Consider the following 121,896-nt stretch of genomic DNA (forward strand, 5'->3'; position numbering starts at 1 on the left):
AGTTTCGACTTCAGGCACTGAGGAATTTTGGACGAGAAGATGCTCCGTAATTTCCCGAACGCAGCCCAGCCGAGTTGGATTCTTCGAGTGACCTCCCTCTCAAAGTTGGACTTACCCATCCGGATCGTTTGTCCCAGGTAATTGTACTCGTCGACAACTTCGAGAGGAGTGCCATCAACAACTACCGGTACGGGTGTGACATGGACATTGGACATGATTTTCGTCTTGTCCATGTTCATCTTAAGACCCACCCGTTGTGAGGCACTGTTGAGGTCTCCTAGCATTTTACTGAGGTCCCTCAGCGAGTCTGCCAAGATGACTATATCATCGGCAAATCGAAGGTGTGTGAGGTGTTCACCATTGATGTTAACGCCAAGACCTTTCCACTCCATCAGCTTGAACACATCTTCCAACGCAGCGGTGAACAGCTTCGGCGATACGACGTCGCCTTGTCTGACTCCCCGCTGCAATTGGATAGGGTTCGTCCTCTGGTCGTGTACTCGGACTGACATGGTGGCGGCTTTGTATACACACTTCAACACCTCGATGTACCTATAGTCGATCTGGCATCGCTGAAGGGACTCCAGCACCGCCCAGGTCTCGATAGAATCGAAGGCTTTCTCATAGTCCACATAGGCAACACATAGCGGCAGATTATACTCCTCGGTCTTCTGTATAATCTGCCGGAGCGTGTGTATGTGGTCCATGGTGCTGTAGCCTTTTCGGAATCCGGCTTGTTCGGGAGGCTGAAAGTCGTCAAGCCTGCGTGCAATACGGTTAGTGAGGACCCTCGAAAAGAGCTTATAAACATGGCTCAGAAGCGCAATGGGCCTGTAGTTCTTCAGTAGGGTTTTATCGCCCTTTTTGAAGAACAGTACCACTACGCTTCTGCTCCACGCTTCCGGGGTAGTTCCGCTATTGATCACGGAATCAAACAACTTTTGGAGCGCCACTAGTACGGGTTTCCCGCCAGCTTTTAGCAGCTCTGTTGTGATTCCGTCATCTCCCGGTGCCTTGTTGTTTTTAAGCTGTTTGAGAGCCCCTCTAATCTCGTACAGGCTGACTTCCGGGAGGTCCTCGGTGTAGTGTCGGGTCAGCTTGGCACGTTTGTCGTTCACCATCTTACGGGCTGGAACTCGTGCGGAAGTATACAGCTGTCCGTAGTAATTCTCGATTTCTCTCAGAACTTCGGGCTTAGACGAAACTATGGTGCCCGACTCGGTCTTCAACCTCGTCAACAGACTCTGCCCAATGCACAGATCTCCTGCGAACACTTTCGAGCCGCGGTTTCGCTCAATAGCGTCTTTTACGCGATTAGCGTTATAAGAACGCCAATCGCGTCGCCTACTTTGGGAGATCTGTTTATTTAGCAGCCTGTATTTCGACATTGAGGTTGGAGACTGCACACATAGTTCTCGTCTCTCCCGCATAAGACCGAGAGTATGCTCTGAGAGAACTCGAGACTTACCACCGGAGGGGGCCTTGAAGTACTTAGACCCTACCTCGTGGACAGTTGCTACAACCTGGGTGTTAATATCGTCCACGGAAACGCAAGAATCGAGGCACGCGAAACGGTTTCGTAACTCAATTTGAAAGTCTTCGGAGCCCTGGATCTGGACAGGTGTTGGGCGGAGCGTAGACTTCATCAGGCGTGACCGTTCGAGCTTAACGTTGATATTTAATGTGCCTCTTACCATCCGGTGATCACTTCCGGTTTTCACCCTGTTGATCACAGAGACATCATTAAATATGTGCCGTTTGTCTGCCAAAATGAAGTCTATCTCGTTCTTAACGGTACCATCGGGACTTATCCAAGTCCACTTTCGCTGTGCCTTCTTCTTGTAGAAGGAGTTCATCATAAAGAAGTCTTCCCTCTCCAAGAAGTTGGCAAGCAAGTGGCCTCGATGGTTTCGTTGTCCAACTCCAAAGGGCCCCACCTTCAGTTCGTCACCATTCCGCACGCCCAGTCTTGCGTTAAAATCCCCCATAACAACGGTATAATGGGTTTTTGAGGTATGTATGGCTCTACTTATGTCCTCATACATAACCTCAACCTCATCGTCTGGGTGTGTCGACGTCGGCGCATATACCTGTATGACCTTCAGCGAATACCGTTTAGATATTCTGAGTATAAGGTACGCTACCCTTGCCGACACACTGTCGACCGTTACCAAGTTGTTTACGAGGGATTTGTGGACGAGGAACCCGACACCTCCTTGAGACAGGTGTTCGCCCTCCCGGTGATAGAACAAGTTACCGGATTTAAGGATTACCGTGTCCTCCCCCTGTCTTCGGACTTCTGATAATCCTAAAACACTCCAGTTTAACTTGTCTATCTCTTCTTCCAGCTCCTGTATCTTCTCGTCGGTCCTCAGTGTCCTGGTATTGTATGTTGCCAGGTGCAGAAGTCGTCGTGTGTGGTAGCCGACTCTCTTCCGGGGATTCTTAGCACCCCCTGCCCCGCCGTTACCTTGGCCGCTACCATAGCCCGGAATAGCGGGGCCGCCGGGGACTGGGGGCCGTGGCTTTTCTGCACCTTTCATAGGGGGTTTATTGCCATAGTCACCGCGCCTGGCATGCGTGTTGGTGACCGCAGTGGGTGTTATTTATTTTACACAGGAAGATGCTGCTGCCCATCTCCTGGTATTGTCCCTTAGTCGACTCTTACGACATCCACGGGAAGAAAGGGAGTGGTGCTATTCGGGGCCGACACCACACGGCTAATAATAATATATGCTTGTAGTTGTGCGCAACAACTTCAGAGCGGACTAGCAGTTTGGCGAGAATATAAGTGAGTACGTTGCCTATAGATGGCAACGGCAACGGCACCGGCACCGGCAACGTCGACCAAAGCTATCCCTCCCTTCCAGCCCATAGTCTTCTTGTCCCGGCCGAGCCTTAGGCTCGCCTCCAAAACCCGCTGAAACTGTACAGGTCGCTAGGGCCAACAGTAACTACACAAATCGAAAAGAAAAAAAACATAGATATGTGTAATAAATCCCAGATCGCATTAGTGTCTCACCTGACGTTGGCTACAGATGCGGTTGTGCCTCCGGATTCGAACTTCAAATGGCACTAGAATTCTCATTGATTTTTTTTTACACTAATCAGTTCTGGATTCAAAGACTAAGCCCTGGGACAAGGAAGAGCGTAGGCCAATTAATATTTTAGTAATAAAAGGAACCCTTTTTCCCGTCCAATTTTAAAAAAATATTACACCTTACGTAGGAATTACTTCAGTGTAGGTATTGACGATAAAAATGTGAAAAAATACTGTTTGAAAAAAATAACTTAAAAATTAGCTGACGCTGATTTTTTGTCCATTATGGATAGTCTAGTAGCCCCGTCTGCCTACCCTCCTAAATCAGGTTATATAAATAAGGACTAAACGTCTGTGTGAAGCACGCCTTAGGATACTGCTTTGTGGCTCCACTACTTAGATGAATAAAAACAGAGCTTCCACTATTATAAGTCTAGCAAATAAGCACTGCTAGCGTCTGTGTGAAACACGCCTTAGAACACAGAACTTGTTTGAACCAATTACGATGTGGAGGACCCTCCTAGCCGTTGTTTTCTTTTAAGTGGAGGTTAAAAGTGAAGCTTTTCTTATAAAACAGGTCATGAGGTTATTGTTCGTGAGACGCAGGTATACGAATAATTTGCTAATGCTAGAATTTTTGAAAAATTAAAAAAAAATACCGTGTGCGGTCGGGAAATCTCCGTCGGGAATGGAGTTGCTGTAAATATAATCATGCACCTTTTTTTCAAAAACAGCTAAGTATCTTTCCACTCTCTCTTCTTATATTTTTTTCTTTCTGTCTTTGTTCTTAGGGTTTCGTAACCAAAGGGTAAAAACGGAACCCTATTACTAAGCCTCCGTTGTCTGTCCGTCTGTCAGGTAGGCTCGATCTCTGTAATCGTAATAGACAGACACTTAGATTTTTTCACAGAATATGTATAATGGTGTTCGCTATAACAAAAAAATAATAACAAAATATATGGGGGTCGCCAAACAAGAAACCGCTATTTTTCAGCGTTTTTCGCTTCAGATTTTCGAAATGCATTTATTTCAATGTCTGTTATAATAACAAATACAAAAAATAAGAAAATAATAAATTTGGGTGGTACGGAACTCTCCTTGTCGTTCGAGTTGCACTTGGCCAGTTATTTTTTTTTTCATACCTTACGCCAAGTAGAGGTCAGCCATAACAAATATATCAGCAAATATCTCGGTAAACAAAGCAATACATACTCAAAATAAGAAAATAATAAAATATTAGATAGTACAGAAAACTCTGTGTGCGAGTTCGAGTTGCATTTGGCCAATTATTTTCTTTTATACCCTACGCCACGAGGTCCGCCATATCGAATATATCAGCAAATATCTCGGTAAACAAAGCAATACAACTGCTTATATGGCAATAATCTAAAACATGGACCGTTCTGACATTCTTACTATAACATACGGATGTTATCTGATTAATAGACATCTTCGGACATGTTGATAAATCTTTAGATATGTTTTTTCTGTTATAACCTTTTAAAGTATACGTGTATACGGAACTATGTACACTGTAGAGTATACAGGTTTTTTTTTATTACTAGGTTTATGCTGAGTTCGCATGGAATATGTAAAGGTGGCCGAACCCTTTGTGGTTCGATTCTGAAGGCACCATCCCCACAACAATTTCGGCCTGCGATGGCTACTTTTATGATATAAAAAAATTAAATAGAATTTCGTTAGACAATATAAAAATTCTTTATAAAAAGTCTTTGTCTCACTAATTAATCTAAGTAAGTGAATCTTGAAAATGCTCTGAAAGATCGCGAATACTCAAACATAGAAGACTTTATAGTCTTCTATTATTAGTAGTAATACTTACTCCCGAATATTTTATGGTTCTTCATAAAATGTTTTAAAGCGGTAGATGTAAAGCCGCGAGCGAAGATGTCTTTTGGCCGAAACTTGTCCGAAACGGAAACTTCGGTCGGCCACTATAAAATATATGTATAGCCAATAGACATATATCAAATGTTTTAAAATTTGATTAAAGTTAGGTACGTCCACTCGACTCACATACGAATATGTCCATACTCCGTGCAATTTACTACCGAACCAGGCAAAATATGTATGTCAGCGTCATTAAGATGGTCTGTGAGATATATAGTCGCTAGTCTAGATTTATAGCAGGGTTGCCAGCCTAGAATGCGTTTGAGAACTCAATTTGATATGGCAAGCCCTGTCCCGAGTCGAATCACAATAATTGGCCACGAATGAACCAAAGACATGCCGCTCCACTCTGATGGAAATTGCAATACCTTAAGCATCTGGGTACTAAAATGGCGCTTTCTAAAAACTTTACGTTAAAATAAAGTTAATGATAATTAGACGTGATTTTTTTTGTAAATGTAACTGATATTTTTTTTATAAGTTAATATTTTATTGAAAAGGTAATTAATAATTCTGCGAAGCATTTTGAAACGAATATGTCAGTCCTATACCATTGATATATACTCGTAGGTGCTATACATACTGGTATTTTAAAGAAGATTAAAATAAATTGGAAATTAATTTATTGATGTTGAAGATGTTGAAATTATGGTCTTGGCCATAAATTGTAACAATGCCATTCGTAATATTTTTAACAATCCTTTCCTCTACCATTTTGAGCTACAGATTGATTTCCCTTACGTCCGGTTTGATAGTTTTTATATGCCTTTGAGAACTTAATTACGCACACTCAAGCATATAGAGTTCTTCACAATGTTTTCGTTCACAGTTAGAGTGTTAATCAACCTCCATCTGTAATTAGTGATATCCGGCATCCAATGCCGAAATGCATATCATAGTTATAATTGAAAAAAAACATACACATTTGAGAGTTCTCTATAAAAACATCTATGTACTTACATACACATGTAAGGTGTTATAATTTTTTGGTGGCATTGAAATAAAAAAATATATATATATATATATATAACAATGTGATTGTCACGTATGGGATCGTATAGTAATATATCGAGTCATATTATACTAAAAATATTTAAACAAAAAAGTTACAACAACATTTTTTATACCATATGGTATCTATTTTAGACGTCAGCTTTAAATTCACACCACTCAGCTAGCGAAGAAGGACAATACATAGTAGATGATGATGAAGCGATGATTACTAAGTGTTATATTCGAAATATCTGACAAGCATTGCGGCAAAAAGTAGTGATAGCCTAGTGGTCGAAACTCGGCTTCTCAATCGAAATTTCTGCGGTTGCCTGGGATTTGGCACGCACCTGTGATTTTCAAAGTTATGTAGGTACTAAAATTTATTATCACTAGCGGTAACGGCGCAACGTGTTGAGATCTGCATACCTGAGATATCTTAAAATTCTCAAAAGTCTCCCAATACGTACTTAGCAAGCGCGGTGGACTATGGCCTAACACTTTTCATTCTCTCATTCGGGAGTTATGGGTTGATGACGACGAATGCAGCATTTTAGTTACCCGGGGTGCAGGGTAATAATAATGTCCAAGTTGCCCGTAATCGAAGAAAGACCGGTTGCCCTCGTAGGAATTGGCGAGTTCTTCGAACATTTGCTAAAAGCAACGAACTTTGGGACGCAGGATGCGAATCATGTTTTTTACGGGAACGTCTGGAGTACTCTGGTCCTTATTTTGCACTACTTGATCGAAGGCGTATTTCTGGCCGAAGCTGGAGCTTTATAAACGTAGTTCAAAATAGGCTAAAATTAATATTTATATTTAAGCTCTTAATGATGATGATGATGATGATAAGGTATTTGTTAATAGCAGTGGAGGAGTAGGCTCGTCGGAGTTCCGGAGCAGACAATTTTGAATGAAGAAGATTGAATGGCCCGGGGCGGAAAGCAGAATGAGGCCCCCGTCTAAGAAGTTGATCTAATTTTACTAGCGTCTACAAATCTCTACAAGGGAACTTGCTGACATTTAGAGGCCCCTCAGGACCTCCTTAGTCCGGTAATGGTATTAGTACTATAGCAACATTTATGTTTACAGTAAAACTATTCCAACTAGGTTATTCTGTCAGAAGTATTATTAAATAGTAGTAAAGTCGTGACGTGTAAAAATTCTAGACAAGGTCACCGTACGCTCGTTTCAATTATTTGAAAGTTGCGTGACAAATTAATACTCTGAAAATTGTAACAGTAGTAAGATTTGGACTTGACCGAATTATTACATTTAGAAATTTAGAAACAAAATGAAGCCATCAGTCAAGATTTCTTTAATTTTAACGTTTTGCGCACCAGCAAAGTATTATAAAATCAGGTCCATTGAAATGTAATTTAATGTTAAAGGTGGTAGATTCCTTTGTGCTTGGGCTCCGGAGACACCACCGCCGTAACTATTTCTGCCTAATAACAACAGTGTTAAGCGTTTATGTGTTCTGGTTTGAAGGGTGTGGTAAGGGAGACATACTTTTCCAGCGTTCCAGCTTACTCGTCAGTGGTAGCGGCGCATCTGTGGCTGACCACAGGTAGGAATGTCTAATCTTATCTGGGGTTGTTAGAGATGTCCATGGGGGGCAGTAGCCACTTACCATAAGATGGACTTCATGATCGTCTGCTACTCCTATATTAAAAAAATATAAAAAAAAGTGTTAGACCCTGTTGTGTTCTGGTTTAAAGGTGTGATAAGTGAAAGACAGTTATACAAGGCGGTCCAAGCCCTCAATTATAATAACGCACTTGTAGTCGACCTCAGGTGGTCTACCTGAGGTCGACTACAAGTGCTAAAGTAGCCTGGGGTAGAAACAGATGTCTATTGGCGGTAGTGGCTGACCATTAAATGAGCTGCATGCTTATAAACAATTTCCTTTTCATGAAACACATTTCCTCATAAAACATTTCTATCAATTTATCTTTAGCCTTATTTTATAGGTGTTGTTACTTAAACCCTTTATATCTTTTAGTAACTTTCTATTACAAACGCTTGAGTATCTTATCTTATCTTGTAGTCTGTATGATAGACGTCTACTAGTAGTAACTTGTACTTAACTGAAGTAGCCATGTTGTCTACATAATGTTAAGTGGCTATGATTGGACTTTTGTAACTAACTCCCACCTGAAGTTGTTTAGTTTCTAGAAAACGAAATTGAAACGCTTTATGCAAGTGTCCTAATGATTGTGGTATGACTCCGGGTCATCACAACACTTGTATTACGGCTTTGTAACAACAGTATTAAGAGCTGTTGTGTTCTGCTTTGAAGCGTGAGAAGAAGAGAAGAAGTGAGAAGAAGAGAAGGACGAGAGATGCAATATGGTTCGATTGAGGAGGTATCACCGACAAACCTTTTTTTTATATTATAGGAGTAGCAGACGAACATGCAGTCCACCTGATGGTAAGTGGCTAATGCCGCCCATGGACATCTGTAATCAACCCTAGGTAGAATTAGATATTCCTACCTGAAGTCGGCCACAGATGCGCCGCTACGCCTGAGGACTAAGCTGGAACGCCTCGGTACAGTCTGTCTCTCTTACCACACCCTTCAAACCGGAACACAGCAGCGCCTAACACTGCTGTTATTAGGTAGAAATAGGTGTGGCGGTGGTGCCGCCGGAATTGAACCACAAAGGGTTCTACCACCTTCAAACTGTGGCCGACCTCTGTAAAAATATCTACCATTTTCACAATGCGGTTCATTTGAATATATGAGATACCTTTGAAGCGGTAAGACTTTGATAACTATAAATAAGAAATATAATAATCACTTATGTATCATTATTTTTTTATGAACAAAGAGTTACACGTAGACACATCAAAGGCTGTTATTTGTACGGAAGGCTACATATATCGTATCGGGCCGTATCAAGGCTTAAGAGATTTTCCACAGCCTTTTATCGATCGAGTACTTACTTATTACCTTGGTTGTACGTGAACGTGTCCTGTCCAATCAATTATACTTAATTTGATGATAATTTTATCATTAATCATTTGGGTTTTTATATTACAGAAGTGGCAATGAAGCATGCAGTGGCCACCTGATAGCAAGTGGTCGTAGTTTTCTATAAACATCTGTAACCAACTCTATACAAGAGAGTATGGAGGTATAGTCCGTGTAGAACTGCTAGTCCGCTCTGAATATAGAAATGAATCGCGTCGCCATAGCAAATTGTATGACTACACCTGCTCGCAACAACTTCAGAACGGACTAGCAGTTTGGCGCGGACTATAGTTACTATTCAAGCCGATCATGGATAGGTTACCATTGAGGACTAAGTATGTAGTCAGCCGGTAACTACCCATCTAGGAATTAAGTTCGGCAATGATATGCAACTTTTCAAAAAAGATGCAAAAAACTTAAGTTAACAAATACAATTAACATTTTTGAAAGGTTAATCTTTGTTAACGATTAGGCAGTATGTTTAGTTATTAATACGCTTTTATTAGCTTCAGACGTATGTATGTTAATATGTAACGGAATCTTTGAACATGATTTTAACCCTCTTCAAGACGTCGGATTAACTCGAAATTTGGCATACTTATTAAGGACCGATGACAATTCAATATTTTAAACATTCTGACCCGTTATCCTTACTAGGATAACCAGGATCAGCGATTTTTGTTTTCCTGAGACCCGGAAGGTCTGCGTTAAGACCAATAAAGGAATCTACCAGGCGCGCCGATCACCTAACCTAACCTAACCTGACCTGACCTGACCTGACCTGACCTGACCTGGCCTGAGCTGGCCTGACCTGACCTGACCTGACCTGACCTGACCTGACCTGACCTGACCTGACCTGACCTGACCTGACCTCAACTTCGACGCGTCCGTTGTTAATAGCATCATGAAGCGGTGTCTCATCATCCTTATTCATTCAGCACTTCAACATCTGCACCTTCCTTTAACAAGATTTCCACTATTTCATTGTTCCCATTTCTTGCTGCCAAATGTAAAGGCATATATCATTTCAACTCATCGTCATAGTCACAACTTATATTATTAACTCGAGCTGTAAAATTAATTAAACTACTAACAGTTTTAAAATCTCTGCAGGTAGCAGCAACACAAAGAGAAGAAATTCTAGAATTATTTTTGATATTAACACCATCATGCTGTCATATTAAATCGATGATTGGACGACGACCTTTTGAAATGGCTAGATGTAAAGCAGTTGACCGTTTTTCTCTTGAGTATTGCCATCAGCGCCTGTTTTTAAAAGATGCTCTATCATCCTTTTTCCGTGATTACTTTTATCCAAGATAGAGGACCTGGGATATGATATAAATTATGAAAGAAAGCAGTTAGCATTGGCAATTCGGATGTCATTCAACAACTCCTCTGGGATTTTCACGTTAACAATAAAAATAAACACCAATGTAAAACACCACTGCATACAGCTGTGTTAAACAATGACCCAATATTCATTTTTGCACTGCTAAGCAAAGGTGCTGATGCTGATTCGAAAGATAAACTTGATAATACGCTACGTAATAATCGTTAAAATAATCGCTAAAATAATCACTAAAAAATGAAAAATAAATAATAGTTAAAAAAAACTAAAAAAATCCGCTTTTAAAAAAAATTCGACCAAAAAATGAAAAATAAATAATAGTTTAAAAAAACTAAAAAAATACACTTTTTATAGAAAATCCAACTAAAAAATAGAAAATATTTTTTTTAAATTTGAATTAAGAATAGTGTAAATAAGATAAAAAAAAATTATTGTAAAAAAAGCGTGGGGTGCATGGTGTCAATAGTTATAAATATTTTATTGATAGATATTGAGTAGAAGGATTATCATTTTGATAATATCTTAAAAAGCACCCCACGCTTTTTTTACAATATTTTTTTTTATCTTATTTACACTATTCTTAATTCAAATTTTAAAAAAAATATTTTCTATTTTTTAGTTGGATTTTCTATAAAGTGTATTTTTTTAGTTTTTTTAAACTATTATTTATTTTTCATTTTTTGGTCGAATTTTTTTTAAAAGCGGATTTTTTTAGTTTTTTTTAACTATTATTTATTTTTATATAGATAAAATACATCCTGCTACAAAACTTTAGATTTGACAACAGGGCGACCTGCCTAGTCCAAATAATCCTGTCTTTTATACTTTTATAGGGTAATCTACTATAATACGCACTCGAGTTTCATTAAAATCGATTGAGTATTTTCGACGATAAGCGCGTACGAACACAGTGACACGTGATGTTTTTGATATAATAATATTATCGGAAAAACAGTATTTTTATTCTGTATATATTAGAATACGATAAAAAATATATGCCGCTTCGATACCTATGTGTCTTCATTGTCGACGAGGAAAACCCATATATTATGCTTTAACCACATCGAATCACCTATGAGTTATTAGCAAAATTATGTTTACTTTTTATATAGCCATTTTTATAAAAGGGACTTAATGGGACACAAGACCATACGAGCTGCAGTCCTCACCAACATTCGACTTTCGTCGACGACTGACAGCCGATCATAGTCGCCAATCACGACCCGACGTCAGCGTCTTTTACCAAGTGCCGCCGCCCGTCGCCAGCGACATCTAGCGACCACCATCAACCATCGGTGACCGTCGCTGTCACGTATCGCTCATATTTCATATTTTTAAATAAGAATTTCTAATGTAAAGTGTCATTTTTACCTGTTATGGTCATACGTACAGACAGCGTAGACTTAGTAATAAGGTTCCGTTTTTACTCCGTGGGTACGGTTCCATAATAAACAGAGAGTTCAATATTTCACAATCCGTTCACTACTATGCCCGCTGTGGTAACAAATACTAAAAATAATTATTTTTTTCCGCCATGAATGCTCAATGGCAAAAATAAACTTCACATATCTCACATTATATCCCTTTTTTAATTATTCTGCTCAACAAGACAATAAAGAAACATGAAAGTAATTAATTGGTTAATTAAATAAACCCACTTTCCACTGACTACTTCCAAAAGCCGGTTTTGCTGTGATGTTCATATCTCGGGGAATTCCGTTGCACTTTCTGCATACCTATGATATAATTAAAGATTTTAAGTAATTCCTCTAGCGGTTTAGTGGCGGAAGGGGCGGTCCGCCCCGGGCCTCTGATCCTGGGGGGGCCAAAAACAGTTGCTAAAAAAAAGGTCGGAACCAAACAATTTAAATTGTTAGAAATTTTAAAGGTGGTAAAACCCTATGTAGGTCATATCCGGCGGTACTACCGCCACACCTATTTCTGCCTATTAATAGCAGTGTTAAGCGCTGTTGTGTTCTGGTTTGAAATATGGTAAAGCAGACATACTTATCCGAGGCGTTCCGGTTTAGTCCTCAGGGGTAGCGACGCATCTGTGGTCGGTTGGGTTGGAATTTGTTCTTGTCTGAGGTTGATTGCAGATGTCCATGAGGGGCAGTCGCTACTTTTTTATAATATAGGAGTAGCAGACGAGTATGCAGTCTACCTGATAACCACTTACCATATTATAAATAATAATAATGGTATAGTCTGCGTAAAACTACTAGTCCCCTCTGAACATAGAAATGATCGCGTCACTATGGCAAATTGTATGACTACACCTGCTCGCAACAACTTCAGAGCGGACTAGCAGTTTGGCGCGAACTATAACTAGGAACTGTTGACCATGAATATTGTCAACCTCAGATGTGTTGAGCTTTGGTACTTCTGAAATATTTCATATAAGAAAAAATACAAAAATCAATGTAAAATATGAGCTTTTTATGTGTCCATTAAGAGTAGATAAAAATAAATGCAGTTCAACGCTAAGTGTGTTGGGTTTTTACACTCAAAGCAAAATGATTTTATAGATTATACCTCTTTATAAGTAAGCTCTTCTTATATTAACGATTCCTTTGTATTTGCCGACGTTATTCGTAACGACGTTATCCGTTTAGTTGACTGTTTTATCGAAGCCTTAAATTGATCTATCAGCATAGATATAGGATTTTTCGCTATCGGAAGAATGAGTATCAAAGTTCAATTATTGTTCAAATTGTAAATTTAGAAAAAATCTGAAGATAAATATCGAAAGCAGTAGTCGGTATGTCAGCTGATTTATATATGAGTGATGATGACCATCATTGCAACGGATCGCATACCTTTGGAGATCCCGGAGTTCTCTACACAGCGCGTTTTTTTTCACAAAGTTTCCCCTTTGAGAAAAAAAGGTAGAACCCCTGGATTCACCGTTTACAATAAAGTGGACTGCATGCTTGTTTGCTTTAACTTTTAAAACATTAAAATAAAGAGAAATATTTTTTACTTCGATAGAATTAATAGGAAGTTGCATACAATAACAGTGAAGCCTAGTGGTTAAGAAACGCGGCCTCTCGATCGAGGGGTCCGAGGTTCAAATCCCAGGCACGCACCTCTGATTTTCAAATTTATGTGCGTATTAGAAATTAATTATCACTTGCTTAAACGGTGAAGGAAAACATCGTGAGGAAACCTGCATACCTGAGAGATTTATAAAAAATCTTAAAGGTATGTGAAGTGTACCAATACGCACTTGGCCAGCGCGGTGGACTATGGCCTAATCCTTCTCATTCTGAGAGGAGACCCGTGCCCAGCAGTGGGACAGTAATGGGTTGATGATGATGATGCATACAATAACAAACCAAAAAGTGTAATAAATTACATCATAACAGTGCCAGATAAAAGATGACCTCGAAGCCTTAACAAAGGCACGACCATACGTGATGAACTAAGCTTACATAGCATTATGCGCCGTGCTCATAAATCTGACCTCACCTTACAAACCAGTTCTTAAATATAACTTGCTAGTTATAACTACCTGTTATATTATGTAAGTATTGTAAGGGTGTAGCTTGTTGAGGAAGGTTGCTGACTAAACGTTAAGTAAAGTATGAACCAGCATGAACAATAAGTAGAAAATTCGACTAAAAAATAAAAACGTGTCTACTTAAAAATATAGGCTCTTCCACAATATGCGAGGGGCACTTCATATTATGTTAAAGAGTGAGACTTACGTATGTACAGTCAGCTTCAAAAGTAGATGAACGCGTCAAAAGTAGCTGAACAAAATAGCTGTGCAAAACGTCACTAATATGACATGTCATTGTTGAGCTACTTTCGACTCTACAGTGTTCATCTACTTTTACCTCACCTCACCTACACCCTCTACTGTGGGGAAAAATGGAATTAATTTTAACAATCCGAGACATTAATATGTGGAGTTTAGCGATATTTTGATATAGAAACACTTATTCTACGATGTTTCCAACATTACTAAGAATAGGTATGTATAATTTATCAGTCTCTCGTGACAAGTAAGATGGTTTTCCCAAAGAATATAATGTTGAGGATAATAATAACATTAGGAAGATCCGTCTAGATTATTTTTAATATCACCTCAATTAACTATTTCTAACAAAACGATTTAGAGTGAAAAAGAATTATCCTTTTTTGCAACATGGCAAGAGTAATGTTTTTCCAAATAATTTCATTGAATTTGGCATTGCTATAAAATGTGCATACGAAAAATTAATAAATATTAACACTATAAACAAATTATGTGTTACATTGGTGGAACTTCGTTACAAGCTAAAAATATTCTGTTTTCGCAAATCGCAAATCTGTTTTCCGAAACACACGAAAGAAGTTTAACTTCGTATGTCCTTTTTCCAAGATAAATAACAAATTGAACAAACTGCATGAACTAAGAACGTATGTAGGGACACGAAAAGAGTATCGATACTTCGTGGTAACGAGTAGTTTTCTTTTCGATATCAATGCTTTTGTAGTCGATAGTTTCACTCAATGAGTACTTAATTATCTTCTTAAAATCTGGGTGTTTATGGCATCGAGCCTTAAAAAAGAGCCGGTGGGCAAAAGAGTTATTTGGCAATACGGGTACATAGTATTGCAAGGCCATGACGAACCGAATTCGGAATTAGCCGGTGAAACAAGGTTTTTCCAAAATTTAATGAATACCTTTTTCCGTGTGTTTAAAAAATACTCCCAGAATTTAGACGGCAAGAAAGGACGTCACAAAATTTTGGGGTAACATTTAAAAAAATCTATATTTTTAAAGTTAGATAGTTTTGTTTCTATTGAAGTATCGATTCCTTTGGTACTTTTTTTCGATACTTTCTATTCGATTCCGTATCCCTAGCTGCACGTATGCAGCGAATGTCAACACTCGTATTACATAGTTTATAGGTTCGGGGCTGGGGCATAGACCCGACTGCGAGGAATTTTGTATTCATGAAGTGCTCTACATGCACTTTACTCGAAGTGACGTAACCGTATAACTGTAATAAATTCATCCCAGTTTATATAATTGGAGATATTGCATTGCGAGCATGTACTCCGACATGTGTTTGAAGGTGGTAAAACCCTTTGTGGTTCGACTCCGGCGGCACCACCGCCACACCTATTTCTACCTAATAACAACAGTGTTAAGCGCTGCTGTGTTCTGGTTTGAAGGGTGTGGTAAGGAGACATACTTTTCCGAAGCGTTCCAGCTTAGTCCTCAGGAGTAGCGGCGCATCTGTGGCCGACCTCAGGTGGGAATATCTAATCCTATCTGGGGTTGATTACAGATGTCCATGGGCGGCAATAGACACTTACCATCAGGTGGACTGTATGCTTGTCTGCTACTCCTATATTATAAAAAAAATTTCCAATAAGCGGACTGTATCAGAACTGATAAACAGTCATTTAAAAAAAATAACGTAAAAACTCATACTAAGGCAGATATGTAAAGAGAACATTTCTGATTAAAGGTGATAAGCAATAGAGTAGAATGTAGATTTATTTCTCATTGCAGTTTTCTACATATAAAGTTGTAATGTAAAAATTTTAATTGTAATTAAAAATAAGTCTTTGTTACTTGAAATAAACAATGAAATTATTATTATTACTATGTCAAGAAATAAAAAAATATTGATAGCCATATATATATATATATATATATATATATATATATATATATATATAGATATCTCAAATCAAAACGTAACGGACGTAAATATAAGGACAATAGCCTTTATGTAAACATTCATGATAAGTATTCGAATATCATGATAAATAAATATATGAATTCCGCTATTGCGATGTTATCCTTTGAGAATTCTTGTACTGTATACCTTATTATCTTTTTAAAAGGCATACGTCATGTCGATTAGCCTATAATTAAAAGCTTAATCACAGCTTTATTTTATTTTTTATTTAATTAGTATTAACAGTCGTGACTCTCGATCGAGGGGTCCGAGGTTCAAATCCCAGGCACGCACCTTTAATTCTTCAAAGTTATGTGCGATTAGAAATTAATTATAACTTGCTAAACGGTGAAGGAAAACATCGTGAGGAAACCTGCGTACCTAAGAGATTTAAAAAAAAATAACAATCTCAAAGGTATGTGAAGTCTACCAATACGCACTTGGCCAGCGCGGTGGACTATGGCCTAATCCTTCAGTGGTGGACTATGGCCTATTCCTTTAGTGGGACAGTAATGGGTTGTTGATGTGAAGATGTGATGAACAGTCGTGAACAAGAGTTCTTAGCGAAAAACTGAGAATTCTAGATAAATATAATTTCTTGTGCACAAGAATTTCGGTCATTTTTTTTATCTGTACAATATTCTTCTTAGTTTTATACATCACTTTATCTAAGATAAGATATGCGACAGATATTATATTAATTTATTTTCGTTAGACTTGTAAAAGCCAACGCCAGATCAGAAATAGATAGTACCTAATCAGTGCTGTCTCCTATAGATCGTATTGTTGATAGTATTGATACTATCTGTAGTATTCCGCTATCTTAAGTTATGGTTAAATAAATGTAAGTCAACTTTATATAAACGTTTACGAGAAGATAGCCGTAAAAATGTTATGTACTAAAACTTATTGAAGAATAGTTACACAATTTTGAAGGTGGTAGAACCCTATGTTTCGACTCCTGTGGCACCACCGCCACACCTTTTTCTGCTTAATAACAGCAGCGTTAAGCGCTGATGTATTCTAGTTTAAAGGGTATGGTAAGGGAGACATACTTTTTCGAGGTATTCTAGCTTAGTCCTCAGAGGTAGCAGCGCATCTGTGGCCGACCTCAGGTAGGAAACTCATCTTATCTGGGGTTAATTGCAGAAGTCCATGGGCTGCAGTAACCATTCATAGACTGCATCCTCGTCTGCAACACTTATATTATATTTTAAAAAAAAAGTAATAAACTGTAAAGTAATAATATAACTATCACACAATTCCTAGCAGCTGTGGGAGATTTTAATTGAAAGAAGACAATAAAAAATAGAATGAAAAGAAACACCATAATTAAATATTTGTTTATATAATGCATCACCTCTAAAACACACGTTACAAAAGGGCAAAAATGAATGCATAATGTCAGTCAACCCTGAGATGACGCAGAGAATTAGAGCTACGCATAAAATACAAACCGAAAAAAATAAAATAATATACATAACCCTACATTATACATTATAATAAATGTCTAAATATATACATTTATTGTATATAAATACAAAACGTGGAGACGGTGGAAGCAGTATAGTTAGAGGTAGGGGTTATTTGCAGATGTCCATGGACGGCTGTGCCTACTTACCTCTAAGTGAATTGCGTGTTTTTTGGCTAATTAAAACTAAAATATAAAAAGTATAATTATAATGAATTGTTTATAGAGCAATTGTATTTTTTCCGATATCTTTAAACGTAGTTATTTCAAGTTTACGTCATCTTTAAGCAATGCTTCCTGAGCACATAATTTTCCTACAGCCCACTACAGATTTAAAAGGTGTTTTATGTTTTGGTATACATATATTAACATCAAGGCCCAAAGCTCTAAGCTTTAAGCTCTTAGATTCGAACCGCAACATATCTACAATCAAATTCAGTTTATGAATGCTACTATTCTCACAAAAACCAAAAACGTGAACGCAAAGGTAAAAAAAAACATCTGCTAACGAGGTGCATTAATTAATCCCTTTAACTGCATGGGAGGCTCTACGGCAACATTAAGTGTCGCTAAGTGTGTCAAGTATGTGTGGGTTTCGACACGGCTCTGCACAGGCGCAAACGAGCCAGCTCTTGTGTAAGAGCCACCTCTAGCTCTATGCATCTGTCTGACTGTATTGATTTTTTGGTGCTGAATGCTGTGTCAATTGCTTAAGTTGAATCATTTGCAATGTAAGTGATGGTTCAGTGTTATGAGTTTAGGCTGTTTTTCGACTTTTGGTATTTTGAAGTTATTTACGTGGAATAAGCATTACCGGTGAATAAAATCGTCGAGAGTACTTATATGCCTACGTATCTTCAATGGCTTGTTCTTAAACGAATGTTATGAAAGTTGAAAGACCAGTTTGCAGAAGTATCTTTTCGTTCTGCTAGAAAATCAGTCCTCAGCAATGCTACAGTAAATGTATTAGAATGACACCATGTTTCATTTTTTTATACAGATAGGTTCTAAGTAGGACGTAATTCAGAATCTCACGTTGTTAACGTTATCTTCTGTCAGGTTTGTTTTCTTTTTTTTAGGCTGATAAATAATTAGCTTTATTTCAACTTCGGTCATTTTGGCTCTGTTTCCCTTATATTATTAGATTTTTTGGATTAGCGTCGTTTGTCTGTTTTCAGCAAGTTTATAAAAACCAAGAAACATTTAAGCTTTTAAAAATACTAAAAAGAATAATATATTTATTTTATCTTGACGATTCTTCAATGCCTTTTTGGCTATCTAATCACTCTTTTGTCCAATTAAAATTAGACTTTAATTACCGTTTGGCTTATCTTATCGATTTAAAAATTTCTTCGTTATGTAGGCAGTAGATTATTTTCTTTTAAAGTTATCTACAAAAAAGTAAGATTAGGTATGTATATTTTTGTCCTTCTAATTTTCTTGTTTTGTTGATTTTGACCCTTTACTATTTAATATTGTTTTGTATATTTTTGTTTTGCAATACATTTTTATATATGAAACTTTCAAGATGATGAATTTCCATTAATCCTCCAATTAGTTAGTATTGCAGTTTTATCCAGCACTTTGTCCCTTAACATGAGCTTACGAAATTTAAACTCAGCGGAGATTTACTATACATAATACACAATATCCTTTATTTCGTGAATAGTATGTACCTACCACCATGAAAGTTTCGAGACCTGTTGCTTATTATCTCAGGGTACGAAGACGCGAGAATATTATAACTATCGTCTACGCGCAAGAAACCGTTTAGCTGCTTCGTAGTTAGTGCAACCAATTACAATTTATCATAGCTTTTAAGGTCATTGAATTCTTAGTACATTATACTAGTGGCACTATGCTTTAGGTTTAGCAGAACAATGTATAAGGCGTTCAATTTTATTCCTGAAAAGTCTCCAACTACGAGCATTTTGTCTTGAAGAACTAATTTATGATATTTACGACAAAAGATGAAAATTTTGAAGTATTCTATGTTCAACAGTTTAAAATTAGATCTAAAAGTATTTTAAATATTTACAATGCCAATGACTTCTCGCTTTTTTGTTCCACGTCTGAGACTTGTAATTTGCCACTTCGCGCCATCAATTATACAGATAATAAAGTAATGCAACGCCAATTCCAGGGGTTAAGTGAAAGTAAATTATTATTTTTAATGTCGTCATTCTCTGTTACAGATTACGACTAAGTTTAAACCAATCAAATGTTATAATTTTTTATCCCGTCTTTTAAAATGATTATTTGTATGCCGTAAGGAAACTAGTAAATGTACGGGAGCAGCATCATAGAGAAGGCTCTCTATTTATTGCCCTAGTGGGCGAAAAGGTAGTCAATCAAAGGTAGATAATGATTTCATAGATTCTTAGTGTTCGTAGTGCACTAGATGATCGCATTATTGAAACCAGTTTTAAATAACAAGTATGGCACGCGACAAGTTCTAATAATAAAATAATAAAAAAACGATTTACAAATTGGTTTTGTGAAGGACAAAAGTCAGCCACCATACAGCCGTTATGACTTAAGGCTTGCGCTATACGCCGGCTTAAAAAATAGCGGATCGATCGTTATCCGCTATCATATCGCAAAGTATTCGCGTGTCGCTAAGTCTGCGCACGCGCACTTTTCTGATATGAGGAATATATAAAAGAGCCCACACCTTCCGCGGAGCCCACTCTTACTGTATTTCTTACACGAGTCCAAAAAAAAATAAGAATGGACGCTGTGGTACCACTACATCATCACCATGATGATGACCCTCACACTGTCCTCGTCGCCAAGGGGGTCTCGATGGTCATCCTCTTCGTCGCGTCCATGATATGTGGTATGGCTCCGTGGGTCATCATGAAGAAGTTCGGATGGATATCTGTCGAAGACGCTGGAGACCTGAGGACGAAGAACAGAGTAGTGATGTCACTGCTGTCGTTCGGTGGTGGTGTCCTGCTGTGTACTACCTTCCTGCATCTGCTACCTGAAGTTGATCACCACCTTTGGCATCTAGTTGGTAAGTACATGATTATTTCTTCATGACTTCACATGAACGTTCCATATTTCAGCTACTGTCGCATATTTTTGTACAATAATTTAAATTTCTATACAAAACTCGAATTATACAGTATTATTAGGAGTATTATTACAATAAGTTTTTGAAGTAGTTTTTTAATTGCCTTCTTTTGAAGGTCTCTTGACCTCAAATTATTTAAAACACCCGAAAGTTTACCCTTTAACCATCTTGAAACTCATCCTCAGACAAATACCACTAACTTCTGTTAATATTTGCTTACCGATCGTCAAATTTCAGTCTTTGATAGGAAAAATTGAAATGTATATTAATTAGAAATGAAATGAAATGAAACGAAATATATTTATTTGTATAGGCCAACGGCGGCAGTCGGCACTTACAAATTGTCAGTTACAATATTTTATTCTCTTTTTTTTAATGAGTGTTTTTTTAAGAGCGTTCAGAAAGTTTAGCAAAAACTGCTCAATTTTCTGAAATTTTCACGGATCGTCAAGATTTTCATAAGTCAAGTTACAATTGCCGAGAACAGTATCGTCGTTTTTGATCAAATTTACTAGGTTTAACGTTCAGTTCACAGAAATTATGATGGCATAAAATGGAAATTAAACTACCCTCATTTAGCATTTCATCTATAGTCTTAATTTAGCGATTAGTAGACATTTAGACCCCAATAAATAATTGTAGTCATCTTTTCAAAATAAATTCGAATGAAATTCGGTGATAGGTTGTCTATGATCTCTTATATCATAACAATATGTATATTTATGTAAACACATGTAGACGTCCTTCTACTATAAAAATCCTGATAACCAACACCACCTATAGGATCCAAATATATACCATCTCTCAACTTAGATGAAGTTATACCTATGTGCAAAATTTCACTAAAATCGGTTCAGTAATATCGACAAAAAAGCGTGACTGAACAACATGACACTTAATTTTCATATTAATCTTAACACTACTTGGTGCTTATCTAAGTACAATGGCATGCTTTGGCTCATAAGCTTATAAGCTTAAAAGCTCAAAAGCTCATCTCGGAATAAAAGCGCCACACGTCCGCTTACATCAATAAATTTGAACAAACTGACTCTAATCAACTAATCATAGTGATTATTGATTTACGTGAATTATCTTTTATCTTAGTAATTATCTTTTATCTTAGTAATAAATTGATAAATTGGTAAAAATATTAGTTGATAACACAAATGTTATTTTTATCATAAGTCGGTGAAGCAAATTATATCATTTTTTGCATAGTTTTAAAGTACATTATAATTATCCTGATATCTGAACATTATCTGGCTTGAAGGACCAATAAAATTGTTTTTTGTTGTAAATTTTTTGTCGTTGTCGTTGTTTGTTTTTTTGTCGATAATAATCTTGAGTCATAAACTTGTAATCTTAAACTATTAGAACATAATCTAATCAAACTTAATGCAAAAAAAAAAGAATTTTAACATATAACCTTTTTTTATTGTTCAGTAAAGGTTTAAACCGTAATCTGTTAAAGATGTTGATAGTACGATCTGATTGCTGATATCATTTTGAAAAATAAAATTAATCTACTAAGTATAAAAAAATAAAATCTTTAGGCATATCTTACTTAAGATATATTTTATTAAGTAATCAGGTAAGTTCATAAGTATACAGTATATATTGTAAGTACTTATACCTACAAAATAACTCAATTACTTTAGTATCCAACAAGTATACACAAATACAGTACAGTACCCTTACCATGAGTTTTTACGTTTTGACAAATATGTCTGTTTTGGTATTTGTTTACGTATTTGCCCATACAAATTCCAATCAGCGCCCCTAGCGGGTTGTATCAAAACTATAGTGTCAGTAACTTAATATTAAACGTCTAAATTGACAAAATGGCGCTTTATGTTTTCTCTCTCTTTTTTGCGAACATGTGAGGCAGACAAAAATACTTGAGCACTTACGTGTTACGTTTACTCAGTCTACTGAAGCAAACTACACAAAATAATGGATTGAGTAAACGTAACGTAAAATTGTAGGATGTTTTGAAAACTCATGGTAAGGGACTGTACATAAATAAAATAAACAACGATTAATTAAATAACTTAGGGCCCTTTTAGGCAACCGCAGGCCCGCGGTCCGGATGTGGCTCGAGCTTAACTTCCGGTCCGCCCCATGTTTTAGAGGGCGGTAAAATTTCATATATTTTTTCTTTTATATATTTGGAATACTGCATACTGAGGCTTTTGCATGTTACGTTTACATAAATCATAACCGAATACTCGTATATTAAAAATTTTAAAACCCTATTTTACCTCCTCAGGATTGATATTTCAAAAACCGCCTTAGTGCCTACGTCTACTACTACTACTACTAAATGTACTTATTATAGAAATTTCATTCTTCTTTCTTCTGTTAAGGTCTACGATGATGAATCAACCAGTCAGGACAATTAGTTTTATAAATATAGACTGGGAGGTCTTTCTGTTCTTCTGGTCTTCAGGTCCTAAGCCACTATCTGCGAATTTGTTTACCTTCATCAATTTGGTCTATAATTATTGTCAAAAGGTTTCCCATAATTGATTAAGTTGGTATTGATTATTAATTACTAGTTTTTGCCCGCGGCTTCGCCCGCGTTTAAAAGAAAATAATATGAAATACTAACATACATAAAACTGAAAATTCGTACCTTCATTGGAATGACCGTGTCGCCATCTGGCGAAAATTGGTCGTACCAACTCTAAAACCTTCGTGGGCTCACGGACGACAACTTTGCTAAAGATCATCACTTGACCAAATGCATAGTTTACGATTAAATCCTTACTAATATTTATTAAAATAATCAATTTTGTTTAATTGATTATTTTAATCAATATTAGTATTAATTAATCGATCTTAGATCGCCACCCCTAGTTCCCGTGGGATTTCCGGAATAAAAACTATCCTATTTCCTTTCTCGGGCCTCAGACTATCTATGTACAAAATTTCATTAAAACCGGTTTAGTGGTTTAGGCGTGAAGAAAAGACAAACATACAGACAGACAGACAGACAGAGTTACTTTCGGATTTATAATATTACTTAGTAAGGATAAGTAAGGATTATTTAAATATCCTAACTCATAACTTTATCAGTCAAATTGCAAGAAACAACCTTGCAAGAACAGCGATCACAAACTGTATATATTTACACAAGTGATTTTATTGCAAATATATTTACATTCATGAAATGTGTTGTTGAAAATGCGTAACGTGCGTGGCAAATTAGTACTCTGTAGTCTGTAGTTTAGTAGTCTGTGTGATGTACGGGTAGCGATTTTTTGCACTTGTGTAAATTTGACGACGGTTGAAGACATAATGAAGACATATCTTTCGGGTATCTGTATTTTATACCGACTATCTTGATGATAAGCAGATGTTCCTTAGTGGTAGGCTATAAGATCGTCCAGGCTAAGATCCGGATTTGGAGGCATAAATCACTGCAGTCTCTTGCATGCATGACCTCTATTAAATAGAGGTGTCAACGCTACACTATGAAGCAACTATTATAGTCTTCCGGAGTGGCAAAGCTTTTGTTTCAGGTAGAATTCCTGTTTTATAGAGAGTTAGTTTTTTTTTTAGTATATAGGAGTAGCGGACGAGCATACAGTCCACCTGATGGTAAGTGGCTACTGCCGCCCATGGACATCTGTAATCAACCCCAAATAGGATTAGATATTCCTACTTGAGGTCGGCCACAGATGCGCCGCTACTCCTGAGGACTAAGCTGGAACGCTTCGGAAAAGTCTGTCTCCCTTACCGCACCCGTCAAACCGGAACACAGCAGCGCCTAACACTGCTGTTATGAGGTAGAAATAGGTGTGGCGGTGCCGCCGCCGGAGTCGAACCACATAGGGTTTCTACCACCTTCATAGTTAGTTACAGAGGCCCTGCGCGGCAGTGAACGATTTAATCTTATCAATCAGTTAAATATTAGGTATATTTAAAAAAGTTCTCAAACATATTATCACACGGATTTTTATAGGACACTTTGGTGCAACCGTGCAATTTCTGCGCTCGTATTTGTTCGTGCCTTAATCTTATAATTTTTAGGGTTTCGTCTGAAAAATCAAAAAAACTGAACCCTTATAGGATAATTAGTGCGCCTGTCCGTCCGTCTGTCACAGACAATTTGCTCCTACACTACTGCACCAAAGGAGTTGAAATTTGGTGCTCACCGGTTTTTTTTGTAATAATAATGAGTTTGTACACCAATAAATTGCGTTTAATACCTTACAAGTTTTATATGTTAGTAGCTGACTCGGCAAATTTTGTACCGCCTCAAAATCTATTTATCAAATATATTTCATATAAAATATAGCCTATGTTACTCGTGGATAATGTAGCTTTCGAATAGTGAAAGAATTTTTAAAATCGGTCCAGTAGTTTTTGAGCCTATTCATTACAATCAAACAAACAAACAAAGTTTTCCTCTTTATAATATTAGTATAGACTAGCATCCGAATAAAATAGCTGTGCCATATGAACATACAGACCGATGGGCAGATATATAGGCGTATGGATAGGATAATTATTTAATTACGGAACCCTAAAATATTTTGGTGATTAGGCAGAGATAAAATTCGCACAATATTAATGAGTATTGCGACGAATATAAAGTTTTTCTTATCTTTATTGTGTATCTGTTTTATTATTGTTTGTTTTTATTTTTTATCAACAACTACATTTGTTGTATTGATAGACTTCAAACATGTTTGAGAGCTTTAGAAGTAAAGAACTCTCAGACGTGTATATTTCCTCATGATGTTTTCCTTCATCGTTATAAGAAGTGATAATTTATTTTTAAAACGCACAAAACCTTGAAAAAACAGACAGGTTTGAACTTCAGACCTCAGAGGCTAGGATTGGGACTGGGCCACGTTGCCTACAAGGTAATCATAGTAGGAGCTAACTAACAGCATCACGAAGAAAAAACAAAATATAAACCGAACTCTATGAAAAAAATTACACCTTTGACGGAATCACACTAATCATACACTAAGATTTTTTTCGCTTAACTAATACTAATAATAATATTTTTCATAAAACTTAGTTGTAATAGCAACATAGATATTGCATAATTATTAATACAAATGTCATAACTTGTTATAACAAATATCAGTCTCTATTGAATAACTTTAGCTTCATTTTATACAATCAAGCAAGTGACGCGTATTCTAGAAAAAAAAAACATGGCACTATTCTTACCAGCCAGTCTTTTACGTCGCTCACTCTAGTTCATTTATAAAATAAATAAAAAACTTCATAAAGAACTCGATGTATTACCGATGATGCATTTAGAACATGCTGCATAATTTTATTTTATGATTCCAAATTCGAAATGTACCGTTACGTTTTATTGAGGGTTTAAATTTAAACATTTATGACACGAAGTTTTTATAGCGGTTTTTTAATTTAAAAAGTTTAAGTGGCCAATTGACAAGCATGTTCGTACATTTTTCTTTTTAATATTATGCCCACAAAAAGTTTCTCTCAAAAATATACGTTCAAAATTTGCCAATTTAATTTATGCTCATTTGCTTCTATTAGTTTAAATAATAGTAACTTTATTAATTTATTAATATATTTCCAAGTCATTTTGAAAAAAATCAGGAAAACGAATGTCACCGTTAGCGAATGCCCACTAAATATATTTAAAAAACTTATTATAAGCTGAGTAAGCCAAGGGTTCCACATAAACATTAAATACCTAACTACATTGTTAGTAATAAAAATAATGCATAACGTAAGCAATTGAAGTATTACAATTGTTAATAAAGCGTTATGTAATAACAAATACCTACCTACTAACTGCAAATATTTTTTAAATAGTAAGAAGGTATTATTGCAACTTTAAGCACCAAGTAGGTATTGTATATATCAAAGAGAATAAATAAATGACGCTTTAAAGCAGACATTGTCAAGATTTGCGTACGAAAGCTTTCACCCTTTCATACTAATACTATCTCGGTTTAGTTGACAGTTGTGTTATATTTCAGATCCACTCTACACACTACCAATAGGTAATAAGTCGTGGACCACACTTCTCACCATGTATTTTTTATTATTACTATATAATTGATTCTTTTAAGTACAAAATTTGATTAGCCTTTTTACTGAGTAACAAAAAGAGCGATTGACAAAGTAGTTTTTGTAGGACAGGAGTCGGCGTACACCTTGACTTTACACTTGCGTTTGCGCAGGCTTCAACCGGCCGGCGTTCCACTATCGTATAGTATTCGCGCGTCGCTGTTACCCTGCGCACGCGCATACCGCTGATATCATTCTGTATAAAAGATCTCGCGCCTTCCGCGGAGTCTATTCCGACAGTATTCCGTTAACATAACAACTATAAAGCAAACATGGACACAGTGGTACAGCCTGATGGGGAAAGCGAAGGAGTCCTCGTGGCGAAAGGAACCGCTATGGCGGTTCTGTTCTGTGCTTCCACGATTTGTGGTACCATACCGTTGATGCTTGCGAGGAAGTTTCAATGGATATCCCCTGGGGATGCGGGGGAGTTGAAGTCCAAGAACAGAGTGGTGATGTCGATGCTGTCTTTCGGTGGAGGTGTCCTGCTGTCTACCACCTTTCTCCATTTGCTGCCGGAGGTTGATCACAATGTTACGGAATTAGTTGGTGAGTGCATTTTGTACTTACTAACAAAAATAGACTTTTAATGCGTGATATTTTAAATTTTAACGTAAGCGTTTAATGTCGCTATTTAAATTTTTATTTGACAGGACTTTTTTACTCTGAGAATTGTGATATTCCAGGTTATTATTTCATGTTATTTTTCTACCCTTTGACATTGGCATTTTATCTCACTGATGATTTATTTAAAAGGGCATTTTTTTATCATTAAGAGGAGTACTATAATTTAAATATAGTGGATTCATTGCTTCATATAAGTCTTCCTGTTTATGACTTATCTTATTTCATTCTTTCTTTAGTCAAAAAGTGTTGTTACGAAATTATAATAATATTTTAACCGTCGTAACAACATTATTCTATTTTAAGTTGAATCTAAATAGAGGCTTTAATTTATAAACATGAACCAATTTGTCTTTCAGTTGGCCTTGTACCGTTCGCTAGCAGTAATTCAATATCACAAACTATGATTAAATTGCTCAGTATAACCGTGATATCCGAGATTCCATATCAATTACGAAATGTGTAATTAATACAGGTTAACTTGTTACTTAGATATACCTACTCTGTTAAAATGAGTATCTGATGTCTTTATATTCATTATTAATAACTAATCTATCTAATGTATTGGCTTAACTTTGACACTAACTTCAACGAGAATTGTCAAATTTCGATCGAGATTTAATATTAATACCAGGCTTTTCTTACTTACTAGAATTTTGCAGTGCATTATCTATGATCAAAAATATAAGGTAATCTTTCTAAAAAATATAGATTTATTTTATTATTTTGGAAAAATTGTGCAATCCTTCAATAAATAATATTGTTCATTAACAACCGTTACTGTCCCACTGCTGAGCACGGGCTTTCTCTAAGAAAAAGGGTTTTCTTTCACCACACTGAAAAAATATGAATTTAAATTGTTTAGTTATTAATTTTCACTCAAAAAATAAAGGTTTCTATAGCTTGACTTGTAATATTATTTATCAATGTAGAGTTGTTTCTGAATCCGCTATTTTACATCGTTATTAATTAACGAGTAGGTATACAGAATTAGCATAATTATACAATACTTAGTTATTACTTTACAAATTATATCTTAACTCGATTTAATTAAGTCAGTGACCTTTGTATACGTTTATTATGTTGTATGTTAAGTAACTGATTAGCATTAAATATTATTAGTATAATACAATGTATGTATGAAATATCTACAGAAAACAAAAATAATTTACGTAAATCAGGTATTAAATATTTTTTTGTAATTTTATCCAACTAGTGGTCTAACAACTCGGATGTTCAAATCCCAGGCACTCACCTTATATTTTAGTATTAGATATTACCACTACCTATTAGAATTACCACTTGCTTGAACGGTGAAGGAAAACATCGCGAGGAAACCTGCATACCTGAGAGATCTTAAAAAAATCAGAGGTATGTGTAGTCTTCGAATATGCACTTGCGCGGTGGACTATGGCTTAATCCATCTCATTCAGAGAGGAGACCCGTGCCCAGCAGTGGAACAGTAATGGGTTGATGATGATGATGAATTTTATCCGATAGCGGAGGGTAATGTTTTGGTACGCGTGGCTTACTTTTTACTTGACCTGTAACTTAAACGGCTTGACGGATTTTACTCATGAGGTCACGTTGGATAAGAATCCATAAGAAGCCTAAGATACTCCCACAACTCAGAAGACTGAGTTGTGGGAGTATCGTAGGCTTTATTTTTAAGCACTCTACCTTTGTGTTTATCATTTAAATTCGTTATTTAGTTGTAGTTCGGCTCACCTTGAGCGAAAACGTTGCTTTAACACGTAAATGTATTGCTTATTTTATGTCAGGACACAAACGACAAAACAGAATAATGTCAAGGTAAAAATATTTTAAAATTAACTGCAAGTGTTCCTCTTAAAATATAACAGTATCCATTAAGTCAGCAAATAAGTCAGCAATTTCTTGATGTATAGTTGAACGGAATTAAACTTTTTTATCAATCTTTATTATCTATACTTAGATTCGGAGTCCATTTTTAAAACAATGTTAACTTTAATTTTACCGTGAATTTATTGCTGATAGAATTTTTGGATAAAATTTTCTTCGCTTAATATTATGTATTAGATATAGCAAATTAACCTACATGGAACTTATTATTATTTCGACTTAACAATTATTCAGAACATTTTTTTCAGATGTCTCTACAATGTATACCTAATTTTTTTTTACGTTTTAGTAAAGTTAGTATTTTGCACGTTGTCTGTGGAATTGAATCGTGTAGAGTTCTTAACCTTTAAGTTTAGTAGACTCTATTGTACAGGAAAATAATACTTTTACTTTTTCAGCACTATTTTTAACTAATGCATCAAAATCGCGTTCACTCTATCCAGTATAGGAGATATGCAGTATATACAAACAAAACTGTTATAAATAAAGAAAAAGGTGAAACAAATCGTAACATAACCACATAATTTCCATTTTATCCTCTAGCTTTTTCATTTGTCGTCTTAGTAGACGAAGTGCATTTCGTATTCTGTGAAAAGAAAAAAAACAGACTATTTAAAGCAGCCAACCTTTTATGTGGCGCGGTAAGCTAGATTGATGAAATAAAAAAGTTTGCAGTATCATTTATCATTGTTGTATAGTACGCGTAAAACTGCTAGTCCGCTCTGAATATAGAAATGAATCGCGTCGCTATAGCAAATTGTATGACTACACCTGCTCGCAATAACTTCAGAGCGGACTAGCACATTAGTTCTATTCTTAAATGCTTTTTTGCCGATTCGAAATACCTCGCTGCATTCTAAAGTCGTTAAAATGGTTATGAGATTAAGATTTTCCTGTGGGGTTTAAGATATACAAGTCTAAATGATCAAAAAATAAACAAAAATCTCATAACAGGAAAATTATACCATGACGATTTTCCTGCTAGATTTATGGTATTTCATTTTCTCTTAAATTTTACTTTAAAAGTTTTCCTCATTCATTTATGATTTTTTGTATAATTGCAACACTTATTTTGACGATAAATACAGGTTTAAATTTGTTTGTCTATGTGTTTCTTTAAAAAACAATCATGATGCCTAAGTCCATAAAAAAAAACTAGAAAACGTAACAAATCTTTAATATACAGTAAATCTTAAACAAGATTTACAATAAAAATGTTAGTAATTTGTACCATGCATTTATAATTTAATTTTACGGTCGCGTATTTCAAGTTCAAGGAAATAAAACTGGAATTCTTTTACGACTAAAACAATGACCATAAATAAATAGTACGGAAACACGGCGTTTAGTTTGTTTTGGTGCGTTATAAGTTCACAATGTGTGATGCCGAGAGGACATTATCTAATAGTTGCGCAAGCGGTTATGTGTGCCACTGGCCGTAATCATCTCAACGCTGGCTTGGTGACGCGGCGAATACCGTACGATGTTCGAAATTTAAAATTGCAGCGAACAAAACTCTTTGTTTTTTGTTTGTGCATTTTAGTGTTATTTTATGTTCAGCCAACAAGGTCAACAGACAAGTATGTATATTTAAAGAAGAACGATATAATAAAAATTTAAATCATATGTATTTTTCTGTTTCAATAAATCTTTAAATTTAAGTAATGCAAATAATTACGTATGTCTATGGTCAAATTATTTGGATCATCAAAGCTTTTTGCGCCTTATTTTCTTTGACTCAAAAATAAAGTGTTCTCTTTTCAAATTGAATTTAGGACGAGCTGAAAGAACGTTTTTAACAAATTTGTAATTAGTAGTAAGAATTATTAGGTGCTCCTAAACTTATAATTATCATACTAATTTATATTTTCCTTATTGTTGAGTAAGTTTAGGTACACAATGAGCAGGGCATTCTCTTTTGTCAACTCGGGTGATAGCAAAGAATGCGGTTGTTGGCCGATTGTTTAAAGTTAAGTAATAGTAAAGCTGTGTTGTATACAAAGTAAGACACATATTTATAAATATACGTACTACGAGCTAGTGGAGAAGATGCTAATTTTGAGTGCCTACTAAAATAGTGTAGTATTGTCCGCGTAAAACTGCTAGTCCGCTCTGAATATAGATATGAATCGCGTCGCCATACAAATTGTATGACTACACCTGCTTGCAACAACTTCAGAGCGGACTAGCAGTTTGGCGCGGACTATACCTACCATGCGTTCAAATGCGAACTTTTGCTTTTTTGTATAAATATGAACTCGATATTCCCTACAGATTTAACATTTCGAAAAACAACAAAATTGCGCTATGACGTTACGTGACGTTCATTCAACGTTAAACATAGTGCAATAGAATCGTGACTGAAAATAAAAAAGAATGTAAAATCAATCTTGTATGTCATTTACATTCACTTTAGTTAAACAACATTCGAAAATAACAAGTAAATGATACATTTGATCTATGACGTATTATCATTCACGCAAGTTTAAACATAATACGAAAATGATTACTGAAAATAAAATATAGCTTTATTTTGCGCATCGTAAGGTCATTCGAGTTCAAACATAATTTGAAAATAATGACTGGTAATAAAATGAAATTTGGTTCTGTCTCTATATACATTTTTGAAATGTCTTTGCGAAAGAAATAAAATTTGCATTACATCTAGTAAGTATAAAATTAAAATGCAATAAGATTTATTTTTATTATGAATATTTTTTTCTTTTACGGTGTAAAGTTATTTAAGAATATATTAATCCTCTTTATTATTTAACTTAGTTTATTTCAAAGTATAAACAAATAATTGTGATTTTTTCCAAAGAAGTACAATTTTTTACGTAAATATATAAATACATGCGCGATGTTTTTATTAACAAACAAAAAAGCTAAAAAATACAGATAAACAATGTACAAAAAGATACACAACTGTCGTGTTTTTGTCTATTTATAATACAGATAAAATAAATTCAGATTCGGAATATTCATAGATGTGAGTGAAAGTACGCAAAGTAACAGAATGTGTGGACACCCATAGCTTAAATTGTTACTGTAGTTATTTATACATTTAGAGTAAAACCTATACTTAGTTCTGCATTTAGATCTACATTAACGATCGTGTCGATGAAATACGTAATTACGTAGTATATACACAAGCGTATATTATATACCTATAACTTCTATATAGGTCCGTGTAGCGATAAAATAGTTATTTTATTCTATTTCGCAAATACAATGAAAGTAGCCGTATCTCAGAGTAATAATTAGCATAGAGCGCTGCCAACATCTTGGTACGAATTGTAAGCAGATGTGTCATAAGTGTTTAAAGTTATGAAATGTTGAATAGATACTTTTAGTTTTCACAGTGCATTTCATTACACTTACGATATTTACTATCAAAACAATGATATGGTTACCTTACGTAAATTGAATTTAAATTAGTAAACCCCGCATAGTGATTTTTATTAATTAATTTATTTAAGGGCTTTCTGCTTGACGTACATATCGTACCATAGAACCACAGTAAAGCAATACGAAGACCAAATTCAAGTAGCATAACCTTAATTTTTACCTCAACCTAAATCGGCCAAACTAATCATCACTCTAGTCTTCCCCGATATCGACCCCGCATGGTGGTGGTGTTCACACTTGTACCTATTGTGCGTACCCGAGTAGGCTCGCTCTATACTTAATAATACTCTTAGTTCGAAGCGTCCAATTCATTTCTGTACTTTACGAAGACATAATCCCCTGGTAGTTCCACACATAGATTAGTAAAGATACTTCGCCGCCTTGAAATTGAATGAAGCCACAAATGGCTTCTTATAGTAAGTTCTTTTTTTGAATTCTTGACAAATAAAAACATTTTTAGAGAAAATTTACGAATAAATAACTAATACTGCGTAATTTACATAATAAATAAATAATTTTTAATAATAATTTCAATTATTTTAGGGACATTTTAGCACGGAGACGTGGCATAACTTTTTTACGCAACTATTTCAATTCTCAAAAATTCTTGTTAGGAGTGAGTAATCTTTACTAATCTATGGTTCCACACTACAAATTATATACCCAATCTCATTTAGGACAGTTCTTTCAAGCTAATCGTGTACATTATTCATGAATGTGTACACAGGTGTAACGTTAACTACATTTAACGTAACACGTATAAAACGTGATGCGATTGTACCAGTCGAGTCTGCGCATTAATAACAGATCCGGATGATCGTAGTATAAGGCCGCGTTCACAACAAAGCTCAGTATATGTAGCAACAAAATTGGTTAGAAGTTATACCTTGCGTAACTATAAGGAAAATATAATAAAATCCATTAATTATTATATTAATTTGACTCTTGTTCCGATAATAATTATTTAAAAAATGAAAATGCATAATACATAGACTTTTCTACACAATTTACGTCACTGAAGAATAAACTAGTATCTTGTATGAATAAATTCAAAATATATAAACACCAAAATGTGTAATATTTATTATTAAACATCTAAATGTTTTGACGAAAGCCAATCACGATTGAAGCCATTGAATCTGTCTCTTTTTTACGAGAGCCAATCACGAGATGAATCTGTCTCTCCTTAACATGACCAATTTATTTAAGGAGCATAACTTCTGTTATGTGTTTTTTTGCTGTTTCTTCACCTTCCTTCTTAGAAAGATTATTCATAAGAGTGATTTCATTTCTTGAACTTAACCCCAAGTTTCGGATCCACTTCCTTTTTATACGTTTTGTTAATAATTTAAAGCTTTTGGAACGTTATATGACAAGTTTTTTGAAATAAAAATATGAACAATATACTTAAAATTAGTTTAAGTTATTATAATTAACATCATAAGTTTTTTTAATAAAAGTAAAAAGGTATTTTTAACTTTATATACAAAAAAAAAGTATTTTCAAAAACGTTAATATAGACTAATCTTTACCTAAACTGTCATCGAATCGACTTTCCTGCAGACGTCAGCCCGCTGGGCACCGGACGCGCAACAATTAACTTATTACCAATTCAATGAAGGGAAACACGGCGAACCAGAGTTGCGCACGCGCACCGCATTACAATATGTCCCTTGCTAATTACAATTCATAGATCTTGCACTTCGCGAATTTTTTTACATTGTTTTTCGATTGTTTTGCAATTTTAAGACATGACGTACTTAGTTAAATATAACTTCGTTAAATATTTATGTGTACACATACATACATATATCATACGTTTAATATGTATGTGTTAACATGCGTCAGTTAAAAGTTTCGTGTTTTTAATACCACCAACCGCAACTTCGCTCGCGGTCAGAGGTTTGTACCTATCCCTCGGGAACGGTCGTTTTTTCGGCATAAAAGGTACTCTTTTCTGAATCGCTGACAACATGTGTACAGAATTTATTGACAATCAGCTATGTAATTATGGCGTGAATCTAGGCTATGAATATTTTTTAAATCCATTAATAAATCATATTGATATATATTGAACGAATCAATAGGATTGTTTGATTTTCATTCATGCATTGATGGATTTGATACACATACATATGTACAGCATAGATTAGTACAGATATCTCACCTTGTAATTGAAGGAAGCCATTAAATGGCTTAAACGGCTAACAGTTCTGTCAGCCATTTAATGGCTGTCATGGTGTAATTTACGCGGAACAATGCCGACATGCTCAGTTAAGTGGCGCAAAAACATGAAATCGAAGAATCGTGCGGAGAAATATCGTTTCATTCATAAATGATCTAAAAACTACATTTTCTAAATATTTTTCAAACACGAAAATAGATGACAGTGACAATTTCAATTGTCAAAACTGGTTACATTTTCATGTTAGCAGTGAGTAATCTTTACTTATCTATGATGTACATATAAATAACTTAGATATCTCGTATGTCGTTGGTAGAAATGCACCTTAAGCCACAGCCCACTGACACAAATTTCACTTATAAAATATCGTAAAATATATCAAATACCTTAACGACGTTTATGTACAGTCAAAGCAAATATTTTCTAAGTACAGTTTTACTGGAATACTCATTATGTTATATGTGCAATTTCGCGAGCAACAGATAACGAGAATACCAAACAACGTTTAATAGTCTGTTACAATTTACAGACACGATATTTGAAAAGGAAAATAGATAATTTATAACAATGGCAATAATATATTTATTTGACATAGATTTTGTTTATTGTGTGATATAATAGTACAAATTTAGATTCACTAACAATAATGTAGGTAGGTACTTTATAGTTAAATTACAATTAATTTTACATACAATAATATTGGAGATTCTGAAATCAATTTTGATATTTTGAACGAAAATCTTAACGTGGAAGCGAATATATTCGCTTTTGGGGGGCCTCTTATGTCAGGGGTCCTGGGTACGGGGCCCCGTGCTTTTAGGATAAAGATGGAATGGGGTCTTAGCATAATTACTATTTATAATAAAAGTAGTAGATAAATAAAGTAGATTCACGTATTGGTTACAAAACAAATACAGGTCTGTGTTCACGCAAGCAGAGCCGTGCGTTGAAGCTTGTATTAAATATAATTTCTCTGCTCAGTTTCTTCTCAAGGAAAACGAAACAAAAGAAAACCTGATCTCAAGAGAAAGGAAAACTTTAATAGAACATAGTATTATTATCATTTGCTTTTCCCAGCGGTCACTTTGTAACTAAGAATTTAAACTTTGTTACAGATTGTTTTGCAATAGTTACTTAAAATAGGTAAATGTAGTAAAATATAGGTACTTTTGTTTATCAGTGGAGCAACAAAATCCTATTTGTCTAAACTCGGCCCTCAATTCGAGGTCCGAATCCCAGGCACGCTCTTTGCATGGGATTAAAAGTAATTCGAAAAGTAAATCTGATTTTTCATAATTATACGCGTGTTAGAAATTATTTATCGCTTGGAAGACCTTAAAAAATGTCCTTAAGAGTGTAAGACATCTACCGATTCGTAGTTCACCACTGATGTAAAAACCTTTTTAGATGAATTTAATCATTGCTTAATTTTCGCTAAAATGCATACTAGTCCGGGTTCTATGGCCAGGCCTTATATCTAAGGATTGGGCATGTATTCTAATTAAGTTTGGATAAAAATAGGTGTAATTTCGCAGAAAAAGTACTTAAGCGATATGATCCAATGACTAAATTAGCACAAAACTTAGATATTTGAAGGTGGTAGAACCCTTTGTGGTTCGATTTCGGCAGCACCACCGCCACACGTATTTCTACCTATAACAGCAGTGTAAGTTGCTGTTGTGTTCCGTTTTGAAGGGTGTGGTAAGGCATACTTTTCCGAGGCGTTCCAACTTAGTCCTCAGGGGTAGCGGCGCATCTGTGGCCGACCTCAGGTAGGAATATCTAACCCTATCTCTGGGGTTGATTACAGATGTCCATGGGCGGCAGTAGCCACTTACCATTAGGTGGACTGCATGCTCGTCTGCTACTCCTATATTATAAAAAAAAGGTTGGGCTTAGCTTTCACAACGCTACACAAAACTCATTCATGACATAATTTTTATAACTCTAAGGAAATATATACTAACATTGATAGCTAATACAGATTCAATGTAAGGAAGAGATTTCTGCGGTTAATTGACTAACGATTAGTCACTCATGACGAGGAAATCTCAAGACAAGCGTGGGAATTTACCGACAAGGTACAACGATATAGGCATAGCTAATGTGACCATACGTAGCGTTATAAAAGGGATAGTCCCGTTTCCAACTACTCTGTGTCGGTGTCCAGAAGAACAACTCGGGGACAAATAGGAAATACGAATGAAAACGGTAATAAATAGTTAATCAGCAAAATTGTAAATAAAAGGACCTTTTACTGATTTCCAAAAACAAGGAGGTTCTATGTTCGGCTGCGTACATAGTTTTAACTGACAAATTGTAGAGATTTCACGGACTATTTATATGTACTCGTGGGTTTATATTCATGATTATGTTTTTATCGACTACTTCATAGAGAGCAAAAAATTCAACTTAACAACAAATATTTACGATTTTTCCAAAATTGCGCGCACAGTAAAGGTGTCCTGTTTTAAAATAAAATACTTATGGACGTATAGGACCACGAGTATATAATTACGTATAGGCGTACGATGTAGACTGCGTAACATTTGTCACGTGTATAAGACCACGTTGGTTCAATAGTGTCACTGTGACATGGAAGTTAGAAAATACGTCGAAATCAAAGGCAGAGGGTTCCGTACTAAAAAAAGGTGTTATTTCCTTGTTTTTAGAATTTGTATAGCGGCTACAGAAATACACAATCTGAAATTTTCAAGTGTCGGTTACGGTTTAAAAGATTGAGCCATATGACAGGCGTATAGAGAGCGGTGAATAGTAAAAAGTTGCGTTTTAACATTTGGATTCGGAAACCTAAAACGCACTAGTCCTAGGTATACATTCATTTATCACTAGTACGTACTTGTCAAAGGTTACTTCGTGATCCCTGCTAAAATCAGACACATTGCGGACACAAACACGCACACACATAACATATGTGGTACAAGACACACAGACACTGATAGGCATGATAAAATTATAAGAGCTCCATATAATCGTTTGCACTAAAGACCTAAAAACTGGACATGAGTAAAAAATTTTAGGTAGCTATATCATTTTGCATGTAAAATTATTTGCATTTAAACATAATCAGTGATGACCGATGACATCACTTATGTTAATAATGACTATTCAAGTGGGTACAAGTAGATGCATATATCTATTCTAGTAGTTTAAACTAAAAACGTGTACAGATAGCTGATATGGTATTCATAAGATACTACTATTTTTTTTAAATCTTGTCGTCAACCCATTCTTGTCCTGCTGTGCACGGGTATCTCAAAATGAGAGGGGCTTAGGCCATACTACTTTGGCCATTTTTGTTAACGAGGGAGAAACCTTCAAAAGATACTCAGTGCCGTGGGAGCAACACAGGGTTATGTGGGACTCTTACCGCACTAAAACCCCCCGGTGGCCGTCCTCAGCGCTGCGTAGAGGACTCCGGGATCTCCAACGGAACGCAACCGGAGTCCTCTTAGCGCTGTGCCCGTCGGGCTCCGCCCAGGTGAGCTTGATGCTCACCACACCGTCTGGTGTGCACGACGGTATGCGACCACACATACCGCCGTCCTTCTCGGGGTCGCTGGCCGGGCGGTTTGAGCTCCCACTCTTACCGTCCGCAACCCCGGAAGCCCGCTTTTAGTCGCCTCTTACGACAGGAGAGGATACCGTAGCCCTATTCTGGTCCCGGAACTACAGGGACAATACTACTTTGGCCAAGTGCGTATTCATTTCTAAGGTACTGGCACTAAAATAACAGTGCTAGGTACTGTTTGAAGGAGGCAGGGAGACGCACTTATACGAGGCATTCCAACCAAGTCCTCAGGGGTAACGCACTGTGTAAACCACGTCAGTCAACACTCTACTCGTATCTAGGAATGATTATGGACTTCAAGTAGGTCTTTAATGCTATCTGGGATTGTTTATAGATGTCCATGGGTGACAGTTGCCACTAAACCAGGTGGACTGCATGCTCACATGCTACTTCAATAATATAAAAAGAAAAAAATGTATCATTGCTTATGTTAGGGTATAAATGAAACTTTCTTAATTAATGAACGTACATATATTCATTTGAAATACATGGTTTCCAATAAAATCCTGTGGTAATTTAAGATTGCGGTAGTGATTGGAAGCTTGGCCATTGACCAGGTCGTAAATGCAATTTGCCAAGAAAGCCTCGGCTAAGAGAAAACTGGCTTCAATTTAACTTTCGTATGTTACGTAGAGACTTGTTTTCGAGTATTTTGTTGTTCGGTGAACCATAAAAGTTACACTGCATAATGTGAAGTATGTTTTATTGCTTGCCTAGGGATGTCCCTGATCTGTTTGTATTCTGTATATGGATACGAGCTATACAGAGTGATTAAATATTTAGTTTTCTACTTTATTCTACGTAGGATTCGAACCCCCAACCAAAGCTTCCATCAAATCTATTATTACTGGTTTATAAAAATGTAGAGTTTCATTAAACTACGTATCTGTCATGGGAATAAAAGGAAATTAAAAAAAAAAACATTTTATTTTAAAGCTAAAAAAAACACACCCTGTTTATATTTTCACAAAATTGTACACATCTATAATATATCATTCGTGACATGCGATAATCAATTTATAATTACCCACTTAATTTCAAAATTTCAATTAAACATAAGCCATTTAATCCTGCATACATTATCTTGTACTTACCTACGAATATACAATTATAATCACGTTAATATCAGAAAACAATAATTTGATTCAGTAGAGTCAATCATTATTGATATGTTTTATTACAAGATATTGTTAAGTAAACTGCTTTTAAATGCTGTAAAGTACCTGATGGTAACAACTTCAAACGGGCAGCAAGCCTTTATAAAAATGTAGTTTCATTAAACTACGTATCTGTCATAGAAATAAAAGGAAATTTAAAAAAAAAAACATTTTATTTTAAAGCTAAAAAAAACACACCCTGTTAATATTTTCACAAAATTGTACACATCTATAATATATCATTCGTGACATGCGATAATCAATTTATAATTACCCACTTAATTTCAAAATTTCAATTAAACCTAAGCCATTTAATCCTGCATACATTATCTTATACTTACCTACGAATATATAATTACAATCACGTCAATATCAGAAAATAATAATTTGATTCAGTAGAGTATTCTGTAGATCATTATTCATATTTTTATTAAAAGATTCATTCGGGCAGCACACACCTTCAAACGGGCAGCAAGCCTTTAACCAACTGATTATGATTCCTGTCCTACTTGAGGTCTAATATAGATGATCTGCATTTCGCCAATATGGTAGATTATGGCCTAAATTTCTTTTTTGAATGAAGCTTAGACTCTCGCCGAATAGAGACGAATAGATACGAGTACGTAAATACTCTGTACTAACTACAATGCTCGTCCGTTCTCGGCGTAGAGTTATTAATGAATCACACGATTATGAGTACTCAGACGCAGCGTTTACATACTTGTCATTGTTCAACGATTTACTCGGCGAATTGTTCATTAACTAAATATTGCATTAACAATGCTTAGAAGTTGATGAATGACGTCCTTTAAATGTTCATGGACGCTAAAACACTTGACATCATGAGAAATGCTCATTGCTGCTTTTATTAAAATAACATATTCAAAAATAGAACCAGATAGAACCAGAACATCACTATTCCCTGTTGCCTACAGAATTATACATAGTACTTTCATGTCCATTTGTAACAACTTCATCTCACCAAAGCACGTGTCATAATTCTTATGCCCAAGAAATTAAGAGTGATATTCGTGTAAATTTTAGGTCTTCGTGAGATGCTTTCTCGGACCGTTGTCCTCATTTAACTTGGCTATTGTGCCCGACAGATTTTAATACAAAAATGCTCGACATACTTGACTTGTGGGACGACATTTTTAAAACATTTTCTGGAACGCAAATGAGATTAATGGTCTGCTATGTAAACGAAAGTTGGAATTTAGTGGTGCTGTGCCCTGGTTTGAAGGGTATGATGGTATAGATACTTCTGCATGGTATTCTTAGTCATCAGAAATAGTAATGCGTCTGTAAAGGACCTCAGATAGTACTCTAATCTTATAATTAAGGTGGTAGAACCCTTTGTAGTCCGACTTCGGAGACATCACCGCAACAGATTTTTTCACATAACAGTAATGTTCAGCGCTGCGGTGTTGCAATTCGAAGGAAAACCCCTTATAAATAAAGAGTAGTTTTACTTTTTCGTTAGGGGTAGCAACCGATCTTTGACCGGAAGGTAGTCTCTAATTTCATTTTGGGGCATTACATATGTTCAAGGGTAGCAATTGTAAATAATAAGGTAGACTACGTTTCCTATTTCTATACTTAATACACTTATTTTTTAAATATCAAAAATCTCGTGCAAATTTTCTCTTTCAGAAATTATACTACTTTTGTACTTTTTCTCGCTATCTTTTTATTGTGAAATGCTGTAATTAGCGTGAAGAAATAATAAGATTATCACTTATCACACATTGCGATAGGATTAAACAAAATAAACAAACCATTACAGCTGATAACTTGCTATGTCGAAACGAGTTTCCGTTACCATTGACTCCAATTGATTAGATAGACGCTTAACTTAAATTATGACACATTAATTGTATTAAATAGGAAGAATATCATTTATATGATACTAGCTTTAACCCACAGATCATTCGCGGTTACGTTCTTTTCTGAATCCCTGACTATGTTGTACAAAATTACATGACAATCGGTTATATACCTAGTTAAGGCCTGGAATTGTATGAAAAAAAGAAACAAACTCACATTTATACCATTAATTAAGATAAGATAATAATTAGGTATAGTGTAAAACTGAAAACCACGCTAAAATCGCACAAAGAAATAGTTAATCCTGACGACCCAGATGAGAGAAATCGGATAAAATTATTAAAATCGTGTCATCGGTTCTTGATAAGTGTTTAAAATTTTAAATTAATCGGACCGTTCAAAGTGGGTAAAAATCGAGCTCAAAAATTCCATACAGGTCTAGTTAATAAAAGCGTGGAAATGGAAGCGTTTTTATAATGACATCTTAGAAGTAGGAACATTAACACATTAGTTATATAAGAAAAAGAGTACTGTTAAAGTGGTTTAATTATAATTGCATGAAATAATCTACTTAACAGGTAGAAAATTTATAGTTACCACTTAGGGCATAATACACTTTAATAATTACTTAACAGGTAGAAAACATAGTTGTCACTTAAAGCATAAATATGTAAATACATTTATCTATTAATAATTAACAAAATACAAAGTAATATGTATAGTAACTGCAATTTAAATTTCATATGCATTACATATTTCATACATACGAAGGTCATATTGATCCACAATCATTTTAATCGATGAATTTGTAAGCTAGTCGCGTGCCATAGCTTAATATGTCACACGTTTTACAATATTGGGCCATTTAACGGAACTGCTTTGCCAACACCGATAAAATCAACGGTATACAAGAAAAAAGACTTTTAAATAATATACGAGTAGCAGACGAGCATTCAGTCCACCTGATGGTAAGCTACAGCCGCCCATGGACATCAATCAACCCCAGATAGGATTAGATATTCCTGCCTAAGGTCGGCCACAGATGCGCCGGTACCTCTGAGGACTAAGCTGGAATGCCTCGGAAAACTATGCCTTCCTTACCACACCTTGCAAACCAGAAAACAGCAGCGTTTAACACTGCTGTTATGAGGCAGAAATAGGTGTGGGGGTGGTGCTGCCGGAGTCGAACCACACAGGGTTCTACCACCTTCTAAATTAAGGACTTGAGAGATGAAAGTTATATGACGGCTAAGGTATTGAATTCAGTAGGTGGAAAGCAACCTTCCTGCGGTCATTGACACAACCGCGTGGTGACTATGCAAAACCTTTTAGGTTTCCGTGCACAAAGGGTAAAAACGGTATTTCTAAACCGCTTTATATCCGTCTGTCACAAATGCTATCAAATCGATTCCTAGGAGGGACACATTTTATTTTTTAATGCATGTATCTATTTCTATTGCTGATATGATGACAAATAAAAAAATTGTGGTATGAAATACTCAGTGTGTGACTTCGGCTCCCACTTAGCTAATAGGTATTACTACTCAGAATAGGGCTACGGTATCCCCTGCCTGTCGTAAGAGGCGACTAAAAGGGGGCTTCCGGGGTTGCCGGCGGCAAGAGTGGGAGCTCGAACCGTCCAGCAAGCAACCCCGGGAAGGACGACGGTATGTGTGGTCGCATACCGTCGTAAACACCAGGTGTGCGGGAGGAGCGTAAAGTGCTCCCCCCAGGGCAGAGCCCGACCGGGGCATTGCGCTCGGAGGACTCCAGTTGTGTTCCATCGGAGATCCCGAAGTTCTCCACCAAGCGCAGAGGACGGCCACCGGGGGGGTTTTAGTGCGGTAAAAATCCCACATAACCCGGCGTCGCTCCCACGTCGTCGGGTGCCTTTTGAAGGTTTCCCCCTCGAAACAAAAAAAAAGGTACTACTACTTAGTCAATACTAGAGACATTAAAATTTTGATCGTGGTAACGGAGTTTAATACTTTATTAAAAACCTACTTACAGTGGTTAAAGTCAGACGCCTTCAAAAGCGAAGCATGAACTCTTCGAAAACGACTATTTTTTTTTTTATAATATGAGAGTAGCAGACGAGCATGCAGTCCACCTGATGGTAAGTGGCTACTGCCGCCCATGGACATCTGTAATCAACCCCAGATAGGATTAAATATTCCTACCTGAGGTCGGCCACAGATGCGCCGCTACCCCTGAGGACTAAGCTGGAACGCCTCGGAAAAGTCTATCTCCCTTACCACACCCTTCAAACCGGAACACAGCAGCGCCCAACACTGCTGTTATTAGGTAGAAATAGGTGTGGCGGTGGTGCCGCCGGAGTCGAACCACAAAGGGTTCTACCACCTTCAAAATACTATTCACTTTTACCTTGAACAATTCCTGGTAGATACTTATTGTTATTAAAGAGTCCACTTAAAATAAAAGTCCTTATGTAAAGTACTTTATCTATTACTACAAATGGGGAAAGTATGAATCAAGATATAACTTAAGTAAAATATTGAACATGTCGATATCAAACCTACCTAACTAATTTTGCCGAGAAAGCATGCAAATGCAAAGTACAAGGATGTAGTCGTGATGGCGATGGTGAAACTTATTTAATGTTAAATACTGAATTATAAGAAAATTGCAGGTATATCTATGTCCTATCTTTCTAAATTTGTACAAAATTGAAAGGTAATAGTAAATCTTTTAAAATTATACTAAATTCAGTTATATGATTTAAGTACCTATGTCAGTATACTTAGTTTTTAAGATTAGATTTTAATTAAACTTCATAACACAAAAATACCCATGACACTTTTATTGCAAAGATATTTTTATTATCATTATTTATGTACATAAATATGTATACGATAAAATTAATAATACTGATGATAAAACCCGATAGCATTCAACAATACGTTATAAATGTGTTTCCTCTAAAAGTTGGAACGCGGTGGAAACTACATCCGATTCGAGTAGGGTTGTCACCTTGTACCACCACATACTTGGGTTGTCGCCCATACTTTACAATATTTCGTAGATAAAAAAATCGATTGATTATCCTATATTGTTTTCCTACTACTCGACCAAGCCACGTCGTCTACTTGGCTTGGTCGAGTAGTATGTCATACGTGACGTCACTCGCCAGATATTTGAGTACCGCTGGCAAAAAATATTAACTTGTTGTGAAATGTTGATTATACCTATGAAATTAAAATTTTAATAAATTTCTGTCTAATAATTTATACTTAAAGGACTGTTACGAAAACTAATGAGGACAAAAAAAATGGAAATTATCTAAATTTCCATGATCAAACCCGGATACCCCTACGTGACATATCGATATGGCACTATGACTATCTAGAAATATTCCATAATCAAATTATGTAAAAAATATGTTTAAAGTTTTTATTTATTTTATATACAATAATCGCCAACCCTATCAATCGACAATGACCTACTGCACGATGCACGAATCTGTCATGGCTTGCCTCTAATTTCGATGTCGTAACAGCCTTTATTATGATGGCTGTGTTTATACTTATGCCGTTAACTGTAAGGTAATCTATGCTTAATGTCTCGATTTTTTTATAATATAGGAGCATAAGTAAAGATTACTCAATCCTAACAAGAAAATGTACCCAGTTTTGAGAATTGAAATAGTTGCGTAAAAAAGTTTTGCCACGTCTCCGTGCTAAAATGTCCCTAAAATATTTGAAATAATTATTTATTTAGTATGTAAATTACGCAGTATTAGTTATTTATTCGAAAATTTTCTCTAAAAATGTTTTTATTTGTTAAGAATTCAAAAAAAGAACTTACTAATAAGTCGTTTGTGGCTTCATTCAATTTCAAGGCGGCGAAGTATCTTTACTAATCTATGTATAGGAGTAGCAGACGAGCATGCAGTCTGATGGTAAGTGGCTACTGCCGCCATTGGACATTTGTAATCATCCCCAGGTAAAAATTAGTCCGGAGGTCAGCCATTTTTTTTTATAATATAGGAGTAGGTAGCAGACGAGCATTCAGTCCACCTGATGGTAAGCGGCTACTGCCCATGGACATCTGTAATCAACCCCAGATAGGATTAGATATTCCTGCCTGAGGTCGGCCACAGATGCGCCGCTACCCCTGAGGACTAAACTGGAACGCCTCGGAAAAGTTTGTCTCCCTTACCTCACCACACCCTTCCAACCGGAACACAGCAGCGCCTAACACTGCTGTTATTAGGTAGAAATAGGTGTGGCGGTGGTGCCGCCGGAGTCTAACCACAAAGGGTTCTACCACCTCAAAATATTTCTGAGGATTAAGCTGAAACGCCTCGGATTTATAAGCCTTCCTTATTTCCTTGAGAATAGCAGCGCTTAAAACTGCCGTTATTAGGCAGAATAAGATGTGACGGCGCTGCCAGTCGAACTACAAAGAGATTTCAAATCTTTTTATAGATAATTACTTTAAATCAGAAAGCTAAATACCAATTTTCATCCAGTTTGCTTTAAAACTGACGGACTTTCATATTAACTTTCAACCCCCATTTAACCCGCTTAACGGTGGAATATCAAAAAATCCGTTCTTAGTGCGCATTTACGTTATAAAATGAAGCGATATTCCAAATTTCATGATTGTAGCTTCAGTAGTTTCGGCAAAACCTTGATTAATACGTTTCGAACGTGAGTATCTTTTCGCTTTTATATATATAGATACAAAATGTCATCAAAAGGTATAAACAAAAAATATTTTTCGCTAACAAATAAACGAGAAAAGGTACCTATTTGTTTTTGCTTATTTACGAGTATATACAGACTTTATATAGAAATATGTATGACGAACGCATAACAAAGTTATTTATCCAACTGAATCTAATTAGGTTTATTTATATGGATCAAGTTATTTTACTTATACATAACCTTGCAATGATTAAGTGTCATTAATATGCACACATATTTCCATAGAAATAATGATTGTCATTACATATATCCATATAAATGTGTTTTTCGCAGTGTTTCTATGGGAATTACTAATGCAATTCATTATGTTTATCAACGTGTTACTCTCCAAGTGTCAGATACGAGGTTCTTAGCGATATGAGACGGTTTGGGTTATAGTTTTAAAACGTGGTAGAACCCTCTGTGGTTTGACTCCGGCGACACGGCCACACCTATTTCTGCCTTATAACAGCAGCGTTAAGCGCTACTGGGCTCTGGTTTGAAGCATGTGGTCAGGGACTCCATACTTTTTAGAGGCACTGCAGCCTAGTCCTCAGGGGTAGCGGCTTATCTGTGGTCAAGTTCAGGAGAACAAAGTCCACCACGCTGAATTGGTAGACTTACCACAACCTTCAAAGGCGTCACATCACCATCTATTTCTGCATAATTACAACAGTGTTAAAAGCTGCTATGTTCTAATCTGAAGGATTTTCCAAAAAAGTGATACTTGTAAGAAGCATTCTAATTTAGTCTTCAGGCAGTAATTTTGTGTCCTTAAGTACCTACTAAGTAGTACTTTAACCCTATCTGTTCTTAGGCAATTGCCACTTTCTACCATATGGTGATCTGTTTCTTCTATAAAGAAAACAAATGCACAATTCACTTTCGGTATCTTACTGGATATCGAAAATAAATTCTACTGACCTTAAGATAAAACAAAGGTTTGTATTGCATTATGCACACCTGTAGCATGAAGATTAAGCAAAGACCTTCCTAAGGTTATGAAATGCACTTTTGGGCTAAGGGAAAACAAGTGACATTGAAGCTAATCTCTTTTAACCTCGAAGTGTTACGGTGAATAAAGGAATAATTTTAGAGCAATTGCGAAAATTTTGCAAGAAAATTGCGTCTAAAATAAAACGACGACCAAATTGTTCGATAATAATAACGAAGATCTGTACCTACCCGTAGAATGAGTGTTTAAATTTTTACAAAAATTACTGTTTTTGTATTTGTTTACGTATTTGCCCATACATTTCCAATCAGCGCCCCTAGCGGACTGTATCAGAACTGATCTTGAATCTTAACGTAAAAACTCATACTAAGGGTACTGAAACACGTTTACGTTACACTGAACAAATGATTTTCGATACGTTTTTGTTTGTTTTGACGTCAATATAGCACGTGTTTTACATTAAATAAGTTTTGAGAGACAGATTTCCTTAGAAATTACTTATTCAAGTGTCGCTTTTGAATTTATGGATATTGTCATGGATCAGTTCTGCACTATATTAGCATGTAAAAATGCATATGCCTGAAACGTTATTACGTCAACGTTTTAATTTAAACCCCTATTTAAAACTTAACGCAAGAGTGTTAATATGGAAGAGTATCTCAGGTGCACTTAATTTTTAATTCTCTCATCTTACTTTACGTAAATTTTGACTTTAAGCACTCGTTGAAGGTGGTAGAACCAATTGTGGTTACTCCGGCAGCACCACCACCACACCCATTTCTGCCTAATAACAACAGTGTTAAGCGCTGCTGTGCTCTTGTTTGATGGGTATGGTAAGGGAGACTTTACCGAGGCGTTCCAGCTTAGTCCTTAAGGGTAGTAACGCATCTATGGGTGACTGTAGGTTAGAATCTAATCTTATCTGGGGTTGATTACAGATATGGCCGGCAGTGGCCACTTACCATCAGGACTTCATGCTCTATTGCTACTTCTACATTAACGCTTAAAAAAACGCTTTCTACACTCACAGCCCCACACTAGGATTCCCTGTATCGTGGGTGCCATGGACACACACATAGACAAATACACAAACACCCAGACCCACAAACAGAAATCTAAATTCATCATTTAGATATCCGTCTGGCCGGGGATCGAACCCGGGACCCTCTGCGTGTCAGACCGGTATGGTGACCGCTCCGCCACGCGGGTCGTCATTATAAAAAAAATCGTTTAAGCGTGATTGAATAGCAATAAAATATAAGAACGTTTTCAAGATCAAGGTGAACATATATTTTTATAATTATTACGACATTTCACTTGAAATCGGCTATAAATAATGACTTGTTCTTTCGCGAGATTTTAATGTGCAAGTACAATATAACTAATAAACTAGAATACAATAGCTAATCGTTGTACCGAGTATAATGGTTCGCTGAATTACAATAGATATTAGGGTTCCGTAATCACAGGATGCCAACGGTGCCATATTGGTAAAACTTCGCTGTCTCTCCGTCGCTATCTCTTGAACGACAACAGATGAACTTGATTTATTTTTTATGATTTTGTTACTAAATCCGCTTTGGCAAAAATATTAAAATATAAAGGGATCACCATACGCGAAACATTGGTATTATTTACTAGACGTTTTAATACTTTTTTTTCGATCTTAATCACGGAAATTCAAACAAAGGTAACTATTGAAATTAAGTAAAGAAAACATAATATACATACTGTTTAATATTGCAAAGATACAGAACCCTTTGTTCGAATTCAACTTCCGCTTGGCCGGCTTTATTATATAAAACTCTTATCTAGATATGTATCTGGGTTGACTATACAAAAGTAACCGTTACTATTTTCTCTTATTTATCTATTGTTACTTTTTATAATACAATAGCAAACAAACATGCAGTCCATCTGATGGTAGGTAGTCATCGCCAAACTGCTAGTCCGCTCTGAAGTTGTTGCGAGCAGGTGTAGCCATACAATTTGCTATGGCGACGCGATTCATTTCTATGTTCAGAGCGGACTAGCGGTTTTACGCGGACTATAAATGGGTACTGTCATCTATGGACGTCTGAAATTAATCCAAGATAGAATTAGAGTCCTAACGAGGTTTTAATGTAGCTATATAAAAAGAAAATAAAGACGCTTTAAATACATTTACAGCGACAAATTAGGACACATACTCGTACATAGACGAATACACACACACCCAGACCCAGCAAGAAATAAATTAAATATTTAGATATCTGTTTGCCCGGGAACCGAACCCGGAACTCCGCACGTCAGACCGGTATGGCGACCGCTCCGCCACGTCAAACAACAATATTGAACAAAAAAGTTAAATAACCAATTTAATTTAACAAAAATATGCATTTAATTAGCGTGAATTTAAACTACGAAACATTTTGTTTTTATCGTATTTAAGTACCTGAATATAATTCACTCTGTCGTCATTTCAGCCTTGGCGTGAGTTTACCCAACACCCACATAACTTGAGCCAATACGGAATGTACTTGTAAACGAAATGTACGTAGATTAAACATACCCGGTAATATTAATGATATTATGATAGGAGATGTTTGGGCGTCTATGATTAATTTTATAATATACAGATATATTCTTAAAATACAAAGGTTGGTAAATACAAAATTAACTGTTCATTAATATTTTAAACTGTTATGCTGATATTTCTTGGCATGGTTTCTATCACGCCTTTGCCTAGTTTATATCACGCGTGATAGAGTCGCATGCGTGCCACTCACATCCTATTGTTTTATATACTTTTCCTATCATGTAAAGTACATGAATATGGGACATGGAGACTGTAGTGGGTAAATTCACGCTTGCGGGTGAGACATGCACGCGTGACTAAAAAAAAGTCATTAAACCGAAAAAAATTTTAAAACGCAATAAGAACTACAAGTATATGGGACGTGGAAAGACTAGTGGGTAAATACACACTTGCGGGTGAGAGATGCATGCGTGACAAGAAAAAAGTCATTAAACCCTGAAAAATAAAAAAAAATAAGTAAAGAACAATTGACGGTGACATTGAGATGCATATATTTTAAAGCGTTTTAAACAACATTAAAATTCATTATTAAAATCTGAATAATTCCTTCGTTTTTGCTATTACTGTAACCATTTTCAAGTTAACACAGCCAGCACAGATAGCATAGTTTCTCTAAACAGCCATTACATCGCGAGTGACCGGGAATAATGAGATTCATAATTATATTTGCTTAAAACGTAGGGCTCGGTACTAACTAGCTATAAGACCTTTATTATGTACTTAATCTTATTTATGATTCTGTTTGGAAACTTTATGAAATCACAGAAATACGGTCTAGAGGTCATAATCCAGCGGCATAATTGAAGATTTTAAACTCCCGATGAAAAATGAGGGGTGGTCTAAGTTTAACGTGTATATACAGGGTGAATTTTTAAAACGGGCCTTCAGGGCCAAATCCGAAACTATAAGGATTAGCGAAAAATGCTGAAAGGAGTTACGAGGCCGATTTTGATAAAAACTAAAACTGCATCATTAGTTTTTTAAAATATCTTTTTCCCTAACCGGGAATCGAACGAGTTCATTTTTTAAAAAATTACACCCTCTATATTATTTCACTACCTGATAGTGTAGCTTATAAGGATCAAATTCTAGGAAGTAATGTTATGTGACAAATTAAAGGAAAAGAAAAATTTTGAAGAAAACACGTATTTTTCCATACATTGGCATACTAATCCTCAAGGATTATACATAACAAATGATTTATGTATAATTCTTTAGAAACATACGTAAGTCATACCATTGAAAAATTTGTTGGTTAATCAACTAATAATTCGATGTTATAACCGTGACATTCGGCATAGTATGAGAAAGTAATAGTTTGGCAAATAAATAACCGCCGTGTTTAGGATTTATTTTTTAATAAAAATAGATAAGTGATAAAATAATAATTTTTTATTGTTTATAACTACGTTTCAACAGTAAATATGATTTTCTATATCTCTTTGTTTAGTTATCACTCGGATTTGACTCGAAAAAGACATTCTCGCAAATTGGCAATTTTACATCTGTATTAAACGAAACTCCGCTCATAGCAAGTTAAATCTATTATAATGGTCCTAAAAGTAACCTTAACTAAGTCGGACATAAAAATATGAATTCTTGAAGAACAAAACGTCCATTTCGAATGATTTGAAGCATTGAGCAAAAAAATTGTTAATGCGCGAAATGTTTAAATTGATGAATGGCGGGAACTTAACTGCCAAATTAATATGAAGAAATATGTATTTTCTTAAAATTGAGGCTTTTCCTTTAGTTTGTCATTTACCATTACTTCACAGATTTTGATCCTTATAAGCAACACTATCAGATAGTTGAATAATATAGAGAGTGTATTTTTTTTCAAAATGAACTCGTTCGATTCCCGGCTAGGGAAAAAGTTATTTAAAAAAAGTAATGATGCAGTTTTGGTTTTTATCAAAATCGGCCTCGTAACTCCTTTCAGCATTTTTCGCTAATCCTTATAGTTTCGGATTTGGCCCTGAAGGCCCGTTTTAAAAATTCACCCTGTATACTAATATTATAAAGAAGAAATCTTTGTCTGTTTGTTTGATTGTAATGAATAGGCTCAAAAACTACTGGACCGATTTTAAAAATTCTTTCACCATTCGAAAACTACATTATCCACGAGTAACATAGGCTATATTTTATATGAAATATATTTGATAAATAGATTTTGAGGCGGTACAAAGTTTGCCGGGTCAGCTAGTAATGAATATATTTATGTATCTTTTATGGCAAGCCATCTAACGTGTGGACTGATCGGAGAACAGATGTGTTGTAAATAAAGGATTCAATCCCGGGATCCCGGACGTATGCCAGTCCCGGAACGGATCACGAATCTCGACATTTACGGGACTAGAAAATACAATAATATTTCTTAGTTAAAGAAATTCCACCAATACCATAAACTGCTTTATGGTAAAACAGATGTGACGGCAGTACCCAGTTGAATCATACTGGTTCTATCATCTTAATAATATTAGTATACATAGATTGGTCAATAATAGATTAGATAAACGTGTGAATAAACTTGTAACTGTCTTGGGTAGAGTTGTACATACCACGTCAGGTACATAAATAGTCCTATATATTTACAATCAAACATTTACAGCAATGAACACGAGTAGAATCCTAACTCACACGACACTAACAAGAAAGTTATAGCCATTGTTCTAGGAAGTGACGGGTAATTTACACCTATTCATTGTGTATGTAATGTCGAATTTATTACAAGACTAGCTTTTGCCCGCGACTTCGCCCGCGTTTATAAAAAAATATATAATAACATAGGTACATGAAACTGAAAATTCGTACCTTCAACTTTGCTATAGATCATCACTTGAACAAATGCATAGTTTACGATTCAATCCTTACTAATATCGATTAAAATAATAGATGTTTTGGGTCCAAAAGATCGATTCTCCCATTAATCGATCTTAGATCGCCATTCCTAGCGTTCCCGTGGGATTTCCAGGATAAAGACTATCCTATGTCCTTTCTCGGGTCTCAGACTATCTTTGTACAAAATTTCATTAAACTCGTTTCAGTGGTTTAGACGTGAAGAAGAGACAACCAGACAGACAGAGTTACTTTCGGATTTATAATATTAGTAAGGATTTGCAATATAAATAAATAAATCAATATAGTTCAAAAAACTGAAAAACACGCTTTTATGATAAAATCAACTAAAAAGCAGACAATAATTTTCAATCTAGGAATCAATTAAGGAACAGTTAATAGTATAACTGTGAAAACTCCATTGTGCTCCATTTATCAGTTTTCGAAAAACACCCCACACTTTTTCCACAATTATATATTCCACAATTATATCGTTAATCCTGAGGATGTTGATAAGGACAATGGTACAAAATTATTAAAATCGTGTATCATCGGTTTTTGATAATTTTTCAAAATTTTAAATAAACTGAACGTTCAAAGTGGATAGAAATCGGGTTCAATATTCAAAGATTCGGTTACTCTGTTACGTACATACATACATACATACAACCCAAGCTAATAAAAACGTGTTAAAAATGCAGTGTGATGTGATGTCTAAATAACCACGTTCATACAAAAGTATAGACGGAACTTATATATAACAACCTTTTTTGGCTGTCCGTCTGTCTGGTCAATTTGTTTCGGCTTATTTGCAAAACCGCTGGACAGATTTTTACGAGATTTACTAGCCGTTAGCTGGTGTTATAAGGAAAGATTTTGGCTACTTTCATTTTAGAAAAATAGGGTTCCACGTAAAAAATATGAAAACCCTTGAAATCTTCGTTTAAAAGCATTTGACAAAACAAACTCTATTAAATACATAGTCTGTCCAACTGTTCAACTGTCTATTCATTGGAAAACTTTTTGAAAGTTATGTCCATTGTTCTAGGAACTAGTGATGCATGACGTTTACACATTCGAAATTCAATGCTGTTACTAAAGCCATCACATCACTATAAATCACCATACACGTATTATCTTAGAAAACATGCATGACATGTTAACAAAATATTTACTGTGACTCGCAACCATACAAAATACTCGTAACGACAGATCTTAGAAGAGTAAAATACATAGATTGATTACTCCTAACAAGAAACTGTAACCAGTTTCAAGAAATGGTTGCGTAAAGTGTTGCCACGTCTCCGTTCTAAATTGTCCCTAAAATATTTGACATATTTATTTATAACGTAAATAACGTAATATTAGTTATTTATACGTAAATTTTCTCTAAATTTTTTTTTTACTTATGTTCTTTATGCGATCTGTTTCTTGTGAACATTCAGCATAGGGTTATGGATTTATATGTTTGACTTGGGGGGCAGTCAGTCCAGCGACGCAGCCCCTTGTGTTTATCAATCCGTATAAATCTCTAGGGGACTTACTTTTCAGCCTTTTGAATGTTGAGGTGTTATTCATTAAGTGTTTAGTCAGTATATTTGGATGGTTTTCTATTCTATTCCTGTAGGATTTCATTGAGTGCTTGATCTCTTCTTGGACTGTTCTGATTTGAAGGTCGTGGTGTAATTGTTGGTTTGTTATAAACCATGGGGCTCTGTAATGATCCTTAGCATTTTGGACTTTCTCTAAAAATGTCTTTAATTTGTAAAGAATGATAAAAGCATCATTTTGTGGCTTCATTCAATTTCAAGGCGATGAAGTATCTTTCTACTTTACTTATCAAAGTGGGATAACAATAATGTAGGTGCAAATGCTGTGCACTCAAGAAAATAACTTGTAATTATTATAAAAGTAAAACCCGACTGCTCAAAACCACAGCCTATGGTACTCCTATATTGTAGACAAATCAAACGACACCTCTTTTTTATAATCTGTCAACCGTTTGGGCTGGAGGGTACGCTAAAGAATGAGACATACATACATACATACATACATTTGAAGGTCTGGAAGAAGTCTGGAAGGTTATTTCTGCCTAATAATAGCAGTGTTAAACGCTGCTGTATTCAGGTTTTAAGGGTGTTGTAAGGGAGACATACTTTTCCGAGGCGTTCCAGCTTAGTCTTCAGAGGTCGCGGCGCATCTGTGGCCGACTCCAGGCAGGAATATTTAATCCTATCTGGGGTTAATTACAGATGTCTATGGGCGGCAGTAGCTAATTACCTACATTATTAGCTGGACTACATGCTCATCTGCTACTCCCATATTATTAAAAAAACCCGTAGGGAAAATACATTTGAATCAGGTGTCCTTAAATTCTTTTTCAATCCAAAATGAACACGAAAGTCAATGTTGCATTTTAAAGTTTCACACTTTTTAAAGTGTGTTTGTACAATATACACAAGTCAGTTTCACGATTTTTTGCACTTATTGTAATTTCAAAGGTGCGAAACATGCACAGTCATGAAAATCGTTTAAAATGAAACTTTGTAATTTAGTGTCTTATTTACGTCTTAATAAAATATGTACCTACTATCTTTTAAAGCTACAAAGTATTAAATTTTATTGAAAAAAACATCAGTATTAACAACGTTGTAATTTGCGGAGTTTCCGTTTTAAAATTAGTTACTTATTTTTTACATGGGATCTACACGGACGGCACTGCCTCCTTCATATTCATTATTATTTAAAAAAAATACGAATTTTATTTATATATTTTATTTTATCTATTTTTACGCGCTTTTATTTTTTATTAAAGTAAATTGTTTTCTATCTTACCACTACATATCTTCTTTATTACCTTGCCATTTACCTCGAATTTTGAAATCTTTAATTTTCCATAAGTTGTAATATAAGAAAAATTTTACGCCAGGATTTAAAAACGATGTTTGACGGAGGTTTGTGCAATACATTTCCTTGAAAAAATATATATTTTTAATAATATTAGAGTAGCAGACGAGCATTATTTTTATAATATAGGAGTAGCAGACGAGGATGCAGTCCACCTAATGGTAAGTGGCTACTGCCGCCCATGGACATCTGTAATCAACCCCAGATAGGATTAGATTTTCCTACCTGAGGTAGATCCTTCGCTTCAAACACAGCAGCGCTTAACACTGTTGTTATTAGGCAGAAATAGATGTGGTGGTAGTGCCGCCGGAGTCGAATCACAAAGGGTTCTACCTTCACAAACACATGAAAACAAATATGTCTGTAAAACATAGATACTAATACATAGAACTGACCTTGAGCAATCAAGAATTTGATTGCTACAATAGATTTGTAGACTCAATCAGAGTAATAGTGCGTCATATTGGCATAGTTCTTTGTGCACCAAAATAGTATGAATTAATGAATGAATCACTAAAGATTACCGGTTTACAAACTGGGATGGTACGTGTTTAATTTTATAACCCGCTGATGATTTATTAATGTTGTGTATTTGTAGGGATGTGCCTAAAATCGATTAATCGATCGAAGAATCGATTTTTGTGCTACAACTATTGGTTGCTTAAATCTGAAATAAATAATGATCGGATCTAGTAACTATCCAAAAATCGATAAAAGATTTTTTCTGTAGTAATTACATAAGTTTTTCGTATTGATTGTTTGTCTTTTTCCACTGACCAAATTTTTGTACAAATTTGGTACGATAGGTATTATCCCAGTGTCCCTGTAGTTCCGGGACCAGAATAGGGCTACGGTATCCCCTGCCTGTCGTAAGAGGCGACTAAAAGGGGCGTCTGGGGTTGCGGGTGGCGAGAGTGGGAGCTCGAACCGCCCAGCCAGTGACCCCGGGAAGGACGGCGGTATGTGTGGTCGCATACCGTCGTGCACATCAGATGGAGTGGCGAGCACCACGCTCGCCTGGGCGGAGCCCGACGGGGCAACGCGCTAAGAGGACTCCGGTTGCGTTCCTTTGGAGATCCCGGAGTCCTCCACGCAGCGCCGAGGACGGCCACCGGGGGGTTTTAGTGCGGTAAGAATCCCACATAACCATAGGGCATAGGGTACCTTTTGAAGGTTTCCCCCTCGTAAACAAAAAAAAAATAGGTATTATCCCAGAGTAAATCTCTAATAACGAATCGGGCGCGATATTTTATGTAGATCAATGCTTCAGGCCTCAACTCGAATCGATTTCTAAATCGATATTTTTCAAAACCAATCTCCATCCCTACTATTTATTTATCTGTACCGTTTGTTCCTACGTAACGCTAATAAAATCAATGATCTATTTACTGCTACTAATTAATTGTTACGTGGCAAATTAATGAAGGTTATATGTTGTTTGTTTTTATTAAGATTCACGATGTATTGTTTTTAGTGTATTGTTCGTCTGTGAATTTGAAGGTTACGTAAATAACTATTCTGTACTCATAAATATTCAGTTACAGTATTTCAATTATTGAACATTTGTTCAAACTATTTAGTTTGTGTCCGTTTATATTTTTGGTGGGAACATTAAATCTTAGATACCGATTAATATGGTTAGTATGGTGCTAACCGACAACTAACCACGGTTCTCGGAAATCTTAAAGGTACTTTTAAATATCCTGGACTGAGGTGACCACTGTCCTCCAGCAAATACCCCAGAAGGAGGAGAATACTCCAGACCATAGATGATACACTTATTTACTATGGCCCATAGTCCCTTCAAATAGTTCGGGCTTAAAAGCATCAAACCATTGCAATTTAATCAAACAATTTAACCAATCCATTATAACATTTTCAATGTTAGCACCTAAGTTGATATCACTCATGTAGTCATGTGAACTAATTTTACCTATTGCCTTAAAATATAAACTGTTAATTTAAACTTCACACATAAATATACAATTAACACGACCTTATAAGCTTTTAATCTTATTTGATTTGCATCAACAGGTATTTAATATTTGCCTGTCAGCCTCTTCATACGTATTATTTCTGATGCCATCAAGATCCATTTGAAAAATATTTTACATGGATAAAATCAGTTCAAGAACTGAAAAATCATTCAACAACGAAGTCGATGAACTTTAGTATATTATGTATTTTAGGGTTAAATAAATAGGTAGCAACTAGAACATGGTTCAATACCGGTCTAGATGTAAGACATTAAGATGGTAGAGTCAGTATGGTTCACCCGGCGCTCTATCATTGGCACATTTCTAGAGTTAAGTACCTACTTCTGCGTTTCGATAGAAGAATGTGGATGCCGGTTGACTTACATATAAGTCAGCCATCTTAGTCCTTATAAGTGGCAACGCAGCTGTGCTCAGCTTGTCATATGGACTTGATCTCATATATCCATGAGTGCTCAATTCAATCTTATAAAAATACTAGCTGACCCGGCAAACGTTGTGTTGCCATATAAATAAAAAAAAATTAAGGGTGAACAACCCTTATCACTCAGGGGTATGAAAAATAGATAGTAGCCGATTCTCAGACCTTCTGAATATTCATATAAAATTTGTTGAAAATCTGTAAAGCCGTTTCGGAGGAGTACGGTAACTAACATTGTGACACGAGAATTTTATACATAAAATAAATAAAATGCTATTCAAAATCTAGTACAAATCCACATGTAAGTTCACGTAGCTCATGGAACAGGATGCAATATCTGCATATAATGCCAAGTTGCATTTCTAACGAGCGCCACGTGTGTTGTTGGATTTCATTTGGATTTCACTATCCTTTCTACGTTCCCACGGAGGTTTGCGGTGTAGAATCTAGTTTTGTATTATGCGGGTTTTTACCCGAATATGGAAGGAATTTCGAGCATTTGGTAGGTATCATTCGTTGGCACGACTTAGGCACAAACGGCGTAACGGATTGTCAGTTCACTTCGGTTATCATTGTATTCGAAGTTGTGGGAGTCACATAGGCAGTGGTGAAGATCCTCGGAGGCTGGGGGCGGAAAGTTGAATAGAGACCCCCAGCGTAAGTTCGCCTGTGATTCGGTGATCGTTTTTTTTTTTTCCCGTTTCTTTTTAACAACTGTGTTTGGAGGCCCCCCAGGAACGGAGGCCCAGGGTGGACCGCACCCCCCCCCCCCCCTTTATGGCGCTAGAGCACATAGGTTTCCCTTTTCACTACATTTTTTTTTTATAACATGGACATCTGTAATCAACCCCAGATAGGATTAGATATTCCTATCTGAGGTCGGCCACAAATGCGCCGCTACCCCTGAGGACTAAGCTGGAACGCCTCGAAAAAGTATGTCTCCCTTACCACACCCTTCAAACCGGAACACAGCAGCGCCTAAAACTGCTGTTATTAGGCAGAAATAGGTGTGGCGGTGGTGCCGCCGGAGTCGAACCACAAAGAGTTCTACCACATTATTTTTAAGCAGTCGGGAATTTTTGTTCTGTCATAATTACTAGTTATATTCATGGTGCAAAAGTAATTTCTAATTATACCTCATACCTGACAAATAAATTCAGCTACCGTTATTCATCGAAATATGAGCTATCAATCTGTAAGTATTACTTGCATTATCATGAAATTTCAATTGTAATAAAATAATTGCACTTTTCATAAGGCGCTTTTAAGATATTATACTAAAGTACCTACTAATTATTACAAAATAATGAATATAATTTAGCTGCAAAATCAGTATGATTTCGCTAATTTATTAATATTACGTTCTATATAGGTATATTTAATCTATATACCTATATTTACTTTATATTTAAACCAATTCTTATTCTAAACCGCAAATTCTCGATACGACTGGGAAATTCCGTAATATCTTAGAGATTTTATCTTTAAGCTTACGTAGTCTATGTATCCTTAAGATTCAGTTTTATTAGTTTTATAACTGTATATTTATTATGCAGAAACCAAACAACTTTTCGAAATAAAAACTTTATTAGCCTTAAAAAGATGCATACTCTTAATTCGAATGACAAAGCATAATTAAACAAGTTTGTTTCAATTTGCATTCGTAATATTAATTTATCAGTAACATTTATTTATTTACATAAAAATACGTGGTAATAATTATATTTGTGATATTTTCATATATAACTAGGTAATATATAAAATAAAACTATTTTAATCCGTTGCAACAAGAATGTGTTGTTACTCGTATTAAAAAGTTTTTGAAATAAATAGGTACTTTTGTACTACCTTAGCGTAAAAATCAAAAGAAAAGGAAGGTTAAAAAAAATGTTTTAATTAGCATACTTTGTAATTAAAAACAAATAATCCTGCTATTTACATTTTATGGGAGTTTAGAATTACCTATGTATATCAAATTACAAAATTTTCAATCATCGTTCAAAATAATCGTTTAAAATCAATCAATATCAAATTATCGATATTTTAGACGTATAAATGTCGATATTTATATCGCAAATTCCAATCCTCCATGCTAGTTAGTTGCTATCCTTAAACATGAATGACGTAACATCTTAAATGCATGCATGAGCCCGTCTGGTCGGGAAACGTCATTTGCATGTTGATCGTGGCTGCATCCAATGAATCCTAAACATTATCGACCGATCTAGCTATTTTGACGATAATCTTCCGCGACTCCTTATGAATATTTATCGATTTTAAATGTGGAATCTCATTTTTTTTTGTTGTCGTCGTCAACTCTTTATTGTTTTTCTACTGGGCACGGGTCTCCTCTATAACAAGACGTGTGCCATAGTCCACCGCGCTGGTCCATGTGCGGATTGGTGTTACATACCGTTGAAACCTTTTTTCAACAGAACTCTCTGGCATCTAGGTTTCCTCACATTTTTTTCTATTACGGACATATTTTTTTCGAGCGTCTTCGAGTTTTGTTTTTATATTTCATATTTCATATTTTGTGGCACGCCGTACAACCCAAACGGATTGACGCATTTTAACATATGAGACATCGTTAGATTATTCTAAATTGAGGAAGTAGCAAAGGCTATATTTTTAATCTTCGGTTTCTTTTTTTACTTAATCTTAACTTTCCAAAGTGATTCATGAAAATACCGGATCCATTCTTTTCCACAATGACCAACATGTCCACGACATATTGTGTTTTATCTTTAAACAATTTTTTTCTTATTTGCTCGCCAGTATCTTATCTCGCTAGCGAGATTTCTATAGAAATAGGACATCAGATGGGACTGAGTTTGCCAACTTTCTGAATACTTCGCAACTAGAAGCAAACAGTATTTTAAAGATTAAATAAATTCGTATTTAAAGAATTTTATGCACATAATAGTAATTAACGGCGGAATTTGGTAACGTACTCCGTCCTTATTAGCGACCTTAAAACGACGGAGAATTCCAATGATGAACAAATGAATCAAATTGCATACGAAACCCGATTAAAATCTAAACATAAATGAATGATTTAATTAATCAAAAATCATCAAAAATCGTCTATCGCCTCCTGAAACCCCTCACAATTACGTCACATAAAATGTCATAAGTTTTAATTTATAAGAACCTTTATTTGACACGTCACAAATGTTACATTATTTTTTTGTCTTTATTACTTTTAACCATATTTTAAATTTTATGTGACATGACATGAAACTCTAGTCCCTTATCACGTCGTGTCACGCTCATATGTTGAACCCTTGACACACCGACCCAACATGTAATATAATTTATGCATGACCTACTATAATAATAGTAGGTAATATTACTAATAGACATTGACAATGTATTTCTATACCTCGAATGAAATCGGATCATATATAGTACATTATTATTTAAAAGTTATTCTCTGTAAGATTGAAGTCCACTTGAAGTTCAGTCCACCTGATTGTAAGTGATAAATCTCATGGGTAACCACAATATAATGGGGGTTCTACCTGAAGCCGATCAAAGACGCGAAGATTGAAGTCCACTTGAAGTCCAATTAAAGTCCAGTCTACCTGACGGTAAGTGGTACCTGCCTCTCATGGATATCTGTAACCAACACCTTGAAGAACGGGGATTCAAGCCCATCAGAGACGGGAAGATTAAAGTCCACTTGAAGTAGTTCATAACATGAGGTACTTTAGACCAGAAGATGTAAGTCAGTCAGCATCTATCGTGTAAGCCGTTCCGTTTATGAAAGCCTATTTGGACAAACGCTTTTCCTCTTAGTTTTCCGTGTCGCGTTAAGTAGAGCGAGCTTCCCGCAAGCCTCGTTAAAACATTTCGTTGTTGTGAGCGTACAAAATGCGACATTTTTGAGTTCTATTGTTTTTTCGTAGTTTCCTGAAATAACAATATTCTTCAATATTAATTACTGGAGTGAGCGCTACTGTGTTACAGTTTAAAGGAAATCAGAGAAACACTTTTACAAATTGTTTTTTTACTTCGTAAAGAATGGCTAAGTGTGGTACGAACTCGCACATGGAGGGTTCCGTACCACCAACTTTCAAGTATCTATTACGGTTCAAGAAATAGTCCGCTGTGACTGACGGATAGACAGACGCTTAGTGTTAGCTATTTTTAACTTTTCAAATCTTTATCTTTTATGGTTTAAGTGTTCTGTGACAGACAGAGGCTTAGTGATGGGGTTTTATTTTTATCCTTTGGGAACGGTACCCTAAAAACAACTGGGTAACTAAGGAAAAAGTAATAACTTATATATTACATAACTTGAGCAATATCACAAAATGGTTCTACGATTACGATTCAATTATATTGACGCCATTAAAATGCCGCGGCGGATACGTACGGAATTCTTTGAAATGTCAAGGTTAAGTTCAAACTAGTATTGCCATATACTTAGTTATATTTTTATATATAGGTATTTTTATGTTAGAAGTTGCATCCGATGCACCTTATGCTCGTTTTCTACTTCTGTATTATATAAAAAGTAGCAAGAAAGCAAGCAAACTTGCCGGCCAATGCGGCCCAAAATTATTCGTAAATAACAACACATAAGTCAAAAGTCATACTTGAGGTCGTCTACAGATGCGTTGCTAGCTCTGAGGAAGTTGGAAGTGTTGGAACGCCTGGAATAAGTATAGTCTCACCACAGCCTTCGAGCTGGAGCAACGTTCAACATTGCTGTAACGTACAAAAGTATTAGTTAGGTATACTCATTCTGCATTTGGTAAAATATAGTATTGAATCCAAACTTATTTATGTAGATGGAAACCTTATTCTGACTTCGAATACGAGAATATTTTAACAAAAGGATGATTCAAGGAGGATGTAGCAATGCAAATGAACTGAAAAACAGAGAACAAGTTTAACAATGAAAAGTAATTTGATACCACATTATAGATAAGAATAACAATACAATTATGCCCTAAAAAAGACACCAAGTGTAGTAATTATTCAAATGTGATCGTGAGCATGACTGACATAAAAAGTCACCGAAGTTGACTATTGTTGCCACAAACAAAAAATACCGGATGTTTCTTAATTATGGTGATGAGCTAGTGACGTCATACGATACAGATATTTGTTTACCTCACAGACCTGTATTGTACCTAAGGTAATTCTCGAGGGGGGAAACCTTCAAAAGGTACCCGGTGACGTGGGAGCGACGCCGGATTATGTGGGATTTATACCGCACTAAAACCTCCCCCGGTGGCCGATCTCCTCCGGGATCTCCGACGGAACAGAAGAGGAGCCCTCCAAGCGCGATGCCCCGATCGGGCTCTACCCTGGGGAGCCGCTTTCGCTCCTCCCGCACCATGTAGTGTTTACGACGGTATGAAACCACACATACCGCCGTCCTTCCCGGGGTCGCATACTGGACGTTTCGAGCTCCCACTCTTGCCGCCCGCAACCCCGGAAGCCCCTTTTAGTCGCCTCTTAAGATAGGCAGGGGATACCGTAGCCCTATTCTAGTCCCGGAACTACAGGGACAGTACCTAATTTACCTAGTATTTCTTATTATGTACCTATCTGTTTCCAATGAATTTTGATGCCAATCTAAAATAGGTACCTTTTTATAGGCAATTCTTCTTTTAATATGAATTAATTAACAAACGAGCATGAAGTGGAGCACTTGGTGGTAAGTGATCACTGTCGCCCATGGAAATCTGTAACCAACTCTATATGGAACAGAGGTTTTACCTGAAACTGATCACAGATGTGTAGTCCTGAGGACTAAAATGTGATCCTTATTAGTAAGTAACATTCACATTTTTTTGCCATAACGCAAGGTGATTTTTAAGGTGGTAGAACCCTTTGTGGTTTGACTCCGGCGGCACCACCGCCACACCTATTTCTGCCTAATAACAGCAGTGTGTTGCTCCTCAGGGGTAGCGGCGCATCTGTGGCCGACCTCAACTAGGAATATCTAATCCTATTTGGCGTTGATTACAGATGTCCATGGGCGACAGTAGCCACTTACCATCTAGTGCACTTCATGCTCGTCTGTTACTCCTATATTATAAAAAAAAAAGAATATTTCACTATAAAAATAGGTGTGTCGGTGGTTTATTCCGGATGGAACCATGGCTTTTCCACTTTTCTGAAGCTAAGCAAAACGTATTTACCTTTTGTCACTTATGTTTTGTAACGTACATAACGGGCAATTAACTTTTATACGATAAAATTAATTGACGTAAATTAATTGCCTTTATTTTTAACCGACTTCAAAAAGGAGGTGGTTATCAATTCGGCCGGTATCTTTTTTTTTTCTATGTATGTACACGAATTACTCCGCCGTTTGTGGGCCGATTTTAATAATTCTTTTTTTATTGTATAGAGACGAGCTGGAAGTTGGTCCCATTTAAATATGGTTAGGATCCATCGATGGGTTCTGGAGAAAATGAGGGGAAGTCGGCGCTCATATTACACACGCTGTTTACATCGTTATCCAACGAAATATATTGACCACCGACTTCAGAAATATGTACTAAACCAACATTTATTTCAATTATTTTTACTTTGTAGTGACATAGAAGTCGGTTGTTTTTTTTTTTGTTAAAAACTTTTTACAAATTAAAATTGTTGGCAGAGAAAGCAATATAAGACACAATACTGGTAGAATATGCGATTGGATTATGTCTAACATTTAGCAACAATAGCCGATTCAATTAATTATAATATTCAGTTCGCGTCCAAAGTATTGTTTGAACAAATGCGAACCTAATTGTTAATGTACTCAAGAAAACAATACTATCGTTAGCCTTTCGATTTGAATGATAAATCGCTTAAAATAAATAAATTCTGTACGCAAATTACGATCGCTATGCCGTTTCTATAAAAGGACAATAGAATACGTAGAGACTAAGAATTTTTAAACGACTTCTAATTGTGTTCTTTTTTTAAATATTCTCCAATCTTACAGTTGCAAAAGCCTATGACATGACTATGGATTATGACTAATAGTCATTTTAAAAGTAAATAAATAGTTTTAAATAATCATAGCACATATAACCTAACGCAGAGGTTGTTAACCTTTTCATGTTGTTGGACCTTAGACGTATTGGACCTTTCAACATATTGTTTGCCTTACAAAGGACCACCATGTATTTGGTAGAGTAGTGTAAAGTAGATACGCAAACAAAAAACATAGTTAACGAATACGAGTTTTCATTCATAACTTCACGGGTCACTTGTGTTTAGAGCGAACCACGAGTTGGTCTCAGACCACTGGTTCAGAAACATTGGGCTAGTGGTGTGGATTTCGACCTCTGAGTGTCCGGGGTTCTCCGATTATGCGAAGTTATGTGCGGAAGTACTATAAATGAACGAGCTTTTGCCCGCGGCTTCGCTCGCTTTACGAAGTAATATTTTCATCCCCTATTTTATCCCCTTGGGGTAGAATTAATCAAAATCCTTTCTTAGCGGATGCCTACGTCATAACATCTACCTGCATGCCAAATTTCAGCCCGATCCGTCCAGTGGTTTGGGCTGTGCGTTGATAGATCACTATGTCAGTCAGTCACCTTTGAGTTATATATATTTACAATCGTCGACCGCATCCTCGTTTGTTATTCTTGTGTTATAAAAACCTGTGCCCTCCAATTGATTAATAAAAATCGAGAATTATGATAAACTGACTTGAAAAGAAGGAGATTTGTTTTTCCCGTATTTTATGGGAATATAGGTACATAATCGTTTATACTTAATGGACAGTGTTAACTTACTCTTAGTTATTACCAACACGAAGTCACTACAAAGTAATGCGTAAACGGTAATTAGATAACTACAGACTTTGAGAAAAAATGGCTACAAAATCACGTTGTTTACAAAACGTGAAGTAGTGCTATATGTATAGATACTATTTTCATAGTCATGTGGGCGGAGCCCGACGGGGCAACTCGCTAAGAGGACTCCGGTTGCGTTCCTTTGGAGATCGCGGAGTCCTCTACGCAGCTCCGCGGACGGTCACCAGGGGAGTTTTAGTGCGGTAAAAGTCCCACATAACCTTTTGAAGGTTTCCCCCTCGTCAACAAAAAAAAAAGGTATAGACACTCTTATATAATGTTATATTAGTATAGAGTAAAAAATATGTACCTACCTATCAATGGAAACGCTGTAAAACTACATACAAGTGTAGCAAGGTAGTAATAAGGTACGTAACATTAGGTCAACTTCATATTTTCTAAATATGTTTAATAACATATAATAAATTGGTAGAATTCTGTGTGGTTCGACTCCGGAGACACCACACATAGTTAAAACAGCAGTGTTGAAAGTTGTGTGTGTACAAAGACATTTATGTGGAAGACACATTTTTACGAGTCGTCCCGTCACACGCATGCACGGATGCAGGCAGCACGCATCTGTAGCCTACTTCAGGTAATAGTAGTAGTCAGGGCCGGATTTAAGGGAGGGCAACCGGGGCGGCAGCCTCGGGGCCTCCACAAAAGAGGGGCCCCCACAACATAGGGTCGTCGGATTTTTTTTTAATTCCGACTAGTAAACACTAGTAAAAAAAATATCTTTTCCTTTGATATTTTTTTCGCTGTTTTACCTTTATCTACAGTACTTTGTACAAACATGAATACTAGAAGAATCTACATACGTTTCACAATAAAATATTTATTGAAAAACTCAACTGAAAAAATTGTTCATTTTTTTTTTCGAAAATAATTTGGGGCCAGGGGGCCTCCACTCCTTTGTTGCCCGAGGCCTCTATACCTCTAAATCCGGCCCTGGTAGTAGGGACTAATCTAATTATATCTGTGGTTGATAATAGTTGTTCATGGGTAGCAGTTGTCAATTGCCATCAGGACTGCATGCTGACTTGCGACTTTTGTCTACACTAATATTATAAAGAGGTAAACTTTGTTTGTTTGTTTGGTTGTAATGAATAGGCTCAAAAACTACTACCGATTATAAAAATTCTTTCACCATTCGAAAGCTACATTATCCACGAGTAACATAGACCATATTTTATATGAAATATATTTCATAAACAGATTTTGAGGCGATACAAAGTTTGCCGGGTCAGCTAGTAACATATAAAAACATAAAACTACGTCATGTAAGTAAGCCAATGATCCCATCACAGTAATTACCTACCTTCATAAGAATTATTGTTATTACACCAAAATTACTTCTGAGAAAGTTGTCAGCAAAAATATTAAGTAAAATTTCGTAAACCGTGTAGGGTTGCCAGGCGTCCAGTTTAGGTTAGAGACCCTACGTGCCTTTTCTTTGTTTGTTGTCTAGCCAATCCGGTTTTCTTTAGGGCTAGGGATGTAACGATATATCGAAATTCCGATATCAAACTTTAAATATCGATGTTTATAAAGTTATAGACACTATATCCGATATCTACGGTATATTCAATGGAACAGTCCTGCTATGTGATCATTTTAAATTACTGATATTATCTCGTTGAAATTTTGACTATTATCGGAATATCGACATTTTTGACCTAATATTTATATAAATAATTTCACCAATTTGCATCCGTAGTTAAGGCTTTGGACACAGTTACTTACCTACTACATTGCAAATAAAAAACATTTAACTGTCACTATTTATAAATAATAGACGAAGTTGAGCATATATATATATGGAGTTTATTTTATTAGTATGTTTGTACAAAACCACGGCCCAAAAGAAGTGTGACTTAAAAAAATCTAATCGTTATTAAATAAGACTTGTCTATATGCTTAAAACAACTTAAAAAGGCTAAGAAATTTACTTTGTTATCATACCCCCACATTTGGGCTACTATCCGTTTAAATAACCCCGTCTTTATACATTTTTTGGCCTGTCAACCCTACTCGGACAAGATCAAATATTTGAAAGTGCGGTACGAAACTGCAAAGCGTCGAGGTCGCCCGGACTTTGCTTTCTTGTCCATGTAGCAATTTATTGACAACACTGTAATGTATAAATGGCGCCAAGTAAAAATCAATATGGCTTGCAAAAAACATCCGGAATTTTGTGCTAATTGGATGAAAGTGCTAATTGTGGATGAATGACTACAGTAATATGTATAACGCGGCATTATTGGGTTTAAACCTGGCCAATATATTTTTATGCAACGGCAATTATTTTAAAATCACAGACAGACATTTCTATCTTATTTGTCAATTAACGTCTTTAGCTTATATTGAAGTATATTTAGTGCCCACAACTTGGTCAGCAACAATTTAGGCGTGACCTAAACTGTTAAATGAATTTGAAACGAAAATACTTTGTATCTTACGTATTAAATATGGTAATAAGTAATATTTAGTTTAAGCAATTAGGCGTAGATTAGTAAAGATTACTCACTCCTAACAAGAAAATGTACCCAGATTTGAGAATTGAAATAGTTGCGTAAAAAAGTTTTGCCACGTCTCCGTGCTAAAATGAGCCTAAAATATTTGAAATAATTATTTATTTATTATGTAAATTACGCAGTATTAGTTATTTATTCGTAAATTTTCTCTAAAAATGTTTTTATTTGTCAAGAATTCAAAAAAGAACTTACTAATAAGCCGTTTGTGGCTTCATTCAATTTCAAGGCGGCGAAGTATCTTTAGTTATCTATGCAATTAGGTATAGTTTTACTTCATGTGTGTCAATTTATTATGATCGGTTATGCATTGTATCTATTGTAATAAGAATTATCAATGAAATTCAATTGTTACGAATGACGTCAACACAACTTGCCTTCTTAAAACAAAAGACATTCAAATAGGTACTTATAAAGGAGCAATAGACTGGACATGAGGAGGAAAATTGTCATCCAGTTATTACCAAGTGATAATAAGTCCATCTGGACTATAATATGTCAACTGTAAAGCAATCCAAGATAGTGCGTGAGCGAGATGAAATTTTTTGTATGAAACTCTTAACAATATCCTCTTCATAGCCCTATTTATTAGCCGAATTAAAAAAAGAGGTTCTGAATTCGACCGTTATGTATTTATGTATGTAAGTTTGTATGCCGGCGATTTTCTCAAAACCTACTGATCCAATTTGGATTGAATTTTTGGTTTTTAATTTCTGATTAAAACAAAATCCGTTTCCTTCCAGATGATGGCTTGATGCGCGACTTCGACTTCTCTCTCGCCGCTCTGCTCATGTGCAGTGGCTTCTTCATCATGTACTTGGTGGAGGAGTTGGTGCACCTCTACATCCACTACCGGGAGAGGAAGAACGGCCAGGCAGTGCCTCTCGCGAGGAACCTGAGCATCCGGAGAAGCAGAATGAGCAGTGACCACAATGGAGATAAGAGCGTCTCCAACTCCACTGCTGATCTCACTGACCCACCAAGCAAGAAGGGAAAGGTAAGAAAAAGAAAGAAAAGCGACGTGTTTTCTTTTTTTTAAACCCTCACCAATTTATTTGACAAAAAATAACTCTTAGGTTTGTAGCATTATTCCTCACAATGTTTTCTCACATTTGAAGGAAGTTTTTTTTAATACACAGATAACATCGATTAATAAAAGGTACGCCTGGGATTCAAACCTGGGACACCCAAAAAAAAAATTTAGGTACAAATTTCCAACCACTTGTGTATCAAAAAAATAATTATATGAATTTTTTTTTTTTAATTGGAAATCGACTGCTCATGTGCTCATAATTAAATAGGTGAATAGGTAGGTATAGTCCGCTTATAGCAAATTGTATGACTACACCTGCTCGCAACAACTTCAGAGCGGACTAGCAGTTAGGCGCGGCCTATAATAATTATTAAAAATCTTATAACATTATAAACATTTTACTTATATGATAGTATATTCACTTTTAAATCTTTTCCTTTATCAATTTCAGGACGTTGAAACAAACGGACATGGTCACTCACACCAGCACCACAGCCACATGCCAATGAACACCGGAGATGACGTCACTTCCGCTCTCCGTGGTCTGCTCATCGTTCTCGCTCTTTCCATCCACGAACTGTTCGAAGGTTTAGCTGTAGGTCTGGAGTCCACCTCGTCACAAGTATGGTAAGTCGAGTTATGTATACAGTGCCATCTGTTGTTGAGTAGCATAAGCTATACTTTGCTACTGCACAACAGATGTCGCTACCTATATGCAAGTTTTTACTCTTTTTTTTTTTTAATTTTCAATTCCTATATTTTGACAAAAGTATTTAATTAAACAGATATTTATAATTATTTAAGTAGCATTATTTAAAGAAGGTATCTTAATGTATTTTTTATTTACAGGTACATGTTAGGAGCTATTTCGGCCCATAAACTGGTCATCGCTTTCTGTATTGGTGTCGAATTAATTGCAACCCGCACTAAAACTTGGCTGTCCATTGTTTACATTACCACCTTCGCCATCGTATCTCCCCTGGGTATTGGTATCGGTATGATCCTGGTGGGCGGCCAAGGTGCTTCTGCGGCAGGAGTGTACTCCGTGGTACTCCAGGGTCTTGCGTCAGGAACCCTGCTGTATGTCATCTTCTTCGAAATCTGGAAGAGCGACAGGACAGGACTTCTGCAATACGGCTGCGCCCTCTTCGGCTTCTGTCTTATGTTCGGACTTAAATTACTCAGTAAGTATTTTTATCATTCACCCATTAACTAAATTGGTAGGGCGAGCTCGCCAATACATGGGTATATCATCCTTATATTCCTCATTACGTAACTATTCTACTATTTAGTATTCAAGGAAGATTAAGAGAATAAGAAATATTTTTGTTTTTTCCTCAATGGCAATAAATTCACCCATAACGTCATGACCTTATCTCCGTTAATCTTACCATGCATATTAAGATAATATTCCACTTTAAGATAGGCGTGGTAATTCTGCGATAGTACTAAGCTGCCTTAGATATATAGCTATCAAATAATAGAAAGAAAGAAAGAAAGAAATAACTTTATTACGTAATGCATTGTACACACACATAAAAATTACAAATAACTTTACTTTAATATATGTGTAGATAAAAAATACATCTTTAATTTTAATTTTAATTTATTTTTTTTCTTTTTTCAGCACCTCACTCCCACAGTCACTCTCATGGAGGTGGATCAGGCGCTTCTGACGATGACCACGGTCATTCTCACGGCTAATTATCTAATTATTACCTAATTTTATACATCTATAAGATTTTATAAATTATTCTCATCAATACAAAGAACAGATGGCGTTTAATAATTTACATTTAAAAATCGTAACTTTTCTTAATTTTAGAACATTAATCTAGTAATGGTTTAGACTGCTGAATGATCGGCAGATTGGGAACATACTTGGGAGTTTGTTACTCTCTTATTAAATTAATGTTACTTTATTTAAGAAAAAATGTAACACATTATTCGAAATGGAAGCCCATCGTATTTCCATATTCATGTAATATTTTTTCAAGTTTTTTTCTATATCGATGATATTTTATAGGAGACTAACTGTATGTAACAATAAATCTGCCCTTTGCATTACCAATGTAATTCGCCGTCAATGCAATAGTTATTTAATTTATAAATTATTATTGTGTAAACGAAGCTAGAGAGTTTGTTTGTATTATTTTACTTCTGTCGTATTTAATATATTTAGGGTTGCCATAACTTAAATTTTTACGGACTCGATTTATCGAGTACGTGTATCGAGTAGTGTGTAGTGTTCCGAGGTATACTTGGATGTGACGGGTTTTTATAACTATTAATCATCATACGATCTTCAAATTAGCCCAAATCCGGAAAAACCCGGACGAATGGCAGCCCTAAATATTAAGCGTGGTTCATACATGCAACTTTGTACTTATTTGTAAAATCGTTAATTTAAACTAACATTCCGTTTTTTACAATAAATTAGATTAATACGTAGAGGCTTGTGATAAATAGGTATATTTATATATTATTATGTATGTTTGTATTTAATAATTTTATTGCATAATAAAAGTTAAACCGTTTCTAGGTGCTTGGAAACAAATGTAGATAAAATTAAATTAAAGAAAATTATATTAATTGGATTTAAATAATACCGAATTTATTCTTATACATTTTACATACATATAAATATATTATTATACATGTATTTTACGTACACAAAATTGTTTAAAATAGATTCATAAAGATTCCAACTTATTGTTGTACAATTATTTATATATGATATAGTTATTGTGTTATAATAATTTTGTGATATAAATAAGTACTTATACAGACGTTATTATAAGATTAAACTTACAGGATTAGTTTATTTAGCTATTAAGAACACCTATAACAGTTCACTACGTCTTGCACGAACAAATGTTAAGTTATTGTTTTCTTATAAAAAGATACATACACAAAATTTATGTACATTTCAATTGCATAAAATATTGGACATTACTGAGACAGTTTTAGAAATAATTGTCTTTGCATCAGCGATTTTTCTAATAAACTAAGTCCCACATGTTTGGGAGAATTGAACCTAACTGTGTTAAGTATGGTTCAGTAATAGGGCTTGGAGGAAGGGATCATTAGCAACGTGTCGTGACACCAACAGTACCTATATGGAACTAAAAAGGGGAACTTACAAGTATATTATTCTTTTATTTTTGTAAATGAAAAATAATGTTGAATATTTTACACTGCTCATTTATAAATGTGTACGTGTCACTACTAAGAACATAAATGTGAAAATACGAGAAAATTAAATGGCTCAACACACGATAAATTCAATAAAGGGTTCTTTCCTGTCATGCATGTGTCCGCATGCGTACGACTTGCATCATTATCGTTTCATAGATACTTTTCCTAACGTACATGCTTCACGCATGCGTTTTGCGAAGACACTGCACGCGTGTGAGTATACGCCTGTTTGACAGGAAAAAGGCGACCTTACATTTTTTTTATACATCGTAAAAATGTTGTATTTTTAATTTGCAATTATGTTTAAAATGCCAGAAAATCACGGAAATACTAAGTGGTAACGCAGTATAGTTTATTGATTTTTTTTTTATCTTAATTTAGCAAATAATTATCTAGTCAGTATAGATAATATTGTAACGTACGTGCTACGTACCTACATGTTGACGACAAAGATGTTTTCATATTAATCATGTATCCCAGTTGTGTAGAAAACATTATTAATATTTTTAAATTTAAATTTAAACTTTTTATTTTTTTTTATTCCAATCATTTTTATTTTTTTAAAAAAATATTTTGTACCTATTATATTATTTTCATATCTAAATTAAACATACAATTATCAGAAACTCTAGACAATCAGTCGTCATTTATGACTTGAATAAGTTAAAGCAATTTTAACTTAATTTTAGTGATTTTGATATTTCACTGCGTACTATGAATAAATGCTGAACAATTTATAGAGAAATGCGTAACTGTGATATATCTACATACCTGCGACTAGAATCGAGTGGAGATGTGAGACATACTTAAAGACGGTTACTATTGCTAGTCCAACCAATTAAAAAAACTTTCGGACAATGCTTAGAGAATGTTAATTTTTTTTAATGAAGATAACGCGTTTAATTATTAGTTATTACCTCAGAGTATTGTAAACTTTTCCTTGGTACGAATCGTAGGCTGTTAGAAATATGTTACCAACTAACAAACTAACATGATGTCAGTACTTACTATCAATCATAATTAGTTAATTATACTTTAACTTGCTTTTTGCTTTACTTTAAGTAGGTAGGTACCATGGCAGTACCGGTGTTCGCACTTGTGTCTTCTGTTCGCATATGAATAGACTCGCTCCATTTTTATTTTTTACTCTGAGGTACTTACTGGTAATATAAAAGAAAAGTACAATAATTTTACTACTTGCAACGTATGTACTGAAGTACAATTTATAAATAGTATAAATAGATTTAAGAAGTGGTCATCTTATATAATTGTAAATAATATGCAATGATATTGTCACTAATGTTTATACTTTTGAATAAACAATGTTATAAGCAAATTCTATGATTTATTTATATACAAAAAACCGCAACAACCATCACATTTTATTAGCCATTTTTGAATAATCACAATCAATGCTTTAAATCAAAGTTTTACATAACATTTTCAATCTTAAATTCGTGGTTATTAAGACAATGCTTCTGAAGAAAAATAACACGACTATTCTATCTCATTTTCTCGTAGTAGATTATATATTTTTGTCCTGTTTTAGTGTCAAATCAGCAGTGTCAAATAAGTTTTGACTTCAGTAAATTAAATTAACTTTCCCTCAACTCAACTTCAAATATGATTGCATTTTCAAGCTTGTGTTATTTTATTTGCATTACACCTAAAATTACATTAGTAGAACCGGCTGATAATAGATGTAAGTTTTTGGGCCGGTATCATCCTTCCATTATTGCTTCCCTGCGGGGAGGGTTTCGGCTATATAGGTATACTCTTTGCTATAGGCATACCATATAGAACGAATGCGAATTGATAGGACTCATGGAACATGAAAAACCACTTTCTTGTTTGGTGGATATACTTCACTGCACACTCTTGAGACCTTTAGAAATCAAATGGAAGATATCGGCCCGACGGGTTTCTTTACGTTAAAGCAAAATAATATGAAAATTAATTCTTTAATTTAATAATTACATCAATCAATGGACTTGACTCGAATCCTGCAATGAACATTAAAATAATCATTCAGTTTTATTATAGCTATACCTACTATATTATAATCAGTTAATATTAACTAACTGTTTATTCCTACAGACGTTTAAAATGTAGAAAATATCATAACAATGACCAAAGTACTCACTTATTATTTTTATACACTGAGATTTGACTGAGATTGTGAACCTTATTTCATTGTGGCAATGGGAAGCTAGAACTGAGTGACGTTTGATTTTCATTGATTGACAGTGACAGTATCCTGAATCACAGTACTACAGACTACTTCACTTTGCTTTGCTTCACGAAGGAATTTCACGGAAACAAAAGCGGCGAAGTGATTTATCATCACTACACTGTAGTTTGTGGGCGATAAACTAAAGCTACCTTAACTATTTCACTGAAGTAAGTATTAAAACGTCTTAGAAATAGAAACCTAGCGATATTACGTACGCACCTAAGATCATCTAACAGTGTTTAATAGAAAGTGTCGTCAAACAAACTCGTTTGTGTTTTGCGGTTCAACTTATTTATAATTAAAACCTCCGCATGTATAAGCGTATATGTAATGAAGTGGACTTAAATACGGATAAAATGTTAATTTTATTCGTTAGAAAGTGACGTGTATTTTGATTTGCTCGAAAATCGTGATATAACAGGTGGAAAGGTGAAATTATGTATTATTTAACCTTGTATCCCTCGGTAATGGAAAGTTGTTGCAATCGCTAAACTCTACCGTCAGTTTCATTGTAGATCTTGTAGTAAGCTCTTGTGTAAATTGTTAATTAAGATGAGTCTTCTAGTCGGTTCAACTGTTTGTTTGTCTGTAGTGCCTGAAAGTAAGTTCTTAACTCGTATTATAATGTTTAATTTGGAACTAAATTAATTATAAAATATGTATAATATTTGGTGCAGTTACATTCCACAAGGTATTAGATCGTTTGAATAAATTAAATACAAGTAACATTATTCAATATGAAAGTCAAGGCCTTTAGTCCTTTAAATGTGTATCAGATTTCTAGTATTTGATTTGAGTTACAGAAGCACAAGTGGAAAAATCCATCTAACGTGATGGATCTGTATCTGTAATTTGTCAAATTAACAAGGTACTCTTTCGTAAAAAAAAATTGGAATATCGGACGGATCTTACTCTATAATCCGACATATTCGATATTCCGACACTGCCCTGCAAAATGATTGTCGGATTACCACAGGTCCACTGTACATTAAATATTGTTGTTATTGTTGTTGCAGTTTTTAAAAATGTTTATAATGAATTACAGTTGAGCATCGCCCAGTGCCACGGAGCATGTCGAACCCAGGCTTGACCTCCGAAGCCCAGCTTCGTTACGTTAGGCAGTGGTTTGAGGAGTTCAGTGAGCTACAACGAGAGGACTTCCTGCCGGTCCTTGCGGCAGCTCAGAGCGGTCAACCCGACCAACTTGCAGCTATTCTAACCAAACTGTCATGTGTGGATAAACCAGTCAGTTTATTTCAGTGTCGTGTGAGTATCTTTTACTTGGTTTATGTTATTTTTATCTGAGAAGTAAGTTGTGTGAAAATTAAAGTGAGTATGAAGCTATTTTTATTTATTTATTTATATATTTATTTTAACACTAACGCAAAGTTAATGTACAACAGGGCAAACTTAATATCTGATGGAATTCTCTACTAGTCAACCCTTGGTGAATGGAGAAAATTTTCTAAGTAATATTCTAACATGTTAACTGTCTTTTGTTGCTTACTGATCTTCATTGGTGGCTTCACTTTAAACAGGTTTTTATCTATCCCTTGGGAACTAAACTAAATTTTTTTTCGTGTTAAAAGGTATTCTATGTTATTATCAGAACCCCTGACTATGGGTATAGAAAATTTAATGACCCTCAGTTATGTTAAGGCGTGAAAGCCAAGCAAGCAAACAAACAAACTCACAGTCACATTTATTATATTTGTTAAGACTAGCTAGTATTAACGAAAAAATATAATTATTACCAGTTTAGAAACTTGATAATTTTCAGTATTGCGCAATATGTAAATGAACTTATAAAATGACAAGTTATGTATGTTAAACAGGTAGGCAAGAAAGTAATTTATATTATTTTATATTACATATAGCATTATATTATAAAAAAAAACATGAAGTGGTAGAAAGTATGATATAAGAAGAAAAAGAGTGGATTGTGGAATTAGAAATGTCTACCAATAGTACAGACATGTAGTGTTGTGAACAACACTATGCTAATCTAACCTAACCAAACACCAGTTCAGGTAGAAAATGGTGATGATATATTCTAACACCATTAAAATTTTACGTCTGATTTTTTTCTACCTTATTTCAGATCAAGTTGTTCAATGAGTGGTTTCCCACATGGGCGGAGGATGAGAGAGATAGACTGATGAAGGCAGTGACAGAGATTGACCCTGACTTTGGATCCAAACTGCAAGATATACTCGTTAACGGTCCAAAGGTTAACGGAGATGCAAACGGCCCGGAAGATTTCTTGATATCGTACAACGAAGAACATAATGGTGAGAACGCACAAAATAATATCGACCCTGAGTTGGAGAATAATTCTCAGGATAATGTAGAATCTCTAGGAGTCGCTCAAGAGAATATTCCGCTTGAAATAGCTGCTACATCTTAAATCTGTATTTAAGATTCCAGGTATTACTGATATTTTTACAGATTATATTTTATTTATTTTTAATAGATTTAAGAAGTCAGCAATCTACATCTTTACAAAGTATATACTTGATTTTCTTGAATATTTAGTAATGTTGTACTAGCAAAGAACAAAATAGCTGAATAGTTATGGTACTTATTCTCATTATATTTTAAAAAGTATGCTTACAAATTTACCATTTTATAGGTAATAATTGTTATATTATTGGTGATAAAGTCCTGAGTCAAGTATAAATGGCATCAAACATTTTTATGTGGGACCATGCATTATGTAATATCTTCATATCAGCCATTGATGAAATATGTGTCAATAGAGAAGTCTGAAAAGAAAGTCCCCTAGAGATTTGTAGGGAATGATAAACACAAGGGGCGTATGTTGCTGGACTGACTGCCCCCCAAGTCAAACATATAAATCCGTAACCCTATGCTGAATGTTCACAAGAAACAGATCGCATAAAGAACATAAGTAAAAAAAAAAAAAAAAAAAAAAATAGAGAAGTTATTATAATCAAGTGTTCAGTGATGAAATATCATTATAAATGAATTATCGCCTGCTTTAACGGTGAAGGAAACCATTGTGAGGAAACATTCATACCTGGGAAATCTCAAAAAAAAGTTTCAATAAGTATGTGAAGTCTACTAATTTGCACTTGGCGAGCGCGGTGGACTATGACCTAATCTTTTGATGGTAATACTTTATTTTTATACAGTTTCCAACTCGCATACCTAAGAAAGTATATCACAGGAACAATTCATTACTCAATATTTTTAAATTATAATCCTTAGGCTATATATTGACATATATAATCCCAAATAGAAATGGAAATCACTGGCAATTGAAACTTTTTTACATAACCAAATGTATGGGTACACCAGGTCCCATACAAAAATGTGTGATGACCTTTATGAAAGCTTCTTTATACAGTTTTGTAAAAGTTTCTGTGCACAAGAAATACAGCATATGCCAGTGGTCACAAACTCGCATGAATAAGTACCATTGTACCTGAATATAGATCTTATTTTCATGCACATAATTAAGTTAATATTGTATTAATATTTTGAGCTTTATAAACATTCCATTTCTAACGTCTTGCATTCCATTATTTAATTGTTTTCTTAAATACTTCCTTTAATAAGATCTGATTTATAGTTACAAAGAATCTTTATATTAGATACGTCCTAAGACATTCTATAATGTAGAATACTAGACCATACATGGGTATTAAAAGAGTCCACCATTTGGTAATAAGTTGTTCTAAAATATATGTCAAATCTTAATCAATTCGGAATGTTATTAGTGGATTTTTTTTGTATGAAAATCTTGACAATGTCCTGTCTATAGTTCTATGTATTTAATCTTTTTGTATATGTCTAAATAGGGTATTTTATATTTAATTTACTAGCTTTCTTCTCACTATTTCACTTTTAAAAGACTTATACCAGTCACAAAATTATGTTATATTGTATGTTTTCTTTTTCATCTTTTTCTACTGCACAACTTCCAAAGATGAAATAAAAGCAAGTACAAATATAAATGTAATGTGCCACGATTTTTTAATATTGTACTGGCATCTTTCCTATATAAATGTTTTTATATTATTTACATTAGTTTATACTATGTTATATTGGATACAAAGGTATATTATACGCGTCTCAACTCAAACGGAATGATTTGTTTTTAAGGATATCGATGTGTGCATGGCGTATTGTATGTACACGTAATTTTTTTGTTAGTGGGCGTAAGATTTGTAGTGTTGTATTAGAATTAACTGTCAAACTATTGATAGTGTTTACCCTAAATCACTTTTATATCGATTTATATGAATATTTTTGTGTTATATTGTAAAAATGTATGCGATATTGTTAACTAGAGAATTATAGTGAAAATAAAAAGGCTTAAAAAGAACAGCTCATATGTAATATCCTTCTAGGTGTGCCAAAAAATGACATACATAATATGTTCGAATAAAAAATCTCTCTGTATTTGGTAATATGTAATTATATACACATTTAAAAATTATATAAAGCTTTTGTCTTGATTTAAATGATATAAAATCGATATAAAGATTTGATATAAAATCGATTCCAAAAATCAATGTATACCTAATCGATATGCGTGTATTGGAGTACGTCGATATACTATTGATACTATCGATAAATTCTATATTTATACAACACTACTAGTGGCGGGAATAGCCATGTCAACTAAAGTCCGCCATTTTGAAAAAATCTTATATCAAGGTCTGTTGCCTTTTAGTCTACATTTTTTAAGCTTCATTTTGAGTTTGATATCGTTAATTGGTATTAAATTCAGATGTGATAGGAAGGTAATGAAATGATGTAAGCAGCGTATTTGTAGTAAATATTGATCAATTTGTATGGTATAAATAAAGTATTAAAATTTGTGCCAGACTGTTATTTTATTGCGTAACCATAGATTAGTAAAGATTACTCACTCGGCTCACTCCTCCACGTCTCCGTGCTAAAATGTCCATAAAATATTTGAAATAATGATTACGTAATTTATTACGTAAATTACGTAATTATTACGTAAATTACTTATTTATTCGTAAATTTTCTCTAAAGATGTTTTTATTTGTCAAGGATTCCAAAAAAGAACTTACTAAAATAAGCCATTTGTGGCTTCATTCAATTTCAAGGCGGCGATGTATCTTTACTAATCTATGTGCGTAACATTCGTTTTCCTTATATTAATGTTAACGGCAAAGCACGGTATATTGTACGAAGTCACATGCAAAGTATTTTCCTTGTTTTGTATTGATTTTAAAACCACAATCCATAGATGACCACAATTTGACACACATCTCTCAACCACATTTTCACAATACATAATACATAACTACGTGTATGTTCTCTGCGATAAAAAAAACCTCAAGTAAAGAAAACATCTTAACTACAAACATATGTTTATTAATAGTCATGGCATTTTTATATTCTAGGTACATAATTATATACAATATTAAATGAAAAAATAGTGCAGAATGTAACAAAAAAGTTCGGGAATGCAGATCCTTAAGATGACAACGCAAATGTCAATATTAAACCGGTTACATACGTGTCGAAAACCTTGTAAATATACACAGAATATGTATTGATGCGTGCGCAAATTTCCTGTATTTTTCATACTATATAGTTGGGTATGTACAGTCAGCTTCAGAAGTATATGGGCAAAAGCATTACCTATTTCGGTAATTTAAAATTATAATAATGTATTTTATGAGAATAAATGTCTGTTTCTGGTAATTGCTGTGAATAACTTTATCAACTAATGGTCAAGGTCACAATAACAATTATTAAAATTAATAATAACTCCGATTAGAAATCACTACGGTTTCATGTTAGATATAATCCACTCCAAGTATGACGTCACACGGGTGTATACTCCAGGCCAGCCTCGACTTCCACATGGCGAGGGTCCATATGATACGACTCCAACGACTATCCAGTTCTGTAGAGTGGGGATCTGACCCATCAGAGGTCCACCTGAGTCCCCTCGACAGGAATCCTGGCCTTTGTCACCTCCAGCGCACAGTTGACGGTCAGATATCTCTTTAGAGGCCTTTTTGTAGACGTTGCGGCAATCTTCTTGGCTCCGTACAGGCAATGCTACCTTCAGTTTCACGTCAGAGAAAGACCCTGGAATAGAAAGTATTAAATGTCAAATAATCGTTACGGATTGTTAGGCAAAGTTTGAAAATCCCTGCACTTTCTAAAAATATAAATTTGGTTGGTATGACCTCCTAAATTAATTTCTTTATGCCAACAAAGTTGCTACAACATATTTCATAAGGTAAAATAAAATACATTTTCAGTTTTTGTAAATCTACATATTTTATAATTAATTCAATAAGGGGTTAAGGCGGTAGAATTTTATAAATAATAAATGGCATTCTTATGTATTTAAGTAGCAATAAGAAAGTCTGACATAATGTATTAGCTTTTACCGCTGCTTCGTTCACAGCCACTTTCTATCTATCTCTCAGGATACCCTACTACCCTATATCCTTTTCTAAACCCTGGACAAAGTGTGTACAAAATTTCATGATAATCGGTAAGTTTATGTAGTTAGCCCAACAAACAAACACTCCCATCCGACGCTTTCTACACTCGCATTACCTTTAATTATTTATACTCCCCGCCAAACTGTTTGTCCGCTCTGATGTTCTTGCGAGCAGTAGCACTACCATGAGTTGGCATAGAAACGCCGCTATAGAAATAGTAAATAGAAAACTATTGTCATTTGGCTAGTGAATAACATAACTACTATCGTTACGGTATTTCTTGACAACGTCTGTCAAATTAATGACTCATGGGACCGAAATTGTATGGCAATAGATAATAATGACATTCGCTAGCGATTTGATTTCGATAGGTTTTTTACGTATCGAGTTACGCCACTACGGATTTTAGTTCTACGAGTAACCACCAGAGGCGCTGTACAATTTTTCATACATTTATTTTACGCAGTCGCTAGCGAGTAATACTTTTGTAAACTCATGGTAGTGCTACAGGTGTAGTTACTATGGCGACGTGATTGATTTTTATATTCTGAGCCGACCAGCAGTTTTACGCGGACTATACAAGTGTACATACGGGCCCTACTGTATACCTATTACGTTTGCCATCACTAGGTAGAGATATTTTTAATTTAGGTACACATACTATAAATTTACCTAGTATGTAGTTATTTTTTTAGGTTTCCTCGTACACTTTATTATTATTTATACTTAAACTGATCCTCTTTTTGAAAATTGAAACTGTTGATCACTTCCTATCAGGTGAACTGTATCCAACTGTTAAATGATGGACATGTGAAATCGCCTAAATTGGATTGTAGTTCTACCTGAGATTGGCCATCGATTTATTATCTGAAGGCTAAACCTAGATTTCTTTTATAATATAGGAGTAGCAGACGAGCATGCAGTCCACCTGATGGTAAGTGGCTACTGCCGCCCATGGACATCTGTAATCAACCCCAGATAGGATTAAATATTCCTACCTGAGGTCGGCCACGGTCGCCGCTACCCCTGAGGACTAAGCTGGAACGCCTCGGAAAAGTCTGTCTCCCTTACCACAACTTTCAAACCGGACCACAGCAGCGCCTAACACTGTTTTTATTAGGTAGAAATAGGTGTGGCGGTGATACTGCCGGAGTCGAACCACAAAGGGTTCTACCACCTTCAAAATTTAACCTAGATTTAACGATATTTGTTTTGCCCGCATTTCTTACAGTACGTAGGTAAGTTAACTTTGCAGTTTTCATACTTCATTTGAACTTGTTCCTTATCTACATCGTACACAGTATAGGTACTCTAGTTTAGTATTATACGCACATTTGCTTGTTCGTATATTTCCTTAAGCCTTGAAGGATAACAATTGCGCTACAAACAAGAAAAACCTCAATATTTATTAACCTCAATATTACGCAACATGCCCTTGCGGGTTTTTGAAGACGTCATGGGGATATTCAAAAACAAAGTTGGATTTTCCTAGGTCATTTTGTTTTGAATAACTCATCCTTAATTTTACTCTAAGTTTAGAATACGTATAGAAATGAATCGCGTCGCCATAGCAAGTTGTATGACTACACCATAGATTAGTAAAGATACTTCGCCGCCTTGTAATTGAATGAAGCCACAAACGGCTTATTTTAGTAAGTTCTTTTTTTGAATTCTTGACAAATAAAAACATTTTTAGAGAAAATTTACGAATAAATAACTAATACTGCGTAATTTACGTAATAAATAAATAATATTTCAAATATTTTAGAGACATTTTAGCACGGAGACGTGGCAAAACTTTTTTACTATTTCAATTCTCAAAACTGGTTACATTTTCTTGTTAGGAATGAGTAATTTTTACTAATCTATGGACTACACCTGCTCGCAACAACTTCAGAGCGAACTTGCAGTTTGGCGCGAACTATAAGTCTAATTCCGCGTGTAATGTTTATCAAACCATTACATACGTGGATGGACTGTAAGACTTGTATAGGTTTGTAAACGAATATAACATAACTTTGATCAAACCAAACGTTTGGAGAACCGGGCGGACGCATCATAACATTTAAAAAACTTGACAAAATCTAAAATAAAAAGAACGTTGACCTTAGTGTTGCAATTTTATCAGTAAACCAGTTTTTTAGACGCACCTACTTATTTTGATTGTTGTATGCACTTAATCAACGGTTCTCATATCTTCTGTTTAAAATATTGCAAGTGGTATAAAAAACACATTGGATAACTTTTGACATGACGGTTTGTCAAAGTTCAAAGACATACTTCCCTATTCCCTAATTGTATTATTAAATTGTTAAGTAGGTATCAGCATTTTAATGTATGCTAAATTACTCGTATATTCCGCTTAATCTATTATTTATTTTAAAAGACGTGGTGACCCAGTGGTTAATTCTATCTTTTAGTATGGGTCCGTGGTTCCAATTTCAAGTTAGTTATGTGCCACCCTCTAAGTTGGTGCGAGAGGTGCGGAGGGGCGCCGAAAACACCCGAGCGTCACTGTTCAGTAAAGAGGCTAGGTTGTTAATTGAATGGCTACTTAAGCTACTTTAAGAAAGAAAGAAAGAAACCATTTATTTTACATGCTATACAAGTTACAACATACAAAAGAAAATAATAACAATGGAAGGGATACAATAAAAATAATAACAAATAAAATAACACGTGTTACATGCGCGACCTAGATGAAGACCGCCGACGCTGCAGCGCGTGTTAACTCCACGCGCGCCCTCAATTTAGATGTAGCTGACGCGACATCAGCATTTAATAATTTTCATTTGAATTATAATTAGAATTATTTGTCATTATATAGCTGGATCTCACATCGACCACTATAATCTTAAATTGTAATTTAATAAATTAGTTTAAAGTAACTTTGGTTTTTTTTGAGTCCTCCGGCTGTCGTTAACGTAATTGGCGCAGTCGGTAGGATACTTCGAAGCAGTGGTTAGGCTCTAGAAGACCAAGAAATCGGACAGAAGAGGACCAGCTGCGTACACTATCAAGTGTTTCGTCGAGGTATCCCGAACATCGTACGTTCAGCCGAGGCCGCACTCAGAAATCAGCGCCGAAAAAGACCAGAGAAGACACATGTAAGTGCTTTGAATTGCATTTTCTTTTCGTGTTGTCTATCCCTTCCCACCATTTTCCATCTAAGAAAACTCGGGGAAGAATCTGTCTCTTCAAGACAGATTCATAGAAATAGTGCTTTAGATTATAATAGAAATTTGGATACATTAGATTCGGATTCTAATAATTCAGATTCATTAAACTGTAGCGTAGATTTAAATTGTTCTAGCTTATATTTAGATAGTACGATAATTAATTTAAATATGGACCCAGATACGATTTTTAAGGCTTTACGCTCAGTCCCAGATTTTGACGGCAATCCTAATATTCTCACACGATTTATAAGATTTTGTGACCAATTAGTACTACAATATATTAAAAATGATCCAGGCTACGAGTTGACGAATTTATGTTTAATAAATGGCATCTTAAATAAAATTACGGGCGCCGCAGCTCGTACAATTAATTCCAACGGCATTCCCGATAGTTGGCTAGGTATTAGAGAGGCCTTAATTAATAACTTTGCCGACCAGAGGGATGAAACTGCCCTCTACAATGATCTATCTCTAGCGACTCAAGGTAACGACACCCCTCAAGAGTTTTATGACAGATGCCAGACCCTTTTTAGTACAATTATGACATACGTTTCTTTGCATGAGTCTGTGGCTACAACCATTGAGGCCAAGCGAAACCTTTATCGTAAATTAACCAAGCAGGCGTATGTCAGAGGTTTGAAAGAACCTCTCGGGTCCCGTATACGGTGTATGAGACCCGAAACTATAGAGAAGGCTCTGGAATTTGTCCAAGAGGAACTTAACGTGATGTATCTTCAGAATCGCAATAGCTCTTCCTCGGACCGGCGTCCACCTATCACACCACAACCAACACCAAAAGTACCGTATTTTAACAATTATTCTGTGCCTAATTTAAATTCTCCCGGACCAAGCTGGCAGAGGCCTGCCCCCACGCCTGTTAATGCACCCCAGCATTGGCGTCCCCCTCCTCAATCTAACCAACCCCCGCAGCGTATGTTTATGCAGCCCACTCGTACGCAGCAAATGTTCAGAGCTCCCCCTCCAAACTATAATAATAGTGGATTTAGACTTCCTCCCAGGAACGCCCCTCAGGCTACAGGACCAAAACCTATGAGCGGAGTTAGTCATTTTACACCTAAGCCGTTACCCCCGCGAATCTCTGGTCACGATTGGCAAAGATTTGGCAATCCCCCTCCATCTAACTACTTTAAGACAAGAGAAATGAACTTTAATGAGAGTTATGACTACGATGACTATAATTATGACTATTATGACTATTATTATAACTATCAGACCGACTATACAGAACCTGACTATAATAATTATTATGACTACCACACTGTACCAGACTACCACTACGAAAATTACCCTCAGTACTGTGAGAGTCAGGGCTCACGTCCCATGCACTCTAAAGAACCGCCGCAACCCTCTAACAGAAAACCCGAGAAGGATTTTCCCAAGGACCACTGCGAAACCACACCAGAATAGAACTTAATTTGCAATCAAAAAAAGAATTACCATATATTCAGTTCCACAATCCACCTCTTAAATTCCTTGTAGATACCGGTGCAAACCAGTCCTTTATAAGCCCTGAAGCCGTAAATACTTTTTTCTCACACATACAAAGAAACTTTGATCCTTTTGAAGTCACTAATTCGCGTGTGACAAGTACGCATGAACATTCAATTACTATACCTAGTTTTCCGGAATTCAATAGCCAGAAAAATATTAAATTATTCATATATAAATTTCATAACTATTTCGACGGATTAATTGGCTTAGATTTGTTAGAAAATTGTAAAATAGATTTAAAACATAACCTTTTGTTAACTGAATTTGCAAGTATACCGTTATTACGTTATCAGTGTAGAAAACCTAAGTCAGAAGAAATTATTCCGGCCAACTCCTCTCGCCTAGTGACCATCCCTATTCATCACCCTAATGGCGACGTATACATCCCTGAACAGTTTTTATGCAATTGTGTTATACACGAATGCATTACGACAGTGACAGACGATACTGGTATAGTGGAGATCCGAAACCCGACAAACAATGACGTATTACTTACCTTTGACCGACCAATGACTATTGAACTCTGTAACGCAGAGTGTACCCTTAAGGAACAAGACCCAAGTCGCGTTAATGACGTACTAGCCCGACTTCGAACTGACCACCTAAACCCCGAAGAACAAGCTAACTTAAAGACCTTGTGTGCACAGTATGCCGATGTATTTTATATAGAAGGAGAACCCCTGACATTTACCAACAAAATCAAACACAATATTAGGACCCATGACGAAATCCCAGTATATACCAAAAGTTATCGCTACCCTTTCGTACACCGACAAGAAGTTAGAGACCAGATAGAAAAAATGTTACAACAAGGCATAATACGACCTTCGGACTCTGCTTGGAGCTCGCCTATTTGGGTAGTACCCAAGAAAGCGGACGCTTCCGGCAAACAAAAGTGGAGACTGGTAGTCGACTTTCGAAAACTTAACGACAAGACTATTGACGATAAATACCCCATCCCTAATATTTCAGACGTCTTAGACAAACTTGGTAGGTGTCAATATTTTACAACTTTGGACTTAGCCTCAGGTTTTTATCAGGTCGAAATGAACCCCGACGACATCCCTAAGACCGCGTTCAATGTCGAACATGGGCACTTTGAGTTCTTACGCATGCCCATGGGACTTAAAAATTCTCCATCGACGTTCCAACGAGTCATGGACAATGTACTCAGAGGACTTCAAAATGAAATATGTTTGGTTTATTTAGATGACATCATAGTTTTCAGTACTTCTCTACAAGAACACATGTTGAATCTCGAGAAGGTTTTCAGTAGACTTCGAGAATCTAATTTTAAGATTCAGATGGATAAATCTGAATTTCTAAAATTAGAAACAGCCTATCTTGGACATGTAATTACTAGAGAAGGCATCAAACCGAACCCTGATAAAATTAAGTCCATTCAAAATTACCCAATACCTAAGACAAGTAAAGAAATAAAACAATTTTTAGGACTTTTAGGCTATTATAGGAAATTTATACCGGACTTTGCACGACTGACAAAACCAATGACTAAATGCTTAAAAAAATCAAATAAAATAACTTTAGACTCAGAATACATTAACTGTTTTGAGAGATGTAAGACTTTACTGACTAACGACCCCATTCTCCAATATCCCGACTTTACAAAGGACTTTATCTTAACGACAGACGCTTCTAACGTAGCGATAGGAGCCGTACTTTCACAAGGTACTATAGGTTCAGACAAACCCATCTGCTATGCTTCTAGAACCTTAAACGATAGTGAAATGAACTACAGCACTATCGAGAAAGAACTTTTAGCCATAGTATGGGCGACTAAGTATTTCAGACCCTATTTGTTTGGACGAAAATTTAAAATTTTGACTGACCACAAACCCCTCCAATGGATAATGAACCTGAAAGAACCGAACTCTAGACTGACACGATGGCGACTTAAACTGAGCGAATACGACTACACTATCATTTACAAAAAAGGAAAATGTAACACCAACGCAGACGCCCTATCCCGAGTTCAGATTAATAACGAGGAAATAGAATCCCTCCTTAGAGAATGTGGAATCGATCTATCCACGAGACCTGAACCCCCTGGATCTTCAACAGCCACCATACACACATCCAATGAAGACCCTATTTTAGAGATCCCCATCACAGACGAACCCTTAAATAAATTCCACAGACAAATTTGCTTGACAATCGTAGGTGACATTAAACGACGGACAACAGTTACAAAACCTTTTGACACGCACACACGAACCCACATCCAAATCTCCGAGTCGACTTTAGAACAAGACGTTGTCAATGCAATTAAAGAATACGTTAACCCCAAAATAAAGACCGCCCTTAAAATCACACCACCACTAGGGATGTATTCTGTTATTCCAATCCTTCAGAGGAACTTTAGAAACTCGTCTATGAACTTAGTTTTAGCTAAAACTGAGTTAGAAGACGTAAAGGAATATCTAAGACAACAGGAGATAATAAAACACTATCACGAGGGAAAGACTAACCATCGAGGCATTAATGAATGCTATTTGTCCCTCTCCCGTCGTTATTACTGGCCTAAAATGAAGGAAGAAATAACCAAATACATAAACGAATGTACAATATGCGGACAGACTAAATATGACAGAAACCCTATCAAACCACAATTTAATATCGTACCACCCGCAACTAGACCCTTTGAGATAGTACATATGGATTTATTCACTGCACAGAATGAGAAATATTTGACTTTCGTAGATTCCTTTTCAAAATACGGACAAGCCTATCATTTACGTGACGGTACAGCCCTCAGTATCTTACAAGGATTATTGACCTACTGTACACATCACGGACTACCCCTGACTATAGTGACCGACAATGGAACCGAATTCACAAATCAACTTTTCGCCGAATTTATAAGACTTCACAAAATTAACCACCACCGAACATTGCCTAATTCACCTAATGATAATGGAATCATAGAACGATTTCATTCGACGTTATTAGAGCATTTACGTATATTACGACTTAGACAAAAGGACGAACCGACAATTAATCAGATGCCTTATGCGATATTAGCATATAATAGTTCAGTACACAGCTTTACTAAATGCAGACCCCACGACATAATAAGAGGACATTTTGACCCTAGAGACCCACTGGACATTGACATTACCGAGCACTTAATGCAACAGTATATCTTAACTCATCGTGAACAAATGAAGACTGTATACGACTTGATAAACGAGTCTACCACAGCTGACCGTAACCAATTAATGAATAACCGAAATAAGAACCGCGAACCCGAAATAGAATACTCACCTGACCAACAAGTATTTATTAAAAACCCATTAGCTAATAGACAGAAACTAGCACCACGATATACACAGGATACCGTCCTTGCCGACCTCCCTATTCACATATATACCTCAAAAAAGAAAGGACCCATCGCTAAATCCCGCCTTAAACGTGCGCCTAAGAAACCCAAATAAAATTGTTACAGGTTTCGACTGGTACTGTTAGCTCACCTGACGATGGCGCTCGAGATAAGACTGGAACCACTTGACAATGGACCTGGACTACTACCCTTTAACCTTGGACAAACTAAAATTATTACCCATTACCATTCTTTTGTACAGTATATACAGCTCTCAGACTTGGAAAACCAACTTAACTCTATTGACAACCAATTGAACTATTTTAAGACTGAATTAGACAACAACACCCTACCCATATATGAACTTCAAATTGACTATTTGACCTCCAAACTTATAAAGATAAGATCCCAACTAAAAAGCTTAGAACCTAACCGCACAAAAAGAGGTATTTTCGATGGATTAGGATCATTAATTAAGAGTGTAACTGGTAACTTGGATCATTTGGATGCCGAAAAATATAACAGCGCAATAGAAATATTAGAGAATAACGAGCAAAGATTGTTATCTGAGTTCAATAATCATGTTAGCCTTAATAAAGCCTGGATGGTTCAACATTCACAATTGATTGACATCTTAGTGGAGAACCAACAGAAGTTAAATGAAACATTTAAATTACTTTTAGATAAAAATTACATTTACGAAGTTAAGTATGCCAAATTTGCACAACTCTTAGCTATTATCAGTGAAAACGCTGAGGATTTATATTTAGAAATAATTAAACTAGAAAATATTTTAGCATTTATTCGTGCATCGAGCACTCATCATAGTATGATAAGTATAGATAACTTAGAACATATGTTAACTAAACTTAGGAAAATTTATAGTAGTAATGAGATATTAGATGCTGATTTAAGAGAGTATTATAACGTCATTAAACCTGGTAGTTATTTCGTTGATAAACGATTAGTATTAATATTTAAATTTCCGATTATATCCCCGGACACTTACGAATTATTTCGCCTTTCCATCGTTCCTAACAAGTTCTTACAAACCTTTTTACCTCCGTATCCTTTCATGGCAACCGATGGAAAAGCATTCATGTACATGGAGGCTGAATGCCCGAAGTTCGGTCACCACCTTCTCTGTGAAGAAAATATTAACCATCTCTTAAGAGAGCACACTGATTGTATCCAGAGCATCATTACGCACCAGCTGATAGATAAATCCTGCAGTCCTACAAAAATTACAGTCACCAAGGAGGCCATGGAGCAGTTGGACGGACAACACTACACTCTTTTCTTCCCACAACCTACGAAAGTGGATTTAAAGTGTGGCCGTGAAGAATACTTATCTCTTTCTGGAAGTTATCTCGCCACTATTCCATATGAATGTTCCCTGCGTACAGAATCTATCACAATCATTAACATCAACGATGAAGTAAAAGGACAGCCACTGAAAATTACGGAGATCCCCAATCATCACATTTCCGTAGACGATAGTAATATGAACCAAATAACTCTTAACTCCGTCAACCTGAAAAGTCTACATAAATTAGAAGACAGGATATTTCTTCAGAAGCCACTCACCTTGGACAACACAAATTCTTCACTATACCATACGACGCTACCCTTCTACACTATTATATTTGGGGTACTCGCAGTCACCGCAGTTATAATAATTCGCCGCTATGTGAACCGCACTACCGCTACCTCTGAAAAGAAACCAGAACCCAAAAAGGACGAGGCTCACACCTATGCTACTCCTGAAGGATCCAGAACCCAGGAGGCCGTACCAGCAACATTTTCGGTCAAGGTACTCAAATAGTTGCTGCTCTGGGGGTGGAGGTGTTACATGCGCGACCTAGATGAAGACCGCCGACGCTGCAGCGCGTGTTAACTCCACGCGCGCCCTCAATTTAGATGTAGCTGACGCGACATCAGCATTTAATAATTTTCATTTGAATTATAATTAGAATTATTTGTCATTATATAGCTGGATCTCACATCGACCACTATAATCTTAAATTGTAATTTAATAAATTAGTTTAAAGTAACTTTGGTTTTTTTTGAGTCCTCCGGCTGTCGTTAACGTAATTCACGTGACGTAAACGATACAGTATAGCAGCAAAAATGGTCGCACTCAGTCTCTGCCGATGCCTGTGAGAAATAACAGACTCCGGCGACTGGTTTTCAGTGCGGCCCTGTACGTCGTGCAACTCTGACCAACGATGCCACACCAATTACACTATACTAAATGTATTATCTACAGTAAATAACTAAAAAAACAAAAGTAAATAACAGAAAAATGAGAAAGACGTATGCGTAATACCTCGTGTATACCTACAAATATACCTAAATAACATGAAGTGTTACTAAACTTAGTAATATAAAATAAAATATAATTCCCTACTGTGCCTAGCATACAACAGTCTGGCTAGGTGTAATGTAACGACCGACGCGCCTGCATACGTGCTTGCCTATACGTATGTATGGGTAGGTGGTTGTGTGTGTGTGTGTGTGTGTGTGTGTGTGTGTGTGTGTGTGTGTGTGCGTGCGTGCGTGCGTGCGTGCGTGCGTGCGTGCGTGCGTGCGTGCGTGCGTGCGTGCGTGCGTGCGTGCGTGTGTGTGTGTGTGTGTGTGTGTAAGTGAGTGAGTGTGTGTGCGTGTGTGTTGCGTGTTGTGAGTGTATTGAGTACGTTAACCTTCATATTTTTTTTGAAAGTTAAGGAGATGTGCTTTATACTTAATCCTAAAGTTATGCAATGTATTCAGGCAACGAATTGGCGGCGGCAAATTGTTCCAGCGCTTCGTGGCACAATATTCAAAGCTGCCAGCGCATTGGTAATGCAAGTTTATAAGACGAACCTCTAGTAATATGGATGGTATTAATATCCTTGCACCATTTCAGCTTATCGTACAGGTATGGGGGACACTTGTATTTAACAATGCCGAACAGTTGCGTGGCAAAGTGCAAGTGCCTGCGGTACTTCATTTTTATAATATTAGCGCCGTTAATGTATGGTGTGACATGCGCGCGAGGCGGAATATTGAAGCTTTACTACAACATACATATTCTGAGGCGTAACGTTGGGATGTGAGCTAAAAGCAAACGTCGCCAGGTTCTAGGGAGCGCCACCTAAAATGTTTGCTAGGGCCGCCACTGTACCGATCCGTACTTGGGTAACGAGTTGGACTGTGGCTTAAACCCCTGTCACTCGGAGGGGAGACCCGACCCCAGCAGTGGAATACGACTAAGATTTCTGATTTTCCGACATATTTTTCTTCTCGGCCCACGGGAATTCCCGTGAAATCCACGATGAGTCGGAACCAAAAACCCTAGACACGACACATAAGTAATAAATTTGAGAAACTTACTTCTTTCTGTCTTTCCCCATCCGGCGACTTCTAAAGTAAAATCTACGAAGGTACTATCACGTAACACCGCACTATTAGGCAGGCAAATTGGTTTCACGAAATCTGAAAAATAAATTCAAGTAGATTATTCCCTAAGTTACTTAGTACATATTACAGCGGCCACCATTATAAATAATCTGTAAAAAAAATCAAGTGTCTATCTATTACGGTTCAGGCATGGAGCCCTGTGATAGACAGCGACGTCGTAAGAGGGTTCTGTTTTTACCTTAAGGTATATTCCGCGTCATACTTCTAGTCCGCTCTGGGGGCCTACCACAATCTTTTAAAAATATCCTAGTTCAGGAAAGTTTTGTTTCAATATTGAATCAATATTATTTTGTTTCGTACGACGACCTCCTTAAAATAGTTTTGTTTTATTCCTGCTAAGTGATGTAAAATAATGAGTAATTTGTCTATTCCTTATCCAAGATGAAACAAGAGATCGAAACTAGTGTCATCTGTTTCGCACCACGGTCTTGATTATGTTCTGTCATACGCAGTTGAACAAACTTAAATACCTTATTAATTTTTCGCTTATCCATTGTATAAAACCAACTAAATTTGTCATATTTTGCTTAAAACAAAAAAAATTCTGCAAAAAAAATAATGAATAATTTCGACCGACATCATACAAAACTGCTTATTGTAATATTTTAAAAACGATTTTACCTTAACGATGTCGTGGTACGAAATTTCAATGTATGATTAAAATAAGTATTAAGAGATGGTAGTAGGTCCCCTGAAGTTGTTGCGCGCAGATTTAGTTAGCATAATATACTCCGTACTTAATAGAATAGAATAGAATAGAATAGAATAGAATAGAATAGAATAGAATAGAATAGAATAGAATAGAATAGAATAGAATAGAATAGAATAGAATAGAATAGAATAGAATAGAATAGAATAGAATAGAATAACGTAAGGACACGCTAATAACTACAATTTGCTATTGCGACGCGACTCGTTTCTATATTCGGAAAAGACTAGCAGCTTGGCGCGTACTATACCTACGCAACCCTTATTCATGAACAATAACCCTTGTTCATATGAACAATAACCAGTGGAAAAAGAATAGTTAATGATTATTATGAATAAATGTAGATTACCATTATAAGTAGCGTCGTATTTAAGTCGTATAAGTGCTATGTCGTACTGTTCATTGCCATCTATAGGGTTGTACTGCGGGTGAGTTATCAGCTCCTCTATAGGCACATCTTGGACTGGTGGGGCGCATTCTTCAAAGTTGCAATCAACCTTGCTGGTGATATTATATTCACCAAGGCGTATATGAGACCTGTATAAATCAACGAAGAAATATATTTTTATCCTCATCCTTACTAATATTATAAATCCGAAAGTAACTCTGTCTGTCTGTCTGTCTAGTTGTCTCTTCTTCACGCCTAAACCACTGAACCGATTTTAATGAAATTTTATACAAAGATAGTCTGAGACCCGTGAAAGGACATAGGATAGTTTTTATCCCGGAAATCCCACGGGAACTAGAGATGGCGATCGGAGAATCGATCTTTTGGACCCAAAACATCGATTATTTTAATCGATATTAGTAAGGATTGAATCGTAAGCTATGCATTTGATCAAGTGATGATCTTTAGCAAAGTTGAACGTACGAATTTTCAGTTTTATGTATGTTAGTATGTTATATTATTTTCTTTTAAACGCGGGCGAAGCCGCGGGCAAAAACTAGTACTTAATATATTAACAAACAAGCGTGCAGTTAAAGATGGTAGAACTCTCAGTTTGACTCCGGCGTTACCACGACCACACCTTTGTATTAGGTGTTATGATGATGAGATTCAAAAGCTTTTAATGAATAATAAATCAACTCACGGAATCCAATTGGTTGGTAACTCTGCCCCTTTTAAGCAATGCGCAGCTGTTAAGACGTATTTCGAGGATATTAAAACACCTCCACAGTGGAAACCACTGCCTTTCGCTGTAGACATACATTTTTAATTGTAAAATCAATTAATTAATCCCTATCCCCTATATTAAACACTCACTTTTTCATTATTTTTTACAGATGTCCATGCGCGGTAGAAGCCTCTTACAATCAGGTGGACTGCATGCTCGCCTGCTACTCTTATATTTAAAAACAAAAACTCGTCTGCTCAATATCATAGTCTTTGTCACTCAATTTAGATTAATCCAAAGACACTTTATATGTTTAAAACCATGAAGGCGTTAGGGGCTGCCCTACACACAGGGTGTGTCACAGATGACAGATGTCAATGAGACATACATACAAACATACGTACGCGTAACTAACATTACACTCCGCAGCAGGGTAAAAACATGATTAATAATAATAGAGCTAACATAAATAATATATTTACGTTTGTCATATTGTATGAGTGCCATCCAAGGATGCTCATCCAAGCCTGTTGCATTACCACCGACAATCCTGTCACTATTTTGGATTCCACATACTGATATATCTGGTAACAAATTAGCAGTAACAGGTCCAGACACTTCAGGCTTTATACGAAACGTTTCGCCTTTGTTTATCTTTTTGCGATACACATCTGGACAGCAGACCTGAAACAATAGGAATAACAAATAAACCTGACTACTAAAAATAATTAACTGAAAAGTAAGAAATGTAGCATATGGCATTCTTATAAATTAGACCAGTGTTCCGCAAAGTGTGTACCGGGCACACTGGTATACCGTGATCATTAGTTGGTGTGTCGCGGAAAAATAAGGTTATCTTATAAAATTATTTTAGTAATAAGGTAAAGGTAAGTAAAATACCTACACAAATCACGAGTGCGCACGAGCGAGGCGTTTTGTTGCATTCATCTAATTCTTTGGTTTCAATAAATGTTGATTAATATTATTTAAAAACTAATTTTTAATTTGTGGTGTACCCCCAAAAATGTTAGTTTTCCTAGATGTACCTTGAACACAAAAAGTTTGCGGAACACTGATTTAGACGGTCCAACGACACCTCATGTGTTAAAATCGGTTAAGCCGTTTGGCCTGTAGGTCGTAGCAAAGAATGAGAATCATGCAAATCGACTGAGAAATCTACTCATATACCATCTTGTTTTACCCGACTGCAGAGGGTAATGTTATCTTCAATGTTATGTGTGTATTTGCAGTTAATTTTCACTTGCTTTAACGGTGAAAGAAAACATCGTCAAGAAACCCGCATACCTGTGAAATCTTAAAAAAAAGTTTTCAAAAGTATGTGAAGTCTACCAATTCGCATTGGGCCAGCGCGGTGGACTATGGCCTAATCCTTCTCACTCTGTGAGGAGACCCGTGCCCAGCAGTTTGACAGTAAAGGGTGATGATGATATTGGTGAGACAGGTAAAACTTAAACAAATTACCTTGCCACCTTCACTACCGCTCATGTCATTAAATCCACAGTGCAGTTGTCTTGCAAGGCCAATGTACAATAGTGAACCTTTCTTGAGCCCAGCATCTAACTCTTCACATTCTGACAAAGGAATGCACTCCACACCACTGCCACAGTTACCTAAAACAAAATAATAAAATAATAAAAACCCCGACTGCAAAAAAATACACCCAAGTTTAATTTTAAGTGGTCTTATGTACAAAGAAAAATACTTCCTCAATCTTAAAAAAAAGGAAATCCGATCGGTCGAACCATACTACGAAAATACTACCACCTTTCAATGTCTCTCGTGATGCTCTTTTAAGACGCTTTTTTCACAGTCATCTCTACGTATGTGTTTGTGTGAGTATGTGACGAGTATACGAATACGTAGATATGTATACCATATTTAATTATAGGCATTCTTTATTTTCTTAGTTGGTAGACTTCTCTGTGGTTCTCGGCACCACCGCCATACCTATTTCTAATAACAGCAGTAAGCGCTGCTTTCTTTTATTTTAAAGGACTTACGACAGACGTAAGACAGACAGACATACTTACGTAATACAGACATACTTTTCCAAGGGATTTCAACCTAGTATTGTGGTATGTACTGCATGATTTAAAATATATACATATTATAGTAGCGGATTGGTCAAAATTGTGTTTAACTTAACTTTAATCCTTACTAATCCTTATCCTTACTAATATTATAAATCCGAAAGTAACTCTGTCTGTCTGGTTGTCTCTTCTTCACGCCTAAGCCACTGAACCGATTTTAATTAAATTTTGTATAAAGATAGTCTGAGACCCGACAAGGGACATAGGATAGTTTTTATCCCGGAAATCCCCCGGGAACTAGGGATGGCGATCTAAGATCGATTAATCGGAGAGTCGATCTTTTGGACCCAAAACATCGATTATTTTAATCGATATTAGTAAGGATTGAGTCGTAAACTATGCATTTGTTCAAATGATGATCTTTAGCAAAGTTGAAGGTACGAATTTTCAGTTTTATGTATGTTAGTATGTTATCTTATTTTCTTTTAAACGCAGGCGAAACCGCGGGCAATAACTAGTTTGTAATAAGTAGAAATTTTCCAATGTAGGAAAATTTTGGTAAGCAAAACATCACATAGATTGGTTAATAATAACTAACTTAGAATCCTTAACACAGTCGAAGATGGTTACATAAAACGAATATGTTTTTGTGGCTCATCGAGATTTCCAAGAATTAATTATTCGTTAAAAATTTTATCAAGCAGTAACCGGTTTCAACAATATCTGCCTAATTATTACTTTTATCATTATTAAACTATCAAAATGTCATAATTGTATTATAATATTAGGTTATAGCTATTAGTGTATAAACTGTAATTGTGTTTTACTATATAAAACGAGCTTTTGCCCGCGGATTCGCTCGCGTTACGAAGTAATATTTTCATCCCCTATTTTATCCCCTTGGGGGTAGAATTAATCAAGATCCTTTCTTAGCGGATGCCTACGTCATAACATCTACCTGCATGCCAAATTTCAGCCCGATCCGTTCAGTGGTTTGGGCTGTGCGTTGATAGATCACTATGTCAGTCAGTCACCTTTGAGTTATATATGTTTAGATGAGGAATAATATCAGTGGTGGACTAAGCTATATCGGAGGCCCGGGCGGATATTTGAATGAGGCCCCTATTCTAGGAAGTTGATCTAATTTTAAAAGCTTGTACAAATGTCTAAAAGGGTGTTTGAGGACATTTGGAGACCCCCAGGACCATAGCTCGGGTCACACCGCCACTGCTTCCATCCCCCCTTTAGTCCGCCAGAGGATAATATTAATATGTAGATTACTATATTAATTTAATTGATTACATGACCTAAGATTTACATTTAAATTCACATTTCAGTAATATATAATCTCACAAATATAGGTACTCTGTGAATTTGTCTGACATATAGTAGGTACATACAGATTATATATTTATTTTAATAAGATAAAGAAGTGTCAAAGGTATAAATCCTATATTTCACAAACGCGCGTTAACTTTATTTGTAGTGAAACATGTGTACATATACACAATTTGCGTATGTGCGTGTTTGGTAGCGTTACACACATATTTAATCACGATATCTTTATTTACAACACATGTGTATGCAACGCGCCCTCGTGAAATGAAAAACCATTATATTTATCACTTTATCCTTATAATAAAGAATAATTTATTTTTATTGAGTATTCTTAAGAACACACGTACATATAGGTACATATACATATACATATAAAATTGTTTAACGAATAGTAAATAAACATGGTTATCTTGTATAAATAAAATAGCAAAAAACTCACCGTCACCAACTACTCTTAGTATTCTCGCGAGGAAATATATAAGTGACACTTTTATAAACGAATTCATATTATTTCCTATTATGTATATGTCGTATAGGAAAACACAACACAAGCGTCTTATTACAACACGGTTTAAACAAGACTATTGGTTGCTAATTGACCCTGGTTTAACGGCTACCACTTAAAGGTTATCAACACATCACTTAAAGTTTATTTTCGTACTGTAGAAGCGTTGACAGTATGGTAACGTTTGGGTGATATTTATACCGAAAATGTATCACTGCAATTTATTAAAGATTTCATTATACAACAAGCTTAGTCTGAATATAAATTCACACTGTTGAATAAATGTGTGCGTTTTCCTTATATATTATTATCCTTCTCGCTTATATGATTAAGCTAGGTTTTGCCCGTGGCTTTTTTTTAAGAATAACGTTTTGGTTGTATTTATTGTACCCCATCAATAGTTCTGTTCAGTTCAGTTCTACATCAAGAAATTAAGATCTAAAACCAAGGCGGTTAATTTATTCAGTGCCTATGAGAGCAGAACAAAAACTTTGCCATAATATATATTATTACCAAGTTTTTATAAAAATATTTTAGGTATCTATTAAATTACTTGTTCTCACATCGACATTTGTCAATTTCTACGTAGATATAATCCGCGCCAAACCGAATCAAAACCGAATATTACAAGTTTTGGATTAAATCTAACCTAAATTAAAACTATCCTAAGTACTATCCTAGTACTATCCTAGCAAGTAACTATCCTAAGTGACTTGCTGGGGCAATGTTAGCGCCCAGAGTGATTTCCCACGTTCGGGACTATGAGGTGGCAACGTAGGTGCGGAGTCAGCGTTCCCACGGCACGGCGGCGGTGAGGAATCGGATTTCTTCCTGATAAATTTAGTACAAAAATATAAGTACTAATCCAATAAAAATGTAATATAGGTAGACTCCGCGCCAAACTTCTAGTCCGCTCTAAATATAAAAATTAGCCGCATCGCAACAGCAAATTGTAGATAAATTGTAGATTCCAATAAAAATGTAGGTAGATTCCGCGCCAAGCTTCTAGACCGCTCTGAATGCCCGGGACGGAAATATTCAATGAAGCCTCCAGTTTAAAAAGTTGGTTGACTTTCGTTTTACAAAATTACAAATACGTACTTCAGTACCCTTACCATGAGTTTTTACGTTTTGACAAATATGACTGTTTTTGTATTTGTTTACGTATTTGCCCATACAATTTTCAATCAGCACCCCTAGCGGATTGTATCAGAACTATAGTGTCAGTAACATAAGATTAAATGTCTAAATTGACAAAATGGCGCTTCAGGTTTTGTCTCTTTTTTTGCGAACATGTGAGGGAGACAAAAAGTTCATCGTCACTTGAACACTACTTCTTATTGTAACGTTTACTCAGTGGTGCGTTTTCGAAAACTCATTCTACTGAAGCAAACGGAACAGAATAATGGATTGAGTAAACGTAACGTAAAATTGTGGGATGTTTTGAAAACTCATGGTAAGGGTACAGTGTTGGTTTGATTACGGCGACCTTTTTTTTAGCAATTGTATTAGGGGGGCCATGACCGGGGGCTCAGGGTGGATCGACCGTTCCGCCCCTTCCTTTTAAGCAATCTGGTCTACTGTTTTAATAATAATTCTATTTAGTGGTTTCATTTAAACGCAAAATGAAAACATCGATTCGATCCTTTTGCAAGTTATTTAATGACTTTTAGCTGTCGTAAATCAAGTAAATATATATTTCGGATTCTTATTTTCAGAAATTTTCACCCATATGCCTCTTCAAATCGTAGAATAGTTTTAATCCAACGGCGAAAAATGTTAAGCTTCGTAGTAACTGCTTCGTGAAGGGGTCTTCAAATCTTCTGACTAATGAATTGTTCCACTTACTTAAAAAACTATTTTTGAATGACCTGAAATCCATAAGCTGAAAAAAACATTTTTTTTAGTTATGTTTCAGTTTTCAATTCTATGTGCAAGTCAAATTTAAGCAGTGAAACAGATTGAAAGAGCAAGTTTCTAACGTTAGAAACTCAGTTCTAACCACCTAGTGGTTAGAAACTTGGTTGGAGGATCGCAAGTTCAAATCCCAAGCACGCCTCTGATGTTGATACATCTTTGATAAGTTTACCTACATAAAGTTTTATAAATTATTTTTCACTTGTTAATGTTGAAAGAAAACATTGGATAAAACCTACGTACCTAATATATATTACGTTATACCTATAAAACTGAAACTTCTCTCACTTTGAGAGAAGACTTATACTAGTGGGGCTAGAGTTTAACGAGTAATACTGGTTTGACGAGTAAGTAGTTATACCTACTAGGTCTATAATATAGTAACTTTTCTTTCAGCCCTGCTTTAAATCCCATAAACATCTGAACAAAATGAGAACAGGAATGACAGTGCAGCAAACCCTGCTACTTTTTGTATTGTTAGTAGCAGTACCTATTTTTGCCTAATAATAACAGTGTTAAGTGTTGCTGTGTTCGCGTTTGAAGTGTGGTAAGGAAGTCATCCTTTTTTCGAAGCGATCCAGCTTAGTCCTCAGAAGTAGCAGAGCATCTGTGGCCGACCTCATCTAATCCTATCTAGGGTTGATTACAGATGTCCATGGATGGCAGTAGCCACTTATCTTTAGGCGGAGTGCATGCTCGTCTGCTACTCGTATATTATAAAAAAGTAGCAAATGCAGTCCACTTGATGATAAGGAGCAACTGCTGCTCATGGATATCTATAATCAACCTCAGATAGGATTAGCCTATCTACGGTCAGTCACCGATACTTCACTACCCCTGATAACTAAGTTGGAAGGCCATATGCCAGATAACCGAAGCGAATACAGGGTCACGTCTAATTCTTAGAATCAAGTTATTAAATTCTTGTTTTAATACTTAAGTACTATAATAAAAATATTATATCACTATTTATATGACTTACCTACTTTATTATATAGTAAGTATGAATTTACAGCATGTAAAGCTACACCAAAACAATATATATTTTTAAAATAATAAATAATATATAAGTGACACATAAATAATGTAAAAAATTGAACTAAAAATTAAAAAATGTTTGCAGATATAAATTGTAAAATGAAGTCGAGGCCACATAGTTCACATTTTGTGTTTTTTCAATTCGTCATTAGAATATGTTAAACGTAATTTTTATTAAATTTTGTTTTTTTTTTTTAAGTAATCGTACCAATAGTTAACTGGGAGGGATAATAAAAACATAGATTTTATTTATGACATTTATTTAAATATAACTTAGTTTACTAAAATATAACAATAAACGACTAGTCGCATTTTATTTATCTGTTGTTAAAAATAAACATACAATAAGATGATAGATATTTAAGTACACGCAGTTTTTCTTTATTTTTACACATTTTTTATATTATAAAAATAGCAAAAGTTCCTACCTGATGTCAGTAGGCCATAAATGTGTTGTCCCTGTAGTTCCGGGACTAGAATAGGGCTACGGTATCCCCTGCCTGTCGTAAGAGGCGACTAAAAGGGGGCTTCCGGGGTTGCGGGCGGCAAGAGTGGGAGCTCAAACCGTCCAGCAAGCGACTTCGGGAAGGACAGCGGTTTGTGTGGTCGCATATCGTTGTAATCACCAGGAGATGTGAAAGTAGCGTAAATTGCTCCCCCCAGGGCTGAGCCCGATAGAAGGGCATCGCGTTAGGAGGACTCCGGTTGTGTTCCGTCGGAGATCCCGGAGTTCTCCACCAAACGCCGAGGGCGGCCACCGGGAGGGGGGGGTTTAGTGCGGTAAAAGTCCCACATCACCCGGCGTCACTCCCATGCCGTCGGGTACCTTTTGAAGGTGTCATAAATGCGTTGCTATTCCTGAGGACAAAGTTGGAACGCCTCGGATGTGTCTCCCTTACCGCATCCATCAAACCAGAACACAGCAGCACTTAACATTGCTGTTATAAGGCAGAAATAGTTGTATCGGTGGTCCCTCAAGAGTTAATACGAGTATATAAAGAATCGGATCCATGTAACTTTAAATATTAAGTACGTATTTATACCTAAATTAGAGAGTGATACTTATAAGCCAACTGTATCTTAATTGTAACATAATTTGATAGGTACTTATTTATAATTAAAATCAAATTAATAAAACCATAATCTATAGAGTATTAATAATTCAAAAATATAACAGTAGGTACATGCAAACGGTTATATTAATACAGTTTAAATATTTAGTTATTAGGTGTTATAAAGTCCACTCATTAGTCTTTATAACCCTTTAATAAAATGTTAAATTCGTATTGGGTAATAAACTGCTGAGTAAAGTTTGGCGAACATCATTTAAACTTGCTATTTATGACAGCCATAAAAGGCCTTCCTTTTTTTAAATAAAACATGTGTAATCCACCCCACTCACAACAGAAGCCCTCCAACACTAAGGTCAATAACATCTTGCTACTTAGTAGGTCGTTCCCTCATGGAGGTCAAGACATCTTGCTGCTCCATAGTTTGTTAATGTTGTTACGTCACAATATGCCACGGCGACGACGCCAAAACGTATTCAAATGATTCGATCTCGCACATGGAGGCTTCCGTACCACCAAATATTAATCATATTTTACTTATTTTTATGGAATAGCCATTAAATATGTTTTATTGTTCTTATTTGTATTTGTTATAATAGCATTTATTGTAGTAAATGAATAGTAAAAAACTGACCTGTCTTTCTACTACGGTTTAACAGTTAGATCGAAAATACCAGTTTGTTGTATGGAAACCCCTTCTAATATTCAACTTTATTTTATTTTTAGTATTTGTTGTTATAGCAGCCACTGTTATGCATCCTCTGTAAACATTTCAAATCTCTATCTATTACGGTTCTCGAGATAGAGCCCTGTGACAGACTGACAGACAGCGAAGTCTTAGTAATAGGGTTCCGTTTTTACCCTTTGGCTACGGAACCCTAAAAACAAAACATAATATGAAATATGTGTCTGACGATGGTTTGGCTACGTCGCCAATTTGGTTACTAATCCAATTTGATTCTAATGTCCCTATCCCGCCATGCCATGGCCACGTCTCCAGCGATCCCGATGAGAGAGGAGTCTTAGAGTCAATAGGGTCTTACCGCCCTCTAACATAACAAAACAGCTTTACACAATTAAATTGAAATAAGAGAGTCTGCGGTGTCGTGTTACAGTAACGATTCGACCGTTCGGTCGCATTTATGGCTACCAATAATTCCATATAATTCCATACATAGTCAACAGGAATATCGACGTTCCTTTCAAAGATTTCAAAATACTTGCTTTAAAAAACGTACAATTTTATTAAAAAATAAGTACAAGTATTTTGCCGTATGTCAAAATATTTTGTTTTTTAAACTTTGCTTCCTAAAACTTATACACATTATTTTTTCTTGCTACAATACAGATTAGTAGCTAATGTATTGCTTGCAGTATTGCTAATAGTAGATTTGAATTTCAAAGTAGCAAAGACGCCGTGTAGGTTTTTTTTTGGAATTTTAAAGAAAGTATGGGGCGTAGCTACTGCAGTATCAGCCGTATCAATGACACGGGGCTCTCGAGCTGCCCGTATCTAAGCAAAAATTTGTAAAAAAATATGAACACTCAATATCAATTTTACTTCACTTTACCGAACTTTACCGAATTTAAGACCTGTAGCACTACCACGAGTTGGCATAGAAACGCCACTATAGAAATTGTAAATAGAAAACTATTGTCATTTTTCCAGTGAATAACATAACTACTATCGTTACGGTATTTCTTGACAACGTCTGTCAAATTAATGACTCATGGGACCGAATTTGTATGGCAATAGATCATAATGACATTCGCTAGCGATTTGATTTCGATAGGTTTTTTACGTATCGAGTTACGCCACTACGGATTTTACTTCTACGAGTAACCAGCAGAGGCGCTGTACAATTTTTCATACATTTATTTTACGCAGTCGCTAGCGAGTAATACTTTTGTAAACTCATGGTAGTGCTACTGACAAGGTCAGGAAAAAAACGAACCTAAAAAAGTTTTCACTTCAAAAATTGCGAAGATCAAAAAATTATTACTTAGGAGGCCCCCAACAAAACTTTGATACAGAGGCCGCTAAGGCAAACTGGCATCATTTGTCTAAGGGCCCGCAACGCATTTTGATACAGGGCCCATGTAACGCTAAGCCACTAATGAAAGTATCCATTGTTTTTAACACTTGGTAGACATGTAAATACAATAAATCTTAAAAACTAAGCATTTGAGGCAAGACACATATGCATATGTACATCGAAAAACAAAAAATCCTTCGTCAAAACGCGTAAAATTAAAAATATAATCTATCTGCGTATATTGTCCAAGATCCAATCCATGTAAGTCGAGACCCTTGTATATACTCCGGGGTAACCACCCACACCACATCTCTTCGAGCCGTAGGAGACGATCCCTCGTTGTACGTAGCGGAGGCCTGATGACTCTGGACGGCCGGTCACCATGAGCGGCCCGCCGGAGTCCCCGCCACAGGAATCCTTATCCCTTATCCCCCCAGCGCATAGCTGCTTGTCGTAGATGTGTGGTTGTCTGAAATTAAAAGTTAAAACTGTCATTTTTAGATTTTCAAAGTTATGTGCGTATTAGAAGTTAATGATCACTTGCTGTAACGGTGAAGGGATATATTTTGCGGAAAAGTTTTTTTTTTTATAATTTAGAAGTAGCAGATGAGCATGCAGTCCATCTGATCGTAAGTAGCTACTGTCGCCCTTGGACAACTGTAAAAACCCCAGATAGGATTATATTCCGACCTGAGGTCGGTCACAGATGCGCCGCTACCCCTGACGACTAAGCTGGAATATCTCGGAAAAATATGTCTCCCTCACAACGCCCTTCAAACCAGAACACAGCAGCGATTAACACATAAACATAAACACAAATAAGGCAGAAATATTTATGCCGGTGATGCCGTAGGAATCGAATCACAAAGTGTCTTACCACCTTCAAACCGTCAGTCAGTTGTTCAGTCTACCAATAAACACTTGGCCCGCGCAGAATCAGAAGGAATAGGCAATAATCCACTGATTATTGCCTATTCCTTCTGATTCCGTGCTCAGCAGTGGGGTAGATTACTAATTACAGTACAACCTTTAGGGTTGACGAAATATTTAGGAAGTATTTAACTTCACAATATATAGAGGTTATCAATGTATTATTTAAATTATGTTTGTGGATTATTTCCAGGAAACTGTTCAGTCGTTTCTAAGATAAGCGTAAAAACAAGAAAACAAACATGTTTTTAATAAAGTACTTCGAAGTAATATTTTATATCACTGATTGGTATTTCCAATAATGTCGTTTCCAAGATAACCTAAAAAAAATATAGATAAATTAGATTTTTTTATTTCGGCATATTGTGCAACAAGATTTTAGTTATGTTAAGGGTTCTGTACACAAAAGGTAAAACCGGAATCCTATTTCAAAGCCTCCGCTGTCTAACCGGCTCTATCCCTTAAGCCGTATCTTTTTCAGGTTACTTATTTATGACTGTGGTCGCTATAACAAAAAATACTAAAAATACATAGATAAATGGGGGCCCGCTACAAAGTGTTACTTTTCGGCGTTTTAGCTTTATAATATATTAAACCGTAATGGGTAAATTATTCAAATTTTCACAATTGATTCAGATTGCTGGCATTTTTTACACATCACATGTAAAGATTTATCGAGCCATTGAGGCTGTTGAGTGTGCCTAAAATGATTACCCCCATAATTTCAAGGAGATAGAAAGTTAAAGGAGCTAGGAGTTTGAAGGTCGTAATGTGGTTTGTGGTTCGACTCCGGCGGCACCAACGCCACACCTATTTCTACCTTATCACAGCAGAGTTAAACGCTGCTGTGTTCCGGTTTGAAGGGTGTGTAAGGGAGACATACATTTCCGAGGCGTTCCAGCTTAGTCCTCAGGGGTACCGGTGCATCTGTGGCCGACCTCAGGTAGCAATATCTAATCCTAACTGGGGTTGATTACAGATGTCCATGGGCGGCAGTAGCCACTTACCATCAGGTGGACTGTATGCTCGTCTGCTACTCCAATATTATAAAAAAAAAGTGTAATACTAACCCATTGTACGCAGTCTGACATTCTACATTAGTCACGATGGGTAGCTCGACTTTGAGCAGTACTGGCGACTGCAGCCCTTCCTCAGTCACGCCCCAGCCGGCCACGACACCCTGCTTGCCGTCCAGCCGCTCTGCCTTCAGCTCTGGGGATGTTGGCAAGCATATCGGCTTCGTACTAACTGGAAAGGTACAAACAATACTGTAAGCTAAAATACCAAATTTGGAGGAGTTATAAAAATGCATAAAATTCTGAGTTATGCAGAAAAAGGGTTTTTCAAAAACAATTTAGCCACAATGTTTTACGATTTTTTTTTAATTTACTAAGTTTTTTAAAAGCCCTTTTCTTCGTACTTTTGAAACATATCTTAATTAATCGATAATTTAACAGTCATCAAAATAGTGGTAAAATATTGTTTATTTGATTAGGCCATTATCCACCGCGCTGGCCAAGTGCTGATTGGTAGAATTCACACACTTTTAAAACTTGATTTTACCCTCTCAGACGTGAAGCTTTCCAAAAGATTTATTTCTTTACCGTTTTAGCAAGCTATAATTAATTTCTCATTTATAATACGCAAACAATTGAAAAAGAAGAATCCCAGAGATCCCAGGAATTCAAATTTCGGACGCCCAGATTGAGAAATTGAGGTTTCATACCACTATTTATAATTAACCAATATCGCTATGCAAAAGGTAACCAAGATCCAAAACAAATCTGAATCGTGACCCTGGTTTGATAACATATTTAAAGCCGCCAACCCATTTAACTTAATTACAGATGTTACCATGATGTTGTATCATTTTGATTAATTATAATTAATAATAGAATGGCGCCAAACAAGTTTCGTTTAAGGAAATAACAAGTTTTAACACACTCAGCGTTGTGAGGAAACTTCATTGTATTATAAATTTAATGTATTATCTTCTATGATTGTTAAGTATGTATTCAAAGAGAAACGTAATAGAAGTAGCCAAATTATGAAATAATTAATGATACAAGAAAATATCTCCAAGGCGTGAAATTTCCATCATTGTCCATTTTTTGCAGGCGTTGTGGACTGTGGAATAAATCTGTCTCCATTTGAGAGGAGATCCGTATAGAAGTAGCCAAGTTATGAAATAATTCATAATATAAGAAAATATGTCCAAGGTGTGAACATCCATCATTCTCCATTTTTGCAGGCGTTGTGGACTGTGGAATAAATCTGTCTCCAATTGAGAGGAGATCCGTGCCCAACAGGGACAAAAGTTTTATTGAAATGATGATCATGAATACACGAATAAAAATGTAAAATATTAGTTTACATTTTTGTTTGTAGTAGTAGTAGCCTTAGTTAGTATAATGATGAAAATATCTAAAGCCTCATTTAGTTACTCGGGAACATCGGCCAAATAACTCGCGGAATTATATCTAGTGACAATGATGATGACAAGAATAGTGAGTGCCGAGTAGGTTGTTTACATATCTCTTTCTTGCCTCTATTCGTCTGCACTAGGCGAGTATGTAAATCTGGCATGAGAAATCATACAAATTATAATGAAGGAATAAAAAATAATAGCTGAAAGAACATACATTGAGTGAAGTCTGCAGGTTGTGCCAACCTCACCAGCGCTATGTCGTCAAACAAATTCTGTGGACTGTACCCTGGGTGTGGGATCACTGTATCGATTTGTACCGTCTGCAAAATAAAAACTAATCTTACAAATAATATTAGAAAAACAAACATATAAGATCAATAAAATAAAAAAGCAGACCGAAACCTAAAATCAGACGATGGCTCATTGGTTAAGAAGGCCTTTACTGAAAATAGATTTTCAATCAAATGAAGATATTTTATTCAAAGTAAATTTTGTACAAAATTGTTTTTAAACATGACGAACTGTTTTGCAAGATATTTAGTTTGTTGAAACAGCGAAGTAATTTCCAGAACACACATCTTTCCTTTAAAAATGTAAATTTACAGACCTACAATTCCTTCTCCTTTCATTCTCAATTTTCCTCACATGTATATAGTTTAGGTTTTGAATCTGATCTCTAATCGAGAGCTAAGCTAAGTTAGTTTAGCTCGCATAGCTTTTCATACTTGTGTGCTCAGAACAAGCTATACAAACTACGCTAAGCTATAAGAAAACCAACTAAAATATTTGGCGCTAAATGAGCTGTTTATGCTATAGTGAGTTGGCTTGCTACTACTTGTTTTAGTTCATACAAAATATTTCTAGCTTATTTATAGCTTAGCTTAGATACCTTAGCTTCGGCGTAGCTTAGTTTTAAGTTATTAACCGGTTTAAAACTAGCTCATCTGTGCGAGCTACACTAAACTAACTTATTTTAGCTTGCGGTGGACATTCGGCATTAAAGTTAAAAAATGTAATAAGGTTCTTACCCGAATCGGAGGTGCACAAATCAAGTCCCCATCAGATCTTTCACAGTCGGGATCTTGTCTAATGTCATATTCTCCAAGGATGATTCCTGATAAGCTTAACCTTTCACCCAAAAACGATACGCAATGAGCTGCAGTCAAAACGTACCATTCGGTGATGAGGGTTCCTCCACAGCTTAATTTAGTTCCTCGCACTGAAACAGGTCAATTACATATTGTTATTTTTATGTAACACGAGCTTTTACCCGCGGCTTCGCTCGCGTTACGAAGTAATATTTTCATACCCTATTTTATCCCTTTGGGGGTAAAATTGATCAAAATCCTTTCTTAGCGGATGCCTACGTCATAACATCTACCTGCATACCAAATTTCAGCCCGATCCGTCCAGTGGTTTGGGCTGTGCGTTGATAGATCACTATTGACATAGTCAGTCACCTTTGAGTTATATATATTTAGAAGATAGGATTAGCAGTTGCATGCAGTCCACCTGATGGTCAGTGGCTATTGCCGCCCATGTACATCTGCAATCAACTCCAGAGAGGATTAGATTCCTGCCTCAGTTCGGCTACAGGTGCGCTGCTATTGCTGAGCACTAAGCTGGAACGCCTCAGAAAAGTATGTCTCCCTTCATCTACCACCTAGGTTCTACCACTTTTAAAAGATACGTGAAGTGTAATAATCGTACATGGGCAGGGTGGTAGACTGTAGACTAAACCCCTCATTTTGAGAGAAGACCCGTGCGCTGGGAATGAGATAAAAATGGATTGACGTTAAAGATTCAATTGATTACCGGAATTATAAGCGACGAGGACCATCCATGGCATCTCAAAAAGCTTGGTTCGATTCCCGCCGAATAACCTGTCGCTCTCAATAACACCACAATCTTTAGGAAGGATATCAATATTTGGATGTCTATTCGTCTGTACATTTATATTATTATTATTGTTATTTATATTCTGATTATCATTCAAAGGGTTGAAATTATTCGTTGGACGGCGGTTGGTATTTGCAGCACCATTCCCTTGCCAAGAATTTGTCTTCGGTGGCGTATTAAAGTCCTGAGTTGATCCAGTGTTGAAGAATCCTGTGCTGCCACTGTTTGTGTCCACGTCTGTCTTACAGCATACCTGTAAAATATTACTTCATATTCACCCACTAACTACAAATGTATAAAATTGAAGAGTCTGTCTATAAATTAAAGATAAGTATTATTTTGTAAAGTAAACAATTTATTAATTGTTTCTTTTGTACTAGCTCCATGGAGGAATTTAAAATCTTATGCGAAAGTATTAAGTTAGGATTAAAACTATTTCGCACCAATCCGCTTCTAATATATATGATGACTAGCTGACCCGGCAAACGTTGTATTGTCATATAAATAAAAAAAATGTTAACCTTTATCACTTAGGGGTATGAAAAATAGGTAGTAGCCGATTCTCAGATCTACTGAATATGCATATAAAATTTGGTAAAAATCGGTAAAGCCGATTCGGAGGAGTACAGTAACTAACATTATGACACGAGAATTTTATATATAAGACGAGACTAAATTGTGAATTTAAACCATTCCCAAGTCCCCTTAAACACACACAACAAATTTCATCAAAATCAGTCCAGTCGTTTAGGAGGAGTTCAGTGACATACACACGCACATAAGAAATATATATATGAAGATATTACCTACCTAACTTAACCTTACCCTTAACATACCTAACTCAATACCATGGATTACCGCAAAGTAATGCCTGATACAATTAACTACTCTGCGAAAATTTGCTGCGTGACTGTTATTGGCTGAATTTCGTGCATGCTCTCGTGCTCTGAACGGCCCTATTATTTGTGCTAATTATTAACATATTATATAGCAGATGTTAAATCTGAGGTTGCCTTAAGAATAATATGGAGTCTTTAAAAAACATCTGTTTCTACAACAATTATATGTATAAGTAATAATATAAATAATGTAGGATGCTTAAGCGATTTATTTTTACTAAACACACCCCAAATTTCTAATCATATTTTTTTCAATATAGTAATACAATACGCTGATTATAAATTCACCAGACGGATACAATTATTTTTCTATTTTTGTATTACTCGTATCTGTTTGGGTTCCCTTGACGGGTTATCACATCAAATAAACATATGAGAAACACAATATTATTTGTGGGCAGTTATTTAATTCGTAGGTTTTCTAGTACGTTGTCCCTGTAGTTTCGGGACCAGAATAAGGCTATGGTATCCCTGCCTGTCGTAAGAGGCGACTAAAAGGGGGCTTCCGGGGTTGCGGGCGGCTAGAGTGGGAGCTCGAACCGCCCGGCCAGCAACCCCGGGATGGACGGCGGTATGTGTGGTCGCATACCGTCGTGAACACCAGATGGTGTGGTGAGTATCAAGCTCACCTGGGCGGAGTCCAACGGGGCAACGCGCCAAGTGGACTCCGGTTGCGTTCCGTTGGAGATCCCGGAATCCTCTACGAAGCGCCGAGGACGGCCACCGGGGGGTTTTAGTGCGGTAAGAATCCCACATTTTATCGAGTAGAATATTAAATTAATGAAATTAATAGGAGATAACAAAATTAATTCTTATATATAAAATTCTCGTGTCACAATGTTAGTTACCGTACTCGTACCGTACCCGTACAAATTTTATATGCATATTCAGTAGGTCTGAGAATCGGCTACTATCTATTTTTCATACCCTTAAGTGATAAGGGTCGTTCACCCTTAACATTTTTTTATTTATATGGCAACACAACGTTTGTCGGGTCAGCTAATCTACATTAAGCTGACTGACTGATTAATTCACTGTGGCAGAGGTCAACGAACAGTCGAAGCTGGTGCTCTTAGAGTTCTGAAATTTTGCACATAGGTTCTTTATATAGCGTAAGTGAGCACTAAGAAAGGAATTTTGATAATTCTACCCCTTAGGGTGTCAAAAAGGTACTATGATAATTTGTACAAACACCTATTCTGCCGCTTTTGAAAAACCAACCTCTAAGGGGCTTAAATAGATGACGAAACTTGAAACTTCGTTTGAGTAAACCGTAAATTTTGGAGAGAACCCTATGAAATTTTGTATTTGGCTTTCTGTTTAAAATAAAAAAATGTATATTTCACTGTTTAAGTTTAACTCGGGTCTTTTCACCGTTGTTGAGTTTAGATTATTTAATTGTATTACTTTTTTTAGTTCCTCTTCCTTTTGAAAATTCGAATTATAACGTTTTTACCACGCTTTTATTAGCTTGACCTGTATGTATGTATGTAACAGAATCTTTTAACTCAATTTCTACCCACTTCGAACGGTCCGATTAATTTAAAATTATGAAGAACCGATGACAATGCACGATTTTAATAATTTTATCCCATTCTCCTTATCAGGATCGTCAGGAATCAGGATTGACGATTTTCCTCGTGTGATTTTAGCGTGGTGTTTAGTTTCATAATTTTATCTGCTTGCATTCCCTTGACGGGTTATCACATCAAATAAACATCTGGGAAACATGATATTATCATTTGTTGGCAGCTATTTAATTCGTAGGTTTTCCGGTACATTTGTTTTACTGGGATAAAATAATATTTAAGATATATTTTAATTTATCTCTGTTATGTTAGAGATAGTGAAAAAAATGTTTTTACGCTAATTATTGTTAATTAATTGCTAAATGTTTTCGCTTTTTAATACTCAATATAATCAATTAATACAAAATTTTGCCTCTCTAAGATTCGAAAATTTCTAGTAGGCAGAAATTGGCTTTATTATTGATATACGTTCGTACATCAATCATTTACAAAACTGTATTCCTATTTCTACCATCGCTATCATCAACCTATTACTGTCCCTCCCCTGGGCACGGGTCTCCTCACATAATGAGAAGGATTAGGCCATAGTCCACCGCGCTGGCCAAGTGCATATTGGTGGACTTCACATACCCTTGAGATATTTTTTTATACATCTCTCAGGTATGCAGGTTTCCTCACGATGTTTTCCTTGACCGTTTAGCAAGTGATAATTAATTTCTAATACGCACATAACTTTGAAACATCAGAGGTGCGTGCCTGGGATTTGAACCTCGAACCCCTCGATCGAGAGGCCGAGTTTCTTAACCACTAGGCTATCACATAGCATTTTCTCCCTTCCTATTTTATTTTACTTTACATAGGTATTTCCACAACCTTTATTTTTTTCTGCACGAGCTCAAGATTAGCTGGCAGAAATTATATTTATTTAAATTTATTTGTTTTAGATTTTGGTTGGTAAAGTTTAAATAAACTAATAAAAACATCAAAAATAGTGTACGTAGGTACAATATAATCGCGTTTCAGAGTGGTCAACATACCGACCTGACGCGCAAAGTGTTCTGGTTTCGATCCCCGGCTAGACAGATATCTGAGAAATGAATTTGGATATCTGCTCTGGGTGTTTGTGTATTTGTGTGTCTCTTTGTGTGTGTACATGGTACCCACACACGCTTAGTGTGAGGTTTGAGTGTAGAAAGCATTCATGCATACCACAGGTTCGTCGGAATCAAATCCACAACTCAGAGCTTGCAGTTTTCTTCTTAAATACGCGGGCATGGGAGAGCCAGCTCTTCTTATCTCGTTGATCAGGTAATCGCATTCTGATAACAGCCTACAAACGCCCGTTTCGTTTTCTGCCTCGCAGGTATCATCGATGAACACTGGAATCAAAAACAATTAAAATTTAGCGTTTTTTTTTTATAGATAGGTAGATAGATAGATATTCTCTATTGCACACTTCAATAGATCATAACAATAGTAAATTATAATGTAAGAGCAGTAAACGTGCATGCAGTCAATCTGACTATCCGCGTGGCGGTGCAGTCACCTTACCGGCCTGACGCACAGAAGGTCCTGGGTTCAATCCGCGGCCAGACAGATATCTAAATAATGATTCGATTTCTGTATTTGGGTCTTGTTGTATGTGTATTTGTTTGTGTGCGTCCATGGTATCCTACAGGGAATCCTAGTGTGGAGAAGTGAGTGTAGAGTGCCATTCTTTTTTAAATGTCAAATGATACTCATAGTATTGAGCAAACCGTATTTATCTATTACCTACTCTTAAACCAAACCTAATTCAAGAATTCCTGTAGGTAAGTATAATATGATCACGATCGTTACAATGTTTGTTATTAAGTACTGAGTAAACCACAACGTTAGTAAAAAAATGATTAAAATTAATTATTCTGCGTCATTTTTATGCGTTGTTTAAATCGCATAAAATAAACATTGCTATAAAATTACTATTTTAGCTTCGAAGCGCTGTATTAGGAGGTAAACTGACGCTAATATACTACCATAACATGCAGAAGCAGTAATACTACTTATTATTTATCACCGCAAAGCGAGGTCACGATGTTCCTGTGCAATACAGGTTATTAACCAATATGACGTAAGCTGTGGTAAGGTAGAGACCGCGCCAAACATGTAGTCTGCTCTGAATATAGAAGCAAGTGGCGTCGCAACAGCTAATAGATATTAACGGGAAGAAGACAGCGCAGGTCCTCCCTATATAGCGGCGTTAGTGTGCCCTTACTGTTGCTACGGAGTATACATATACGAGTAGTTGTGTTCGGCCGCATAACTTTAGAGCCGACTAGAAGTTTGGCGCGGTATATATAAGGGTATGGTAAGTTAAGGTACAGCAGCGATTGCCCAATGGTTGAATCTCGATCGACTGGTCTGAGGTTCGGTTCTCAGGCACGTACCTCTGATTTTTCAATACTAGTATGTGCGTATTAGTAATTAATTATCACTCGCTTTACCTAACAGCGAAAGAAAACATGACGAAACCTGTATATCTGAGAGATTTATAAACAATCTCAAAGGTATTTGTTCTCTGACTAGACTTCTGCGCGCAATAACTTCAGAGCCGACTAGAAGTCTGGCGCGGACTATATAAGCGGGTGTGGTAAGTTAAGGTACAGCAGTGAATGCCTAATTGTTGAATTGCAGCATCTCGATCGGCTGGTCTGAGGTTCGGTTCTCAGGCACGCCTGATTTTATCAATATTAGTAATCAATTATCACTCGCTTTACCTTTTTGTTTTTTGTTTTGAGGGGGAAACCTTCAAAAGGTACCCGACGACGTGGGAGCGACGCCGGGTTATGTGGGATTTTTACCGCACTAAAACCCCCCCGGTGGACGTCCTCAACGCTTGTTGGAGAACTCCGGGATCTCCGAGGGAACACAACCGGAGTCCTCCAAGCGCAATGCCCCGATCGGGCTCTACCCTGGGGGAGCACTTTTGGCTCCTCCCACACCATCTGGTGTTTACGACGGTACGCGACCACACATACTGTCGTCCTTCCCGGGGTTGATTGCTGGACGGTTCGAGCTCCCACTCTTGCCACCCGCAACCCCGGAAGCCCCCTTTTAGTCACCTCTTACGACAGGCAGGGGATACCGTAGCCCTATTCTATTCCCGAGACTACAGGGACAATCACTCGCTTTACCTAACAGCGAAAGAAAACATGACGAAACCTGCATATCTGAGAGATTTATAAAAAAATCTCAAAGGTAAAAAACCATACGCATTTGGCCAGCGCAGTGGACTGTTGACTATACTTCTCATTCAGAGAGGAGACGCATGCCCAGCAGTGGGATAGTAATGGGTTGTTGACGTGATACATCCGAGGCATTCCAACTTAGTCCTCATGTACAACTCATCTATAGCCGAACTCAGCTGACTCTTAATCTTATCTGGGGTTGATTGTAGATGTCAATCGGCGGTATTGACCATCAGTTGAATTGCAAGCTCGTTTGCAACTTAAATCATAGGTAAAAGTGTAAAATACTATAAAATTGTATCACATTAAATCATATTTCTAAGCATCAATTCTAAGATAATCTCAAAATCGTATTGGTATTAAAAATAATAAGGTATATAATAAGGTAAATAAAAATGTGAGCCGTCACGGGACGCCTGGCAGATGTGAAACATCGACATTATTTTGTAAAAGTAATATGCAGAAAAGAACATATTGTGATAGGAACTAAATATGTCATAATGATAAAATAAAATATTACGATTTTTTTCCAGATAACGATGACTATTTATTGAATTCGATTGCGCATGGCGACGCGTCGCCACACCGTACACACTACTGCATATAGACTGTATATATATACCATCGTATAGCGTGGCGACGTCGCCACGGCATGCGTCGCCACGCCAGAAATCGGTTTTACGTGCGGCTATAGATGTTTCACATCAATAAGCATTCATCTTATAACGTTTTCCTTATTATGACCATTATCCATTGTAATACATCTGTCGCTTGATAATAAAGATAATCGATTTAAAAATAAGAACTGAAAAATGTTATTGTAAACAGTATCAATGAAGGAAGTTGGGTTGGACCCTTGGGTGCCTTTTTATCAGAGACTAGCTGACCCGGCAAACTTTGTACCGCCTCAAAATCTATTTATCAAATACATGTCATATTAAATATAGCCTATGTTACTCGTAGATAATGTAGCTTTCGACTGGTGAAAGAATTTTTACTATCGGTCCAGTAGTTTTTGAGCCTATTCATTACAACCAAACAAACAAAGTTTTCCTCTTTATAATATTAGTATAGATATGTGAGGTAGCTACGCTATATGTATCAGATCCACCAATAGATATGCTTTATTGACTACTTAGCTTAGCTCTGATAGATAATCTATTTCTACGGTTTCATATCAAAAGGGTAAAAACCTAAAAACGGAACCTTATTAGTATTACCTACTAATCCTCCCTTGTCTAGTCTATACATCTGTCAGAGCTCTATCTCTTGAACTGTAATAGATAAACGCTTGTTGTACAAAGCATGTATAAATAAAAAAGTCGAAATGAAAAGTTATTATTATTATTCAATTATAACTGTAGCCGCTATAACAACTAAAAATTAAAATACCTTAAATATACTGGGGGTCTCCACGCCATAAGACACACATACAAGAAAAATCCATTATCAACATCTATTGAAATAAATACTTTTACTTAATATACAGGGTGGTGCAAAATTAATCACCCTGTTTGTTTTTGAAAAACTTTTGTACTGAATAATAAAGTGATTTTGAGTAATAGATCGTTACCAGGACCTGTAACTATTTTTGCTAATTAGAAAATATGATGTCTGTGAAGTGTCTTCCACCAGCGTTGATACCAGCGTTGATATTTGTGTTAAAGTTATTCAAAAACAAAATAGGGTGATTAATTTTGCGCCACCCTCTCAATGGTCTCCAGCTTTTATTTGAAAGACAAGATTACTAGTATGATTGTGAAAAGAATACCTACAATATTATTAAAACACATTCGCATTTTACTAATTCAATTATAATTGACCACAAGATACAAAACCCAATAAAAATAGAATAAAAAGTGTGCCGTTTGGGCTTTCCCCACATGATATGTAGGAAAATAACATACAAAGGGGTTACTACCTAAAGCTGGGGGGTTACTACCATCTCTTAAAACAATATTATTTAATCATACATTGAAATTTCGTATCACGACCTTGTTAAAGTAAGATTGTTTTTACAATATTACAATAAGCAGTTTTGTATGATGTCGGTCGAAATTGTCCATTATTTTTTCCAGGAAATTTAATTTTTTAAGCAAAATATGACAATTTCATTTGGTTTTATACAATGGATAAGCGATAAATTAAAAAGGTATTTAAGTTTGTTCAACTGCGTATGACGGAACGCAATCAAGACCGTGGTGCGAAAGAGATGACTCTAGTGTTGACGTCTCGTTTCCTCTTGGATAAGGAATAGACAAATTACTCATTCTTTTACATCACTTAGCAGGAATAAAACAAAACTGTTTTAAGGAGGTCGTGGTAAGAAACAAATTAATGTTGATGCAATATTGAAATAAAACTTTCCTGAACTATGATGGTTTTTAAAAGATGGTGGTAGGCCCCCTGATCGCAGATACGTTGCCACTCTTGAGAACTAAGATGGTCGCCACATACGTAAGTCAGCCGGCATACATTCTTCCACCGAAACGCAAACTGCTTCACATTAAAAATAGGTATCGCGGTGGTACATTCCCTGGAGAACCGTACTGGTTCTACGACCATTATTAATTATTAACATTAAAAGGTAACACAATAGTTAATACACCTTATGTGTAAATGAGGAGAGACTGTTTTCTAGAAATGAGGAGTGAGAAGGATTGTAACTATAAAACTACATAACAGGCATTGGCGGCGTATGGGGGAGGGGGGAGGGGCGGTCGTCCTGAACCTTTGGTTCTGAGAGGCCACCGAATGTCTACAAGTTCTTTCTAGACATTTGTTAAAACTTGTAAAATTAAATCAACTTCTTAGACTAGATGCCTCAATCAACTATCCGCCCCGGGCCGCCGAGCTTAGTCCGCCACTAATAACAGAAGTCAACAACATCTTTTTTTTTTTTTGTTGACGAGGGGGAATTTTACCGCACTAAAACCCCCCGGTGGCCGTCCTCAGCGTTTGGTGGAGAACTCCGGGATCTCCAACGGAACACAACCGAAGTCCTCCTAACGCGATGCCCTTCAATCGGGCTCTGCCCTGGGGAAGCAATTTACGCTCCTCTCACATCCCCTGGTGATTACAGCGATATGCGACCACACAAACCGCTGTCCTTCCCGGGGTCGCTTGCTGGACGGTTTGAGCTCCAACTCTTGCCGCCCGCAACCCCGAAAGCCCCTTTTAGTCGCCTCTTACGACAGGCTGGGGATACCGTAGCCCTATTCTGGTCCCGGTACTACAGGGACACCGCGCCGGAGGGCGCTATCTACGCCCTCGGCGTCTCCGTCTCCGCGCGGGATCGGCGCGCTCCCTGGCCCGTTCTGCGTCCTCTTTTGCGAGCATACCGCGGTCGTAGAATGCGACCACGCTATTATACGCTTCGCCTGAACGGACCAACGCCGCAACAACTGTTTCTAGCGAGAGGTTCGGCCCTATGTGCTGCCCAGGATCTGCCGCTCGGGCTACCATGCTTGGCATTCCTCGAGTGTGTGCTGCGCAGAATCCTGGGCATGTCCACAACGGTGGCACTGTGCTGAGGCCTCCCTGCCTATTCTGTGCAGGTACTCAGCCATGTCCGGTGAGTACCTGTGCCAGCCGGTAGGTGACACGTGTCTTTCTGTGCAACCATGCTCGGAAGCTGAGCAGAATTGCACTTACCGCGCGCTGGCGCACGCCCCGTGGCTCTTGGAACCGATCACGCCAGCGCCTTAGGGCGCGCCAGCCGGCTCTCGTGCGAAGCACTTCGACCGTCTCTTTGTTGGGAGGTTGGGCCGTCTGGCGGAGACCGCGGATCTTAAAAAAGATCTCTGTGGTCATATCCGCCAGAATGTCCAGGGGCGGAAACCGCGCTAGCCCAAGGTAATTGAGATGTCTGCCCACTTCGATAACCGCGTCACCCACCCGCACTGACATGCAGGGTGGATCCGCGTTCCTCCTTCGAAGTCAACAACATCTATCATCTATCAAGTAAAGTAAAGTCCTCTCTATTATCTTTAATTGAAATAAGTTGTTGAGTCTACTTTAGGCCTATTATTTACACCCTACGTACACCCCTAATGTGAATCACCGTATATAGCTTTTTACCAGCCTTTTATTAGCTTGACCTGTATGTAAGTATGTATGTAGGTACTCAGTATGTAACGGAATTTTTGAACTTGATTTTACTCATAACCCATAGGTCGTGTGGCTTGTTTTAAAATTGTTATAAAATTGCAGGTATTTCATTGTTATTTCAATTTTCGGCGTACAAAGTAAGTGTAATTACTGTTATGATTGTAAAATATTTTTTAATTGATAACATTGTTATCATTAAAAATAGGCATTCAATTAATTATTGAACTTACGATAACTTATAATTGACGACTGTATACTTCTCTGTATTGACGCGAAATTGTTGTTGTTTATTAAAATAGAGTCTGCTTATCGGTAAAAACGTTAAACGATAAACAGACATTCAAATAACTGAAATATTGATATTGATACAGATTTAAGATATCGATTGGGCATGTACTTACTAACATTCGACATAAAGCAGTGATAACCTAATGCTTTGAATTTGGTCTCTCAATCTATAAATCTAAATTTCAAATCCCCGGCACACACTTCTGATTTTTAAGTATGCAATATGCCTTTTACAAATTAATTATCACCTGCTTAAACTGTGAAGAAAAACATCGTGAAGAAAACCTTCTGCCTATAGTTCCGCTACTATTTATAATCTATGACATAGCATTAGTTGACGTGAAAAAAACAAAATTACTTTAAAAATTGTGTGAAAATTAATTTCGTCTCGAAACCACGTTTTAAGAAACCTTTACTTACATGCATGGTATATGAAATTTTGGCTTTCTGTAACACCTGTTTTGAGCTGCAAGTCCAAAGTTTCCCGTTAGCTTTACCCAGCCGGAAGGTAATGTTTTTGGAGGGAGACCAAGTAAGCCACGACTTGACGGCTTGTAAGATATAAGGTTTCGTTGGTTTCGTGTAAATTATGTGATTGATATAGGTTATATTATTACTATTATAATGTTACATTGTATAAAAGAAATATAAATGTTGATAAGTTATTTAGATAGCTAGAAAGGTAAAATTGATGGGAAAGTCATAAAAGAAACTTGATGTCTTAACTCTGCTGTTTTATTAATGTTTCCCCCACCTTCCCCTACGTTTTTCTAATAAGCTCTTTTGGCATGACACATTATTATGTTAGAAATTTAATATCAATCAATAAAATGTTGTTTTGTATAAGTAATATTGCTTTTTCTTTTGAATTTTGCAGTAGCATGCAGTCCATCTGTAAGGTAAGTGACCACTGACGCTTTTTTTCTTCCAATACCTTTTTTTTATTAATGTAATCTGGTAATGTAATCAAATGTAATCATGGACATCTGTAATCAACCCCAGATAGGATTAAATATTCCTACCTGAGGTCGGCCACAGATGTGCCGCTACCCCTGAGGACAAAGCTGGAACGCCTCGGAAAAGTCTGTCTCCCTTACCACACCCTTCAAAACGGAATACAGCAGCGCCTAACACTGCTGTTATTAGGTAGAAATAGGTGTGGCGGTGGTGCCACCGGAGTCGAACCACAAAGGATTGTACCACCTTCAAAACCTATGTAGGTATTATTAATATTTGTTTATATCTAACCCTGTTGGTATTGTAGGTATATAAAATATCTGTGTTATTCTATTTACATACGTATATATTAATTTCCTCCTATTTACAATATGACAACAACTACTTCAAGATATACTAATAAAAAGTGTTACACTATTTTCAACTTTTAGTAATGAGAAACATTAATGAACTATTTTAATTAAAGCCTCACAGTCACGGACCAAACTCGATAATTCAATTATTTACGTTACCTAATTAAAATCTATCATAAATGGGTAATGAATTCATTAACTTACAACATTCTGCACACACCAACAGTACCAGAATAGCACAAACACACTCTAAGCACTTGTAATTCATATTTTCATCTCACTCTTATGTCAATACTTTAGTAAACACTAACCGTGCACATCCCATTCACATTACGAATGGAATACGTTATAAAATTGCAATATATCGTATCCAATTCAACGAATTAATTAGTGAGATCATTAGGAGAAGATAATGAGCGCGTGGGACCGATTTTTATTAAAACAAATAGATCTACATGACAGGTTCAACGAGGCGGAAATGTTCAAAACATTCGACGTCTCGCTTTGTCTCTGTGCACATACTGAGGCTGAGGTCTCCGGCTCGGACCGAGACACCGCAATTACCTTGTCATTAATGTCATTATTGGGACTCGGTTCCTCACCGCCACCTATTGGCATTACGGTTAATTCGTCGAAATGCCGAGCTACTCGGAAAACGACCAAAAGTTGCCGCTGTGACGTAGACGTCTGCCATGTCCCACAGATCATTACCATACCAGTTCCACACACATGACCAGTACGCACACAAATGTAATTGGTAACATAGCGACGTTAATGTCGCAGCCAACTAGCTTAGTAAGTCATTAAACTATTTGCCTAAATTCCTAAATGTTACTCAACCAAACAGCTAGGCAAATGACTTCAATCTATAAGGTTTAACTACTCGCCTAGCCTAGCTATTTAAATTTAGCTCTGAAGGCGTGGGTAGCATAACAATGCTGATGAATTTAAGTGTATCGACGTCATCTTGGTTGTTGTATAAAGTAACCATAACATAGTTTTTTTTTAATAATATAAACGTAGCAGACGAGCGTACAGACCACCCGGTAGTAAGTAGCTACTCCCGCT

The 121,896-nt window shown here is 36.1% G+C and overlaps 4 protein-coding genes and 1 long non-coding RNA gene across 7 annotated transcripts; 2 read left to right on the plus strand and 3 right to left on the minus strand.

Annotated features, from left to right (window-relative positions):
• Positions 1–26,715: 26,715 nt before the first annotated feature.
• Positions 26,716–71,471, plus strand: Zip89B (Zinc/iron regulated transporter-related protein 89B). The gene is made up of 5 exons (XM_073073832.1): positions 26,716–27,124; positions 68,749–69,002; positions 69,490–69,665; positions 69,888–70,222; positions 70,666–71,471. The coding sequence occupies exons 1-5, from the start codon at positions 26,848–26,850 to the stop codon at positions 70,740–70,742; spliced, it is 1,119 nt and encodes a 372-aa protein (XP_072929933.1). The 5' UTR covers positions 26,716–26,847; the 3' UTR covers positions 70,743–71,471.
• Positions 71,472–74,509: 3,038 nt separating this feature from the next.
• LOC140742810 (uncharacterized protein C14orf119) lies at positions 74,510–77,228 on the plus strand. 3 transcript variants are annotated; one of them, XM_073073829.1, is made up of 3 exons: positions 74,510–74,636; positions 75,515–75,735; positions 76,571–77,228. In XM_073073829.1, the coding sequence occupies exons 2-3, from the start codon at positions 75,541–75,543 to the stop codon at positions 76,874–76,876; spliced, it is 501 nt and encodes a 166-aa protein (XP_072929930.1). In that variant the 5' UTR covers positions 74,510–74,636; positions 75,515–75,540; the 3' UTR covers positions 76,877–77,228. The 3 variants fall into 3 exon arrangements, with proteins under 3 accessions (XP_072929930.1, XP_072929932.1, XP_072929929.1); XM_073073831.1 differs by lacking the exon at positions 74,510–74,636 and adding an exon at positions 74,742–74,898; XM_073073828.1 differs by lacking the exon at positions 74,510–74,636 and adding an exon at positions 74,911–75,070.
• A 2,596-nt stretch (positions 77,229–79,824) lies between these two features.
• Positions 79,825–98,431, minus strand: BAEE (BzArgOEtase). Its single transcript, XM_073073841.1, has 7 exons — positions 98,082–98,431; positions 95,736–95,884; positions 94,736–94,937; positions 94,230–94,335; positions 93,488–93,675; positions 92,343–92,444; positions 79,825–80,571 (listed from the first exon to the last, which is right to left on the minus strand). The coding sequence occupies exons 1-7, from the start codon at positions 98,146–98,148 to the stop codon at positions 80,261–80,263; spliced, it is 1,125 nt and encodes a 374-aa protein (XP_072929942.1). The 5' UTR covers positions 98,149–98,431; the 3' UTR covers positions 79,825–80,260.
• Positions 98,432–99,785: 1,354 nt separating this feature from the next.
• Positions 99,786–101,243, minus strand: LOC140742816 (uncharacterized). Its single transcript, XR_012102304.1, has 2 exons — positions 101,047–101,243; positions 99,786–100,032 (listed from the first exon to the last, which is right to left on the minus strand). It is a non-coding gene; the product is annotated as an uncharacterized LOC140742816 (long non-coding RNA).
• Positions 101,244–104,107: 2,864 nt separating this feature from the next.
• On the minus strand, positions 104,108–121,429 carry LOC140742814 (CLIP domain-containing serine protease HP8). Its single transcript, XM_073073840.1, has 7 exons — positions 121,033–121,429; positions 113,103–113,272; positions 109,382–109,718; positions 108,595–108,785; positions 107,781–107,886; positions 106,209–106,386; positions 104,108–104,677 (listed from the first exon to the last, which is right to left on the minus strand). The coding sequence occupies exons 1-7, from the start codon at positions 121,094–121,096 to the stop codon at positions 104,437–104,439; spliced, it is 1,287 nt and encodes a 428-aa protein (XP_072929941.1). The 5' UTR covers positions 121,097–121,429; the 3' UTR covers positions 104,108–104,436.
• Positions 121,430–121,896: the final 467 nt, after the last annotated feature.

Source organism: Epargyreus clarus, unplaced genomic scaffold (assembly GCF_041222505.1).
Source record: "Epargyreus clarus isolate Ecla_fem2 unplaced genomic scaffold, WU_Ecla_fem_2.2 ptg000006l, whole genome shotgun sequence".
Taxonomy (NCBI): Eukaryota; Metazoa; Arthropoda; class Insecta; order Lepidoptera; family Hesperiidae; genus Epargyreus; species Epargyreus clarus.

Coding starts and splice junctions, on each gene's coding strand:
- Zip89B (XM_073073832.1), top strand. CDS start 26,848: ATGGACACAGTGGTACAGCCTGATGGGGAAAGCGAAGGAGTCCTCGTG. Junction 69,003..69,489: donor CACCAAGCAAGAAGGGAAAG/GTAAGAAAAAGA, acceptor TATCAATTTCAG/GACGTTGAAACAAACGGACA. Junction 70,223..70,665: donor GTTCGGACTTAAATTACTCA/GTAAGTATTTTT, acceptor TTCTTTTTTCAG/CACCTCACTCCCACAGTCAC.
- LOC140742814 (XM_073073840.1), bottom strand. CDS start 121,096: ATGAATTACAAGTGCTTAGAGTGTGTTTGTGCTATTCTGGTACTGTTG. Junction 107,887..108,594: donor TTTGTGCACCTCCGATTCGG/GTAAGAACCTTA, acceptor TTTATTTTGCAG/ACGGTACAAATCGATACAGT. Junction 106,387..107,780: donor ACCTGCAGACTTCACTCAAT/GTATGTTCTTTC, acceptor GTACCTTTCCAG/TTAGTACGAAGCCGATATGC.
- BAEE (XM_073073841.1), bottom strand. CDS start 98,148: ATGAATTCGTTTATAAAAGTGTCACTTATATATTTCCTCGCGAGAATA. Junction 94,938..95,735: donor GCGGTAGTGAAGGTGGCAAG/GTAATTTGTTTA, acceptor CTATTGTTTCAG/GTCTGCTGTCCAGATGTGTA. Junction 93,676..94,229: donor TTACCAACCAATTGGATTCC/GTGAGTTGATTT, acceptor TGATTTATACAG/GTCTCATATACGCCTTGGTG.
- LOC140742810 (XM_073073828.1), top strand. CDS start 75,022: ATGAGTCTTCTAGTCGGTTCAACTGTTTGTTTGTCTGTAGTGCCTGAA. Junction 75,071..75,514: donor TTTGTCTGTAGTGCCTGAAA/GTAAGTTCTTAA, acceptor AATGAATTACAG/TTGAGCATCGCCCAGTGCCA. Junction 75,736..76,570: donor TCAGTTTATTTCAGTGTCGT/GTGAGTATCTTT, acceptor ACCTTATTTCAG/ATCAAGTTGTTCAATGAGTG.